Below are 144,179 nucleotides of genomic sequence, written 5' to 3'. Positions count from 1 at the left end.
ATATATAATACCATATATAATTATATATGAAAAATGGCCCTATATAATTATATATAACTATATATATCTATATATAATTATATATAACTATATATGACTATATATAATTGTATATTACCATATATAACTATATATAATTACATATAACTATATATAATTATATAAAGTTATATATAAATATATATATTTTGATATAATTAGGGATAAATATGCAGAAATCTATTCCATCAGGGTTTGCTGGTATTCAGAAAAAGTCTAATTTCAATCATATCCTCTTTATTTCGCATATATGCAGCACTTATTTTCACATTTCTAATTAATAAATATGTTAATGTATTGCTTCACAAGGAACTGTATTGCAAGTATTTCTGATAATATACTGTAGGTAATCATAGGCCTGCTATTATAACACTTTTTTACCATTACAATTTTAAGTATTGTTACTAATAATTGCCTTTTTTATACCTAAATTAAACTTTATAAATTAAATTAAGCTGAATTTTTTAAGAAAAACTTATGCATATACATGACTATTTTGTACTAATGTATCAATTGGTATTAATACTACTAGTACTACTAGTACTGATACTCACTTTTTAAATAGTGATGATTTAACATTTTTAATTACGTATACATATTATCTTATGCCTAATGACAATCTTTTTTGTATCATAATATATTATAGAAGATTACAATTTAACGTTAGATAATAAAATACAAATATAATACCATATAAAATGAAATTAGAATAAACGAACAAACATCAAACATTAAATATTTCTTAGAAATTAACTTAAACGTTCATATACTTTTAAGAACTAAATTTCTGTGTAATCACACATGTCTTGTCACTCAGATGCACATTATAAGTTAAAATACTTTTTTTCAAACGCTCAAGCATTATTCATTATATAATCTGAAGACTCATATTTAAATTACGAGTACTATTTTATGACTAACAACAGTTTATTTCATATCTTAACAATACTTAATAACTTAGTAATACTTTTTTATGATTAAATATCTTGGAAATCGAATACTTATAGCAATATGATTAAATTTTAACAATACTCTCCTCTGTCATAAAAGCATAAACTCTGATAAAAAATATTAAATTTCAGAAATGGATAATAATCAAAAATTTATCTTATTAAAGCTTAATGAACTTATTTATTATAGATTGACGTGTAACGTCATGCGAGATAAAGTATTTTTATCAAGTTAACAAAAAAAGAGTGTGACCAAACGAATTATGTGTTTCGTTTGAGATTTTTTTGATGTGTTCTTTTTAACTATCACCGATCCATTGTGACATAGCTGCACGTAGATCACTCGGGTTGGATTTTGACCATCCTTTTTTAGTAGCATATAATCATCACAATATTCTGTAATACAATTTTAATGCATCATCAATATCATGGATAGAATCAATTATAAGTAGAATGAAAAAAGATTATATACCCATGAGTGCTCTTTTGGCTAGTCGATCTAATGGTTCAACTTTCTTAAGCTGTTTGTCTTTTCCTTGTGCTGAAGGAGGCCGCCCACTGTACGTGCAGTTCAAGTTTAAAATAACATCAGGTCTAAATACTCCATCCATCAATCTTCGTAAAAGCGATGTAGCAGACTTCCTAGATAAATCTTCTGCATCGTCAAAAATCGCTTTTTTGCAGTAAATGTTGTTTTTCAACAAAACTACCTAAATTTAAAACAAAAATAAATTAATAATTATTATTTTATATTTGTCGTAATTGAAATTTATATTATTATTGACACTATTTAATTTATAACAGGAGTATACTTTTTTAAACTACAATGCTTAAAAACTGAGAAGTTTTCTTTTCTCCACTTATAAAATCATTTTCAAATACTCACTGGCTCGCCGCAGTTTTTGCCCCACAATTGAGGATTCAAAGTTGTATCATCTTTCGGACTATTACTTTCCGTTTTAGATTCAGATTGATGACCGTCCTGATTGTCATTTTCTTCAAGTGTTTCTTTTTTTGATACTCTGAGGGGTTCCTTATAATCATCATTATCACTTGCAGAACTTGTTTCTGCACGTAACACTTCTTTATCACTGTCTTCGGAATCTGATTCGTTTCTTTTTTGCAATATTTTACTACTCAATGCTGAACTTTGACGTGATGGGCTTTGATTAAAAGAAAAGCTTTTCTTAGGCTTCCGGGATCTCTTGGGAGGTAATGGTGATGACTGAACAGGTGAACCAGAAGCTTTCCGTTTCCGTTTTAAATTTTTTGCCTTTTCGTTCAATAGATTAGCATCCTCTAAAATATTCCCGTAAAATATAATTATAATCGCATCATTATTATTGAAAAATGTGACAAGCTATAGATAACCTCATACAGTTTATTTCAATTTTACATCCATGTTTTAAATTATATTTGAAAAATAAATCAAAATTTTAAACTGATCAATATTATATCAATATTTACCTGACATGCCAACAACAACCCCTTTGTACTTTTCTTTTCCATAAAAAAAATCAACATTTTCGTCTAATATTGGTGGTTGATTGGGATCGCACACGATTTCGAAGTCTTCTACAGTACACAAAGATTGATCTTTGTCACACTCAATTAAATAAAACATATTCAAATCTTTTTATTAAAACAATATAATATAACTATATTTGCTTAATTAGTACAATCTTTATTTTTAATTGACTTCACTTTCAAATAACGCAATTCAATATATGACGCCTTACAACATGAACACGTGTAGCGAGATACTATGACGCCATTTGCAAAAAATGTGCCTATCGTTAGTTTGCAGTTATTGCCACAGTGCAGCGCCGCAATCGATGTATTGGTATTTATCACTGTATGGGTATGGGTATAGGCTATGTTTATATAAATATAATATATATACATGTATGTACATACGTAATGCATGGATATATGCATTTGTTTACAATTAAAACACTCATTTTAAATAATCGTTAATTTCAAATCACGACATTATTTTTTCAACTTTATGTGAAATTAATTAAGTTTTATCTTGTTAAATAGATAAATTATAAATAATATGTCATCAGATAAGTCTTCAACAAATGTAAAGACATATACTTATGTATAAATTATATGTAATTCTATATAATTATATATAATTATATATAATCTTAAAAACGAACATATGTAAAGACATATAGTTATATATAAATTATATGTTATTATATATAGTTTTATATAATTATATATAATCTTAATAACAAACAAATGTAAAGACATATACTTATGTATAAATTATATGTAATTCTATATAATTCTATATAATTATATATAATTATATCTAATCTTAAAAACGAACATATATCAAGACATATAGTTATATATAAATTATATGTAATTATATATAGTTTTATATAATTATATATAATCTTAAAAACGAACATATGTAATGACATATAGTTATATATGAATTATATGCAATTATATATAGTTATATATAAATTATATGAAATCATATATAAATATATATAGATTATATATGATTCTATAGAATTATATATAATTTTTTTTACCCGGGTGGTCCATTTTATTTTTTGAAACGGATTATATAGTAAAATTAACAGCACTGATTATATGCCAACTTAACATATATGACGGTATTCTGCTTACATATCTGTATATGATTAAATTTATATTTAATAGTTATTTTTGTAGTAGAATAGCTAAAATGTGCTGTGTTTAAATAATTATGTATATTTGTTATCTGTGTAATCATCACAAGGCAAAATGCATTAGAACAAATCGGTTTAAACCACGTTTCTAACATATACAAATTGTATAAACAAATTTTATTAACTTACTAGTATCACGTCCTTCAAACCCTTACTATACAAGCGGCATTCTTTAATTATTTTGTCAACGCAGTGCTTTATATTTCTGTCCAACACTTTAAAAGGATTCTATAAACGTTGATAAGAAATCGGATTCAATTTTCTATTTTTATTTTAAGAACATAGATACATTTCATAACTCGAGATTCACAAGGACTCATTTCTTATGCATATTATAAGTTAGTTATTAAGTTGTACAAGTAAATAATAAGTCATATAGTCATACATTTATTTAAAAACATTGTGTCGAAGCAAAGTTTTTACAAGCATATTATAGATAAGTTAAAGATTTTAATGATTGTATTCAACTAAATACATTACTGGTCGATAGCGAAATGTTTATTTAATAACAGCGTTTTAAGTTTATAACATATTAACTATTTTTTAAGACATGAGCATCGTCGGCTACAATTTATCAAAATCGTATTGAGTATCTGATGAAATGTTTGTTAATGTTAACGTGATTATATAAAATGATTTTTTAAGTCACTTGTTATTTTTCTATAAAAATAATATAGGTATATTTTTCTTTTCTTTAATGCCTTTGTTATATAAGAGAAACACATTTATCAAACTTATATAATCTTCTATATAAAATTAATGTTACTGATTGAAATTTTCTCAATCGCAATAGTAAATTTTGTTATCAAAAAATTAGAACGAAAAAGTATGTAAGTAAGTGCATGGATTATGTGATAATATATTAAAATATTAATTTTTGTGTAAAAAATTCAATGTTATACATACTTATATCATGTGTGTTTAAAAAAAAGCATTTTTTTGACAGTGGAAATGCTGGCTTTAATAATAATCTATGTATAATTTTCATTATGAGAGGTAGTATTTTGGTTTGGTTGGTTATTTTGTAGTATTTTTGCATTAATTATATTTCTAGTAAGCAAAGTTTTTAGATAAATAGTTCATAGAAACCAACCTAAAATGATGTAATTCAAATAATTTCTATACAATTTCTATTTAAAATTGACTTGGTAGTTCTTTGTCTATGATATGGACTTGTTTTTATTATACTTCTTTATATCATATAACATTTTACAATCATAAATCATTTAAAAAACACATACCTACGATTTAAAATGGTAGTATGAATTATAAGCCTTTAGGCGATATATTACGAGTAAAGTATATTTTTTGTGATAATCTTTATTGTAAGTTTTCATAAGACAGTATATTATATTAATTTTTTAGTAAAGAACATGGACAATCTGTTTAGGTTTTTCATTAAGACAGTAGATAAATTATATAGACCAACAATTTGCTATATTTAAACATAAAGACATTCTGTAACACTTGTCATAATAGCATGAAATAAGAAAAGTTTAAAATAGTCAGAATAACTTGCAAAACTTTGCAATATACAAACTGTCCATGACCTTTGCTTATAATTACATTTTAAATTCTAATACCTTTTTATAAACAAAGAATTGACGGGAAAGAAATAAAATTCTTTAAATTTGTAAAATTATATTTATTTACGGTTTATTCGTTTATCTAAACATGAAAATTTCAAAAATAGAATAAAGAGAATCAACACATTTGTAACCATTCATTCTTTAAATTATCATAACTTTTATTTATGAACCAATTGACATGAAACAAACATTAAATGTTAAATGAAGCTTACAACAATAGATAAGTGAAAACCACATCTAAATCGGAGAAGCCGTTTGTGAGATTAGCGTGCACAAACGCACAGACAAAAATTCTAACAATCATTGTTTTAACAACAAGATCCCAATAATATTTTTTCTCATATACTGCCATGTACAGACAGCGATCCGATAATTTTTATTATATGTATTGATGTCAATCGTTGTGTGTGGGGCCAAGCCAGCCTATTCATCATATTTATTTTCTGTTAACAATACACACGGTAAAACTTAATCTGTATGTTTAATATTATAAATTTTAAATGAATGTAAAATATTTGTGCATTTCTTCAAAAATAAGTAACAATACTCAAACTATTCTCTTGGCACTAAGCATAGCAAGAATTAATTCCAGAAATAAATAAATGTTAAAATGTAAATGATTTACAAAATATGAGTATATGTATATTATTTATGTAAACATCCCTTGAAGATATATTAGAACTGACCAAATTTTTATAATGATTTTATATTATTCTAAAATAAGTCATAAAATATATATACCACAATTGTGTGTTATTTATTACAAATTCAGCGACTTTAATAATATCGTAAATGCAGTTTAGATTATTTATATTAGTTTAATAACGATATTACAAACAAAATGCGGGAAATTTAGCTTCTAAGGGGTTAATAATATCGGCCGCTAAGTAAATGCGTCCTAGCAATCCTTCGAATAATGAAGCCGGTCGGTCAGGTCGGTGCAATTCAGTACCTGATCTCTCCACCGCACACCATTCCATGAAGCAACACGCCCGATACAAATAATCAGCTTTCTGGATAATAACATAGTTCATAGGTAAAGTAATTCTACTGTTAGAAATAAGTGGGTATATTATACAATACTTTTATAAAATATACATATATGAAATACATATCAAAAATAATTTTTTTAAATAATTTAAATTGTTTTATTAATTATTTAAAGCCAATTGTTCATATGAACAAATATATGCAAATGCCTCATTATTGCAACTTGCTTTGGTAGGATAAATAAAAAAATCCCTCTTCTATTTAAGTATATTTTACTTTTGGCACCATTGAAAGCCATAAAAGTAATAATAATAATAAAGCCATAGAATTTAAATGTAGAAAAGTATAATTGATTATGATTTTTACATATTATGTGCGGTTGTTTTAATAATAAAGTAATACTATTATTTTACTCGGTCACCAACCCGCCTGCCCAGCGTGGTGACTATGGGCAAAACACATGAGTTCGCCTTGTTTTTGGCGTAGACTTGTGGAGGCCTGTGTCCAGCAGTGGACTGTATAGGCTGTAATGATGATTATTTTACTAACTTTGGATACTTGATAAAGTTGTAGAAAAGCGTAAGCATTTCCGCTCACTCCGTGACAGATGCTGTATCCCTTTGCGCAAAGTCCTCGTTCCCACACCACTTCTCCAGCTTGTATAGCAATGTTCAGATACTTTTCTTCATTAAACACCTGAAAGTCATTCAAGTTCTCACAATAAAATAAAAATTATCAGTAAAATGATTTACATTTCTATTAATATTACATATTTATTCATTCATTGGTTCTGACACACTTGTACAAAATATATGGATTCACTGTATGTATGCCTGTACTATGGAGGGTAGAAAGAAAGAGAACCATCTGAATATATTAAATTAAGGTGGAAAGCCATAGTAGCGAGTGGAAAGATTTTAAAAATAGCGCCATGAACTATTAGAGTAAGATACGAAATTAAAAACGGAAAAAAAAATACTTCCAGTTTATTTCGCTTTTATAATTTTTGCCACAATTGCCACTTATATTCACTTGTAAAAAAAGCTCTTACATCTCTCTCTTAGCTATATTATCACGATATTATCACTTTTGTTGAGTTTCGGAACGCGACATTAGATCGTCCAACGCGAACACGCACACTGTTTTGATAGATATGATTGAATTTAAACTTTGTGCAGCGAAAAATAAAGTGTAAATTGACTGACGTTCGGAACACACCTACATTGCACAACAGTAAGTGCTTGTAATTTAATATGAACTTTATTGAATACCAATAAAGTTCAAATTGACTCTACATTTTAGTTAGAAAACGTTTGACTGGAAAAAAGAAAATGGCTGTTTTTAGGGTTTTTCCGGAAATTATTCGAATTTTTCTCGCCGTACGACCATCCTTGGAGTTCAACGAACATTTAAAAGAGAACTGTTAAAATTGGTACAGGCGTTGTTGAGTTATGCGCTTACTAACACATTTTACGATTCATTTTTATATTATAGATTAGGCCATTATAGATTAGGCCATTATAGGTTAGGCCATTAAATTTAGTCCTTAGTGTTTTAGAGTATATATTCATCAAGCGTATTTTTGAAAATGAAGATTTTTATTTAACCAGTACCAGTAAATTGTGTTTTTTGGAAACCATATTTCAATACGAATTACATATCGATAAACTAAGGATAATCTAAAAAGATCTTACCAACATAATAAAAAAAATATGAGCTGGTTATTTAAATAAAAAACCACGAGCGCAATTAAAAAAAAGCGAAAAAATAATCGATTTAGAGACATGTGGGTTTGAACCGGGTCTTCTCGTTTCGAGACCGACCGATTTCCCACCTGATAAATTTACCTTCGTATTCTAATAATATTGTAGCAGTTTTTTACTATCCGAAAACACGGACAAAACGACATTTTCTAAAAATGAATCCTAGCTATACATATCGATTTATCGTCCCTGAAACCCCCTGCATACTATATTTCATTAAAATCGTTGGGGCCGTTTCCGAGATTCAAATTATTTATATAATTTGGATTGCTCGTTTAAAGGTATTAGATTTATGAAAGATAGATTAATTGCTTAGTAATATGTACCTACTTAACTTTATGACGCCGCGTTGGTGCAACGGTCACAGCCATGGATTGTGCCGGTTGCGCTGGCGGTTGCGGGTTTGATCCCCGCACATGACAAACATTTGTATTGGCCATAAAGGTGTTTGCCGTGGTCTGGGTGTTTGTGCAGTCCTTGTGGGTCTCCCCACCGTGCCTCGGAGAACACGTTAAGCCGTCGGTCCCAGTTGTTATCATGTACGATATATAGCGATCGTTACTCATAGTAGGGAATATATCCGCCTACCCGCATTGGAACAGCGTGGTGGATTAAGCTCTGATCTGATCCTTCTCCTACATGGGGAAAGAGGCCTATGCCCAGAAGTGGGATATTACAGGCTGAAGCGCTATGTACCTACTTTTTTTTTGATAAACCTACATACCTGGTATGCTAATAAGCATAAAGAGATAAATCCCGGCGCTCCGTGACACCATTGCACTAGTCGATCTCCAGAACTACTTTTTAGTGACGACGGAAAATTTCCACTCGAAAAACGTTGGTTAAGAAGCCAATCCAGAGTTGGTTTTATAAAGCTTCTTATTTCAGTAGTGTTAATGTATGAACGAGCCTAAACAATCACAAATATCCATTTAATAAGATATACATGCATATACGTTAGTGTATAAATAAAACTAAATATTTATTAACTCTTAAAGACTAACTGTATTTTTCCGAAGTTATGTTTTGTAAATTTAATAAATAATAATAAATAATAAAAAAATAAATAAATAAGGGGGCCATCCACAAATTATGGCACACATTAAGCCCCCCAGAACGGAGTCCACGAAGTGAAACATATATATAGGTAGGGTGGAAGTCTCATAAATGTGGCCAACTGTGACAGTGATGGGGGAGGGGTCAAAACTCAAAAGTCATGAATTCGTGTGACGTAATTTATGGATGACAGTAAGAATTCAGTTTTTTTTTAAACATAAAGCTTGAAAGACGAAGAAGTTTGATTAAGCGTGAGTGAGCTTCAAAAAAACCGACTTCAATTACATCGACAAGTAATACTACGTCTACTTAGACGAAAAAAATTAACAAACGCACTAGTCGTCGCTACGATTTTCGAGGGGTCCCCTCGATTTCTCTGGGATTCCATCATCAGATCCTGGTTTCCTTATCATGGTAGCACCCTTGGGATATCTCCTTTCTAACAAAAAAAGAATTATCAAAACCGGTTCATAAATGACAAAGTTATCCCCGAACATACATAATATATTAAATACACGGTCGAATTGAGTATCTTCCTCCTTTTTTTGAAGTCGGTTAAAAATCAGGTCATTTTCATTTATATCATGCTTTTTGCTATAACTTCGTTCTTTATGTTTCGTTCTTACATTATTATGATATAATTATAGATTTAATTGTAATTAGAGATTTAATTAAAAAGTTACCTGTAATAAAATGTATAAAATTCCAGAAATTCCATGAGCAGCACCCAAGTAGATCTTATCGTGCCATTGCCACAAAAGGGGACTTTCACATTTCATTTGTTGTGAAAACTGTTTCCCAGATTTTATTATGGAAGCTATTACCTTCAAAGTACAATCATCATTTTCATAAGAAAATAAAAATTACAAGAAATACGAGTAAAGATAAAAGATTAATTTTAGTAGTCCATTTACATTTTCAATGTGGTTTCCAGGTACACCTTTCTTTTCACTTATATATTTATTCACAAAAAGTAATGCATACAGGTAACCAACTTTGCCATACAGAAGTTCATCTGGTGACTCAATTAACAATGTACTTAAATTTATTAGTCTGAAATGTTTAAGTAATATAAAATTATTATTAATTTTAAAATACATAAATAAAATCTAAAAAATAACAATTCTTATGGACATGTGTAAAAAAGGGCAGTCTGCAAGGTACTTAGGTACTTACAAGGTACAAGGTACTTAGGTACTTTAGGTACTTCTTTAAAATATGCATGTATGTATTTATATACATACATACATACATAGGTTCGCCATAAATAGGTACTATTCCAATTAAAAATATACAAAATATTACATTTTAATTTGGAATCTGTTATTTTTATATGATTGTTCATTGTCTTTTCTAATTTTCGCGCCAATACATTGTAAAATATTTTTTGAGTGATGGTTTGGTGGGGTGTTAGCTATGAAGGAGTGACTAAGACATATTTTTGTGAAAAAGTTATCAAAACATCGGCACAGGTGTATCAAGATACCATTCTTACGAAGGTAGTTAAGCCCCTTAACAAAACCATGTTCAATAACCAAGAATGGTCCTTTCAGTAAGACACGGTGTCGGGTCATAAAGCTCGATCCACCCAATCTTGGTTTGACACCAACGTTCCGGAACTCATCAGAGCTGATGTGTGTAACTGGCCGTCATCTAGTCCCGATCTTAATCCACCAGAAGATTATGATACTTATGGTCAGTTTTAGAGAGTAGTCTAAATGTCATGATAATTTGGAGTCCCTGACATGGCCAGATCTACCATATGGCTTTTTGGGTTTCAGCCCAGGGTCCCGTGGACTCAAGGGCCAGCTAAGTCAAGTCAAAGTAAAAAATAGAAGATGATGCGAAAGAATCTATAATGTTATTAAATTAAACAGATCATATGGTTTGCAGCCCCGTAAATCCTATAATTAATCAAACCCATTAAATTCATTTAATTCAAGTCTACGTTCAGTGTTGGTACTTCGAACTGACAGTTAAAATGTTCGGCTACCATTTATCTTTACCATTCATCTCAATCGTGGTCAAATTAGGTGGGCCTCTAAGTAGTATTAGCTCAAGGCCCCCTAAACTCACGGTCCAGTCCTGATCCCTAAAAAAATCCATACGATTTGCAGTGAAGAATTTTCCCATTGAAAGAGTGCATGCTTCTATTGATAACTGGCCACAACGTTTAAAGGATTATATTGCAGTCAATGGAGACCACTTCGAATAAGTTTTATATATTTTAATGGTTTTATATGAATATACTAACACACTGTAATAGTAATAAATATTTATTTATTTATTTATTCTTAATGTACACCGAAATACAGACAAGATGTACAAAGGCGGTCTTATCGCTAAATAGCGATTTCTTCCAGATAACCTTTGGGTACTGGACACGATACAGTAGCAGCGGTTAGAAGTGTGCACAAATACAGGAGGAAAATCAATAATAAATAGATAAAAACTACGATATGATAGACTTACATAATTATAAAAAAAGAAAAACATAAATAAGTAAATATTTTAGTATATAATATATAATATACATATACACATACATACATACACATATAAAAATATATACATATATATACACATAAAGTAAACTACAAATCGCGACATTTATGACTTAATGAGCGACATAATTATAATGATTTTTAAGGCGTTACTTGCAAGCTTGCGTTGGAGCTTGTTTTATAGAAAGCGGAAGAGAGTTCCACAGACGGACAGCATTAACAGTAAAGGAATTGGAGTAAAAGGAGGTAGAATGGGGAGGAATTTTCAGAAGCAAATTGGAGTAAGATCTAAGGGAGCGTTCATGAGAATTGCAAAGAAACGTAAGCCGTTCTTTAAGGTAATGAGGGGCATTAGGATTAAAAAGAACACAGTAGAGTAGAGTTAGTACGTGGGTATTCCTGCGAAAGCGAATTGGGAGCCACTTGAGTTTACTGCGAAAATCGGAAACGTGGTCATATTTGCGAAGACCAAATATGAACTTTATACAAAGATTTTGAAGGCGCTCAAGCTTATTTAGTTGCTCCTCTTTGAGATCCAGAAAACACGTATTTGCATATTCAAGGATTGATAAAAGTAGTGATTGTTCCAGCGCAATTTTGGTAGGCAAGGGAAGAAAGTACTGGAGTCGACGGAGTGAACCCACGGCGGCAAACAATTTCCGGCTTAGCTCAGTTAATTGAGGTGACCAAGAGAGATGACGATTGAAAGTTATTCCTAGATTTTTCACTTTATCGGTAACATTCAAAACAACTTTGTTGAAGAGTACAGGAGGTACAAGTAACCAATCAATGCTACTGACTAGTTTTGGACTATCCACGATAATCACTTGAGACTTAGAAGGATTAGGAGTTACTCCATTTAAAAATAAGGTCCAAGTCATTATTTAGTTGGTAAATACTCGTGGGTAGATTAGCCGGCTTAGAGTGGGTGTATATTTGAAGATCGTCTGCATACATGTAATAGAGAGAAGATAAGTTTATAATTACTGAATTTATAAATAAAGAAAAAAAGAAGAGGAGACAACACGCCACCTTGCGGTACGCCAACAAATACGTTAGCCCAGTCAGAAAAAGTATCTTGAACTTGCAAACGCTGCCGAGGCCCATACAAGTAACTTTGAAACCAGTCAATTACTGGTGGAGATATGTTAAAGGAACCTAACACAGACAACAGTATATCGAAGTCCACAGTATTACAGACATTACTAAAGTCAAGTAAAGCCCGAACCGTAAGTTTTCGATCGTCCATTGCGTGTCTGATGTCGTCAGAGATGTGCTGTTACCGTACTTATCAAGGCGGATTGAAATGGATTTAGAAGATTGTTTAAGGAAAGGAATGATGTTAGCTGTTGGTGAACAAGACGCTCTAGAACCTTGGACAAGAAAGGTAGGTTAGATATTAGAATATTACGTGCAATAGAAAAAAATGTCGTTTTCTTTGTAACAATATTTAAGGCAAGATCATGTATGGTGGATGGGATATCTTGTGGCGCAGCGAGAGCATGCATCCGTGCGGCACATTTAACGGGCCGCAATATCATCAAAACAATTGAACACTACTCTCATCATTACAGCCTATACAGTCCACTGCTGGACATAGGCCTCCACAAGTTTACGCCAAAAATAACGTGAACTGATGTGTTTTGCCCATAGTCACCACGCTGGGCAGGCGGGTTGGTGAACACTACTCTCGACAGCGTAATATTACGAAAGAGATGAAGCGAGATGAAGTCAAGTCCTGTCGAAGGGCAGTAGCAATTATAGTTTCTTTATTATTAGTAATTAAAAAACAATAATAATAAAAAAACAAAAAACCCGCCCGTGTGAAGAACAACTAATAGAAAATCAACTGAAAAAGCTGGAACAAGATTAAAGTTCAATAATTACACAAAGCTAGCGAAATATATCGAACATTATGTACTGTACACTTAAAAATATTAATACGGTAGTCTTTTGAAATTTTATGCAACATCATACATAACATAAAAATTAGAAATGGAGGTAGCAGTTCTTGTGTGGAAAAATTATTCGAAAGAATAAACAAAGTGTTCAGGCTTCCAATGCAGATTTATTCGCTGTAGCCAATATTTACGAATTACTCCATAATTATTTTTTTTGAGCTGAATGAGAATATTTAAGGTTTTTTGAAGAAACAGCCATAGTATCAAGTCTATCGAAGCAATATACAACAGAAGAGAAAAGAAGAAGAGAAAAGAAGAAGAGAAAAGAAGAAGAGAAAAGAAGAAGAGAAAAGAAGAAGAGAAAAGAAGAAGAGAAAAAAGAAGATTGTAGATTCCATGTGTCTTAAAAAAGCTATTCAAGATCAACGATTGGTAATTTCATTTTAGTTTTGTTATTTTTTTTTATCTTAAAATTAGTAATCTTAATTAAAAACTTTGTAATATAGTCTAGGCAAAAATTATCATAAGAAATTAAGGATGGCCCTGGCGGCATAAACCATTGCTACACCATTGGGGGAGATCACATTTTATGTGAAAGCAGCACAATACAACAAATAATTTGGTTTTAAATACAAAATAAATACATTGTGCTTTATTTTTTATTTTATTTTATTTGGATAGCTTACAGCTTATTATAACTATAACTCATACAGAATATGAATAAAAAAAAGCTAATAACAAGCTATCACATATTAGCTTTCCTAATTTTATACATCCTAATTATAATTTAATAACAAATAACTTGTTTTAGCAACACCATAATTTTCATTAATTGTTCTTGACTAGGAAACTCAGCTCCTTAACTCCGCCGTTGCCGGTCCCAAGCCCGGATGTGAAAGGAGGAGGGTTCGTGAGAAGAACCACTCACTGGTAAAAACCAGCGGTTTAGGCTACCAGAAGCCTTAGGTCTCCCTAAAAAGACTGGCCCTGTGAGCACGGTTGCAAAGATGGCAGCCCCGTCACCGTGATCGGGATGCTGTGGGCTAATCACCTGCACATTCTTAAAGTAACAGATTGTGAAACCCTCAAAGAGAAATAAAGACCGATCCCCCTTATTACCGATGACCTTTAGCGCGAAATTACGGACACGGATTGGATGTTGGAATGTCAGAACCATGACTCAACCTGAAAGGCTTCCGCAGGTAGCCAAAATCATGCGGGACTACAGCATTCATATCCTAGGATTAAGCGAAACGAGATGGAACGGATTTGGTGAAATAACGTCTGATTTTGACTCGACCCTTCTGTACAGTGGAAAAGAGGATGAGAACGCAACTCGGGAGTACGGCGTGGGGCTGCTCCTAAGCCGTAGCGCGAAGAACAGCCTTCTGTCCTGGAATCCGATATCAGAACGAATCATCACAGCTCGGTTCTCATCTAGAGTCAGAAAAATCACTGTGATCCAATGTTACGCCCCAACTAACTCGGCATTGCCGGATGAAAAGGAGAGTTTTTACGAGCAGCTGGAGTCGACCTTGAAGAGCACAAAGAAGCAGGATATAGTAATCCTGATGGGAGACCTGAATGCCAAGATGGGCTCAGACAACGAGGACCGAGAGCATTACATGGGACGCGAAGGGGCCGCCGGAGTAATAAACGAAAACGGAGAACTCTTCGGCGACCTGTGCTCTGCACACGATCTGGTGATCGGAGGAACCCTGTTCAAGCACAAGGAGTGCCACAAAATCACCTGGATTTCTCCTGATGGTGTGACCCGAAACCAGATCGATCATATTGCGATAAGCAGAGCATGGAGAACATCGCTACTCGATGTTAGGAACCGTCGCGGCGCGGATGCGGATAGCGATCACCATCTTGTTGTTGCTGATGTACGTCTCAGGATGGCAGCAGCTCGACGTAAGGTTGAGAAGGCATCCAAAAAGTTCAATTTGCAGATCCTGAGGAGCGAAGAAGGAAGAAAGGAGTTTAGTATCTGCCTTCGCAACCAATTTGAACTTTTAAAAGACCTGGAAGACGAGGACATGGACGAAGCTTGGGAGCGTATGCGTACTGCCTTCACTAAAGCCGGCGAAAAAGCCCTAGGCTATAAACACTCCAAACAAGAACCTTGGATGTCCCAGGAGCTGTGGTCTGCAATAGAGAAAAGGCAGAGTATAAAGCTAGACCTGCTGGCCGCTAATAACTTTACCACCAAAAAGACCCTCGATGAAGAATACGCAGCCATACGTCTCCAAATTCGTAAATTGGCTAGACGCGACATACGACGCGCCGCCGACGAGCTAGCCGACCGGGCCAACGCAGCAGCCAAGGTATCAAACATGAGGGAGTTGTACGACGTCACTAAGCGTTTGTGCAACAAGTCACGTCCCTCCAAAAAGCCGCTGAAGGACGCCACGGGACAGCTGCTTTGTACTACAGAGGAGCAACTTAAACGATGGACCGAGCACTTCTCCAACCTATTAACCCAATGCCAAACTCAACCGACGACTGTTCCGAACAGCCCAGGACCACTCCTGAATCTGCCAACGACTCCACCTACATACGCAGAAGTAGTCGCTGCCATCAAACAGCTAAAGGCAGGAAAGGCGCCAGGAGTGGACAACATCAACGTGGAGCTCTTTAAGGCGGACCCGGCTAGGTCAGCCGAGATACTCTGTCCCCTCTTGCAGCGCGTTTGGGAGACGGAGCGTGTCCCCTGTGAATGGAAGCAAGGTTTGCTCGTGAAGGTACCGAAGAAAGGTGACTTGTCAGTCAGCGATAACTGGAGAGGCATAACGCTCTTACCAACTGCTACTAAAGTACTGGCAAAAGTACTTCTCAACCGTATGGCCCCAGAGATTATGAAAACACTTCGGGAGGAGCAGGCCGGGTTCCGTTCTGGGCGTTCATGCACTGACCACACGAACACCTTGCGCGTACTCATCGAATCGTGCGTGGAGTGGCGAGCCGAACTTTTCCTGGCTTTCGTCGACTTCGAAAAAGCCTTCGACTCCGTGAAGTGGAGCGCACTGTGGTCCAGCCTCAGGCGAAGAGGAATACCGAGCAAGTATATAGGTATAATCCAGTCCCTATATAATGACAGTACTTGCAGAGTAGTGCACGACCAAGCCCTAGGGGAACCAATTTCGATGACTGCAGGAGTCAAACAGGGCTGCCTCCTGTCGCCGCTGCTCTTCGTCATCCTGCTCGACGACGTCATGCGGAAGGTAACCGAGACACCTAGAGGCATCGCATGGAACGATGGTTCGCACCAGGAGGACCTCGAATACGCGGACGACATAGTGTTGATCTCGTCTTCACTGCCCGATCTACAAATGAAGCTGAACTCATTACGAGAGGTAGCTCAAGATAAGGGGCTACGAATCAATACTAGGAAGACCGTCGAAATGCGTGTTCAGTCATGCGACAATCGCTCCATCACACTCAACGGTGCACCACTGGAAACTGTCACGAAATTTGTATATCTCGGCAGCACCGTGACCAACAGCGGGGGCTCTGATGACGACGTCGACGCGCGAATCAAAAAAGCGAAAGCCACCTTTGCCCAATTAAAACCGGTCTGGGATTCGAACGTGCTCACCCGGCGGATCAAGATTTCCCTTTTCGATTCCTTAGTGAAGTCTGTCTTGCTCTTCGGCTGCGAGACATGGAAAGAGACAAAGGGTCTGACGCACAAGCTACAAGTGTTCGTCAACAAATGCCTTAGGTTCATCCTGCGCAAATTCTGGCCGAACACTATCAGCAACGAGGATCTCTGGAATCGATGCCACCAAATCCCGATCAAGCAAGAAATTGCTCAGCGGAAGTGGAAGTGGATAGGACACACTCTCCGAAGACCAGAGGACAGCGCCGCCAGGGTCGCGTTCACGTGGAGGCCGCGCGGGAGTAGGAGGCGGGGCCGGCCGGCGCACACGTGGCAGCGGACTATCGACGCCGAGCTGCGAGCGGCCGGGCTTAGTTGGAGGGACGTGGAGCGAGAGGCACAGGACCGGAGCGGATGGAGACGTCTCACGAGGGCCCTTTGTACCACTGGGGTACCTTAGGACAGCAACAACAACAACAACAGGAGACTCAGCTTAGTTTTTTTTTTTTCTTTATACAATGATAGGCCTGCGTTTGACAACTATTTCATCTGATGATAAGTGAAAATGCAGTCTAAGATAAACAGTAGTGATGCTTACCTTTGGACTAGGTCTTGGTATTCAGGTAGAGTGGCTGGCTTTTTAGTACCAAGTTTGTAGGATATAACTGCTGCTATTGCAAGTGGACCAGCATCACCACACAAAAAACTTAACCTACGTCCTTTTAAATTATTTATATCAACAAAATTAAGTGCTTCCTAAAAGCAAAAACCTATTAAAGAAAGTGTTATTATATTGCATTGTTAATAAAACTTAAAATGCTATTTACCTGCAATGTATCATAGCATATGTCATTTTTATTTAATGAAAATATCAAATATGTTAGAGCAAGGCCAGCCGATCCAGTATAAACAGTACCATCACGAAATAGCTCTTTTTTTAACTTTGAAGTTAGATGTAATAATTTCTCATTTTTGAAATTAACCAATTTCTTTTTAAATGTTTCAGAAATCTGAAGTCATAATTATATAATTAATTATATTTATAATATTATTATTATGTAACAATATTAATTTAGATACAAAATTTATAAAATGTTAAGGCACACTATACATCTAGAATTATTCTAGATTATACATTTGTTTTTTTTTTTTTTATGTTTTCTTCCTTGCTTTCTATGCAACTTAGCGCGAGCTTTAATAGCCAAAAATTATAGAAAAACCTTAATTTTCTTGAATAAATTACTTTTCAACTGTTAAAATTACTAATTACCTCAACATTAGTTTGGAAATTAATAACTTGATTTATGGACTAATATAATTAATAAAATAAAATAAAAAGTCAACTAAAATTGCGTCAAGCTCAAATTAAGTCTAAAAATACTTGCGTTGTTGGTATTGTCAAGAAATGGACACGGAATATCAGTTGAATAGCTTCGAAAGTCATTTTCAAAATAGCCTTTTGACACCATTGTTTTTAAAAATATATTTAATATTATAAATATTTACACAATAATAACATAGGTACACAATCACACAACAATCTGACCAGGGCTGCCAGGTGCAAAAAAAGTGTGATCGTATGCCAACTACAAAAAAAATCGTATGTCAAGGAAATGAAATAAAAAGATCGTACAGCCTTTTAAGACTAAGAACTAATTTTTTAATATAAATTATCAAAATTCACTTACTTTTAGAAAATAAATGCAATAAAAATATTTATTACACTCATACAAAATTTCTTGGTCATATTTTTTAACAAAAACATTTGTTGACTTAAACTTCGTATAATTTTCGTTTCTTCTTATTATAATGGCTTGCCTAATAATGTGCCCTTAAGTATCATTGGATAAACTGTTTCTAAGTTTTGTTCTAATTAAATACTTCGTTGAATGCTCGTTCACAATCTGTACTGTAATGGGGAAAACATAACACATTTAAAGCAAATTGAGCCATTGTTTTATAATTTTCAAATTGTTTTTTTTTTTTATATTTCAAAATGTGTTTTTTTTTCAAGTCACAATTATTTCCGTAAAGGGAAATTTCGTTAGAAAGCAAACAAATACAACCTATATATGATATTTCAAAGAGTCATCATTCATGCTTGCCGGTGGATAACGTTTCTTTAATTATGAAATGTTTCCAGGTAATAGGAATATAAAAATCGTACATTTTGCGTACGATCTTATATAGTCTAGCGATCGTACATGAGTAAAAATACAAAAAAATCGTATGAGTACGATTAAAATCGTACACCTGGCAGCCCTGAATCTGAATCTGACTTGAATATGATCCTGACCTTTGAATCTGACTAAGTATCATAGACAACCCATAGAAATCATAGAGTAGAATAAATATTAAAAATAAATGAGTATATTTAATTATGTCAAAGAGCAACACGAAGGGGAGTCGTCATAGCGTTTTTTACTGATACAAAACTTTGTCATTTTTTGCGAGAGGAAATCACACACACCCAAACTTTATCTAAGCCTCACACAAAAATAATCGTATATCACTATAGTCTGGCTAACGAAAGTAGATACTCAATTTTTGCATACTTTTTAAATGACAACACTGTAGGGTTCCCACCATCATCTTAAACCTTGTTAATTGAGGAATATCTAGCGGAAACCTACTAAGATTTAAATATAAAAAAAAATCAGAATAACAGTTGTTATTTGTTACTTTCAAATACCTGTTATTTTTATCTGTTCCAATAAATACGCCTCACGCAAAGAGTAAAATAACTTGCTTGCCTCACGTCTAGTCAGCATAGATATATAGATATAATATATAAAATTATAGATAAGTTATATCTTCTCGGCCTTTTGGTTCAGATAAAAGTGTATATCTAATTTAAAAAATCTAATATGGAAAATAAAACGGCGTAAGTAAATGAATTTAATTATATATGTAAAACAATATGCTCGTGTTGTGCTTTATATCTTGTCGTACATTGTATTGTATTGTATTGTTGTGGGCTCGGTTTTCCGCATTTAGACATAAAGGTGGTCCGTTATGCGTGAAAAGAGGGCTGGTTAATTCAGCCAGCCCAGCTCCTTCCAGAAGCTCGGAAGCCTCCTGGGGCGTTCACAGTTTTTTCGGAGCGTCCTTATTTCAACTTGTCTTGTCGTACATTAGATAATTGTAATTCTATCACGCATTGTTTTAGAATAAGAAGCAACAGGGCGCAAATACGTTTTTTGTGCCATTAAATGGCACACTTCACTCGACTTTTCACGCTTCCCGTTCTTCGTATACCGAAATATAATTATAATAGGGAAACGCCATGGTATACAAAAAATAGGCACCCGGTTTTGTTTATTTTTTATTTATCGTCTTTCTCGTCGATAATATTGAAAACGAGAAGTTTCTCTTCTTAAAACGTCAATATCACGTCAAAATTCGACAAAATTACGATGTCACATTAGCTCCCTTAGAGATAAATACCACAGATCACTAAAATTTAATGATTATCTCTTCTATTGACGTAACGAGAAGAGTATGTTAGCTACTGTAGACACTAGACATAGAGAGATAATACGAGAAAAGGGGTACACAAAATTTTGTCGTGGTGCGCATGCTAGGCCTGCAGGATTATATTTACCTAGGCCATACTATTCAACTAGGCCGCAACAACGTCGAAAAGTAGGCCGACAGGAGGATTCGCTTGGGCTGGACGGTGTTCGGCAGGCTTCATCGATTCTTCACATCGAAGATTCCACAATGCTTGAAAACAAAAGTCTTCGAGCAATGCATCCTGCCTGTGGTAACATATGGAGCCGAGACGTGGACACTGACGAAGGGACTGGTCCACAAATTTAAAGTCACTCAACGTGCAATGGAACGGGTTATGCTTGGGGTTTGTCTCAAATATAGGATTAGAAATGAGACTATCCGCGAGAGAACGAAAGTAACCGACAAAGCCCACAGAATTAGCAAGTTGAAGTGGCAGTGAGCTGATCATTTGTGTCGCAGGACCGATGGCCGTTGGAGTAGACGGGTCCTGGAGTGGAGATCGCGTCTTGGCAAACGCAGTGTGGGACGTCCTCCGGCCCGTTGGACCGACAATTTACGTAAGATTGCCGTTGTAGGCTGAATGAGGATTGCGGAAAACCGGGATGTCTGGCGTGAACTTGGGGAGGCCTATGTCCAGCAGTGGACTGCCATAGGCTGAAGTGATGAACTTCGACTCACCTATATTTTGTAGGCGATGTAGTCGCGAACAGTGAAGTCATCTATGACGTCGAGCGATCGCTTGCGACGACCACGGTCTAATGTGTCACACTTAATTGGAACGATAGAATGGGCGCCGTGGGCGTTGCGGGAGCTTAGTGGAACGCGGCCAAGATGTCAAAAATCTAAATTGTCATTATATTTATTAAATTATTGTTTTGCTCAAGAAAGAAAACTTTGAAAGAAAATACCTCTACCTAATAAAAACGTTTATTCGAAATAATAATGATTTCTTCTATTAAATCGTTTTTTAAATGGAAAGCAACAAAGAATATTGAAAGCAAAAATAAAAATTCATCTTTAATGCTTCTAATTTTTATAAATATCCTTGAAGATGTTATATTTTGGAAAAAAATATGGTTTACTTTGTTATTCATTTTATGTTTTAACATTGTGTTTATGTAAGTACTCTGTTTCAACATTTAGCTAACTGTTATAATGATAATAGTTGGCTAAATGTTAGATGTATGTTGTATTATTGTTAATGAACAATAATGGTTAATATATACCAAAGAATAATACTTTTTTTTAGATCATGTGCATATCGACAATTAAATGTTTTACAATTTATCTTTGGATTTTCGGCAATAATTATAAGTATTGATGCTGTTGAGGCATGGTTAAGGTATAAACATCGTACTTCATGTTTAAAACGTCTAGTTTATCACGAAAATGAAAATATAAAAATTGTTGGATATAAAATTCAAACATGGTTTGAAAGGATGTGGACAGGATTTATTTATTTACGTAGTAGAAATCATACTAAAGTAAGTTAAGTGTCGACTTGACTTAGCATTAACTGCTAAAAAAATATTTTACTGTTGTTTTATTTTCAGGCTTTTTTGCTCCTTCAGATAATGTTGACTGTTACAATGCTAATTGGAAGATATACGAGTGGATACATACTGTTATATTTGTTGTTTACAGTAATTTTTTTCCTGCATAAACTTATACCACCGTTGGTGAATGTGTTAAAAAAAGTTCAACAAAATGCAGGTAAAAATATAATACAGTTTAATCTGTTTTATTTCCAATCCATTTATTCATGAACTAAGTTTTATTAGAATCAGACCTCTAGTTTTAGTGTGAAAGAGTAACAAGGATCTATCCTTCCTTACAAACTTTCACATTTCTATTATTAGTAGGATATTATTATACATACTTTATATTAATGTTAAGATAAAAGGTGCACAATAACTTTACTTCAAAATGAAATCCATTTATTTACTACCAACTCTTCTTATTAGATATTTTATAATAATATAATATAAATATACTTATCATACTATATAATGTAGTATTATAATTTATTCTACAGTAACTATTACATTGTTTTTTAGAATCTGATTTTGAACTTGAAGGACTTATCCCAGATGAAAGTGATATAAATTTAGCATTGTTGTCTATTGAACAAGACCAAAAACATATCAAAGATGAAAAACAAAGTTTAGGTAAGCATTATTTGTAAATGACGAAAGTAATTTTAATATCTTTAGAAATTTCGTGTCTTTTATGAAATTTTACAGATTATTGGAAACCAGAGGATTTACCTTTTGAGGAAGCAAGTGATAGTTCTGACAATAGCAGCTCATTAGTAACAAACTTGTCAATTGAGAAAATGCAAACATTGTCAAATGAAGTTGAGGTCACTGACTCTAGTGATGATGAGTACATACCTCAAGGTAAAAATTCCTAAAAGAGAAACTAACTTATTGATGGGAATAAAAAGTCTTTTAGGTGCACAGCCTATATTATAATTTCATAAAATATATAACTTTTAAAGAAACATTTAATAAATTTCAGTACAGCCATCTGAACAAATTCAAACAACTTTAGAGGTGCAACCAGTTGGAACTTGGAGTAGTACTGCCTTCAATGCCTTGTCAAGTATTGGTGGTGCTGTAGCAAATATGGTCTATAGTTCTGAAGATAATAAGAAAAGAAAACGAGTAGAAAGTAGTGACTCATCAGATGGATTTGAAATAATTGATAAAAAAGAATTACAGTAATGTACTTAATATTGGTAAAAAATTAAGTAATTAGAGCTCCAAAAAGTGTAAAGAAAAAAATATTTGATTTCGTTCTTTCATTTTTAATTTAATTCAAGGCAATACCATTGAAAGAGTATTATGAATATATCTATTATTATTAATATTATTTTCTTAAATGCAAGTGTAGTTTTGTAAACATACATTATTAATGCAAAGTTCATTTTAAAAATGTATTAAATGTACCAAAATACAGATTGAGACAATTATGTAGTAAAAAAATTGTTCTGTAAAAATAAAATCTTAAAACTGAGCATTAAAAAAGTTTATACTTACACTTACAATGTTAATAAAATAGTAAGGTACTATTTCATCATTTGATGTAACAAAAATTTAATTATTGAAAAAAATGACTAACACAAATTATTACGCATTATTGAACATATTACTGTCAAGTCTTGACATTAATTCTTTATGATGTTTTTTTAAAGCTTTTAATCTGATATTGTTAATTGCATTTCTGGCAACAAGAGCTTCTAACATAGGCCTTGATATCTGGAATAAAAAATCTCAAGTTATAAAAAATATATAATTAAAAAGAAAAGGATTATTAGAGTAATATTATAAAGATAAAGAGGTAATACAAATCTTAGGGATCTAACTCAAGTTAAGTTCGATAATTTAAAAATAATCATACCTTCTCAACTATGTGACCTATAGCAATAGTCCTTACTGCTGCATTATGTTGTATATTAATAATGTCATCTGTGTTGCTTTCCCCTGCTTCATTTTTAAATGCTTCATCTTCTTCCTCTTTTAAAATTGTTGGTAATTGTGTCAAAATCTATAAATTAAATAGCATCAAAAATAAATTTTTCACTTTTTATTGACAAATACTAACCTATTTCATTTTCTACTGTATAGAAACACCATATCTTTTCCTAAATACATAAGTATATATACCAGAACTAAATAACATTATTACATATTTAAATAACTCACCTCAAAATTGTTCAGTGTAAGGGAATCATTGCTGTTTGTAATTTCTAACTCAATTTCTCTTCTACTTTGACTTGAACCCTCATTGACTGATTGAAAACAAGTAATTTGAACCTAAAACATATTGGTATTAATTTACAGTCTTATTAGGTTTTTAGTATTAACTTATATTACTAACTGATGCCATAGTCTTTAAAGAAGAAGAAGAAGTACTTACTGATGGTGCTTTAGCTGTCTGATCTGAGAGAAACACGGCAAATATAATACCGACAAAACTGGAATCCATTCTCTGATACATGGACTGCGTAGCAAGGTCTGAAAATAAGTCAAATTTTATTTATAATGACTGCAATATTAACATTATTGTGATTTAAAATGCAATGAAATACAAATGAATTGAAGACTTACCTACATGTGAAGGCCAAACTGTTATGTGTGGATGAGAATGGTACCAACCAACGACTCTTAATGGTCGTCCCATTTCAGATGCTAATTCTTCTGCTCTAAGTGTAGCTCTTACAAGTTGCTCTTCTGATATTTCTACTCTATCTGGTTTTTTGTCCAGGCGTCTTAATATTACTGATGATACTATTGAAACTATAGTGTTGTTATTGTTAACCTGAAAAACTGGTTATGTAAAACCTTAGAAATGATATGCCAGTTATACCCTTCAGTCTGTAATATCCCATAACTCTCTGTCTCGTCTGTATAGGCCTCTTTCCTCATGTACGAAAAGGATCAGGGCTTAATTCACCACGCTGCTCCAATGCAGGTTGGTGGATATATTCCCTACTATGAGTAATGATCGCTATCAGGTGTACATGACAACTGGGATCGAAAGCTTAACATGCTCTCCGAGGCACGGTGGGGAGACCCTCTAGGACTGCACAAACACACAGATCACAGCAAACACCTGTATGGCCAATACAAATGTTTGTCATGTGCGAAGATCGAACACGCAACCGCCAGTGCAACAGGTACAATCCATGGTTGTAACCGTTGCGCCATACATACATTCAGAAAAATTAGACTGGAAAATATATTTATAGTTATTACGGTGAAATATTTCTAAATCTATACTAATATTATAAAGAGGTAAAGTTTCTGACTTTGCTTGTTTGTAGAGGGTAATATTCGCAAATACTGATCTGATCATGAAAATTCTTTCACTACCAGAAAGGTACACTATTAAGGAGTGATATAGGCTATAATTTATTGTTATTGAACAAAAACTTCTATGAAAAATAATAGTATATGTTAATCAAGTCCGAGAAATGCGAGTGAGATGGAAACTACTATATATTTGCATCACCAAAATAATAATTAACGCCCAACGAAGTGTGCATGGGTCGGCTAGTACATGAAATGATTAAAAATAAAATAGAAATTTAAAAATTTGCACAATAATGCCAGTAAACAACTAAAGTTAAGAAACATTTACCTCGCCAATAAGTAACCCCATTATTTCTTCTTTTTCCGTTGAGAGGGCATGTTGTATACAAACTAATGATACATCAGTAGATAATAATACTTTTTTCAGCATTTTAGTTTCGATTGCACGTATACAGTAAAATATATAGAATTTACTTAATATTTGTAAATATTATGTTGTAGGTATTATGTTGTCCTGTTTACAATAATCATTCAATCTTTCTTCATTCAGAAATTAAGGATTAAAGCACAGATTGTATTGTATAATTGTATATGTCTAGTTAAGTAATTAAGTACCTATATAGTTTGTATCAGGGCTTGACACTTGACATAACGTAGACATTATAAAATACCGATAAATAGTTTTACTTTTTTCCGATACCTTAATTACCGTTAAGATTTTTAACGGTAATTAGGTAACGAAAAACGGTTATCTTACGTTAAGTTTTTGCGATAAATGGAATTACAACGATACCTATACGTCACGTATAAGTCGTCACGAAATTCCAATATTTATAACGAAACTTCTTCGAAGACGCCGTTGTACCTGGGTCTCACCTTGGACGGGAGGTGGGCTTTCGGGGCTCATTTTGCCCAGCTCTTACCGAGAGTCGTGAGAGCCACCACCTCATTGGGAAGGCTGCTGCCGAATGTGGGTGGTCCAAGTGTCAAGTGACGTCGGCTGTACTCTGGGGTTATCCGGGGTATGGTAATGTACGGGGCACCCATATGGGCGGACGCCCTCGGTCGCGCCGACAAGACCCTGCTGCAACGTCCGCAGTGGTTCATCGGGACTACAGCCTGCCCCGAATGTGGGGCGCTTAAGGATACGGCGCTCGCGTGGCAGGCGGTGGTTTCCTTCTGCGAATAGATAATAATTCAGAAGAAGACCACAGAGCGAGCCAGGCAGGAGGATGCTACTACTGACTCACTCCAGCGTAGATGTACGGAGGCAAGAAGCAGACGGTTTGCCCGCCTCCTCTTCCCCCGTAATAGGAGGGTCGCTAAAAGACAGGATGGCAACTTCGGCCAGCTGGACGACACGACCCCACACGTCTGAGGGGTGGTCTTGTTGTGAGCGAGCCCATCCCACCTTTGTCCCGCGGCCCAGAGTTGCATCCGTACCTATCGCCAGGGTGAGGTGGTGAATGCTATCACGACCCCATCTCGCCCCATCCAGCCAGATGATTGCTCACACGTGGTGGTTTTTGGTCAGTAAAAGTCTGACACAACTTCTCCGGTGCCCCCGCTTTGGAGAGAATCTATGAGGATTTTCGCCGCGTAAAAAAAGGCCGAAGGCGAGCAGTAGCCTCTTCGGTGCGACAGAGCTAGCCCTGCAGTCACCAACCCACCTGCCCAGAGTAGTGACTATGGACAAAACACATTAATTTCACGCCATTGTTAGCGCCAACTTATGGAGGCCTATGTCCAGCAGTGGACTGCTATACGCTTCAGCCTGTAATATCCCACTACTGGGCATAGGCTTCTTTCCCCATGTAGGAGAAGGATCAGAGCTTAATCCACCAGGCTGCTCTAATGCGAGTTGGCGGACTGCTATAGGCTGAAGTGATAATGATGATTATAAATAAATAAATATCTTATAACATACACACACGGTCGTCTGGTTTTTTTTACCCAGAGAAAATCCCTAGCGGATGCCTCCAACCCGAGGGAGCTCGAGGGTATGTCTGATATGTACGGACTAAAACTACGGTTGCACTTCCGCAAACGGTCGTCTGTTCCCATGTTAAGCAATTTAATGCATGTGTTACAAGTACAGCCGACTAGCTAGCTAGCTAATTTTTTTTTGATAAATATACATAGAAGTAGTAGGTAGTAGGTAAGTGGGTGTCGTAAGAGGCGACTAAGGGATAACAAGGTTCCACAACCATCTTGGAACTTAAGAAGCCGACCGATGGCGGGATAACCATCCAACTGCTGGCTTTGAAATACACAGGCCGAAGACGGGCAGCAGCGTCTTCGGTGCGACAAAGCCAGTACTGCGGTCACCAACCCGTCTGCCCAGCGTGGTGACTATGGGCAAAACACATGAGTTCACGTTATTTTTGGCGTAAACTTGTGGAGGCCTATGTCCAGCAGTGGACTGTATAAGGCTGTAATGATGATGATGATGATGATAATGATACATAAAAGTAATACACGTTACATATACCAAAATAACATTGTTTACAATTTTTGTCTGTCTGTCTGTCTGTTTGTTCCACCTAATCTCTGAAACGGCCGGACTGATTTTGACGAGATTTTCACTGGCAGATAGCTCTGATGTAATAAGGAGTAACTTAGGCTACTTTTATTTTAGAAAATTATTTTATTTAAATTTCAGGCAGACGAAGTCGTGGGCACAGCTAGTCTATAAATATATAATTACACATATTACACCCAAACTTAGGCGTCAAATCAAGGCCAGTCAAAATCGTCATCACATGTTGTATATTATTTTTTGCTCTTGATATTCCACAGATACGTCAATTCTCTGTACAATAGGATATATTCGCAAACAAACTCTCTTTCCTTTACTGTTTCACTCTCTTTTTCCGCCATTTTACACACGCGCATACTCATCGTCAAGATGAGCCATAGACTGAAAAATATTGCGCAATACTGATCCTACACGATGCAATGAAAAAATATGGTGCAAAAATAATTTTTAACAAAAAAAGAACCGACTTCAAACAGGAAACTAAAAAGTGAAAAATAAATTTACTTAGTAGAAAGTAATTCGTATTTTGATTTAGATAATCAGAAATGATTAAATAAATATTTTATAATTTTGAAGTCGGTGCCAAGTAAAACAATAACTACTTTAGTATCTACTTGTAAGTTGTATTCAGTTTTCTTTCATAATTTGTTTCATTGACTAGTAGTTTGAATACTGTTATTATTCTGTTATTGTTTTGACATATCTAATAATATTTTTTGTACTTGTTTGTTATGTGTGTGTTGTTTGTATTCGTTATTTTAGTCAGGTTGTTGTAGTATTTACTTGGCACCGACTTCAATATTATAAAATATTTATTTAATCATTTCTGATTAACTAAATTAAAATACGAATTACTTTCTACTAAGTAAATTTATTTTCACTTTTTAGTTTCCTGTTTGAAGTCGGTTTTTTTTTGTTAAAAATTATTTTATTTTACAATTTTTAGTGATGAGTAGACCTAACAAGGATGCTTTTTCTCTTGTGTCGGGGGTCCGGAAACATACACAATACACAAGCACAAACACCCAGATCATGACAAACATCTATATGGCCAATACAAATGTCTGTCGTGCGCGGAGATTGAACCCACTAACGCCAGCGCAACAGCCAGTGCTGTGACCGCTGCGCTAACGCGTCGACATACTATGAGTAAAGTTGCTATCAGGTGTATGTAATAACAACCGGGATTGACAGCCTAGCGTGTTCTCCGAGGCTAGGTTGGGAGAACCACAAGGATTAACAACTAGACCGAAAATAAATATTTTTATAAACATAAATATTCACCCCGAGTGGGAATTGAACCCGCGACCGTCGGTGTTTAGGCGCCGCCGACACGCCACATGCACCATTATATCAAAGCGGTCGTCAAACAGCAAAAGGTAACTGCTGTAAATTGTTGAAAAGTTCCCTCGACTATCTTTCGTCTCCATCATCAGACTGTAATGGCACTTGTAACTCATATAGGTACAAAGATCTCACCAATAGAAACGAATTAAGTTCAAACAGCAGGTAATTGCTATAAGTCGTTGAAGAGTTCCCTCGACTATCTTTCGTCTCTATCATCAGACTGTAATGGTACTTGTAACTCATATAGGTGCAAAGTTCTCATCAATAGAAACGAATTAAGTTCAAACGGCAGGTAATTGCTATAAGTCGTTGAAGAGTTCCCTCGACTATCTTTCGTCTCTATCATCAGACTGTAATGACACTTGTAACTCATACAGGTGCAAAGTTCTCATCAATAGAAACGAATGAAGTTAAAAAAGCAGGTAATTGCTATAAATTGTTGAAGAGTTTATTCGACTATCTTTCTTTTCCATCATCAGATCGACTCCAGACCTTTATTAAATAGTAGTACTTAATGAAAACATGATTAAATTTACTAGTCACCGGTATGATTTTTGAAAGTTTCCCTCGATTTCTATGGGATCCCATCATCAGATCCTGGTTTTCTTATTATGGTACCAAACTAGGTATACGTCCTTTCCAACAAAAAAAGAATTATCAAAATCGGTTTATAATCGAAGAAGTTATCTCCGAACATACATAAAATATATATATACGGTCGAATTGAGTAACCTCCTTCTTTTTTTGAAGTCGGTTAATAAAATTAAACTCACTCAAATTTTAGTTCAATCATTGCGCAATATTCAATATGAACCCTAACTAAACGGTTTTTTTTTATATATAACAATATATATCCACGGGCTCATAATGAGTATATGAGGCTCTCCACTCGCAAAGATCGGATCTTTGAGCTTGAGCTGTACACGTCCTTATAAACTTCGCTGATGGCAAGGGCGACGTCTTTGGGATTACGATGCGTGCATGACAACTCGCACGAGATGGTTGTTATCTGGGTTGGTCTGCAGTACCGCATTTCGAACAGGTTGTCCCTGTCGATGTACGGCAGCTGGTTTATGTCTCCGATGAGGACCACCTTCTGTGCTCCCGATAGTCGGGCGGCCATTACTATGGCTCCGAAGTGGTTCATGAGGGCCTCGTCCACCGTTAGGCGGTTGATTTTTGAGCCCTCTTTGAAACCATTAACTAGTACGGAGGCCATAGTGCGCACCTTTTGCTTGGCTTTGTTGCCGTAGCGGTGCGCCAGTTTTTCTTTCAAGTCTTTGGCCGCCTCGACTGTGGTCGTAATCACGACCTCCGTGTCCTCATCGAAGTCCCCGACTATGCGAGTTGTCTTGCCGCATCCCGGTACCCCGTTTATCCACTCCAGTGATGGTAGTTCCCAGGGCACGGTCAGTAAGCCGTCCCGGTCGCCCGAGATGGTTTTCGCCATCCGTAGCATCCGGTCTCCCAGCATTACCTTCGTGCATCTGGCCACTACCACCACTGGGTCCCCTTCAGGTGTTTCGAAGGTTTGTGGCTCCTCGTCATTCCCCTCCGACTCGACTGCGCTCACGAAGCCTGCAGTGCTGTTATACGCTGCCATATACCTACCCGACATCTTGCCCTTGAGTGTTTGTCGGGTTTCACTGTTGTATATGGCCGCTTCGGCTTCCTCGAGTTCCACCTCCAGTAATCTTTGGTGATCATACTGGTAGGCCTGCATGATCTTTTTGCAGGTGGCAAGGCTTACCTCGCGGTTTGCCTTTATTATCGCCAGGAACTCGATTAGGGCGTTCTCCGCATGTTGTAGCGGTGTGGTCGCAGGTCGGAGTCTCGGCGGTGTTACATGTCCCATGTCGGCCTTAGTACGAGCGGCCGGTGACGCCTCCAGGTGCCTCGGACTACTGTCTCTGGTGAACCTGCTCAGCGCCGCCGATTGCCGCTCACCCTGTCCAGTCTTTTTGGGAGAGAGGTGATGCGGGAGCTTGCCTGGTTTTGGGGAGATGGTTGCGTGGATAAAGGTCGCCAGTGGCATCGAGCTCAGTTCAGGTGTAGCCTTTGCCTTAATTCGCTCTGTCTTCTGGGTCTCGATCCGTTGCTGTAGGCGCTCCGAGCCGCTGAGCGTGGACTCGTCGACAGCCGGAGATGCAGGAGGTGTCGGTGTTATGGATTTCGGTCTTAAATATCCGAGATCCTCCCCCCTGTCTTCGTAGACTATGACCTCACTGTACTTGGAGGCCATTAGGCAACCGTACCTATCAGATACGTCACCTCTATCATATCCGACCCTCATCGAATCCACGCTAATTCTTTTGGGGACTCCACCGGGGGTCTCGCTCAACCGGCGTAGCCACACACTAGACTGCGCGAAGGGGGACGTCTCTCCCCACTTGAACAACGCGATGCATTTGTTGTTCAAACGCACCAGACGGTAGGTCGAGTCGCCCTCTCGTTCTTGCGATAGCGCTGTGATTTTAGTGCGCTTTATACTTGTCTTTTGCGTGCTACCCTTTAACAGTAAAGCGAGCCCCGGCGAAATCGCCAGCCGATCGCGTCCTTCGGAACGACAAAAACTTATTCCCATCCTCTCTACTTCGCTGTCCATGAACAGAGCCACGCATCTGGTTTTAATTCCCACTTCTTCGCTTCCGTTCCCTTCGCTAAGCGAGGATTGTGTCATCCCGCTGTGGGTCGGTTGCGGAGGTGCGTTTTGGTCGGCTCTATTCCTGAACAGCTTCTGCAGCGAGGAGGGCATGGCCTTTGTTATTTGACCCAGAAGGGTGCGGCCAGGAGTCATCCGCGGAGCCGTTGAGCTGTTACTCTGGGTGGCTTGTTGGACACAGTTTTGTTGTGTTTGTGGTTGTGCGTTGTGTGTTTGGGCGTGTGTTGCGTGTGTGTGTGTTGCGTGGACGACAGTGTTAGCGCTCTGCGTGGGTATTACAGCAGGTGGTGGAGCGGTCGTGCTGTTCCTTTTTGCGGCTATATTGACGGGCTTTCTCGCGAATGTGAGGAAGACAGTTCTGTTTGTTTCGCTCTCCAGGATGGTATGGAGCGAGGTCTGCTCAAGTTTGGTCTGGAGTTTGAGTTCCAGATCCAGCCTATCCTTACTGAATCTCGGACAGTCCAGTATAACATGCAGAACTGTCTCCTCACAATTCGGATCGCAGATACACGAAGGACTGTCAGTGAGGTGGAATCTGTGGAGATACGCCGCAAATCCTCCGTGGCCGGTCAGAATTTTTGTGTCGACAGCTGTTGGTGCCGATTTCCTTACCAGCCTGCAAGCGGTCTTTACATCCGGTAGGAATATTTTCGTGACCGAGCCCGTCTCCGAAGAATTGTATCTTTCCTGCCACATCCTGACAGTCTCTTCCCTGATCTGCCTTCTGACATACGAGACGGGTACTCTGTCGTAGTCAGGTGCCGTCTTTTTTGTCAAGGCCGCTTTTTTTGCCAACCCGTCCGCTCTCTCATTGCCCGGTGTTCCAACATGGGCCCTCAACCAAAAGAACCGCACTGTCTTATTCTCCTCCCGGAGCTGTCTGATTCGACTCTTCATTTCCAGGGCCAGAGGGTAACTAAACGGTTAATAATATTACATAATACTTACGCAATATTGCGCAATATGGTTGATCGTCTAGTCGTCATTGATGTAGATCATCATGTATGGATATTTCATGTACTGAAATGGTGATTGAAAAAAAAAACAATTATATATCCGTATCCGTAGATATCCGCGGGAGAAATGAGATCCGAATCCGTATTTGTCCCTTTTCTCGCGGATCTTTTACTTTTTTTTTTCCAATTTCAATTCACAGGATAGAATGCTGCATAATAACTTAGATTATGTGATGGTATAATTAAAAAACATTTGGCACCTTTAATTCGCATCGCGGTCGCATCGCGGCTCGTAGGCATCACGCGATGCAACCAACTTTACCTAAACTTGTAGAGAGAAAAATTGTGAAATGGCTCATAAGTTGTTTACCCTTGCGAGCTCATAAGAGTACTGTCCGAGTGACTTTGGTGTAATGGTCATTTTATAATTTATTTATTTATTATATTATATCAAAGTGTAGTAAAATAAATTATAAAAATATATTCGCAATTAAAGAAAATTATATTTCGTATTGTATGTGATTATTTACATTGTATTTTGATAACGATTCATCAATTTACTTTTTTTTGTATCGCAGGGGAACTCATTTTACGGGTGATATCCAGGACACCTGGGTAGGCAGTCTTAGACCGTATGTCGGCTTCAGCACTTGGGGTTGTAATACCGACCAAACCCCTGCGGGAGCCTTTAGCCGCTTTAATTGGAGGGTCCCAGATCTGCAGGCAACAGGATCCCTCCAGTGACAGGCTGGCCACGGCGAAAAGGCCAGACTTCTCCTCCATGGGCTCACTGTCCGGCTCACCTTTGAACAATCCCGACGACACCGTGTCTAGCAGGACCGAGTCCCCATCCCGGCCCGACACGGGCACAGGGGCGTTACTGGAGGCGCATTAAATAGCGCCTCCTACGCACCCCCGTTCATTGCCTGCGGACGGAGGCCTCGTCGATGGCCTCCTCTCTCATCGGCTCCGCATTCTCTTTCTGGGACATTACTATCTCGCAGAAAGAGACCATCGCTTTCAAGGACTCGTCGCCGCCGAGCATCACGGTGATGACGCTCGGCAGTGACAAGTCCCCTCCTAGGACTGTCGTCAGATTGCGACGCAGCGCCGCCCATCTCGGGTACACCTCGAGGGTGTTCTGGGCCGAGTCCACCGCCACACCACAATTGTGACATCCAGTCGTCGGCTCCCTTTGAGCCGTCCGATACAAGTAGTCAACAAAGCAGCCGTGCCCGGTGATACCTACGTCAGACGGAAGGTGAGGAGCTTGCGTTTACGGCGCATCCAACAATAAAAACCAATAAAATAAATAGGCTATACAAAATAATAAAATTGGAGTGTCTGTTTGTAATATTGAAATAACAGCTTTTTACTAAATGCGTATGGATGTATACACTGTACGCATCCCAAAATAACATTTTTTTTACCATTTTTGTCTGTCTGTCTGTTTGTTCCAGCTAATCTTTGAAACGGCTGGACCGATTTCGACGGGACTTTCATTGGCAGATAGCTGATGTATTAAGGAGTATCTTAGGCAACTTTTATTTTTGAAATTTATTTTAAAGTCTGCGAACTGAACAATAACTTTTTTGTTAAATTCCACGTGGACGAAGTCGCGGGCACAGTCGCAGGGCTAGTCTTAACAGGTCTTTATAACTAGGTCGGCTATCAAGCGTACGGCTCACATGACAGTTCGCTAACCGATTACTGTAGTTTAAAAATGTCTGCAACACCAGAAACATCGCAAGAGCTTTTCCGACCCTACCCCTAATTCCTCCCAGAAGTTCTATTCACCTTACCCACCAACAGGAACACAAAACTGCTTAAAAACAGTATTATTTAACTGTGATCTTCTGTAAAGTTGATTTACCGCAGTCGGGCTGCTTCATATTTTGAGCAGGAAATTTCCTGCTATATCCTACATGCTCAGTTATTTCACTTATTTTATAAAAAAAAACAGTGGTAATTTTTTATTTATGTAGTATTGTGAAGTACGCAACTTTTTCAACATTTGAATCACCTTATCTTATAATTTTAATTCTAAGCGAAAAAAGTGTAGAGATAATTTTTATACATAATTTGGATGATCTATAATAATTTATTAGCGACCTATGTTATAATAAAACTTACTGTTTAGTTAAAAATGCAAAAAACCAATATTTACGTACTTTGAACTTGAATTTTTTTTTTTCTGCAAATATGAAGAGGATCGGGGTTTTTCACAAGTCACTTATGATGGTATTCCTTACAGTCGTCTGCCAATTGTCAGTTCTATGCAAATTATAGTAACCTTGAATGTCTAACTTGACACCGCAATATTCGTCATTTTTACACATTACAAGCTAGTTTTTCATTTTCCGTGATTAAAACTTTATTACACGATAACGCGTTAGCGCAACGGTCATAGCACTGGTTTGTAGCTGTTGCGCTGGCAGTTGCGGTTTGATCCCTGCCCTGTCAAACATTTGTTTTGGCAATACAGATGTTTGCTTGGTGTGGGTGTTAGCAGTCCTTGTGGGTGTCCCCACCGTTGCTCGATGACAACGTTAAATTGTCAGTCCCGGTTGTTATCATGTACCCGTGATAGCAATCGTTACTGGTGGATTAAGCTCTGATCCTTCTCCTACATGGGGAAAGAGGCTTATGCTTAAACTTCAGCCTGTAATATCCCACTACTGGGTATATGCTTAGCAGTGGGAAGCAGGCTGAAGCGTACATGCTTGATACTTAACGAAGATTTTAAGGTCCCAAAAATAATTTGGTGTTGTTTACTCCAAATTATTTATCGTGAAGTGAATATTTCTTGAAAGTATTTTTATCTTTATTATTACAATTATTTAATCTGACTACAAAATTAAGCGAAGATTAATCACACTTCACAGATCATTGTGATCTGTGATCTTAACGGTAGCAATCAATCTTTTTTGTGTATTCCCTTTTTGCGTGTGTTCGCTGGGCTGAATCACATGTAGGGCTTGGTGAGGATAGCGATAACGCTACACCTGACATTACTAAAAACTGACAGGCCTTGATAGGCCTGCTAGGTACCGGCTTCCAGGCTAAGCCTTGTAATAATAATGATAGGCGTGGGGTTACCGGCATACTAGAATAGGACTACCCTTTTTTCTACTTAGGGTGTCCTAAAAGGTGACTAAAGGCAACCAAAGCTGCATAACGCCTGCGCAGCCTCCTCGGAGAGCGTGAGTGCCTCCGAGTGAGTATCATAGCACTCATAATAAACACAAGGATGGAGGACATAGAAAATAAAAAGCGTATTGTGCCGCTGCCTGGGGGACGCCAGAGCATGTCTGGGGATGGCACTGGACGTGGTAGCATGCAGGCCGTCAGCCATCCTTCCTGACCGGTACCACCATCTGACCGGTCGGCTAATCCACCATACCCGAGTCTATCAGGATGCAGCTTGGAGTGTGTGTGTGTGTGCAGTCGTGCATGTAGACAGGGATCAGGTGATTAAATCGGCGCAGCTTAGTCTCGAATTAACATGCTTCAAGACCCTTTCTGAAGCTAAATCTTACCGGTATCTGGGTATGTCACAATGCATAAGGGTAAACAAGGTGGACAGGAAATAGGCAGTCTGTGAAGTCTTTTTTGGACGGCTTAGAAAAGTTCTTCGAAGCTATTGATCGGGCTCCAAAGAGGTCCGAGCTTATAACGCCTGGGTCATGCCCACTTTCTTGTACACCTTTGGCATACTGAGACGTACGACGTACTGTTACATCCCTGTACTGTAGGGATTAATTATGAGTAAGTGCTTCATCAGGGGGGTAAAGTTATTCGCGTCCGTAGGTACTACCTAACCACTTGCCCCTACACGTGCCCCCTGGGTGGTGCTAAATGAGTAACAAGCCGAGAGTGCCTGCGCAAGCAACCCTGGGCAGTGCCGGCGCGGGCACTCCCGTAACACACTCACACACACATAATATACTCACCTTGAACACCACATTTACACTACACAGATACACTCTCACAGGCCCCCATACGCGCAAGTGCGTACATACTAAACATGCACCTATACACCTTCTACACACAATAGGCACTCACAACAAGGTTTAAACATAACACTTCTGCAGGGATGGTGTGGTCAAGTTCCTGCGGACCTTCCGTCGCAACAATAAGCGAGGATTGGCCCCAATTGACCACCCGCGTGTTTGTGCCGTGCGCGGGGACCCGTAAGGGGGGATGAAGGAATCCTGGTGGCTGAGCCGAAAGAGCGTCGGCTGTTGTACGTCTCCTAGGCAACACTCCACTTTGGTCTGGATTTCTCCTGACACGGGAGGCCAGAGGCTAGCCACTTTCGGTCAATCGGCTGCGACGTCCCGTCAGAGGGCCGTCAGGCGAGAGCTCTGTCCCATTGGGGGTGGACGACGGGTGGGACGATGTAAATCATCTCGCCCAGCTCAGCCTGCTTCCTAGCGGGTCGGGGCTCTATATCCTGAGGTGACTTCTGGCGCTAACAGCGTCCCCACTTGAGGGCTCGAAGGAGGGTGGAAGCACTCTCAGGATGAACTTTATACTACCACTCATGGCAAATAGCAAAAATAAAAATAAAAAACACAACACCAAGGCCGCACCGGGGGCGAACAACCCTGCTGGAGCGCCTACCACCAACCAACCGGCTGCACCTCAGGCTCATAACCTGAGTGTTGCGCCAACAATCGAACCGGCTGCACCTCGGGCTCACAACCTGAGTGCTGCGCCAACCCAGCTACTGGCTGCACCTCAGGTGCAGCACCTGAGTAGTGAGGCAAGTACAAGCACTATTGACCTCACTTCTCTGAAGGCAGCAATGCCGACAGCCACCCAACCCTGGCAGGACGAGTCTTGCTGGAACCTGGTGACTGTTAAGAGAAGAGAGGTCAAAAAACGTGACCAGGTGTCGGCTCGCAAGGGGAAGCGGGCTGTAGTCCGTGCGGAGGCGCGGCGAACGCGACGCCCGACTGACGACGGGAGTAGGCCGCTAGAATCTGCCGAAGGGAACGAAAGGACCCACGCTGCCCCTGTCAGTGTTGCGCCGGTCCCTGGCGAAGCCGGGCCGGCTGCACCTGTGGGGGCACCCTCAGAGGTTGTGGCAACTGCTGCTGCCTGCGCCTCCACAACCAAACGAGCCAGACGCCGAAACAAGAATGCGACGAAGGCGAGCCACGGGGAGCATCCAAGTCGGTCGAAACCCGCGAAGCGGGACCGACCGGATGACTCCTTCACCCCCCAGGGTAGTGGCAAGCGTCGCAAGCCCACCCACACTATCGGTTCCATCAAATACGCTGACGCGTTAAAGTCTAACGACTACTGCGTCGCGATTATGATGGAACCCTACCACGACCTCTCCAAAGAGCAGGCTGAGACAATTGAGAGGCAGTTGCAGGGGGTGATGGACGAGGAAATATTCTCGCCCACCACTTCCACAACACCCGTCGCTGCATCACAGTTTAGGGGGAAAGCCTTCCATAGTGAGGGCACCCTTAAGATGTGGTGCAGGGACGATTTTGCCCTCCAATGGCTCCGCCGCTCCATAGGGAGGATTTCGTCACCACGCGCGGGAACCAGACTGGTTGTAAGAAAGCAGTCTGAGATCCCGCGGCGCGTCAAAGTAAGGCTGTTGATCCCGCAGGTGGAACCGGAGGATACTCTGGATAAGATCCGCCTGCGGATCATGTGCCAGAACCCGCAGTTCCGCGTCTCCAACTGGGCACTTTACAATGCGGTGCCAACGGAGGAGAAGGCGACGATGTATCTCCTCCTTGGCATCCCGGAGGATGACGCGGAAAAGCTGAGGGAAAGCGAGCGTAGAATTTACTACAAGTTTGGTAATATCTACGCTCGTTTCCACGATGACCGCACTACTGCACTGCCGAATCTCGGTGTGGACGAGAAGGTCCCTAGTGACCTAGGCAGTGCAAATAACAATATGGTGGAGGGACAGCCGGGCTCCAGTAAGGAGCCTGTCGTCGACACCGGCTCGTCTGAGGTGAGTCCTCGGTTTGATCTGGGTGATCTTTCCAAGGATGAGCCAGGTGATCTTGACGACGCCCTCCTATCCAGCGATGATGGCGCTGCCAGCTCCACCTAGAAACCAATTAAAAATCACCCAAATCAACCTCCAGCATAGCCAGATTGCGACGGCTAACCTACGCAGATTGCTGGAGGGAAAAACGAAGACCGTGGCCCTGATCCAGGAGCCGTGGATCAGGAACGGGAGAATCTGCGGTCTAAATAACATTGGAGGTAAGTTACTTCTGAATAATAACGTATACCACCCACGCACTTATATCTATGCACACAGGGACGTGAACATCACCTTAATAACCGAGTTCTGCAGCAGAGATCTTACAACCGTTAGGCTCCAAAAGGAACCCTCTTCGGGCCTGCCTGATGTGGTGATGGCATCCGCCTACTTGCCGGGCGATGCTGACATCCCCACTCCGGAGCTGGCCGCGCTTGCTGAGTACTGCGAGCGCCAGGGTCTGGAGCTCATCATATCCGCTGACTCCAATGCGCACCATGCGCTATGGGGCAGCAAGGACAACAACCAGCGAGGTGAGGATTTTGTTTCTTTTTTACTCGCAACTAAGCTTAATGTAATTAATAAAGGATCGGAACCAACCTTTGTAATTTCGAGATCCCAAACCATCATTGATCTAACTCTGGCGACAGAGCATGTGTCCGGATATATTTCAGATTGGCATGTGTCTGACGACGTGTCGTGCTCTGATCACCGGTGGATCAAATACAACCTAGAAGTCACGCTGACGTCACCTGCACCCCGCCGTAACCCTCGGAGGATGGACCGCGGCAGGTATGAGCTTCTGACAGCGGAGAAACTCAAAGGCGTCGAACTACCCGATAACCATGAAAGCACGGAGGACATTGATAATCATATCAACCAGATAACTGACTGCCTAATCACCAGCTTCGAACAAACATGCCCACTTTCATCACCTAGAGCGCGACAGTTCTGCAAAGGGCACTGGTGGGGACCGGAGCTCGAAAAGCTACGACGCAGGGTGAGGAAGTTGTTCAACAGAGCAAAGAATACTCGTCTAGAACACCACTGGGATGCCTACAAGCAGGCCCAATATCACTACAAAAGGCGCATCAGAATAAGGAAGAAGGAGTGCTGAAGGCGCTTTTGTACCAACATAGAAACGAACAATCAGGCGAACAGAGTTAAGAATATATTGTGCAGCGAAAAGGTGCACAACCTGGGTAACTTGAAAAAACCGGATGGAACATACATCAAAACGGATCTGGAAACTTCAGAACTGTTAATAACTACACACTTCCCAGGATGCCAAATCGAAAGAATTGCGGCATGGGAGGAAGAGCCAAAGAAGACACCTGTAATGGTGGACTGGATCACCGCCAAGAAAATTGTCACACATGACAAAGTAAAATGGGCCATCAACAGTTTCTTACCATACAAGTCGGCAGGACTGGATAAGGTGTTTCCAGGTCTGCTAAGATGGAGTGATAGGAAACTTATCGACCACCTTGTCTCCATATATAGGAGTTGCTTAGCTTATTGCTACACTCCAAAGTTATGGAGGGAAGTTAAGGTAGTCTTCATACCTAAACCCGGCAAAGGAGACTACTCACAACCAAAATCATTCAGACCTATTAGCCTTACCTCCTTTCTATTGAAAGTTTTGGAAAGGCTAATAGATCGGGAGCTGAGGAGCACAACTCTGGTTGAGCAACCCCTGAATCCCAACCAACATGCCTACTCAATGGGCAAATCAACGGACTCTGCCCTACATAAGGTTATATCCTATATAGAGGGCAATCTCCATCACAAAATATCAACCTTAGGCGCCTTTATTGATATTGAAGGGGCCTTTGATAAAACTAAGTTCACCAGCATAAGCCGTGCCCTGACCAAGCATGGAGTCAATAACACGATTGCCGGGTGGATTGACAGCATGCTGAAGTACAGGGCCATCCAATTCACTGTGAATGAAATAACTAGAGGCGTTGTAGCGAGGGGGTGTCCGCAGGGGGGGGTCCTTTCCCCACTTCTGTGGAACATAGTGATCGACGAACTGATCACCTTGCTCAACGACCGCAGATTTCTAACAGTGGGCTATGCAGACGACTTAACTGTACTCATCAGTGGACCATCTGAGAGGACAGTCTGCGACCAAATGAGGGCCGCACTAAAAGTCGTTGAACAGTGGTGTACGGACCACGAACTAACAGTGAACCCCGCAACGACGGAACTTGTGATGTTCACAAATAAACGGAATTTAGGAAACCTTAAACTCCCTAAATTATTTGGCACCAGTCTTGCCCTAATCAAGGAGGTCAAATATCTTGGAGTAATCCTAGATAGTAAGCTTCTTTGGAACAGGCATTTAGACTCAAAAATCAACAAAGCCAGCATAATCCTCTGCCAATGCAAAAGGCTCCTCGGCAAAAGCTGGGGCATATCACCTAAAATTACTCTATGGCTTTACAAAACTATTGTCAGGCCTATAATCACCTACGGTGCGGTAATCTGGTGGCAGAGAACAGAACTTACAACCGTTAGAAACAAACTCCAGCGGTTTCAGAGAATAGCATGCTCTGCAATCACTGGCTGTATGCGTACCGCCCCCACAGCAGCTCTCGAGGTTATGCTTGACCTGGCACCGCTTGACTTGTTCATACAACAGGAGGCGGCTATGTCAGCTATCAGGCTGAAACACTTGGGCTTGTGGTGCAACCAGGAGGGTCCACACAATAGACTTTGGAGCAACCTTGTGAGCTATGAGCCACTACTTGCTGCTCCTTGTGATAGGATTCCCAAACAACATATTTTCGAAAGAAAGTACCATATACAACCGTTTGAGGCTGAAAGAGACCAATCCGGCATACGCGAGGTCCGCATCTACACGGATGGCTCCAAAATGGGGTCTGGCACCGGTGCCGGAGTGTACTCACAAGACCTCAATATCAACTTATCACTAACGCTGGGCCAACACAGCTCCATCTTTCAATGTGAGTGTGTTGCGATAACCCATGCAGCCACCGCCGTCCTGTCAAAAGGTATCAGGGATTGTAATATCCGTATTCTGTCGGACAGCATGGCCGTACTTAAAGCGCTAGAGAGCAGTTCGACTAACTCTAGTCTTATATACGAATGTCATCAAACCCTGGAAGTATTAGCCTCACACAATGAGGTAATCCTCCAGTGGATAAAAGGACATAGTGGATCGCACGGAAACGATGCTGCCGACGAGCTTGCAAGACAGGGGTCCAGTACAAAGGTTGCCGGCCCAACCATCCTATTGCCGCTTCCATTTGGACAACTGCGCTCGTGGGTAAGGCAACGTACACGTGCAAATCACAATGCCCTTTGGGCAAACCAAACCGGCTGTAGACAGTCCAAATTGATACTCACGGAAGTATCACCGCACCTAGCGTGCCGACTGCTCAGTCTCAACCGCCTGGACATCAGAATAGTTGTTGGCACGATTACCGGCCACATGGCACTCAACCACCAACTATTCATCATGAATGCAACAGACAGCCCTCTTTGCAGGGGCTGTCTGGCTGCTGAAGAAACAGCCGCCCACGTAATCCTGGAATGCGAGGGAGTGGCCGCACACCGGGCTACCATCCTTAAGGATATAAGGACGCTCCGAGAAGCCTGTGAACGCCCCAGGAGGCTTCTGAGCTTCTGGAAGGAGCTGGGCTGGCTGAACTAGTCAGCCCACTTTTCACGCATAATGGACCACCTTTGCGTCTAGATGCGGAAAATCGAGCCCAACACAAATACAAATACAAATACAAATACAAGTGCTTCATCAGCACCTTTAACTCCATACATCCATTATCCCATAGTAAAGTTCAAGCTCAGTTCGGATCTGATCGCGGAACCATTAACACTTGCCGAATTTCTCATGTCTAAGTTGTCCTACTCTTTGGGGAAAACGAAAGTTTTGCTGTGCAAGACAAGATCAGGTGGTTAAGACGAACGAATTCTATCGAGCCTGTCGTTATCTTCTCATGTCACCATCGTTCCGCACTTTGCTAACACTGAGTACTTGCGCAGTCACAACCAAGCGGCCAAGTTTCTAAGTTCCTCTTATGTACGTTCTTGGCTTACTCTCTGTCTTCTGAAACCGAGCATGCCGTATTAGCAGTACTTACCGGTGCCAGTACTCGAACGCGACAGAGTCCGGCTCTACTGGGACCTGCCTATTGCCACAGACGGGATGATACTGGTGAACAAGCCTGATATCGTGGTGATGGACAGAGCACAATCGAGGGTGTTTTTAGTGGACATCACCATCCTGGATGACGAGAACTTTGTGAAAGCCGAAATAGAGGAAAAACGTAAATATCTGGATCTGGCGCATGAGATTGTCGACACTTGGGATGTGAGATCCACTGAAATTATCCATATTGTAATATCTACCAACGGTTTGATCCCAGTTAGCCTCACTCACCATCTGAGGCAACTGGGGATCCGGGACGGTTCGCTCGTAGCCAGGATGCAGAAAGCGTTGTTCCTCGACTCGGCTAGGATTGTCCGCCGATTTCTCAGCCCACCGCCCTAACCCTCAGTCGTTTGATTTACCTGCCTATATATGTCAGTATATGTAAATTTATTATATTACTTATATTTATTGCACTCATAAAATACATGTAAAAACAACATAATAATAAGGTTTAGGCCAAGGTGGACTTATCTCTGAAAGAGATTTCTTCCATTCAACCCATGGCCATGAGTAAATGATTTATATAGCGAGGCAAACAGCGCAAGAAGTATTTACTTAAGAACAAGAAAAATAACATAAATCATATATCGATCATAATCAATAATAATATCGATCGATAAAAGTTTTTGATATTATTATTATTCTTCTTTACTATCGAATTTCACTGTATTTTAGATATTTCTATTCACAACACAAATATAGGTCTAAAAGTTGTGGTTTAATTAAGGAGAAACAGGCCTTAATGGCTTATTCTATCTCCGGCTGTTCAAGTCTATTCATGAGTTATGTATATATTTTATTGCACTTAAAAAAAAGAAGTAAAAATCATATTTACAAAGAAAGTTGGCAAGGGTAAACTTATCTCTAGAAGAGATCTCTACCAGTCTACCCATGGAGAGAATTGCTGTTATCGCGGGGCACAGATGTGCAACAGTGATTATTAATATTTATTAAAATCTGTAAATTTATTCAGAATTAATAATATAAAACACATGTATACTTGACCACATGCACACTTACATAAACATGTAATTATATATACTTTATTGCACTAAAAATAATGTACAGAAAAATAAAATGAAAAAACATCTACATACATACATAAAATAGATACATAATTAACTACATCCATAAATAAATACATATATTGAGAGTATATCCATTATGAGAGGTTCCTAAATTCGGAGAAAAGATGATTTCTTAGCTTTATTTTTATTTCTTAGTTATTAACAGGTTAAACAATATCCACAACTGCTGAAACCTAAAATGGCACGGATAAGTTGAGATTTTGGTTACGTTTTGGAATTATGATGCCGCCGGTATCGATTTTGGTGAGTAATCCAAAGCTCGGTTGGCGAGTCCCTCATAGCTTTTAAACGCATTGTCAATTGTTAAAAAAGGGTATGCTCTATGAAATTGATTTTAAACTAATAAGGGCTAAACATTTTTTTGAATATCATATCAAAAATTGACCGCTCCAGCGGGGTTCGAACCCGCGCCTCCGACATACCGTGTCGGCGCTCTAGCCAATTAAGCTATGGAACGATGCACCCGCTCGAGCGAAATTTTCGATATGATAATTTTTAATTTCGGTTTAAGCGAACATTCTTCTAAACATTTTTTGAATATCATATCAACGGCGCCACGGTTCGCTTAAACCGAAATTAAAAATTATCATATCGAAAATTTCGCTCGAGCGGGTGCATCGTTCCATAGCTTAATTGGCTAGAGCGCCGATACGGTATGTCGGAGGCGCGGGTTCGAACCCCGCTGGAGCGGTCAATTTTTGATATGATATTCAAAAAATGTTTAGAATTCCTAATGTGGGTAACACAAAAAAAAATAAAATCTTAGATATTAAAAATAGCACGGTGTCGTCTCCTGTCAAAGATTTTCATTGTAATATGAAACTTTGAATAGTTACGGGTTTCTGTAAAGAGCTCACTATAGACGGCGCCACGGTTCGCTTAAACCGAAATTAAAAATTATCATATCGAAAATTTCGCTCGAGCGGGTGCATCGTTCCATAGCTTAATTGGCTAGAGCGCCGACACGGTATGTCGGAGGCGCGGGTTCGAACCCCGCTGGAGCGGTCAATTTTTGATATGATATTCAAAAAATGTTTAGAATTCCTAATGTGGGTAACACAAAAAAAAATAAAATCTTAGATACTAATAAGGGCTAAAAATTATTGAAGCTATGAGTTTGATACCTTATACCACTATTGTTCCAGGCAGACTTAAAATCAATTATAAATGTAGTGTAATCCATTTTCAATTAACATAAGAGCATGGACAGAAGCAACAGAAGGCGAAGGAGTACACAAAAATGTTAATAAATAAAGGAAAAAATAATAGAATATTAATATAACCATTTTCTTTGTGATTAGCCAAGTACATTTTAGGAAATTTACGTAATGGATTAAATATTAAATTGACATAGAAGAATATCTTTAAAAGTCGAGTAAAATAATGACTAAAATGATAAAAAAAGAAAGGATATGTTATGATCTTTTAACCTTCAGTGATCGTTTATTATACATCCGCAGTTTATTTAATCAATCTTGTAGAGTTGTTCAATTTAATGTTATCGATAAGATATAGTTTTTACTATAGCGGTTTGTGACTGAACTTCATTTATTATACGCTGGGCTTGGGAACATTACCAATTGCCGTTATAAAAACCATTAACTTTTACTAACTTAATTTGCCGTTAGTAATTTAAATAGCGTTAATTTTTTCCGGAACCTTAATAAGGTAACGGAAATATTTATAACTATAAGTTTTATCGGTAAATAGAATTAGAACGATACCAATAGCGCTACCTCTGACGTAACTAAATAACGATATTCTTAATTAAACCTCTTCGACGTTGCTGTTACGTACAAAAATTGTTCAACTTATCACGCGGGATTTACCACACCGTGTTACGGGCTACGCGGGGAATAGATAAGAGCGACAACAGTACGTGGCATTGAATTATAACGTTATGCGATCGAATAAAAATAAAGATATAAGTATATACTTATGAACTTTAATTTACTTAAGCCGTTTACGTACCCTTAGTTAGATTCAATAACACGGTTAATTAGCCTTATAGCGAGCTCATAAGAATACTCTCCGAGTGACTCCGGGTCAGTGGTCATTTTATAATTTAACTAGCGAACTACCTCGGCTTCGCAAAGGGCAAACCTGATACTAAATATAAAATAAACATTTGCAATGTAAGCACAAAAAATGTGTTTATTTACGACATTACATTAGAAATCTCTAAAACCTTTTTCTAGAATCATTCTATTTATTAAAGAAAACCGCATCAAAATTCGTTGGGTCGTTTTAAAAATCCAAGTATACAGACAGCGGGAAGCGACTTTGTTTTATAAAAGGTAGTGATTTTTTTCATTGTTGGAATTAATAAAATAATATTCAATATGTAATGCAAGATATTAAAAAAAATGTGAAATCAAACAAAATATGTGTTTAGTATTGTATGCGTTTCTATACAAATAAACAAAATAACAATAACAAATGCAAACGTCCATTTGTACGTATGTACATACAAATGGACAGGCAAACATGCTCGTAAAATATGGGCATTGAATAGATGCTGCTGCCCGCTTCGGCCTGTGTATTTCAAAACCAGCAGTTTGATTGTTATTCCGCCATCGGTCAGCTTTTCAAGTTCCAAGGTAGTAGTGGAACTGTGTTATCCCTTAGTCGCTTCTTACGACACCCACGGGAAGAGAGGGGCTGACTATCACAGCATTACCATGTAAAATCTACTACTTTCTTAACATAAGTAAATATCCATCAATTATATACAAAGGTAGCTATAATAAGGTAACCTATAGTACAAGTATTGCACTGCACTCCAAGCACGTAAAGTTTCAATATCCATGGCACAAAAATTGAAGAATAAAAACTTGCAAGAGCCCTTAGACTTTTTAAATGCGACCCTGTCGCAAAATCCGACATTTATCGTCTTAGTAGATGTTCTATAGGTAATCCTATTAACTGCCATTCTACAAAATTTCAAGGTTACCTATAGCATAAAAAAGAAAAATGTTCACCCAAACTGAACAGTTTGTTTTTTGAACGAATGTAGTTCTGTGTCGAGTCACTGACCGAGTCACCTGAGTTTTAACAATTAAGTTGGTCATTTATATCCTCTTTACCTACGTATTCACATCGTTTTTTTTAAATATGTCTATTTTAAAGATATTTATTAATGAACTGAAATTTCCTACATTTTAATTTTTTTCACTTATAATTTTGGCTACAGTATGCCTACATCTATCTCTATTGTTGTGAGAGTATAAATAATAAATTTACGTTGCTCTGAAATTAAAGAATAAAGTTAATATTCTATAAGTACTCTTCTTCACAAATTCCAATAATTATAAATAAGTAAATAAATTTTACAACATTCCTTCCGACGTCGTTTTAGCTATTTTAATTTAAACTTAAATTTTATTTATTTAAACTAATAAACTATTAATAAACTATAACTTTATTTCTTTAATTAATTTTATTTTTTTTAAACATTGGTGACAGCCAGCTAGGTGTGGCATAATTTAATTAATGAGACTATATAGGAATTTCTTTATATACATATACACACTGATTACATATTTATTTTTTATCGATATTAAGATATGAACTACAAACATCATTAATGATCACAGATTATTTGCTTTGGGTATCTCCCTATTTTGTATCAATGACAATGACAAATTGTGTGCTTTGAGCACGGACTGGTGATAACGGTGTTTGAGTGTGTCAACGTCAGAGCTTTGTACCGCCAGATTTTAAAATATTATTAATAACATTATTTATGAAAAATAAAAAGAAATATATTAGTTTTAGTAAAACATTACTGTTTACTATATTTTCAAAATAATTTTTATATTAAATCACATGACTTTTATGTTAACTACTAATTATATTTGTGTCTTGAGAGTCGTATGTGCGCAGAAGAGTGAATTGATAAAACCGAAGGCGTATAGATTTTTCGTTAGTCTTCGCCAAAACTACCAACTGAATAGTTACATCCAAAGACCCGAAAAGAACATGTTGCGAATTCATGGGTTATGTGTCATTAACCGACTAAAAATACCATCAAGACAAGGTGAGCGAGTTACGAGTTGTCACGGTTTCTTGAACTTATTTTTTAACCGACTTCAAAAAAAGAGAGGGAGGAGTGGGGGTGATCGATTTCGATGATTTTTTTGAATAGAAATGTGGTGCGTGTTATGTGGTCCCATTTAAATTTAATTGAGATCTGACAAGTAATTTTAGAGATATCTAATAATGCGAATATACTTGACTATCTTTCCGTCGACCTACGTTGTATTTATTATACCGCATCACTTTTCACTGGGTTTACCGATTTTCATGATTCCTGTTTTAATCAAAAGCTAATACTTGTCTTGTGGTCATTTGATCGAGATCTGATGACGACTTTTTGAGTAATATTTGATAACGCGTATTTATTTAAATAATTTTTCGTCTACCTTCGTTGTCACTTACTTGTCGATGTAATTGAAGTCGGTTTCACACTAACTCATATATTTCGTGTCAGTTTTAAGTATATTACTTAATAGAATTTAAAATTTCGTACAAACGTTTTACGTACATACAAGTATGTTATTCAGGATAAATAATAATAACAATAGTACACTTTATTATACACCAAAAACAGAAATATTATATAACATAAAAAATTGAGGTATAATAATTATAACAAAGTACAAAGGGTGGACTTATCTCTGAAAAGCGATCTTTATCAGACAACCGAGGGGCTCAAGAAATGGTACTGTCTCTGTAGGTATACAAATTGTAATATAAAAATTTTAAAGTGAGATATAAATGTGTATTATTCATTATACTTACATATACACAACTAATACAAACATACATACTACAAAATGGATATATACATGCATACACAAAAATAATAATATTGATTGAATCTACATTCTTAATGCATTTTTTCTTCAACGAAAACATAAAAATAGCGTAGACCCAGTATTTTATTTATTGTATACTATCTGACCAAACATTGTTTTGCCATATATGTTATTAACCCCCTTTAGTCCCCCCCCCCTTATAACAGCTGTATGAAAAATAGACGTTGACCGATTCTCAGTGCTACCTGATATGCACACAAAATTTCATAAAAATCAGTCCAGCCGTTTTGGAGGAGTATTGTAACTAACATTGTGGCACAAGAGTTTTATATAAAAGATTTTTCACTGAATTTTTTGTTCAATCACAATAAAATATAGCCTATGTTACTCCTGAATAGTGTAGCTTTTTGTTAATAGAATTTTTGTGATCGGATCAGGATTCATTTGCGATGATTACCCCCTACAAACAAACAAAGTTAGAAACATTACCGCTTTATAATATTAGTATAGATAGATATTGATATTTTGAGTATGAAGATGTATACTTCAAATATCAATATTTTCAAAAATCTTTTATCGGCCACAAGTCTATTAATATACCTCAAAGTTATTTGCACTTTTCAAGCTATTGATGTTTTAAAACTACTACAGCTGTGCTTTTTTAAATTTTCTTAAAAATGTGTATATTTCTCATACAAATCCAACAATAAAAAAGGAAAAGTACTACAATATATTTTATATATAGTAATATAGCTACTAAGCTGACCCCGCTCCTCCTTATAACTTAGGGGTTAGAAAAATAGATGTTGGCCAATTCTCAGACCTACCCGATATGAACACACAATTTTATAAAAATCGGTCCAGCTGCTTTGGAGAAGTATTGTAGCTAACATTGTGACACGAGAATTTTATACATAAGACTAGCTGTGCCGTCGACTACATCCACGTGGAATTTAACAAAAAAGTTATTGTTCAGTTCGTAGAGTTATAAAATAAAAAATATATATTATATAAAAGTTGCCTACGTTACTCCTTATTACTTCAGCTATCTGCCAGTGAAAGTCCCGTCAAAATCGGTCCAGCCATTTCAGAGATTAGCCGGAACAAATAGACAGACACTCCAATTTTATTATTTGTTTAGATAACAAATACTAATTATATAAATAGTATAAGTAATATATATATTTGCATTTTTGTTTCAATATGTGTAATAGTGTAAAGCACACTCTACCGCCATGTGCCTCAGTGGAAAGTAAATCTTCTGTCAGGGTTTCCGGTATTATCTAACAATATTACATTTGCCCAGTACATGATAAACATCTGGCTTACTCAAAGTCATTAGTGCCACTGCCAATTATTCAAAAAACTGCGCAAACCTGTTACCATAGCAATATTATAATTGCAGAAATTAGTTACTAGGGAGTAAATTTTTTTGCTAGTAGGTACATATTTTTAACATTCATATATTATTATTATTTGTAGTACTCTGGTTATACAAGATGAATAAACTGTATGTTTTCACAATAGATCTTAAATAATAGCTTATTACTAGTAGTTAGTTGTTTTACACACACATAAGCAAACAAGAACGAACTTATAAATTATAGTCATATTTTGGTCTACGCAAAATAATGTAAGTTACATTCTGTGAGTAAGACATTCTTTTTAGGTTTTACTTGACTAGTTTTTTGTCGACCGTTACATTAATACTCGTATTACATAACTTTTTACTGAGTGTGATAATTCTTTTTTTATTCGAAGGCAATAATACGCATTTACTTGCAATTTTTTATTATTATTTTATTTATAATTTACTTACGTTGTATTACTGGTCGATGTAACTGAAGTCAGTTTCTTTTCGTTTGCAAGCAAACACATTTATTGCTGAATGGATACAAGAACTCATTCTATTTTTGACTGTGTTTCCTGTTAGTGACTTTAAGTGCGTGGTAATAATGTCGCGTCTTCTTTGGTCTCGTAACAGGGACATATCGCAAAAATCGGTCTATAGAATTAATCACCTTTCTTTCAGGATGTTATATAATAATGGATTTGCTACTTAATAATAATAATAATAAATAATGAATTCTTTATTTGGACCAAATACTTTACATGTTTGTTTAATACCCGGTTCGGGACAGATGTCGAGGTTTTTTGTAACTGATCTTTCCTAAATATTAGGATACCGTCGTTGATGTTGTTGGTGTTTTTTCAAAGCTCGTTAAATAGCGCAGACGTGGCTAGATGTGAAGTATCATTCAGACTCGAATGTCCCCCTCGATATTCCTTACAACTTAAGTAATGAGTATTTCCGGACCTACAGCTACTTTTGTTCTCACGTGCAATAACTATATCCCTACTAGTTTCTATTCTAAATCTTGTCGTTGTCTGAGAAGGAAAAAGTTTTTCTACTAATATGTTGCGTGTTTACGAGGAATACGTTTATATTTTTCTTTAAATATTTTTTACCTCATGTGACCTTTTTAACCGACTTCCAAAAAAGGAGGAGGTTCTCAATTCGACTGTATTTTTTTTACTTTTTTTTTTTAATGTATTTTACATCAGAACTTTTGACCGGGTAGACCGATTTTGACAAATTTTGTTTTAATCGAAAGGTGGTGTGTGCCAATTGGTCCCATTTAAATTTATTTCAGATCTAACAACAACTTTTCGAGTTATATCTAATAATGCGTTTTTACTTGACGCGTTTTTCGTCGACCTACGTTGTATTATACCGCATAACTTTCTACTGGATGTACCGATTTTGATAATTTTTTTTTGTTGGAAAGGGGATATCCCTAGTTTAGTACCGTGATAAGGAAACCAGGGTTTGATGATGGGATCCCAGAGAAATCGAGGAAAACTCTCGAAAATCCGTAATAACTTTTTACTGGGTGTACCGATTTTGATAATTTTTAATTTAATCGACAGCTGATGTTTATCATGTCGATCTGATAACTACTTTTTGAGTAATCTTTGATAACGAGTAGTTGCTTGACTATTTTTTCGTCGATCTACGTTGTATTACTTGTCGATGTAATTGAAGTCGGTTTTTTTTTCGTTTGCGAGCAAACAATTATTTAGGCCAGGTTCAATGGTCAGTCATTTAAAGCCTGTTTAATCAATTTGGCTGACTTTTTATGTTGGCAGTTGTTAAGAGGAGATTTGAGTGTTAAAAAATTTAATACATAAAATTCTCGTGTGGCGGTGTTTGTAGTTAAACTCCTCCGAAACGGCTTGACCGATTGTCATGAAGTTTTGTGTGCATATTGGGTAGGTCTGAGAATCGAACAACATTTATTTTTCATCCCCCTAAATTTTGAGGGTAGTCCACCCCTATTTTTTTTAATTTTTAAATAAATTATTTATATTTTATTTTGTTATGATTTGGCGTTGAAAAATACATACAATCCTAAATTTTCACCCTTCTACCGCTAACCCCTACTTTTAAATAGCGTTTAGCGGCAAGACAACGTTTGCCGAGTCAGCTAGTATAATTATAAGAAAATCGCCGAAAAAGAAATTGAAAACTTATCACACTTCAGTTTTGTTCGGACGCAAAATTATTTCCGAAGAGGCTTGAGTCCTCAAAAATAACCGGTGGGAACGAAACAAATGTTATAATGTCTTACGTACTTAAGCAAATTTATGCAAGTTTTAAACCGACTTCCAAAAAAGGAGGAGGTTCTCAATTCGACTGTATTTTTTTTTTATGTATGTTACCGGTGGACCGATTTCGACAATTTTTTTTTAATCAAAAAGTGGTGTGTGTCATTTGGTCCCATTTAAATTTATTTAAGATCTAACAACTACTTTTCGAGTTATATCTAATAATGCGTTTTTACTTGACGCTTTTTTCGTCGACCTACGTTGTATTATACCGCATAACTTTCTACTGGATGTACCGATTTTGATAATTCTTTTTTTTGTTGGAAAGAAGATATCCCGAGTTTGGTACCATGATAAGGAAACCAGGGTCTGATGATGGAATCCCAGAGAAATCGAGAGAAACTCTCGAAAATCCGCAATAACTTTTTACTGGGTGTACCGATTTTGATAATTTTTAATTTAATCGAAAGCTGATATTTGTCATGTGGTCACATATAAATTTTATTGAGATCTGATAACTTCTTTTTGAGTAATCTTTGATAAAGCGTAGTTACTTGACTATTTTTTCGTTGATCTACGTTGTATTACTACGATGTAATTGAAGTCGTATTTTTTTTTCGTTTGCGAGCAAACACAATTATTCTTTTATTTATTTAGATTTCATTTAGGTTAATGACTTAATGAGGAGTATGATAAGGCCGCCCAGAGTCTTAGCATAAAAGATTATGTCATGGTGTTAATTATTCTATTCACAAATTTTCTTTTCTTTTGTATGATTGGATTATCTTATACCTACCTGCCTTATATCTTACAATCAATTCAAAGTTCTATTATTGTAGCCAAATCAACATTTATGTAAGGACTTTATCATGGTCAGCCTTTTCTAACCAATCCATAACTTAAGTTTCTTTTCCTCATTTCGCCATCCCTAATCCCTAATTATTAATTAATATTTTAAATGTCAATGTAAGTTTGTTTGTTACGCTTTCATGCGAAAATACTTAACCGACTTCATGAAACTTTTTTCAAATATTCTTAGAGGTATAAGAAGTAACATAGGATACTTTTTACTACAAAAAATTATATGCGAGAGAAGCCGCGGGTAAAAGCTAATATTCATATTATTCAATGTTAACAAAAACATTAATCCCTATCCGGCTGATTTTTTTTGACGCATGCTTAATATTTTATCTGTTTTCATGATGATATTATTTAAATTAATTTAATTATGCCGTAAGTAACATTATATAATACTGAATTTTAGATGTCAGAAGTTTATCAAAGATAACGCAAATAGAACCAGAGAAACCTGAAATTAAAACAGCCGTTCCCGGACCCAAGACAAATGCCCTGCTAAAAGAACTATCCGCTTTACAGGTAATAATTTATTTGTACTAATTAGCCTATTGTAATTTATCAACTTGTTTTGATATCGATAACACTTTTTTTACTATCTTAAAGAAGTAACTCTTGTCTCTAATTGTCTTTTTCTACTTTTTTTTATATGTAATTAGCTCACCAAACAAGCGTACGGCTCACCTGATGTCAAGTGATTACCGTACCTTAAGACGTCTGCAACACCAGAAGGATCGCAAGCGCGTTGCCGACCCAATATCCAATCCCCCCCCCCCCCCCAGAAGCTCTGGTCACGCTGCTTGAAAAGAGTACTATTTAGCTGTGATCTTCTGTGATCTGTATAAGGTCGAGGTACTACCCCAGTCGTGCTGCTCCATATTTTTCGCAGGAAATTTCCTGCTGTGCCCTACCTCAGTTAAAATGTATATACACTAAGGAAATAATCTTTTAAATGACCTATTCTAAATCTCATTTATCAAAAAAACTTTGTCACCATTAAACATTTACGCTATCTAGAAGTAATAATTAAATGTTAGTTAAAATTATTATCCGTCGAGTATATAACTACCTACTTATAACTAAATGGACTCCGTTTTGACTCATGTAAGATAATAAGATTTCAATGTGTCAATTAAATCGATTGACATCGGTTACTGCTCCGTACCAATGGCTCGTTATTACGAGTATGATTTTATTTGAATGATGATATTTTATAAATTTCCTTAATAAACAGGCTATCTGCAGAATAATAATTTTCTATATTAAACCACGAATGAACACGAAACAATCCACTGATCAAAAAATTAATGACAATATAATAAATATAATATTTAATATTCTAAAACATTGCCGGCTTTATATTAAGTATATAATTTATTTTAGCAAGCAGACTCTGTACAGTTATTTGCTGATTTTAATCAAAGCATCGGTAACTACTTTGTGGACGCTGATGGAAATACCTTTTTGGATGCCTTCACGCAAATATCGTCAGTCCCTATCGGTTATAACCACCCTGAATTGTTAAAAGCTTTCGATGATAAACACAATCTGGTAAGGAGTATTTACAGATTACGTTTCAAATTTTATCGTTTAATCTTTTCATTGATTGTATTAATGTTTTGAACAGCAATCACTAATAAATCGACCAGCTTTGGGTGCGTTCCCGCCTCAAGATTGGCCAAAAAAATTGAATAGTGTGTTGATGTCAGTAGCTCCGAAAGGCCTCAATGGGGTTTCCACAATGATGTGCGGTTCTTGCGCAAATGAAAATGCTTATAAGAGTGTCTTCATATGGTATCGTAAGAGAGAACGCGGTGGAAAGGTCGAGTTTACACCGGAGGAAATAGCATCATGCATGGCCAACCAACCGCCGGGATCTCCTAATCTTTCAATTTTGTCATTTCAGGTATACAATAATATTGAATAATCTTATCAATATACTTATATGTGACTGAGTAGAAAATTACTTTTTTTTTTTATTTACATCGTAAGCTTATGATGTTATTGTGAATTAAATTGCTCTATGGAAAATTTTTATTGCTATTTTACAGGGAGGTTTCCATGGTCGTACCTTTGGAGCTCTTACGACTACTAGATCTAAAGCAATACACAAATTGGATTGTCCTGCATTCGACTGGCCCCAGGCTCCCTTCCCGAGATACAAGTATCCTCTCGATCAGAATGAGCGAGAAAATAAAAAAGAAGATGAAAAGTAAGTCTTGTGATATTTTATGAGATAAAGCTATCCAATAAAAACAAGTTGGTAACATAAATCTATCTTGAATAGAGAAACATAATAAGTACTAACTTTTATTATGTCAACACAACCTGCAATAATAGCGATAAATATCACATTTGTCATGTTAAATATTAACATATCTGCTCGTTCTTCCTTGAAGTATAATGTAAAGATTTAAATATAGTTGTGTGCGATAAAGGACTTAGAACCAATATACAGATAGGTACATAAACCGTTTTATTATGTTAACAATCGTAACTATGTAATTATTTGTGTAATATTAATACTGAGTGTGTGCATACAATTATGTATATCATACGCAAAATCCAAAAGTATTATGTTAAAAATACGTCATCGTTCAAGGTGTATAATACTGATCGATGATCTAATAATAGCTTTAAAGCCTTTTTCTATTATTTAAGCATTTTTATTAAAATCAATTACATTCTATTTATGACTTTGACACCTTAATACATATTAAAATAATATTGTCATTTTTGGAAAATGGGCTGGGTAACCTTTTTTAACAACCGCTCTGGTGTAGTGCCTAAAACAGAGACAGTTTTTGGGTTCGATTCCTGCTCGGGATGGATATTTGTATTTGTACAAATACATATTCCTTCCCGGTTTTGGATGTCTGTCCTTGTGGGGATCTCAACCGTGCCTCGGAGTCGCGGGGTCCGAGTCGGAGAGCACATTAACTTTTCGATCCCGGTTGTTATCATAAATACTCATGTTACTCATATTAGGGAACATATCCGCCAACCCGCAGTGGAGCAGCGTGGTGGATTAAGCTCCAATCCTTCTCCTACACGGAGTAAGTTCCTGCTGAGAGATGCTCAGCAGTGAGATATTACAGGCTAAATGCAACCTTTTTTAACCGACTTCCAAAAAAGGAGGAAGCCCTCAATTCGATTGTATTTTTTTTTTGTATGTTATTTCAGAACTTTTGGATGTGTGGATCGATTTGGATAAAAAAAATAAAAATAATCGAAAGGTGTTGCGTGTCATTTGGCCCCATTTAATTTTATTTGAGACTAGCTTCTGCGCGCGACTTCGTCCGCGTGGAACAGAAGCGCGCGCAATACTTGATCATTATTTTGCTGCGATGTTATTTTAAAATTGCGATATCTCCTGAGATACTCATTGAAATCGAATTATGTAAAAGGCTATTTTGTTTTAAATTAAATACTTGTAATGAATAACGTATTTATTTAGGTAAGGATTAATATCATGTTTATAAAAACATCTTCGCAAATAATGCATTATTTTAGAACAAACTTGGTTAGCATAAAAAAGATTATAGTGAGCCAACCTTAAAAGATAGATATATGCCGTCGCAGACTTTTTTTAAGAACTTTTAAAGAGGATCAATTCATTCATTGTCATACATGATTTTTGCGAAACTTTAACTGTTTTCACAGTGCACGCAGCGGAAACTCAAAAGGAAAAAGAAACCCCCGATTTTGAAACATTCTTCATTGGTGCTCCGCTGCTTTTGGTCTTAGCGTGATGATATATAGCCTATAGTCTTCCTCGATAAATGGGCTATCTAACACTAAAAGAATTTTTCAAATCGGACCAGTAGTTTCTGAGATTAGCGCATTCAAACAAACAAACAAACAAACATACTAACTCTTCAGCTTTAAAATATTAGTATAGATCTAACAACTACTTTTCGAGTTATATCTAATAATGCGTTTTTACTTGACTATTTTTCGTCGACCTACGCATAACTTTTTACTGGGTTTACCGATTTTGATGATCAACTTTATTATTATTATTATTGGGATCATCTTGAGTAATCTTTGATAACGCGTATTTACTTGACTATTTTTTCGTCTACCTACGTTGTATGGTCGATGTAATTACAGTCGGTGTTTTTTCGTTTGCGAGTAAACGCAATTATTATTTCTTTAACTTCATTACTTTTTAGTCGGTGCTTTCTAAATACATATTATATCTATAGATTTTAAGCGCTCATAATAAATGTAGTACCTATACTTTTTATTATATTATAGTATTGTTTTAAGTGTGAATCGAAATAAAACTTTCAAAGTAGTTATTTCAATAACCAGTTTAAATAATTTTTTAATCTTGTTTATAATTATCGTGCTGTGTCTTTTTTATTAGACTTGCAATTTTTACAGATGCCTTAAACAAGTTGCCGATGCTATTGAGAAATACAAAAACAAAGGGATCCCAGTTGCCGGTATTGTTGTAGAGCCCATACAGTCCGAAGGTGGCGACAACGAGGCGTCACCTTACTTCTTTCAAAAACTACAAAAGATATGCAAAAAGGTTTGTATTCTTATCAATTAAATAGTGATACAAATCTATAGTTCAGTATTTATGCGCTTCGTTTTCTTGATAATGTCACATTAAAATGTGAATATTTTGTAGATAATACTTTTAACATACCCGTACATACCTAACTGGTAAACTTGTATAAATATGATAAAATAAATTAAAGAGATAACTAGATTTATTTTTTAATTACAGTTTTTTAAAATTGATCTATGCATAAAATTTTACGCCAGATAGAAAAAGCAATAGTTATCACTTACATGAATTTGCATCCTTAATCGTTTTAATGTCAAAAATATTATATTTCAAACAGTAGATACAATTAGAAGTCGAGATTAGTTCAGGTGATGATATGGACTTTCATTATCAGGAACTTTTTAGTTTTTAACAATCATAATTTAAACCTTATATACATTACAAATTCTTACATTGTATATATATAAACTGTAAACCTAGTAGGTATAGCGTTAAATTTTCTATTCTAAGCTTGCTTGGAAGAGATCGCTCTTTAGCGATAAGGCTTCCTTTTATAGTTAATACTGTAATAGAAATAATTGCAAAAGAAGTGTAAGTACTAATTTTTTATTTTTTGTATTGTTCCTTATTATTAGTGTAAAATAAAGAGGTATTTCTAATATTATTATAAGAAAATAGTTAAGTTTAAATGCACAGTATCGGGATTTAGCTAGCTCAATTATTTGTTTTAATTTTGCAGAATGGAATAGCGCTCCTTATCGACGAAGTGCAGACCGGTTGCGGGCCGACGGGCAAGATGTGGTGCTATGAACACTTTGACCTACCCTCACCACCGGACGTGCTCACCTTCAGCAAGAAAATGTTGACCGGAGGATACTATTTTAACGTCGAAACCAAGTGAGTATCGTAGGAAAAATGTGTATTTCAGTCGGCTGTCACCTAGAACATGGCACCAATTACCAATAAAAATAAATAAAATAAACATGTGTGTATGTGAAAACATAACATATATAAGAATTTTAAACCTAACAAAAACGTGCGGTACCTGCAGTCTAAATTAGTAAGCACACAAAAATATGGTCAAAATATGAACTAGCCCGACTGGGGAAGTACGTCAACCTTACAAAAGTTCTTCATGATGCTGCTTTTGAGTAGTGATTTGTTTCTATGGTTAGTAAGGAAGCCAGAGCTCCAGTGACTGTGCTGATAGTGGGCATATGGCGACAACACATTTGTGATGCTCCCAGTGTTAAAGGCGTCCATAGATATAGGTGTGATAACCACTTCTCATCAGGCAGACCTTACATTCTGATGGTTTGTAAAGAAAAGAATCTAAAATGAACTTGAACTACAAAAAATAATGCCAAGACTTGTAAAAAAAACATAAATGCAACCTCAGGTGATTCTGTTATGTACTTGTATACATTATCAGTAAGTCTTTCACTGTTTTTTAATTCAGTAAAATTTATTGTACTTTTTCAGACCATCTCACCCATACAGAATATACAACACATGGATGGGCGATCCCGGCAAGTTAATTTTGCTGGAAAAGGTCTTGCAAGTTATTAAAAATGATAATTTGCTTTCGGTTGTAAACGAAAGTGGAAAAGTTTTGAAAGATGGTTTGCACCAACTGGAAAATGAATTTCCCAATCTGATCAATTGTGTGCGAGGGCGAGGAACGTTCTTGGCCTTCAATTCTCCTACGGCTGCAATTCGAGATAAGATAAATACAAATTTAAAGAAAAATGGTAAGCCACTTTCGAATTCGATTGTTGCTAAATTTTAGCTCATTATGAAACCTTCAATACCGCAAAGTAATCTTTGTTTTCTTAATTTTTTTAATTATTTGCGCATTTTTTTTTAAATTTTACTTTGAGTAAGAAACTTTCACAACTTGGCATGACGACAGTATCAAAAAATCGTCAATTTAATGATTTTAGGGGCACACTCATATTAAAAAAATAAAATAAAAATACTGGTTTAGTCTTATTAAAAAAAATCAGTTTATTATGATTTTCAATAAAATAAAACATTAAAATACTCGGTACTCGCAAACGGCCATTTATTTGAAAAAAATATTAGAAAAATAGTGTTAAACTTCCACGCCACTATTTGAAAAAAAAAATCGGATTGGTCCAGCCGTTCGCGAGTTTTGCGCTTAGAAACACATTTAGCGATTTTTTTTTCGCATAGACCATCTGACTCGACAGACGTTGCCCTATCTTACGAACTGTCAAACCCCATAAAAACCTAGAAAGAGACATTTACTTTGCAAGTACTCTATATATATATATAAAAAAATGATTGTCTGTATGTCTTTTATAGAATCGTAAACTATGCATTTGATCATGTCATGATCTTTAGCAAAGTGTCGTGCATGAGTCCACAAAGGTTTCTAAGTTGGTACGACCAAAAAAAAGTGTAGCAACGCACGCAGGGGATAGCTCTTATAAAAAAACATTCCACATAGACACTCGAGCTGCAAGAAAATGGATGCCGATAGATACCTACTTATCTTCAATTTAACGTGCTGTTAAATCAATTGCAGGTGTGCTTGGAGGTGTTTGTGGAGATAACACTATACGTCTAAGACCAGCACTTATTTTCCAGAAGAAACACGCTAATATCTATCTAGACATTTTGCGAAAAACTCTAAAGGAAATGTAAAATAATTAAAAAAAAAATAATGTCATCATTATTCACAATATTGCGATTTGTGATTACTTCCAGTATTATTTTACAGCAATATTTTGTTAAGTATTTAAGACTTTTAAAGATATTGATTAAGTTTATTTTGTCTTTTTTCAGTAAGATGACCATTTATTATATTAATCATTATAAGATAATTGTAAAATCGCATGCCTCAAAAATGTCTTCCAATGATAATGTGCATATTTATAAATAGATAATTAACTTTAATCTTAGTTTAATAAAAAAAAATGCTTTTTAAATATTTTTTCTTAAATAGAAAACATTTAAATAAAAAATTTGGTCTATGTTTTTCTCAAACAAATAATTGAAAAATTTCCTGTAATGTTAAGTGATATGTTAATACAATGTGATATAAAAATTTCGTTCTCTAGTAGATCTAAAATAGGTCCACGCACACAATATGCCATTTTGTGCCACAATTTTATTAAAATTTGAAATGTATGGAAATTTTATCCTTATAAATAAAAGTCACTTCGTCATCACCACTATTTATATATAAGTTATAAAACAAACTTTGCTTTAAAAAATAAAAAATATTTTGTACGAACGCATACTTCAACAGATCCAGGAAGTAACGTACCACGGTTACCTACTTATTCGACGGTCGGAAATTATACTAAGTAGTCGATAAACACGGAATTTACAGGAAAAATTCCATTGGTATTTACCAATACGTTAAATTTTTTTTTGTGGAGTTTAAGTTGTAGTAAACATTTTCATATCAGTCGTGAGTTTCGTGTAATTTTGAAAAGTCTTTTCTACGTATTACTCTTATTAAGTATAGCCTATTCACATAAAGTAAATAGTGATTCATCAGTGCTCATGACAGGTGATAGCATACTTATGCCATGTTGTATAATATTAGACTGGGCCAAAAAAGACTTTTTGATGATACTGTCAAATGATATATAATATCATTCATGATGATAAAAAACATTATTCTGAAAGTTAAAGCTCTTAATAATTAAGTGGTGTATCGTTACGACTATTGGTTTTTATTCTCATAGATACCGGATAAGCACAAAAAATTTCATCAAAATCGGTCAAGCCGTTTCGGAGGAGTATGGCAACGAAAACTGTGACGCGAGAATTTTATTTATAAGAAATTTAAAAAGTTTATTAACATTTTTTATTAAATTCACTCCCTTCAAAGGTAATCAACGTTGAAGTTAAATTCAAAAGCACATTTTTTGTTTTTTTTTTTCGCGTTATACATGATTTTTCTATTATTCAGTGATCTTATGATAATAATATTATTATGATGGTATTATTATTTATTATGATATGTGATGATTATTATTATGATGATGAATTTATTTATTTTACTTTATTTATTTATTTATTTATTGGCGTATTTTACATATACCTAATATTATATGGTTTTCGAATTTCGGGGCTAATAATTGTGTTTGCTCGCAAACGAAAAAAAAACCGACTTCAATTACATCGACGAGTAGTAATACAACGTAGATCGACGAAAAAATAGTCAAGAACTACACGTTATCAAAGATTACTCAAAAAGTAGTTATCGGATCTCAATATTACAATTTATATGTGACCATATGACGTGAAATATTAGCTTTCGATTAAATTAAAATCGGTACAACCAGTAAAAAGTTATTGCGGATTTTCAAGAAGTTCCCTCGATTTCTCTGGGATCCCACTATCAGATCCTGGTTTCCTTATCATGGTACTAAACTTGGGATATCTCCTTTCTAACAAAAAAAGAATTATCAAAATCGGTACATCCAGTAGAAAGTTATGCGGTATAATACAACGTAGGTCGACGAAAAAAGCGTCAAGTAAAAACGCATTATTAGATATAACTCGAAAAGTAGTTGTTAGATTTCAAATAAATTTAAATGAGACCAATTGACACACACCACCTTTCGATTAAAAAAACATTTGTCGAAATCGGTCCATACGGTGAAAAGTTCTGATGTAACATACATTTAAAAAAAATACAGTCGAATTGAGAACCTCCTCCTTTTTTGGAAGTCGGTTAAAAAGGTAATGTGCCCCTCGCGAGTTAAGCTCGCTACGCCACTGTGCAGATAACCAATCGTTAAAAAGGAAAATAATACAATGATAAATTTATAATTTGATATATTAGTTCTCAATATTTATGTCATAATTTTATCAATCAAGTGAAAAATGATAAAGCCTGCAACCGTTGCAAATAATGTAACTAGCCAATCATGTACTCGTATGTGTGGCGCGTGTTATTCGCTGTTTTTCCCGCGCTTTCTAACTGGTAGCAAATTTGATATTGGACAAAATGTTCGATATGCGGTAATCTATTATAGCTGATTTGTATTTGCGATGTTTTATAAGTGATGAGAAAGTGTACCTATCCAAATGGAAGGACTGTTTATAAGTAGATCTAATATATTAATCTCAATTATAGAAAATAATTGGTACGTTAATTTGGAAACGTGTCCATTTATATACCTACTAAAACCTAAAAAAAAAAATGCCCGAACGCTGTCATTATAATGTAGGAAGTAATAAAACTAGAGCCAGGTATTTGTTTTTTTTTTTTTGTAAACTAGATTTCCAAATATTATTTAAAATTTAACAACAACCTATTTTAGAAGTGATATTCATAAAAAATAATATTAAAATCAAACAGTGGCATTTTAAAGGCATCGTCTTGATGTAAATGATTCATTTAAACAGAAAATACCCAAATTGTACAAAAAGGAATAAAGTGCCTCACCAAGATAGTGCGTGAATTCATGCAAGTTTGTTACTTATTTTATTTGTGTAAAACCTTTACATAAAATAAGAAGGTCAAAAATAACGTGAATCAGTTACCAAAATCGATCATTTTATGAGTGTAGTATCATACTGACTGAAAGATGGCAAAAGGCATAATTCAATAAAATCTTTTTTCGAGAAATTAAATTTGTTCTTTAACTTCCTAAAAAAGAAACGAAATTACTTACTCTATATAAAGAATCTTTTATTTACTCATCGGAATAATTAAAGTCACTTTCATTTTCGAATATCGTTATGAGTTGGAGAAAAATAGAAAGTATAAATTGTGTCGTCCATCCGAAAACGAGTTAAATACATAAAAAGTGCATTTTGTAGGTTATGGCAATTATTTTATTCTCTAATGTTATCGTACAGCTGTAACTTTCTCCATCTTCGCAGGCCATAAAATACCACAGTTACATCTGTTAAAGTTATTACATTATTTAGATGTTTGAATCACTTAAATTGTAACAACGAAATTAAAAGTTAACCAACGGGTTTAAATCATTGAATGTTACTCAATTAAATACATAGAGAAAATAAACAGGTACCTTTTTTTTAACTTAGGTACATACGATCGTCGAAACTTAATCTTTGTGATATAGGTAACAGCCAGGGGTGGATCGTGAATTTGTGGGGCCCTGGGCTAAAACATCTCCGAGGCCTATTTAATATTTAAATTAAAAGTGGGCTTCAAAAGTACTTTCAAATCTTCATTTAACAAAATTAAGTTATATTATACTTGCTGACCTGGCGAACTTCGTACCAACTTATTTTTTTTTTAAATATAATAATAAATTACAAACATATAATTATTATTATTAGCAAAATAAAATATAGCCCTTTCAAGTTGGATTAAACTACACACGGTGTGCAAATTTGATTAAAATCGGTTAAGTAGCTTAGGAGTCCATCGCGAACAAACAATGTGACGCGTAATTTATATCTACATATTATATATTATGATTATAAAATTATATTCAACCACTGTCAATTTACCAAAAAATTATGTGGTGTCATGGGACACCAGGTAGGAACGAAGTTCCTTCGGATAATATAGAAGCAACACAATTTGAAAAAATGTTGAATTTAATATACCTATATTTTCTAGTTCTTGATTTTTAATTTTTTTTTAATTTTGTTGATTGGATTTTAATTAATTACATAAAAGTATTTAGAAAATTTAGTATTTTAGAAAACAAATACCGTAAAATAAAATAAATCAAACAAATAATAATAATAATAATAATTCAAACTAGTGAAATAAAAAAACATATGTCTTTATTTATTTTTGTCGACAGTATAAAATTACTAAATATTTTAGTTTTACAAATGTCATATTATACAGTCGTGTGACTGATATTACGTCACTTCCGTTATATATTTTTCTTACGGTTTTAGTATCACAGTTCGTTCGCTCAGCCAAATGTCAAGCCTGCCGTAAGGAACTTCGTTCCAAAAACTATTTTCTATTGTGATATATGTTCTTATTTCAGAAGTGCACATTGTAGGTACATTATATATTTTTTTCTATTTATCGGTGTAACTGTATATTCGTTTTTAAACTCCACTTCCACTTCCACAAGAGAGTGGCACATATAATTTACTATTATAAAATATGTAATAAAATTGTTATTGATTAGCCTTAATGTAGAGATAATGCCTTAGATGAGCGGTTGTCACACTTTTTCGGCCAAGGGCCACATCAGGCCACCCAATGGTGTCATTACTGCCGGGACGCATGCTATAGTCGTTTGTCCATAATTAAATACGTGTTCGGTTTGTACGCTGTATAGTCTGATTTTGCTTTCATCCCTTAATATATGGTTCACCAAACTTATCTGAATCTTAAAATAAGCCACTGGCTGAAGCCGATGACAATGTTTGATTTACCGTCAGACGATAGAGAAAAACAGACAGCGGTATCTTTGGTATGAAAAAGTTAGTCCTGCGGTCACTTTTTTTTTATATAGCTAGGTCGGCAAACAAGCGTACGACTCACCTGATGGTAAGAGATTACCCTAGCTTATAGACGCCTGCGACACCAGAAGCATCGCAAGAGCGTTCCCGACCAATTCCCCAATCCCCCCCCCCTCTGGTCACCCTACTCACCAACAGGAACACAATACTGCTTGAAACTAATAGCTTTTGTTCGCGTAGTGATTTTAAGTATAATAATAGCGGTGCTATTGCCAATCTTACGCAGATCGTCAGCGGGCCGGAGGACACCCCACACTGCGTTTGCCAAGAGGTGGTCTCCACTCCAGAACACGTCTGTTCCGATGGCTATCGATTTTGCGACACAGAGGACAGGCTACTGCCACTTCAACTTGCTTATTCTGTGAGCTTTGTCGGTTAATTTCGTTCTCTCGCGGATAGTCTCATTTCTAATCTTATCTTTGAGAGAAACCCCAAGCATAGCCCGTTCCATTGCACGTTGAGCGACTTAAAACTTGTGGACCAGTCCCTCCGTCAGTGTCTCCATCTCGGCTCCGTATGTTAACATAGGCAGGACGCATTGCTCGAAGACTTGTCTTGAAGCATGGCGGAATCTTCAAAGTAAAGACTACATTAAGTAAATCATTACTTAAATTGTTAGGTAGGTCTACTTGAGATTTAACAATTTTTTAGTCATTATTTTATAAGTCAGTTATACGAGTAGGTACCAGTTTAGCCATCACCGTATAAAACTATCGTTGAACATAGATTTATGCGAGATATTTATTCGTTACTTTGACTGAAAAACACGTCAATATTCATATTCAATTGTTTTCACCTGAATCAACGTTATGGCAATATACTAAAAGAGTATATAAAAATAAAGCTTGACTCACAACAACACTAGGTATGTAATTGTACCTGAAGGTAATCACTCGGTTATATGAAATTAGACAAACATGTGACGTTAATATATGAAGCGGTGCTAAATTAAGATTAAGAATAGTATAGATATTTATGTGTTATATGTTATGTTCCTATTTTCGGACTTTCAAATGTATGTATATAAATATCATACAATATTTTTAGTTAAACACAAATTTTACAAAGTTATCTAAATCATTCCGCACTAAATGAATTATGTAATAAAATAAAGTATTGTATCATAACTGTTTTGATTATTTTTTAACCGACTTCCAAAAAAAAGGAGGTTCTCAATTCTAAAGTATTTTTTTATTTTTTATTTATGTTACATCAGAACTTTTGACCGGGTAGACCGATTTCGACAAATTTTGTTTTAATCGAAAGGTGGTATGTGTCAATTGGTAAGAACTACTTTTTGAGTTATATCTAATAATGCGTTTTTACTTGACGCTTTTTTCGTCGACCTACGTTGTATTATACCGCATAACTTTCTACTGGATGTACCGATTTTGATAATTCTTTTTTTGTTGGAAAGGGGATATCCCTAGTTTGGTACCATGATAAGGAAACCAGGATCTGATGATGGGATCCCAGAGAAATCGAGGATAACTCTCGAAAATCCGCAATAACTTTTTACTGGGTGTACCGATTTTGATAATTTTTAATTTAATCGAAAGCTGATGTTTATCATGTGGTCACATATAAATTTTATTGAGATCTGATAACTACTTTTTGAGTAATCTTTGATAACGCGTAGTTACTTGACTATTTTTTCGTCGATCTACGTTGTATTACATGTCGATGTAATTGAAGTCAATTTTTTTTTCGTTTGCGTGCAAACACAATTATTAATAAAATATATATATATCATTAGTTTTTTATATTTATCGCAATTATATCATACTTATATTTGCAGTAAATATATTCACTTTGAATTTTTTCAAAATTACAACCAATTACAATAAAAGTCAATTTTAGCATTTTGAAAGAAACTTATTACATCAGAATGGCCTTCCGCGACACCCACGTGCGTGGGTGCGATGTGGCGCTATCCGCGTTTTACACTAGTGTAAATATAATTCAACTGAAATATGTTCTATTTTTAAGCTGAAGATTTGAGCTGAAGTGCTGTTTATATCATTGTAATAAGACGAAGAGGTTATGATACAGGTATTAAAACCTAGATTACTCCTAGCAAACCACGTATAAAATATGGAAGGGCTATTATTTTACTCGGTGCTGCTAAAGACACCATCCACGGAAATCCGTGACTCTAAGGACTCCATCCACGGAAAATCCGTGTCTCTAAGGAATCCATCCATCGAAAATCCGTAATTTTTAGAACTCCATCCACGGAAAATCCGTGACTCTAAGGACTCCATCCACGGAAAAACCGTGACTAAGGAAAAATACCATCGACGGAAAATCCCTGATTCTAAGGACAACATTCACGGAAAATCCGTGACGATTTTAGTAGTAGATTTAGATTCTTAGATTTAGTAACGCATTCAGTTGTGTTGATCACAATATTCTGCTGAGTCTGTTGCGTACTTTTAACATATCTCGTTACCTCAAAGAACGACGAAAACGTGTATGCCTCGACGAGACTTTCTCTTCGTGGCTTGTCGTGCAAGCTGGGGTACCTCAAGGTGGCGTCTTGTCTCCTTTACCCTTCTCAATTTTCATAAATTCAATTACCCAATCTATTTCTTCTTTCTACCATATGTATGCAGACGATGTCCAGATTTACCGCCATTTTGCACCGGAAAATATTGTGAGTGCAATTGATGCAATCAACTTGGATCTTACAAAAATTCTGAAATGGAGCAAGCAGTACGGACTGAATGTTAACCCTGATAAATCTCAGGTCATAATAATCGGCAGCCCTGGAATGATTGCAAGAATTAAAAGTATGACTTTACCTGCCGTCATGTACAATGGTGTTAGACTGCCTTATTGTAGCACAGTTAAGGACCTAGGCGTGTATTTAGACGAGACGTTATCTTGGTCGGTACAAATTAAGGAAGGTAGCCGGAAAACGTTTACTGCACTGAGCTCTTTATGCCACCTTAGATCTGTTCTACCAATCCCTACCAAAACTATTTTGGTAAACTCTCTTCTCCTGTCTGTTCTAGATTACGCAGATGTAAGCTATCCTAATTTGACTGAGGACCAACTGAATAAGCTTGAGCGACTACAAAATCTTGCTATCCGGTTCATATTTTGCCTCCGCATATTTGACCATGTTACCCAATTTCGCTTAAAGTTCAAGTGGCTTTCTATACGCTCTCGTCGGAACCTCCATATTCTTTCTCTACTGTACTGTGTTATTTGATCCTAAGGCTCCGTCTTACTTAAAAGAAAAATTTTAATATCTAAGGGATGCTTCGGTATCAAGGACATTACGAAGTCATTTACTGAAGATCATCATTACAGCCTATACAGTCCACTGCTGGACATAGGCTTCCACAAGTTTACGCCAAAAATAACGTGAACTCATGTGTTTTGCCCATAGTCACCACGCTGGGCAGGCGGGTTGGTGACCGTAGTACTGGCTTTGTCGCACCGAAGACACTGCTGCCCGTCTTCGGCCTGTGTATTTCAAAGCCAGCAGTTAGATGGTTATCCCGCCACCGGTTGGCTTTTTAAGTTCCAAGGTGGTAGCGGAACTGTGTTATCCCTTAGTCGCCTCTTACGACACCCACGGGAAGAGAGGGGGTACTGACGATGCCGATGCACAAAAGAAAATTTTTCCGTCAGTCCTTTACTGTTGAAGCTATAGGCTTATCGAATAGTCTGTCGTTATATATAAAAGAAGCTGAGTCACTACAGGCATTTAATATGTTTTTCACTCAGAGTTTTTTTTTTATTCGGTTCACAAATTGAATGATACAATATAAAAAAAGGTTTATGTATGTAAAAATTTGAAAGGTGTACAATGTTCATTCTTATTACAGTGAACACAGCATGCAATTTTGACATGTTCTGCTTAAATTAATCACAAAATATTAAAAACTATTTAACCAATCTATGAACGATTTTCTTGGCCGTGGCCAAGGAGCCATTGAAAATATCAAAGTTTGGACATAAATCATTAGAGGATAACAGAATTCTATATAAAACCGAATGATGTCCAGTATTAGTACGAAAATGTAGTAATTGAAAGCTATACATATTTGACAGACGACTACCAGAACGTGGAATCTTAAAATAAATTTTACTTAAAAAGTTTGGACAGATCATTAAACCATATATAATTTTATATAAAGTCAAAATATACGCTATTTTCCGACGAGTACTTAAGGGTTTGAGATTATAATACTTTAGTCTAGAGTCATAAGTTTCTAAATTTTTGCATTTATTGTTAATGTAAGTTAAATGATAAATGAATCTTTTTTGGATCCGCTCAATTCTTTTGATGTGCACTGCACATCTGACACTGTGAGTTTAATATGTATATTATTAATTTTGTCAATAATAATAATAATGATTATTTTTTATTTATTTATTAGTTTATAATAAGGTTATGTATGTATGTATTTATGTATACATGTATGTATGTATTTATGTGTGTATGTATTAAGCATTTATATGTGTATTATGTATAAGTATTAGTGTGTATGTAAGTTTATCATATAACTGCACCACCTACCCTGTCTCGAGATTCTATGAAATTTATCCTTCCTTTAATTGGGTTGTCTGGAAGAAATGGCTAAATAAATAGCTATGAGTCCGCCCATTGTACTTCACAGTCTGTAAATGTTTTTTTTTAACCAACTTCAAAAAAGGAGGAGGTTATTCAATTCGAGTATATATATATTTTATGTATGTTCGGGGATAACTTCGTCGTTTATAAACCGATTTTGATAACTCTTTTATTGCTGGAAAGAGGATATCCCTGGCTTGGTACCATGATAAGGAAACCAGGATCTGATGATGGGATCCCAGAGAAATCGAGGGAAACATTCAAAAATCGTACGGGTGACTAGTAAATTTAATCATGTTTTCATTAAGTACTATAAATCACTACTATTTAATAAAGGTCTGGAGTCGATCTGATGATGGAGAAGAAAGATAGTCAAGGGAACCCTTCAACAATTTATAGCAATTACCTGCTTTTTTAACTTAATTCGTTTCTATTGATGAGAACTTTGCACCTGTATGACTTATAAGTGCCATTACAGTCTGATGATGGAGACAAAAGATAGTCGAGGGAACTCTTTAGAGATTTATAGCAATTACCTGCTGTTTGAACTTAATTCGTTTCTATTGATGAGAACTTTGCACCTGTATGAGTTATAAGTACCATTTCAGTCTGATGATGGAGACGAAAGATAGACGAGGGAATTCTTCAACGACTTATAGCAATTACCTGCTGTTTGAAATTAATTCGTTTCTATTGATGAGAATTTTGCATATATATGAGTTGTAAGTGCCATTTCAGTCTGATGATTGCTTCAACGATTTATAGCAATTGCCTGCTGTTTGAACTTAATTCGTTTATATTATTGAGAAGTTTGCACCTATATGAGTTACAAATGCCATTACAGTCTGATGATGGAGACGAAAGATAGTCGAGGGAACTTTTCAACGATTTATAGCAATTACCTGCTGTGTGGTCATGTGTGTCGCAGGACCAGGGAATTTCTCAACAATTTGCAGCTGTTTGACGACCGCTTTCATATAATGGTGCATGTGCCGTGTCGTCGGCGCCTAAACACCGACGGTCGCGGGTTCAATTCCCGCTCGGAGTGGATATTTATGTTTATACAAATATTTATTTTCGGTCTACTTGTTAATCCTTGTGGTTCTCCCAACCTAGCCTCAGAGAACAAGGTAGGCTGTCAGTCCCAGTTGTTATTACGTACACCTGATAGCGAACTTCACTCATAGTATGTCTACGCGTTAGCGCAGCGGTCACAGCACTGGCTGTTGCGCTGGCGTTAGTGGGTTCAATCTCCGCACACGACAGACATTTGTATTGGCCATATAGATGTTTGTCATGATCTGAGTGTTTGTGCTTGTGTATTGTGTATGTTTCCGGACCCCGACACAAGAGAAGAAGCATCCTTGTTAGGTCTACCCATCACTAAAAATTATGAAATAAAATAATTTAAAAAAAAAAAACGACTACAAACAGGAAACTAAAAAGTGAAAAATAAATTTACTTAGTACAAAGTAATTCGTATTTAGATTTAGTTAGTCAGAAATGATTAAATAAATATTTTATAATATTGAAGTCAGTGCCAAGTAAATACTACAACAACCTCACTACAATAACAAATACAAACAACACACACACAACAAACAAGTACAAAACTATTATTAGATATATCAAAACAATAACAGAAAAATAACAGTATTCAAACTAATAGTCAATGAAATAATTGTGTTTGCTCGCAAACGAAAAAAAAACCGACTTCAATTACATCGACGAGTAGTACAACGTAGATGGACGAAAAAATAGTCAAGTAACTGCGCGTTATCAAAGATTACTCAAAAAGTAGTTATCAGATCTCAATAAAATTTATATGTGACCACATGACAAACATCAGCTTTCGATTAAATTAAAAATTATTAAAATCGGTACACCCAGTAAAAAGTTATTACGGATTTTCAAGAAGTTCCCTCGATTTCTCTGGGATTCCATCATCAGATCCTGGTTTCCTTATTATGGTACTAAACTAGGGATATCTTCTTTCCAACAAAAAAAGAATTATCAAAATCGGTACACCCAGTAAAAAGTTATTGCGGATTTTCAAGAATTTCCATCAATTTCTCTAGGATCCGATCATCAGATCCTGGTTTTCTTATCATGGTACTAAACTTGGGATATCTCCTTTCCAACAAAAAAAGAATTATCAAAATCGGTACATCCAGTAGAAAGTTATGTGGTATAATACAACGTAGGTCGACGAAAAAAGCGTCAAGTAAAAACGCATTATTAGATATAGCTCGAAAAGTAGTTGTTAGATCTCAAATAAATTTAAATGGGACCAATTGGCACACACCACCTTTCGATTAAAAGAAAATTTGTCGAAATAGCTCCACCCGGTCAAAAGTTCTGATGTAACATACATAAAAAAAAATACAGTCGAATTGAGAACCTCCTCCTTTTTTGGAAGTCGGTTAACAAATTATGAAAGAAAACTGAATACAACTTACGAGTAGATACTAGAGTAGTTATTGTTTTACTTGGCACCGACTTCAAAATTATAAAATATTTATTTAATCATTTCTGACTAACTAAATCTAAATACGAATTTACTTTGTACTAAGTAAATTTATTTTTCACTTTTTAGTTTCCTGTTTGAAGTCGGTTTTTTTTTTGTTAAAAATTATTTTTTAATTTAGTTAAAAGTAATTTTTTTTACAAGAGAGAGTTACATTAATGACGACAACCGCGAAGCGGGCCGCCTTGCCACGGCCGGTGTGATTCAAGTAGTGGCCAGAATTTAGGCATTCGGGTTAGACGTAGCATTGGAGAAAACGGAGGTCCTGGCCTTCCAAGGGTCCAGAGGCGCTCCACGATCCGGAACATTAATAGTTGTCGGAGGCACTTCTATCACCGTCGGGTCGACGATATAGTACCGGGGAATCGTCTCGATGGTCGACGGAAGTTCGAGAAGCACTTCCGGCGACTAGCCCCAAAATTTCTGGCCACTGCCGGGACACTTGGATGTGATGATGTAGACGCTTTTACGCTGGAGTTGTGCGTTCGATGGCGCAACGATTTGGGCGTACGCATTGTGCGCCAGAAATGTGCCGTTGCTGCGACGGCCGCAGCATGCTGTCGTTTTGCGAGCCACACGAGCGTACCACAAGGTGTCCTACACCGTGTTTCCTCCCCAGCAGCCCTCCCTATAAATTGGAAGTCGAAGTCCTCGCAACGGTCTTCTGGCGCATGATGGAGGTAAGCCTGAGAGAGGAACTGCTCCTTCTGCAAGAGGTCATACGATGGATGAGAGCAGCACACCTCAACCTCTTCCGGAAGTGGTCGGCCAGTCTGGAAAATCCAGAGGTGAGCCGGGAGCTGGTGACGGTGATTCGGCCCCTAATGCGTGGCTGGGTTGAAAGGAGACACGGTGTGGTGTCGTTCCACTCGGCACAGATTTGACCAGGCACGGCTGCTTCGGCGGCTACCGGTACCAAGTGCTGGGGCCGAAGGCGACGTCGGAGTGTCATCACTGTGACGGCAGTGCCGAGGACACGGCGGAGCACAGGCGTTCGGACTGTCCAGCGTTGAGCGAGGAGTGATCCACCTTATCGGCAGTTATTGGACCGAACCTCTGGCTGTCGACCTTAATTTTATTAGGGTCATATAATTTATATAATTATATAATAGGGCTTATAATTTAATTAGGGCCATTTTCGACAGTGAAGAAAAATGGAATGCAGTTTCCTCCTTCTGCAAATCCATAATGCTCACGGGATCACGGAAGGTGTGTCGAACGAACGCCCCAGGTGTTTTAGTCCGTGCAAGGCGGACATAACCCGCGGCTTCTCCGAGTCATGAGTAATTTATAAGGGATTTCCCCTGGGTGAAATATATTGGGTTATTTATACATTGGTTATATTAATGTATAAATTAGTTTAATTTCAGCTTAAATTTTTTTTAATATTGATGAGTTATTAAATGTTACATTTCGTGAAAATAGGAAATATAATACAAATACTCTCTATTGTACACTATCAGAGAGAAAAAAAATTTACACCGAAAAAGAAAATATTGACATGTACAAAAGGCGGTCTTATCGCTAAAAGAGTGATCTCTTCCAGACAACCTCTAGCATGAAAAGGACATGATAAAAGAATTCCATGGAGGAGACAATTATAGATGAAGAAGTTTTTAAACTGCTTGCCAGTAAATCGATGTTTGAAGCCATTAAAAATTCATTGTTTAAGTCTACGGAAGAGTCAATATTTGAATCCACGGAAAATTCGATGTTTGAATCCCCGGAAAAGTCGATGTTTGGATCGAATGAAAATTTACTGTTTAAATCCACGAAAAAGTAAATGCTTGCATCCACGGAAAATTCAATGTTTAAATATACGGAAAAGTCGATGGTTGGATCCACGGAAAATTCATTTGTTAAATCCACGGAAAAGTTTATATTTGAATTCATAGAGAATTCGATGTTTGGATCCGCAGAAAGAAGACTTTCGTAGAAAAGTTAGACTTTGTGGTATTTTTCTCTACTCTCGGTGTATTATGCCAAAAAATAATAATAATGCAACATGAATCGAAAAATTTACTACTATATCTATATAGACACTACTATATCTAAATTTTCTGTGGATGGTGTCAACAGACACTTCGATGTATTAAATAGTAAAACAACATGATCATACAAAATAATTTTTAATGATAAGTTAGTACAAAGGAAATTAAATACAAAATCCTTGTTCAAGGAATAGGTTTTTATTATCACGACGTTCGGACGTTCTGACAGCACAGTCCTATACCTAGGTCGGGCAACTACAGTAGTGGAGATAAGTCGGCTTAATGGTTTACAGCCGCCAGAGGCATGGCTGATCGCTAGGTGTGCTGTGGAACGAAGACAGAATAGCATTCTGTCTCTTTTTGTATCACACATCACGCCTTTATGTTTTAAAATATAACTAACTAGCTGTGCCCGCGGCTAAGCCCGCGTTGAAATCAGTGTGTCACAAAGTTTTCCCGGCAAACTTCCAGTGAAACTGTCATTAAAATCGGCTTAGCCGTTCCGTAAACCTTCCTCTTGAAGCCCTCTCTCCATTGGTAAAACCATATGAAAATCTGTTCAATAGATTTTGAGGGAATCGATCACATACACTTTTGGGGACTTTGTTTTATAATACACTAACTGTTTCCCGCGACTACGTCCGCGTGGTTATGAAGATATGCATTACTATTAAGATGTTTAACGTGTGGCGACATCACACGTTATTTTCACAAGTTATTTTTGAACAGGAGTACGTAAAAACCATCTCGACTGCAAGATCAACCAACAACTTACGTTACTCATGCTCCGTTCCGTAGCTTTCACATGTTATTTTCAGATTTTGCACGTTATTTTCACATTTCACATGTTAATTCGGCGACCTACCTCAGCCGCTCTTCTACGCATTCGTACGCGCGCTTTCACATGGCGGGCGAGGGCTTCCCTCCCACTAGGACAAACCAAGACCACGTAGATAGTGGGGTGCTCCGATTCGGTTTGGGATATCTCCATAACCAATGATGGCAGTGTTACCTAGTGTAGCTCCCCCTCCACCTTCCGCCCTTCACCGCCCAAAACCCCATAATTCGATGGTTCTTAATCTAAAGCATAGCCGAAATTTTTAATCATAATGCTTCTTTAGTGTCGAAGTTATTAAAAATCAAGACATTTGTGCAAAGTCAAGTTTTCCAAGGTAGGTACTCCGTACTAGGTACATGCAAATATTAATACTTTTATAAACGGATTTTTGATTCACTGCGCTTCAATCTATTGCTGTCCACTGGATGACATAAGCCTACTCAAGTTTGCACTAAATAAATAGTCTGTCATACTAATAGCCTAGCATTCACCGGTGTTCTGCATAGACTAGGAGACTGGACGACGCTCTACACTGTGTCTTCCAAAATCTACCATAGTAATATGCTACTCAGCACAACTGAAACCTCCTATCGGCTTTTTAGGCCTAGGTAGACATAATCTTGTCAATGTCATTGTGTCGATATAACTTTTTTTACTGAGCATAACTTTTATCTTGTCTGAGTTCACACGTTTCGCACCTATTATATATAGATTATACTCATTTGAAACATTCACTATCCGGCCTTGCTCTTCAACGTCTTCACATAGATTACGACATCGTCAGCGAAATGAAGGTGTGAGATACAGTCGCTATTGACATTAATTGCTCTCCATTCTAATTCAGTCTTAAAGATCGCATTAGTAAAGTCTATTAAACCAATCAATCAATCAATCGCATTAGTAAATAATTTCGGGTCATTACATCCGCCTGTATTACTCCGCGACGAAAGAACCGATCAAGTCACTTTTATCTTTCGTCGCGGAGTAATACAGGCGGATGAAAGAGTTTAGGACAGCCTAGATTTTGCTAGAATCGAAGGCTTTTACGTATTTTATACATACCTTATGTTGCGGCTGATTTTTATCTACTCCCCAGTAATCTTTATACTCTGTCGAAAGGTGCTGATGTAATTTTTCTGGCATAAAAAAGGCAGTAGTTTAATTTTGTTTTCTACTATTTAGATATTTTTTTTTAATTCAAAACTTTTGAGAGTTTGGTTGTTTTTGCACACAAAAATTATCGTATTTAATAGGAAAATATTTGGTTATTTGATTCTATCTGGGAGGATCCTCGTGCGCGGTAAACGCAATTTTCCTTGTAAATTCCAATTTTGAGGGAAGCACTGGCGGTTATTTAGACATAGCGAAAGCCTTTGATCGGGTGTGGCATATGGCACTTCTAGCAAAGCTACCATCCTATAGGCTTCCCGAGAAATTGTGTAAACAAATCACCAGTTTTTTGGAAGACAGGAACACCAAGGTGGTTGTTGACGGTGCATGATCGGACCTCAAGTCTGTCAATGCTGGCGTTCCCCAAGTCTGTGTATTATCATCTGCCTTGTTCCTTCTGCATATCAATGACCTTTTGCAAACTAGTGGCATTCATTGTTATGCGGACGACAGCACCGGGGACGCCTTATACACAGGCCGTCCTAATATTTCTCAGGAACGAGTCGATGAGTGTCGGAACAAACTTATGTCTGAAATCGAGTCTCTTTTAGCCAAAGTCTCGCAATGGGGTGACTTAATCTAATCCAGCTTAACCCCAATAAGATACAAGTTTGCGCGTTTACCGCTAAAAATCACCCTTCATCGTTCCTCTCAATGTCGAAGGCACTCCCCTAACCGCCTCGGCCAGTATTGGAATATTTGGCGTCGACATATCGAGCAATGTGCAATTTCGTGGTCATCTGGGAGGGAAATGCTAAACTAGCCTCGAAGAAACTTGGTGTGCTTAGTAGGGCGAAGCAGTATTTCATGTCTTCCCACCGCCTACAATTATATAAGGCGCAGATCCGGCCCCACATGGAATACTGCTCTTACCTGTGGGCTAGGGCGCCCCAATATCAGCTTCACTTTTTCAGCATAACTTTCCATTTGACCGTGTTAAACGCCGAGCGGCTCCAATCGTCGGCGACAAGATCCTCTTCGATCGGCTCAATTCTTTGGCACTGCGTAGAGGTGTCGGATCACTCTGCATCTTCTACCGCATCTAACACGGGGAGTGTTCTGAGGAATTGTTCGGAATAATACCTACAGCAGAATTCCACCACCGGACATCGTGTCCAAATTCCAAATTTCACCCACATCACGTCGATGCTCAGAGGTCTACGACAGCTCGATTTTTGCGCCATTTCCTGCCGCGCACGGCCACTCTATGGAACCAGCTGCCACCTACGGTATTTCCGAACCGATACGACTTAGGGACCTTCAAAAGAAGAGCATATTCCTATTTGAAAGGCAGGCACCGCGCCTGCTAATCCTTTGATGTAGCGGGTGTCTATGGATGTTGTTTTTACTTACCACCAGGTGAGCTAACTGTCCGTTTGCCCCCTGTTCTATAAAAAAATCGGGATAAAAAGTAGCCTATATTCCCCCTTCCAGACCAAAGTAACCTAGTAAGATGGGGGAAAGCCTCTGAAAAACTCTTGTTACATTTGTGGTGAGGCAGTAGTATGTGTAGGTTGCAAGGTGCTGCATGATAGGGGTTATTACTCGCGTCGACATGATTGAGTACTTGAAGTCATACGTGAAACAGTAAGTCTCTCAGTTGCTAGAGCCCAAAAAGGATTCACCGCAAATAAATGACAAATTAACTTTATAAAGGATGGCTCAGTTGTCGACTCTAAAAGCAAGCTTTTCTCAATCATGGTATGGCACCCGATTGGACTATTTTAATGGATACGTATGACAAGCACTATAAAATTCCAGAGGATGTTGGTATTTCGTCATCCAGACCTGACATATTCCTCTTTTCTAGACACATTAAACATACGGTCGATTTATACGCCGTAGAAGTAGGAGCGAGAGATATACTAGCAAAATGTCTCTATAATCTTCTGAAAGACCTTGGCCTATCATGAACTCCAGTAAGTTATATTTTAGAAGGAGTGTCTAAGGCTGCGTTAACAGGTTTCTACCAAATTTGGCTAGGCAGAGCGGGCAACTCGAGCAGTGAAGGTGAGCGTTGATGTTCATCTCAAAGGGGGCCTCCTTAAGCCTACATTTAGGTCGCAAGTCCTGGAAATTGCTCTGAGTTTCTCCCTCTGCCACACGATGGAACTCGCATTGTGAATCCATGGAATGCTAAGAAGTTTGTCTCTCTTCTCCATAATATCTTCTATCTTCCATTGAAAGTTCATAAAAATTGATTCAACCGTTCTGAAGATTAGCCCGACAAATAGAAAGACAGGCAGATAGACAAAAAATTTAAAATCGATTGTTGGTAGTGTGTAAATAACTATATCCACTTGAAAAAACAGAGTTAACACGTGGTTCAATAAGTCCCGAGACTAAGTACTAAAAAAAGGTCTTTTTTGTAAAATTAATTTTTATTCATCAACATTGTCTCCTCCAAGAGCGATACAGTCCCTCCAACGCTTTTCTAACTTTTCTATCCCATGTGTGTAGAACGATTTGTCTTTGGCTTCAAAATAAGCCTCCGTTGCTGCGATAACTTCACTATTTGAGTCAAATTTCTTACCCTGAAGCATTTTTTTGAGGTCTGCAAACAGCCAGTAATCGCTGGGGGCCAAGTCTGGCGAATAAGGGGGATGAGGAAACAATTCGAAGCCCAATTCGTTAATTTTGGCCATCGTTCTCACGGACTTGTGACAAGGCGCGTTGTCCTGGTGAAACACCACTTTCTTTTTGTTCATGTGAGGCCGTTTATCCGCAATTTCGTACTTCAATCGCTCCAATAAGCACATGTAATAGTCACTATTTATATTTTGCCCCTTTTCAAGGTAGTCGATGAAAAGTATTCCATGCGCATCCCAAAATATAGACGCCATAACCTTACCGGCCGATTTCTGAGTCTTTGGACGCTTCGGGCGGCTTTCACCAGCCGCTCTCCACTCCGCTGCCTGCCGATTGGATTCCGGAGTGAAATGGTATATCCAGGTTTCATCCATTGTTACATACCGACGTAAAAAATCCTTTTTATTATGATTCATCAGCGCCAAACATCGCTCTGAATCATTGATACGTTGTTCCTTTTGATTAGTTGTAAGCAAACGCGGCACCCATTTAGAAAAAAGCTTTTCAATGGCCAAATTTTTATGTAAAATAGTGAAAACACTACCAGCTGAAATCTTCACTATCTCGGCTATCTCTCGCACTTTTACCTTCCGATCTTCCAATACGATTTTGAGGACTTGGTTAATATTTTGTTGAGTCACTGCTTCATTTGGACGACCTGTGCGTTCCCCATCATTGGTGTCCATGCGACCGCGTTTGAAGTCGGCATACCACCGACAAATGGTTGCTTTAGAGGGAGCTGATCCTGCATAACATTTTATAAGCCATTGCTGTGTTTCAACGGTATTTTTTCCCATTAAAAAACAATGTTTTATCAACACGCGAAACTCGTTTTTTTCCATTGTATCGAAATTACAACCGTAGCGTCACTTAAATGTTTCAAAATCAATAATTTTATTGTTCCATTTTTAAAAATTTGACACATATTCTTGTATTGATAGCCAGTACTTTTTAAAAATCAAAAGAGTTTTTAATATATGCGCCATTTCCAGGTTAGTCTTGGGACTTATTGAACGATCTAGTATTTTGAAATCAGAGACACTTTAATTTTTTTTATGTATATATAATAACTCAATTTTTTTACATACATAAATTTAAAAAAGTAGTAATTAAATTAAAAAAAAATATAACATAACTCGATAAAATTTTAAGAATATATTTCTTATTTATTAAAATCGTACTCTTGGACAATTGGAACGAAATTTTTTATTGAAGTAATAACTCTTTATAACGATGTGAACCGTTCTCAAGCTAAGTTAAGGAGCGCTCATCATCATTTTATTCAATCTCGATACTAGGCTTGAAATTGAATGAATGTATAATATGTATGTAGTCACTAGTCAGTGGAACTGTTGAGTGTTGAATTAGTGTCGATTCCAGTCGATTTAGTCAATGGGTGAAAAAAATGTGTTCTGTTTAGGTCGTGATTGTTATCCAGTTACAAGACAGTATAATCTTTTAACATAGGCATTACTTTCCGAACTCGAAAATAAAAAAATAAAAAGCTTTATTCATTCTGTAGAGAGTTGAAGCGACTTGTTAGAGCTAGTCAATGTTTATCGATTTTGTTTGCGAGAAATTTCCACTTACTGACGATTTTTTGCCAACAAAGGTGTGATTAGATTACAGTATTATTATTCTCTGTAGTTCGAGTGATCATTGGTGTCATTGATCAGGATCAATCATCCGTTTCACACATGTGCATTGGTAGTGATTAAAAATACGGTTTGTGATCTTTATAAAAAAAGGTGACTGTACATGTTACAAAGTGTTAAGTTTTCCATTGTGTGATTCCGGGTGGTTGGCGAATATCTTTACCACACGCGATCACCTGTTCATCTCGGCATCGGATGATTTACACAAACAAATGTTATAAAGGTTTGTATCCGTATCTTAATGCAACTTGTTTTGTTAATAAATTTGTAAAACGTCTAATAACATATCTTAAAACTTAATTGATATTTGGTTGTTGTGTCACATTAATATTTAAATCTGCATCATAGTGTGTAGGTGTCGAACATTATTTAATAATTTCTATAGATCTACATAATTATTCGTGACGATTTTATCTATTTTTAAACATTGCTCTAGTAGATGGTGCGAATTATGCACCCTTATATAAAAATGTATGGTTTTAAAAAAATATTGCTAGACTAAGAAACGAGAAATTTTTATGGTTATGTCTGCTTTTATGGCAGTATCATAATGATTCATCTATTATTAATGAAAGACGATATAAAGTTTGAAGAATATTTGTAATATTTTTTGTCATTATGCACGAGAAACAGTTGTTGGGTACCTATGAGTAGTAAGATTGTAATGAATCCTGTGATTATACACCAAACATTTCAGTAGTAATATTTTTTATTACCTAATTTAAGTAGATTTATACCAAATCAAGGTTGATATATATATTCCAAAGAATATGAATTTCTTACAGAATGTTTTTTTTTTTACCACACTGACACTGAAGGTTATACATGTTAGTATTGGTTTACTTAGAGTTTGGCAGATGTAATTTGTAATATCTCAGTGAGTGACCTACTACAGTATTAGATCCATTCTGAGTTAATTAAAACTATGGTAACATAATGGTATTTTAAATTTTTTTCCAGCTATGCTTATAACTTACTCACTTTACTTGTTTTCTGCTTGATAATAATTAATTATGATTAAATAGACCTAATTATAAAATTCAACTAAGCTGTGGTTCATTGTTTAGTGGATTTCTGTTTTGTTTACAAAATATGAAATGAGATTAATACACACATTATTGTGCATTTTTGTCCACAATTGTATTATGATAATTTGCTTATTTTCATGCAATTGTTGGTCGCGTTGGTTCTTGGTTGCATTATAACTTTAGAATGCCTGATTCCTAATAATCAATAAACGAACAATTTTAATAACAAAGATAGCTCACAAGACATATATAATTAGCAAGTTTGCTTTCATATAGTATGAAGTTGATGTGGTTTTAATATTTTTGTGATCACTTTGTTCTGACATACTTTCTGATGTGTTACCTAATTTATAAGATATTTTTGAACACATGTACTTTAATTAAGTAGTAGTGATAAAGTAAGAAAGAGTAAGACGCGCTAAAAAAATTAAACAATGATTAATGAATTATTCAAATCAGTCCAGCAGATTGTGAGATTAGTGGATTGATTATGTACAAACAAATTTTATCACTTCATTATATAAGCGTATATATTTTACATGTTTCTCTAATCATTGGTTTTGTCTGATTTTTATGACACTTAAAATGGCATAATGTACTTTTAGTAATTGTACTACATCTAAGATTCAGATAATTTGTTAATAGTAAATAATAATTTAAAAACAAGATTTAAGCAAGCTTATTATATTTGACTAGCCCGTTGACACAGTTTGTATTAACCCTGCTTTCTGCTCCGGGGGTTTTGGTATAATTACTTTTATATGTTTTATTTCTATATGTTTATCGAACAAAAACATAGCTATATCAGTCGGCTGTTGCCTTTAACGCAAGCATTAAGTCGCTTACCTTAGGAACAGAAGACTTTGTGTGAATGTTATATATATTGATTTATTTAATATTGTAAGTAAGTTTTGAATCTAATTTAAAAGAGTTGAAGTTTTAATAAATATGCGAACACAGAGAAAGCATTACATTAAGTAGTCTAATGTTTGCTCAAGTTTTATGACACGCACGATCATTGCTTAAAACATTGCTGCATAAAAATGTAATAGTAATCATATTGCAAGATGTGAGTTGTGAATCATAACACTGAAATAAGTTGTAATATTTGTAGTTATAGGCTGATCTACAATTTGTGTTCAAATAAATTATTTTGCATCAACTCACACATTTAATTTTTCTACATCTATTTACAAAAATATTAATAAAAATAAAAATATTGGTGGATGGTGTAAAAAATATAAATATTTGTGGTGTTAGAACAACTAGGAGTATAATAATAAACATAAACTTCTAATTCACAAAGACATTATATAGTTATAGATAAATTAAATTTTGATGTTGTTAGCGTTAATAAATTGTCAAGGGTAAAGATCACCTTTGGATCTTTAAAGAAGTTTAAAAGCGAAGTGAAATTAATAGGAAGTGGGATATTAAGTTGGGATAACTGTTGTTTAGTAAATTCTGGAGGTAAATCAATGTTATTTGACATTATATGACTCACACTTGCACAAGGTTTCTATAATTCAAAATTGATAAGAAATTATAATAATTTGCATCATAAAAATACAAACAACTTTAAAAACAATCTATTCATATGGTTTGATTACAAATGTAAACAAATTTACAACAATTTAAACCATAAAGTAATTATGTCATTTTTACACTATTCTCTTGTAGTCAATCTGAAAAATAGTTTCTTATTTTATTTCTGATTTTATGGTATTTTAGTCTAGAATAATTTATTCATCTATTAAATATACATCTCATTCAACTAAAAAGAAACAAGTAACTTTAATGTTTCTAAAAAAGGTTTCTTAATAGGAATATATACTTAGAAGCTGTCGTATAATATGTATTTAGTAAAGTTGTCAAAATTTTAATTATTTTATGTTTATACAATTCGTCATCATCATCACTTCAGCCTATTGCAGTCTTCTGCTGGACATAGACCTCCACGAGTTCAAGTGAACTTATATGTGTTGCCCATAGTCACCACACTAGGCAGGTGGGTTGCTGACAGCAGGGCTGGCTTTGTCGCACCGAAGACGCTGCTACCCGTCTTCGACCTATGTATTTCAAAGCCAGTAGTTGGATGGGTATCCTGCCATCGGTCAGCTTTATAAGTTCCAAGGTGGTAGTGGAACTGTGTTGTCCCTTAGTCGCCTCTTACGACACCCACGGGAAGAGAGGGTGTGGCTATATTCTTAATGCCGTAGCTACACAGTTTATATACCACACAGTTTATACAGTTAAGTAGTAAAAATAAAACGAAGTTGAAAATCAAAACACCAATCAAGAAACATGTTTTTCCAACATTCTTATAGCTGAAAGTGAAATTTTATTGTTTAATATTGACAATATTACAGAACACTTTGTAGTAAAGTCTGACTTTAATTGGGCTGGCTTTGTACCTACCGTATAGAAACAGTAAAATTATATCACATTGAAATATTAAACTCTTTTTAAAAAAAAGGTTTTAATATATAAGACAAATATTCAATTATCTGTCGCGTAAATACTGTCAAAAGGAAATTATATTATAGGTGCGTATGTTAAATCTTCTGGGTCGAATATTTTCCCTAAAACAATTACACTAGCAAAAATGACGATAATTTAGTATATTTTCCTTTACCCAATATAGGTAATAATAATAAAATAGCTAAAAAACGAGTGTACGGTAGACCACAAAACTGAAGTAAAACTCCTTTAGCTACATCTAACTTATATCTCCCTCTCAACTTCCGTTCACCTCACCCGAGCACAATTTTCGTAACGCTCTCGTCGTGCATTCACCACTTATTCGCCAATTCAAGAGCGCGTAAAGAAGTTTTACTTCAATATGTCGTAAGTTCTTTAATAATCGAAACGTTCCTTAAGTGTAGAATTTTAAAATGGGTATATTTTGAAGCTGAATAGTTTGTTTGAATCCGTTAACGTTTGCGCCAATGCGTTAGAAAACATGTTTATTGAGGATGGTAATGGATTGTAAACTCTACTAATGGTTGCGGAGTAGTGACTATAAACGGCGTGAAACTGCGCCTGTCGTCTAATCTTACTTTTATAAAACTTTACAAAGACAGTCTCATATTACCTCAATAAAAATTATTTAATTAAAAAAAAATACGAACTGCGTATATTTTAAGTAAATACCATAACTATAATTACGTAATATGCAATTATATTTATGGATCAAAAGTTTTTAGCCTTCTATTATAAACTATGAAATTTTCATAAATTTTGTTTGAATTTCAGACATAACATCCTTTGAGGGAGACTAGAGATGGTGGACTACTACAGAATACTCGGTGTTTCTCGGACCGCTACTGAGGCAGAAATTAAAAAATCGTAAGTTAACTTATTTTGTTGATGATGGGAATGGGAAATGGACTGGGAACTTAATCTCCTGAACAAATATTGTGCATTACAAAAAAAAAAAAAATACAATATTTTCTATGGTATAGGTAATTGATATTTATTATTTATTAGCATTCACGCCTCGTAATTTCATAATTTAAATGTAACTTGTGTTGTCTTTTGTGTTCTTAATTATTTTATAATACATTGTAGTACTATTGAATAACCTTTTAATTTAATATATTTTTAAGATAATTGTTATTGATATATGATTATTTTTAAAACACAGTTACAGAAAGCTAGCGCTGAAATGGCATCCAGACAAGAATCCAGACAATGCAGACGAAGCAAATAGACGATTTAAAGAGATATCTGAGGCTTACGAAGTTCTTTCAGATGGTAAGAGTCTTCAATATTTTGACTGGAACAGATAAGACTACCTAAAGTAAAATAAAGTAATTTACATTTATTACTTTAATTTTATATGTTTCAGTTATTACATAATTAAGTAATTAATTAAGTTGTCCTTATTAAAAACTGTTGAATCCCGTTGAAATCCATTGAGTTCTTTGTTGTATTTTTACAATAAACAAAGCTCGTTGTTTAGATGACGCTTTTTAAATTACTCTTCTTAGAAATGATAGTAATATAGTAAGAAGTATAAATAAGTAATAATTAAAAAAAGCTTTAATAAACATTAAATGTAGTAAAACCTAAGAAACGGATAATTTCTTGTTTTGTATTTTAGTGTAGTAAGTGTAAGAAAAAAATTTGTAAGACTACTTAAAAACAAATATTTTTGATTACATTAAAATCATAAAACATTATTACTGATAATAAATCTCATGGTGCATTGCATTAGCTGGCCTGCCATAACAAAAATAATATTGCGTTGTATTTATTACATTTTAAAAAAATACCAAGTTAAATTAATATTAATAATGTAATTATTATTATTTTAAAACGGCGTGGAAGATTTATTATCTGTAAAACTCAGTATTCATACAAAAAAAAAATTCTGATGTGCAAAGGCGTTCAACCGAAGAGTGGCGCATTGCACAGATGTAATGCGTCTTTCTGTTGTTTTGCTATGTTTATTTAGAAGAGTTAAAGTTAATAAATTCACGTAATTAATTTAGTAACTTCAATGCCAGAGTAAATTTTTTTAACCGACTGCAATCATACTTATATTCAATGTATATATTATAATTAAATGTATACTCTTCAATGCGATTGCACTAATCGTAAAAGTTTTTCAGCCATAGCTTGAAGAATTCCGTTCGTCAAGTCTATTTAGGTCTAGGTTACACAACTGTAACTTTTAGCTGACAGCATACAGTCTTGTTATTGAAATATGCAAAAAAGTCTGATAACTATTATTTATTTATTGTGATGTCACCTTTCACGCATTTTAATGTAAACAACGCAATTTAAGTTATACGACGAACAATTAACATATATGTTTAAACCGTAATAAACAATTAAAAGGAGATCAACGTATATATGTAATTAATAATATGTTTATCTTTATCGCCTTCTGCTTATAGTAACCAAAGTAGACTATTGCCCATATGTTCGCACGATGAGGTCATATGTAGCATTACAGAAAGGAAAGGAAATATTACGTAGGTTTCATTTTTGTTAATGCAAACGTAAGATTGACTGTTAAATAATTGAATATAAAATCCATCTTGCTTCCATATGCAGGCATTTGATTTATAAAAATATATATCTATTCTGTAAAACGACGTCGTTACGAATGATTGTCGCTAGAATTTATTAGGTATGCACCAATGATCTATCAACGATAGCTAGTAAAGGTGTACAAAATAATTTTATTGTTGGGTAGAAAACAAGCGGAAATTGTATGACGCAAGGGCATCCAGTCATCACAGTCACAGATATCAAAGCAAGAACGGAGTTAATGGTCATCGGCACTTTAGCTTCAAAGGTTTTTTTGGAGACACACCCTTCCATCGTTTTTTTGGTAGATTTTCATATCAATTAGGGTTTTTTGCAATTTGAATATTGTCATTTTAACTGTCAACTGGGTATGCATTGATTATTTTTATGGGTAACTTTGTACGAGCTTGGTAAAGATTTGAAATTTACACTACGCATCTAACAAGGCATACTCAGTGAAGGTTAGATTATATATATTTGCGAATAATAATAGCATGAGAGATAATGATAATATTCAAAGAAATAACCATAGCATTATAACAACATGGAGTTTTCTTGGCAGCTACCCACTTATATTGCTATTAACAATCTTAAGTTGTGTGAAAGTTAACACACTAATCACATGATATGCTACCTCGTGCGACCTAATGCCCTTTTTCGTTATCTGCAGATGTTTAATAGCCTTTCAAAGTGATAGCTATAAATTAATTAATTAAAAGTTGTGAACGAGTTCGTTTGGTAAGTTAAAATATTAAAAATATTTGGTTATTAAAAATAATATCTTGTTTTACAGTTAACTTGCCACAATTGTTTTGCTGAACTTGTAAAGCCATTGCTAAACCGTATAAGATTTTAATAACCAACATATTAAATTAAAACTTAGTATTTTGCTTGCCTCTATAAATATTCCAATAGACATAAAAATTCAACTGTCATTTACCGTAATTACATATGAGTCATATGCTTAAATTTATATCTTATCAAATATACTGCGTCCATTTAAGATGTAGTAAATTGAATAAATTACACTATGCTTACCTAAACGCCTGGTACATTGTCGATTGCTTAATTTAAAAAGTATCCGTTAATCATGCAGAGAGGAAGCGTCGGGTGTACGATCAGTACGGCAAGGAGGGGTTGAACAGCAGCAGGGGCCGACATACCGCAACCGATGAAGACTACGACTTCGGCTATCACAGTTTTCCCTTCACATTCCGAGATCCGGAGGAGGTGTTCAGAGAATTTTTCGGCGGTTCATGTTTCGGCGACCTGTTTCCTGGTGAGTTATTTTTGTGTTAAGATTTATGAGACATTATTTCCTTGCAAGTATTAATACCTACGTACGTATTTGTGTATTGTAATATGTGTAGTTTTTGTTTTTAATATTAACAGTAGTAAGCTGTAACAAATATTTTAACAAATAAAAGGATCTGAATTGCCCTTATACAAGAGTTTTAATCTCAGATAAGTTTGAGTCATTAGTATAATCTTATGATTCTAAATTAATGTAGTCTTAGAGAGAAGCGAAAAGAAAGAGCGTGCTGTGACAGAAGCTACACACTTCACGCTTCTAGTCACAGACCCTAAAATTGGCGTTCTACAATTAATATATTCTTATTTTGAAGTAAAACTTCTTTAAGCACACTTGACTTGGGTAGTAAGGTGGTAAATGCGTGATGAGAGCTTTACTAAAAGTGTGATCGGGCGAAGCGAACGGAGCAAGAGAAAGGTGCGAGCACACATTTTCTTTCGCTTTTGCTCTCATAACCAGTTACAGTTAGTATATCTAAGACAGCCTATTGTGCAGGCTAAAGAAGTTTTACTTCAGTCGTGTGGTCTAAAGCACACTCTTTTTTTTAATAATTTAATGGAGACAATCAATGACAATATACATATAGAGCAGTCCATTCGTTAAATAAAAACATTGTCGACATATATCTTTTATTAACTTTCCAGATGTAAACGGTCACGGTCACATCCGGCACGGGCGCCGCGGCCACCACCCGGGCACGTCGCTCACGTCGTCGCTGTTCAGCCCCTTCGGGTTCGGCATGCAGGGCCTGGACGACATGTTCGCGCACTCCAACGGGAACTCCTTCACGTCCTTCTCGACGTTCAACAGCGCCATGGCGGGCCCCGGCAGCGCCAACATGCGGAGCACCACCACCACCACGCGTGTCGTTAACGGAAAGAAGATTACGACTAAAAAGTAAGCGTTTGTTTTTTTATTTTCTTGTTTTTTTTTTATACTGATTGTTTTATTTCAAGTGTTGTAGTATTTTAATAGACATTTATATATTATATATGTGTGTGTTTATGTATTAAATATTCGTCTAACTTTGGAATATATGCCAATAAATTTAAAAATTATTATTATTATTATTAATTTGGAATATATTCTTCATACAGGAGATAAGTCTCCATTGTAAATTAGGGGAAAATTTCGTAATTACGAGTAAGTAGCTCTACATGCTCACTGGAGCACGATGGAGAGATCTCCAAGGACAGACACCACAAATATCTATAACAGCGTTCTAAAGACAGTAATTTAATGTGTAAATATTATTGATTATTCATGCTAAGGAGAACGATGAAGAGCAAATTAATTTTATCATGGCTGAGTTAGTAAAAAACTGATGGAAATATCTTTCTTTTAAATGAAAAACCGGCCAAGTGCGAGTCGGACTTGCGCACCGAGGGTTCCGTACAAACATATAATAAAAAAAAATATAAGATTTTAGATTAACATGGTTACTTCTATTACGAAAATTATTCGAAAACGGGATATTTACCAAGTTTATTATTTTCCGCTTTACGGAGCTCGATATTTCGACATTGTCTGCGAATGTCTTGATCACGAGACTGAAGTTTGCGTTTAGATGTTGATGGCTTTAGCTGTGTCCATACCGGACTACCTCCTTTCTAACACGTTTGCTGCGTATACACTGGTTACCCATACTATTGTTATTTTCACCTCTACCATTGTCACCTGTTTTTCGAGCATTCGACATCCGATCCCGTGTTTTGCAGACGTAACTTACTGTGTCGATTCGCGAGTTGTTTATATCACTCTTCAAGGGTCTGCATAACCTAATCACCGGATTCCACACCCTCGACAGTTGTAACTAAAAATTTATGCTTTTCGTAATTATTCTTTTATCTGCGCTATAAGACGTTGCTTCGTACCAAATTCCAAGATTCTAAGTTCACGGTAAGTACCCTGTAGGTTTTGATTTCTTTGCGAGTGTCGAAAATTTGCAGCATAAACGGCTGTATCTTTTGATTGGGTTGGCTTAGAAGTTTGATTTTTTCACAGCTCTAAGGGACAGTAGACCTTATGTATGTAAGTATTTGGTAAGAATTTCAACTTGATACCTCCACGCGTTCTTCAGAAAAAAGGTCATGACTGATGGACACATGGATAAAGACCGTGGTCTACAAAAAATTATTATAAATATTATTATATATGTAGGACTGATATCGTGTGATAGAACTGACACTCGCTTAGTGACGCTGAGAGTGACGTTTTACATAGCTTGTACCTGTTTATCTATACAAATAAATAAAATCGGAGTGTCTGTGTGAGCTATTTGTAATATTGAAACAACCGCTCTTTACTAAATGCATATGAATGTATACACGGTACAGATACCTACATAACATTTTTAAAATTTTTGTCTGTCTGTCTGTAGGTTTGTCGGTTTGTTCCGGCTAATCTTTAAAACGGCTGGATCGATTTTGACGGGACTTTCACTGGCAGATAGCTGATGTAGTAAGGAGTAACTTAGGCTACTTTTACTTTAGACATTATTTTATGGCTGCGAACTCAATAACTTTTTTGTTAAATTCCACGCGGACGAAGTCGCCAGCACAGCTAGTATAACATAGTATACCACCATTTACTGAGCCGATACAAAAAGCAGGCATCAATTTATGTTGTTATTTTAGAGTATCGTTATTTAAATTGATTATAAGTGAATTAATTCAGTAGAACTACATATTTAGTTTATAAATTTCTTAAGAAGTAAACTCCAGTCGCGTGTTGTGAAGTGACACACAATTTTATTTATTTTTAATTTAAATTAAATAAAAATCTTTACAAATCTATAGAAATAATAGTTTTTAAATTTAAAACTATTAATAAACTTAATAAATTGTAATTTTTGTTCCCAGGGTAACGGAGAATGGACGCGAAACCGTAATGTCCTACGAGAATGGGGTTCTAAAATCAAAGACTGTCAATGGTGTCCCTCAATCCCTAACATACAGCTAAATAAATAACTACTTACAACCAAACCTGATCCAAATGACAATTGTACTCAATTTTACTTTACCCGAGTAACAAGTTCCAACTTATAATTTAGTTTTGCTTCATTTAATGAACGTAGTGTTGGGCACTGTAAATTTCAGTAATGAAAATATCTTAATCATACTTAATTTAGACCTAAGTTTTGCTTCTTACTTTTTATTTGATTTAATTTTCTTAATGTCGTAGAGCCAATTGCTAATTTTAGTTTTTTATCATCGTCGGCGCTTATTTCATCATATTATATATTCGACTGATATATGATCTCAATGTTTCGGACTCGCTTCGCCTGCTATTTTCACGATCGGATGTGATTTGTTGAAAAGCTATCAGTCAAATAACTGCCACATTAAAACATACTGGCTATTTTATTATTATCTTAAGAAGCGTTTTACAAACTATTGTTTTATAGTTGTGGTTTGCATTGGCTCTACGAGTATAATAACTGTAATATGTAAAATTATTTTATTTTAGTGAAAATAGTTTTGATTTTGTTTTAATGTATTGCCTTCACTGCCATATCGGGTAGCGTTGGTGCGGAATAGATAAATGAAGCTTTTTGCGTTACGCTTCGTTAATATGACTTGTAGATGTTAAATTACACATAAATACCAAAAAGGTACACGATTAAATAATTTTAGTTACATTTTAGTTCGTTTCGAATTAAATTAAAACTGATTGTAATTAATTGCTCAGAGACTATAATATTTTGTCTGGTTTCACGTTATGGCGCCAGCAAAAGTATCAAGTAGTCTATATAACTTGCTGTAATCATACATATTTGAATTTAGAAGTATTATTTCATACTTGCTTTATATTGAAATAACTGTTCTATACATACTTAAGTTATTTCATTAGGTTCACTACCGTGTTTTAATTAAACAAAATTGACAGATTACGAAAACTCAAAAATAGCTTTGTATCTACTGAAATATACTGTAAATAGTCCTATGAGCCTATGAAATACATTTTGTATATGTTAGAATTGAGTGACGTAGTACAGTCATGCTAAATGTTAGTAAAATTGAATTTAGTTTGTTAATATTTCATTTGTAATAATAATGTTTCCTAGAACTCATGATATGTAAAAATCATTGTGAAGCTACAATAGTAACAAATGAAGCTTGATAATATTAAATTGTATTCGATATATTTTGCTATGCTAATTCAGTAGGTACTTAATATTTTCATATTTATGTTGCAACAATTCATGTTGTTTGAAATTAACTGTTTTAATGAAGTAGCTTTTGTTGAAACAAACGATCCTAAATTTTTTGTTTTAGACCAGCACAAGAAATTCTTTCAACACGAGTGCCATTGCTATTTTAGAACCTTTTCTTGTAATTGTAAATAAATATAATAATAATTTGATTTCAATATTTTGTGTGTTTACAAAATTATTGTCAGCAAGTAATGAGCACTGCGAGATAATAAACAAATTTATTTGTATGTTTGTGTTTTTTTAATCATCCATATTTATAATTATTATAAAAAACACGTTTATATTAAAGACAATTTTTTTTTGATATTTGATGACTCCTATCATTACTTATACGAATTTTTTGGATTGCTAATTCATTGTTCGGAATCTCTCGTAAATATAAATTAAACCTACAAGTTACTTTATATACAAGTTATATGAGCTAACGAATATTAGAAATTCGTTAATGGTTTTTATATAAAAATTTGTTATCCATTAATTATCTGGGTCGCGTGTCTGCTGTTCTATTGAAAATGATATTTTTGTGTCATTGAGGGTAATTATGTATAATTTCGTTTTGTACAATATTTCAACAAATTACTATCAGCCCATCGATCAATAACAACGGCACGCAATACTAAACCACATAAACTTCTTTCACATAAAACAAAATAAGTGTAAACAGTGTCCTTATGAAGCATTAAGAGAAACGTATTTAATTTTGTTAGATACAATGGCGTTTGTATACAGCTGCTGTTTTTGGTTTTCACTTCGATTGGGAGGAATATTAATAGGTTTATTCTCAATTGTATGTATTTCTTATTAAAAGTTTTTTCCCTATAGTCTATTCACATTAAAAATACTCGAGACTCATCATTGCATTTGCAAAACCAAGGCCTAATCATACTGGGGTTAAAATGAAATTATATTATGTTAAGGCAAACATTTAAGTTTTTTAAGTATTATTTAAGTATTTGAGTATTTTCAAATTTCAAACATTAGCCGTCAGAATTTTCGTCGATATTTGTAATAGAAGGCTTTGTTTCACGAGTTACAGAACCTTGTTCACGTTTTTTTTTCTTCACTGACCACCTGTTCTGGTTTGAAAAATTGCTCCACCTTTTTTTGTTACGAATAGTGAGGTAATAATTTTTAAAATTGACAAAAAGCTCGTCCGTACTGTCTGAAAAGCCTGATTCAGCTGGCCCATGAAACTTTCTAATTCACTTTGATCTAATTAGTCAAGAGACGTGTCTAAGCTTAGTAACAACGATGAGTCACTATTATTAGTCAAGAGACGTGTCTAAGCTTAGTAACAACGATGAGTCACTATTTTCTTAATGCGAATACACTATATCCATTGTCCTATAGATAGTATAATAAGCAAAAATAAGATTAAGTACGGAATTATTTACTTCCAGATAAAAACTACAATAGCTTTAGTTTTTTTATTTATAGGATACACGCATCCTCATAATGTTAAAAATCAAATATCTATGTGGAAGAGAGATATTAATTTAATTTATATGAGCGGTTATATAGAACACTTTGAGGCAGGTAATGTGGTTTTTTACTGTTTTATATGAAAAGAATAAGGCATGTAGGCATTTCCGTATTTCTGAGCAAGGCAAATTAACTTGTATGCATATAGTATTTTTTTCTTTTTTATATTTAAAGTTGTGTAAAAAATGCGCCCTATTTTTAACTGACTTCACCAAAGGAGGAGTTTATCCAATTCGACCGTATTTTATATATATATTTTTTAATGTATGTTCGGGGGATAACTTGTCGTTTATGAACCGATTTTGATAATTCTTTTTTTGTTGGGAGATATCCCCAGTATGGTACCATGATAAGGAAACCAGGATTTGATCATGGGATCCCACAGAAATCGAGGGAAAACCTCGAAAATCGTAGTGATGACTAGTGCGTTTGTTAATTTTTTTCGTCAACTTACAATTGTCTACGTAATTGAAGTCGGCTTTTTTTCGTTTGCGAGCAAACACAATTATGCAAATATAAGTAAGCCAAAAATAACGATAATTGTAAATATATTAAATAACAAAAGATTTAAAAAACAGTGTGTAAAAGTAATCTTAAAAACTTTATTCCAGAACCTGAAAAATATATCTGTTATTGCATTACGATATGCTGCATTTATATATTTCTTTGTTTCCTATACATCTATGGAGCTTATACTGTAAGTAAAAGTTACTTTAAGGTAATTCAATATTTTAAGATTCAAATAAAAGATTCAATATAGATACTATGTACCTAATTGACAATTTATTTACGCATATATATTCTCTTCATTGTATCTGACTAATGTTTTCAATATCTAAACTAATATCTTCCAGTGTAATAACGCATTGATGGTTGCATTTATAATGGTTGAATTGATACATCTTATTATACTTTCAATATTTGTGACGACCTGGCTAATAATTTTAAAGAAAAATACTATGGATATAGGCCTCGTGATTGGAGCCAGTGTTGCAAGCGGTTTTATTCTTAGTAAGTTGTAATAAACTTAAATTTAAAATATCATGTATTTAATATATTTAAAGATAGTTTCTTATGTTTTGAATGTGCTGTTACAATTTATAAAAAAAAATTTGAAGAATTATTTTATTCTAAAATGCATTTATTTAGTAAGATACAAAAAGAATAGGCCTAAAAAATAATACATTATAGTTACAAGATATCGGAGCATTAACCATTCAGACAATGTGAATTTCATCATCATCATCATCATCACTTCAGCTTATCGCAGTCCACTGCTGGACATGGGCCTCCAAAAGTTCGCGTCAAAAATGGCGTGAACTCATGTGAATTTAATAAAAGTGTAACTGCAAATACATTAAGTCATATATTACACTCAATGGCGATATGGATATAGTCAAGTAGTCATTTTCTGACATTAATAGTAGCATTCGTTAAGTACCGACAAAATTCTGTCATCTACCAACAATGTTTGTAAACATTTGACCCGCAAGGCGATATCTCCAAAAGTCCAGATACTTCTTGTACAATTGAAGTGCAGTCCTGTACAATTGCTAATATGACAAGACAGACGTTAGTAATTACCTAAATCATTAAATTGTCTACTTAATTTGTTGTTACAAAAATTTACAGATTAATCATTATTTTAAAAACCCGATGACAATACTCAGGTAAAAGTCACCCATTATTCGATAAAGCATCATTGTTCGACATTAAAAAAGTTACTAAAAAAAATAAGAGTATTTTAACATTTATTAACGCTTTAGGCGAACAAACAGACAAGCATTATTTTCCTGTAATTGCGGATAACGTTTCCAAATTCCTTCCTCCTTATGGCCTTCAAGCGATTTCTTTCAGACAACCTGATGATGAAAGGAATATGGTTTAGCAGGTGGGTAGGTGGTATAACAATAATAATTAATGAAATTAATAAATATCCTAAATTAATAATTAAAGGCCAGCGTGGATTTCCGTCGTTTCTGGTGTTAAAAACATCAAAACTTTATTCCAAGGCTTCTGATGATATCTATATCTATCTATATATTCTATATATCTTCTATAGTATAAAAGCGAAAGGTCACTCATCACGAAATCTCCGAAACTATAACACCTACAAACTTGAAATTTGGCAGGTAGGCTCCTTATAAGACGTAGGCATCCGCTAAGAACGGATTTTTAGGAAATTCAACCCCTAAGGGGATAAAACGGGGGTTGGAAGTTTGTATGAAAGTCCTATGTTTTTGAAGTAAGAGACTTGAAATTTAAAATGTATGCTCTATAGACTGATGTTAAGGAGGTGTCCAAATAATGCATCGTAATCTATATATATATATACTAGCTGACCTGGCGAACTTCGTATCACCTTATTTTTTTCTGAAATATAATAATAACATAATATATCAAAATAAAATATAGCCTATCTTTTAAGTTGGATCAAACTGCACACGGTGTGCAAATTTGACTAAAATCGGTTAAGTAGTTTCGGAGTCCATTGAGGACAAACATTGTGACACGAGATTTATATATATTAAGATATATATATATATATATATATATATATAAACGAGAAAGGTCACTGACTTACTCATCACGAGAACTGAAAAACCGCTGGATGGTCCATCCATCCAGGTTGGACAAAGATGATATTTGGCAGGGAGGTAGATTATAGTTAGTAGACGTCCGCTAAGAACTGGTTTTGCGATATTCCACCGCTAAGGGGGTTTAATTGGGGTTGATAGTTTGTAAGAAACATACACAGCAGGGTTGGGTCGATTTAAACTGCTGGTTTTGAAATACATAGGTCGAAGACGGGCAGCAGCATCTTTGGTGCGACAAAGCCAGCCCTGGGGTCACCAACCCGCCTGCCCAGCGTGGCGATTATAGGCAAAACACGTGAGTTCACGCCATTTTTGGCGTAAACTCGTGGATGCCTATGTCCAACACTAGACTGCGATAGGCTGAAGTGATGATGATGATGATGATGATGATGATGATGATGATGATGATGATGATGATTATTGGAAGATGTCAGGTAATGGGTGTTGATATATGGAATTTTGCAGTCGATAACGACGAAAATGTGCCCTTATTTATTTTGATATTTTTCTTTAGTTACAAGTGTCACACTCGTTTATACTAACAAATAATATAGAAGAAATCCAAAAATATTACCTGATATATTAAAGTATCATGCAATATCATTAATAGACGCGATATTTCAAAAAATGCTCTTATGGGTATACTAAAGCGCCGATAATTGGGTGTCCTACCTTATTTATGTTTAAAAAAAATACTAAAGACAATCAGACTCAAAGCATAATGTAGAGTAACACAAAAATTAATAATACCTATTTAAATAATCTATTATTTAGGTATTATTTTATTCTGTAAATTAGTATAGTTTTTATTTCATTTACAATTATACAAATTTCGAATTATTTTAACGTAAGTCATATTAAATCAATTAAATGCCTAGAAAATTAAATTTATAGATGTTTATAACTTTTTCAGTGGGCTTATTTTATTTATGGGTATGTGCCGCAACATTACCAACACTGATAAACGAGATTGAAAGGGAAGAACAATTAGCGACAATCAATAAACTTCAGGAGCTCCTGGAAAACAAAAATGGACTCTTAAATTTCAAAAATCAGAATACATATTATAAAGACGACAACGATGACTTATTGTTAGAAAAGAAGGAATTTGTTTGTTCTACCAACACATAAACATTTTGGTAAAATGGCTAATGAACCTTATTACAGATCGAATTTTATTCAGTAGAAAAAGGACAAGTCAATATTAATAATGACTAATATATCATTTCAAAATAGAGCTAAACGTGAGAAAGTTGGTTGAATGTATGAACAGTGGTTAGCAATTTAGGACAGTAAGACTTTCAAAATATCTTTTTCGGAGTTTTGAAGAATTTTTAAGTTTTTCAGGAAAATATTTCCACAATGCGACTTTCGTGGTGGACCTAAATAATTTTTTTCATATTTCAATTAAATAAGTCTATACAAATAATATTAAAAATTATGCTCTGGGTATAAACTTTAGAAATGTATATTTAAAAGGTTATTATTCTACTCCAGCTATGAGATCACGAATCTCATTAGTCACGGAACTCATGTTACTTATATTTTCCTTATTAGGTAACTATATAAGTATTATATTTAATAGTAGTCTACAATACCAATTTAAGTAAAAATAAAACTATTATACGCTCAATTATGCACGTAATTTATTTGTACAAGTCGTCATGGTCAATAAATAAATAATCAATCTAAACATAAATTTCGATTTGATAATTCAGGCTTCCTCCGCGTTCGCTCTTCAAACGAATGTTTACAAAAGTAGAGCCCACGCCTCCGGCAGTTATTGTTCCGATTGCGTCGGTGTGGTCCAAATCTCTGGCTATAACACCCTGAAATTTCATAATAAATAACATAAATATTTAAGCAAGAATTTGTTTTATTTTTACCCATCACTTTAATTTTTATTCAAATGATAATTAGATTAATAATTATGATTTAATTTCGCAATTTCTGTACGACTTGGGTCATTTTGTTTCTTCACGGTAAAACAATCTTGTTATAGTCATTGTAAGAAAATATTATCTATATATACATATAATAAAATGGTAGGAAAGTCAAAACTGTACATTGAATATTTTTTTTAAAGAATACTTGGGGTGTGATCTACAATTGATACAGAAGCCAAAAATATAGTTTTTAGAATTTTTATCTGTTCGTCTGTTTGTCTGTATGTATGTCGGGATAAACTCATAAAGTACTGCATGGATTTACTTCAAATTTAGCACGAATATTATTAAGAAGTCAGGTCAACATATAGGCAACAAATTATCACGCTATCACCTACGGGGAACGAGCAGTGAACCTTTATTTCTTCAACGCATTCTGTAACAACGTGTAAACTAACGACGCATATTTGAATGTTGTTATTATGTTAATAACCATGCTATAAGTTAGTTTCATACTATAAATTACTTAGTACAAAGTAATTCGTAAATCAGAAATGATTAAATAAATATTTTATGATTTTGAAGTCGGTGCCAAGTAAAACAATAACTACTCTAGTATCTACTCGTAAGTTGTATTCAGTTTTCTTTCTTATTTTGTTTCATTGACTATTAGGTTGAATACTGTTATTATTCTGTTATTGTTTTGACATATCTAATAATATTTTTTGTACTTATTTGTTGTGTGTGTGTTGTTTGTATTTGTTATTGTAGCCAGGTTTTTGTAGTATTTACTTGACACCAACTTCAAAATTATAAAATATTTATTTAATCATTTCTGATTAACTAAATCAAAATATGAATTACTTTGTACATGGAAATTTATTTTTCACTTTTTAGTTTCCTGTTTGAAGTCGGTTTTTTTTTTGTTAAAAATTATTTTATTTTACAATATTTAGTGATGGGTAGACCTAACAAGGATGCTTTTTCTCTTGTGTCGGGGGTCCGGAAACATACACAATACACAAGCACAAACTCCCAGAAAATGACAAACATCTATATGGCCAATACAAATGTCTGTCGTGCGCGGAGATTGAACCCACTAACGCCAGCGCAACAGCCGGTGCTGTGACCGCTGCGCTAACGCGTCGACATACTATGAGTAAAGTTCGCTGTCAGGTGTACGTAATAACAACCGGGACTGACAGCCTAGCGTGTTCTCTGAGGCTAGGTTGGGAGAACCACAAGGATTAACCACTAGACCGAAAATAAATGTTGTATAAACATAAATATCCACTCCGAGCGGGAATAGAACCCGCGACCATCGGTGTTTAGGCGCCGCCGACACGGCACATGCACCATTATATCAAAGCGGTCGTCAAACAGCAAAAGGTACCTGTTGTAAATTGTTGAGAAATTCCCTCGAGTGTTTATGGGTTCCATCATCAAACCTGGACCTGCGACACAAATGATCACACAGCAGGTAATTACTATAAATCGTTGAAAAGTTCCCTCGACTATCTTTCGTCTCTATCATCAGACTGTAATGGCACTTGTAACTCATATAGGTGCAAAGTTCTCATCAATAGAAACGCATTAAGTTCAAACAGCAGGTAATTGCTATAAGTCGTTGAAGAGTTCCCTCGACTATCTTTCGTCTCCATCATCAGACTGAAATGGCACTTATAACTCATACATATGCAAAGTTCTCATCAATAGAAACGAATTAAGTTCAAACAGCAGGTAATTGCTATAAATCGTTAAAGAGTTCCCTCGACTATCTTTTTTCTTCATCATCAGACTGTAATGGCACTTATAACTGATACATATGCAAAGTTCTCATCAATAGAAACGAATTAAATTCAAAAACCAGGTAATTGCTATAAATTATTGAAGAGTTCCCTCGACTATCTTTCTTCTCCAACATCAGATCGACTCCAGACCTTTATTAAATAGTAGTGCTTGATAGTACTTAATGAAAACATGATAAAATTTACTAGTCACCCTTACGATTTTTGAAAGTTTGCCTCGATTTCTCTGGGATCCCATCATCAGATCCTGGTTTCCTTATCATGGTACCAAACTATGGATATCTCCTTTCCAACAAAAAAAGAATTATCAAAATCGGTTCATAAACGAAGAAGTTATTTCCGTACATACATAAAAAAATATATATATACGGTCGAATTGAATAACCTCCTCCTTTTTTTTGAAGTCGGTTAATAAAGACATTCTGTAGTATATTTAGTATCAGCATTGCACTCGTGCGAAACCGGGGCTGGTCGCTAGTACTAAGAAAAGGCAAACGAAAAAAAACCGACTTCAATTACATCGACAAGTAATACAACGTAGGTAGACGACAAAATAGTCAAGTTATCTTATATATATTATACATTATCAAAGATTACTCCGAAAGTTGTAATCAAATCTCGATGATTTAAATATCACCCCAAGATAAACATTGGCTTTCGATTAAAATAAAAATCATCAAAATCGGTACACCCAGTAAAAAGTTATGCGGATTTTCGAGGGTTTCCCTCATTTTCTCTGGGATCCGATCATTAGATCCTGGTTATTGGGTAGGTCTGAGAATCGTACAACATCTATTTTTCATCCCCCTAAATGTTAAGGGTAGTCCACCCCATTTTTTTTTTATTTTTTATTAATTATTTATTTTTTATTTTATTATGATTTGGCGTTGAAAAATACACGGAACCCTAAATTTTCACACTCTTACCACCAACCCCTATTTTTAAATAGCGTTTAGCAGCAAGACAACTTTTACCGAGTCAGCTAGTATATATAATGTAATATATATATATATATATATATATATGTACGGTCGAAATGAGTAACCTCCTCTTTTTTTGAAGTCGGTTAAAAACAACTAAACCGAATTGAACATTTAATTTTACCAGCAGAAGTCAACGTACTGTAAGAATAATAATTGTAAGTTATACGCTAAATTTTAATGGGAAAAAACCAAACAGTCAAAAGCTTGTAATTCACATAGATGAAAAGCTAGTTAATAAAGACATAATTATTATTTTTGAACAATTACGTTTTATATAAATACATTAAGTAGATAACTTCGTATTAATAAAATATTTGTTAGAAAAAAAGATCTTACCCTGATAGTTTGTAGACCAGGATTAGAGAAGAAAACTTCTTTAACCCTCTTCTTAAAAGGTATAGCTCTGTACTCTGCTTTTTGTTGCCAAACCAATTGCGTATTGAAACTGGTACCTACTATCATGTCGCGGGCCCAGCATGACGACACGATGAAAATTATTACAAAACTCAATAGTACTACCACTCTCATTTTTATTTTTTTATACCAAACTACTATTTTGTAGATTAATTCCTCTGTATTTATAGCCGATAATGTTACCAAACTGACTGCGTGGAAATCACGGGGAAGTACATATAACCTACCCACGAGAAATACACTTGTGAATCACGAGCACTCGTTTGCGGCTACGCAATAATAAATCAAAGTGTAAATAAATGTCTTAGCTCATTAGTTAAACAATGTGGCACTGATAAATAGGATACTGATAATATTGATTGAATAGCACAATATTATGAAAATATAACCGTCAAGATTGTCTTTATCGTCGAGAAATTCTTGGGCGTTGAGTAGAATTGACTCGGGACTTTACAGTTAGATAAAGATATGTATAAACATAAATAAAACAAAAATAAATCTTTTTACTTTTTGTGAGCATATATTATAAGTTTCAACAGTTTTTATTACATTTTATTACATATTCACAAAGTTTTAATACATCACCAAATGACAACATTTATTACATATATATACCTACTTTTGTATCTACTTATAACCGTGAACGTTTTACGATAAATTATTATGAAGTAGGTAATATTCAAGGTATTGTGTTGTTTACGAGTAATATTCAAGCAGAATATTCATTAACATTTTGCCGTTTAAAAGTTATCTAAGTATAATACTTTTAGTATTTTGAAACTAAGTTTTATTATCTTTCAAAATACATAATAATAGGGGCGGTAAAGATTTAATCAAATTAATAAATGACACAGGTGTATGAATCTGCCAACTCGCAATGGAGCAGCGTGGTGGATTAATCTCTGACCCTTCTCTTACATGGAGAAAGAGGCGTATGCCCAGCAGTGGAATGTTACAGGCTGAATCGTCGACTGACGTATTGAACATAATACAGTCAGTGTAAAATTATTTGTATACAAAGCCCTTTTATATAACACATATACCTATATCTCTGTGTGTATAACTATTATAGATTTTATTTTTCAATTTTAAAATATGATAATATAACGATTGAAAAGAACAAAAAGTATTCGTACACAATGACACTACTATGTTTGACCTCAAGTCGGGATCACTATTCTGTGTTGTAGGTGTAGTGATTATAGTTTATATAATATATAGTCTATGGGGGTCTTGTCTATAGAATAAGTCTCTGGGGAAATAAACTCTCTGGTTGAACAGCGGCCATGTATAGTTGTGTTTTATTTTGCACCCGTGTAAATCTTAAAACTTAAAAAAAGAACTAAGCACATGACGTAGCAAATCATGTGTCAATGGCGACGAGGATCACCAATATAATAATATTTGTACGTGTCACGTCCGCAATCCGTATATACGGTGATTAGTGTGTTGTCACGTCGGCACACAAGAAGAAAATTTTACGAAACAGCATGGCGCTTGCAGGGGGAAGTGCAATGATAATACAAGAGTTTTCCACGGCTAAGTGCACATTTAAAGTATACAAGCAAGTGTTTGAAAATAAAATGAGAATACACAACATAGACGAGGCAAAATGGCCCCAGTATTTAATTTCATGTATAGGCTTCGATATTGTAACATTGCTGACAGAATTATGTTTTCCGTCTAGTCTGGACAGCAAAAACTATAAACAATTAGTTGAGCTCATTGAAAGACATATCGAACCAACTCAGTCAGAAATTACAGAAACATACAAATTTATGAAAAGAGTACAATTGCCTAATGAATCCATTGCAGAGTTCGTGGCGGCCCTTAAAAAGCTTGCCCAAACGTGTAATTTCGGGGCACATCTGGAAAGATCATTGAGAGATAAATTTGTTCATGGCTTACGATATGAGAATATTGTAAAAAGACTCTTTAATGAAGATAAATTAACTTTCACGACAGCGGTGAACATAGCTATAGGGATGGAGCTGGCTGAGAAAGGGGCGAGGCTGATTACGCACGGCCAAGAAGAAGCAGAGGTGCAGAAGGTGTCTCATCAAAAAGAAAGTAAAGAGACGGTGAAGGTGAAATGTCATTGTTGTGGTAAGCTGGGACATATAAAACCGAAGTGTAAGTTCAGAGAAGAAGAATGTTACAAATGTCATAAGAAGGGGCATATTGCGAGTGTCTGCCGAGCCCAGGTTAATCTACATAAGAGGTTTCCGTCAAGAAAAGTAAAGGAGGTAAATAAAGATGAATTTTCAGTGTTACAGGTTAAAAGCAGTGTGTATTCAGAAAAGGAAAATTGTGATTACGGGTTAGAGTTACTATTTTATCAAAATGAAGATAGTGTAAAGGTTAATAAAGTAACATTAATTGACGAAAAGTGTCCAGATCCCTGGAATATTTCACTAAATGTGAATAATGTTGATATTTTATTTCAAATTGATTGCGGGTCAGATGTAACATTAATACCTGAGTTGTTATATAAATCACTACTGCCAAATGTAAAAGTATCAAATTGTTTTTCAAAAATAACTGGTTATGGAGGTCAATATATAACAGTGATCGGTAAAACTCAAGTATTAGTTAAAAATAAAAATAAAGATTATTTGGCTCCATTAATTATTGTGAAAGAAGGTAAGAAACCTTTGTTAGGTAGAGATTGGCTCAGTGTAATAAAAATTGATTGGAATCGTTGTAAGAAGCAGTGTAATAATATTGAAAGGGAGAAATCTGAAATTAAAAAGTTAGTGGATAAGTATAGGGACATATTTTCAGGGGTCCCTGGGGAAATTAAAGGTGCAGTAGGTACTTTAAAATTAAAAGAAAATGTAACTCCTATGTCTTGTAAGCCTAGGCGTGTTCCTTATGCGTTAGAAAATCTGGTAAAAGGGGAACTAGATAAATTATGTAAAGAGGGTAAAATGTGTAAGGTTGATAAATCTGAGGTGGTGACATGGGCGACGCCTATTGTTAGTATCATAAAAGGGCCTAAGAATATAAGAATTTGTGGTGACTATAAGGTGACTATTAACCCTTATCTTGAGATGCCACATCATCCAATCCCGGTAATAGAGGATATTTTTGCTAAATTAAATAAAGATGATAATAATATTAAGACAGTATTTAGTAAAATAGATTTGAGAAAAGCATACATGAATAGGAGAATGGATGGTGAGGCACAAAAGCTGATGACATTGACTACACCGTGGGGGTTGTATCGGCCAACTTTCATGATGTTTGGAATGGCATCAGCTCCTCAAGAATGGCAAGATTTTATGGATAAACATTTTAATATGCCAAACGTGTATTGTTTTATTGATGATATATTAGTTGCATCATGCGATATAAAGAGTCACTTAAAAACATTAGAGTGTATTTTTAATAAACTAAGAATATTGAATATTAAGATCAATAAAGATAAAACAGTGCTAATGTCTTCACAATTAGAATATTGTGGACATGTTATTGACAAAGAGGGAGTTCACAAAACACCTGAGCATGTTAGGGCTATCTTGGAGGCACCACAACCTAACAATGTAAAGGAATTGCGAAGTTTTCTTGGTACTATTAATTTTTATCATAAGTTTTTAAAGAATGCAGCAGATAATTTAAAACCATTGTACCAGTTACTTAAAAATTCTGGAAAATGGGAGTGGGGAAAAGAACAAGTAGAAGCATATGAATGGGCCAAGAAAGCTATTGCATCAGACCAAGTATTAGTTCATTATAACCCTGAGTTGCCGGTGATATTGAGTTGTGACGCTTCAAGGTATGGTTTAGGAGCTTGTTTAGCTCATGAAATTAAGATAGGTAATGCAGTGTGTGAACGTCCTATTGCATTTGCAAGCAGAACGCTCAATGATGCAGAAACAAAATATTCTCAAATTGATAAAGAGGCTTTGGCCATTATATGGGCTGTAAAGAAATTTGATTTATATTTAAAAGGGAGGACTTTCACTCTTGTAACAGACCATAAACCTCTCATATCAATATTTAATCCAAGCAAAACTGCTAGTAGTATTTATGCTGATAGAATGACAAGATGGTCCCTAATTTTGTCTAATTATAATTATATAATTAAATATAGGACATCTCAAAATAATGCTGCAGCTGATTTCCCTTCTAGGTTACCGATTAAAAATAGTAGTGAAGATGATAAAAGTTATTTGGAGGGCAACATCAACAGCATTGTTTTGGATAACCCGCCAGTAACATTAACTGATGTAGCTAAGCATACTCAAAGAGATCCTGTGTTAAGTAAAGTTTTTACATATTTGAGGGAAGGTTGGCCAAAAATTATTGATAAGGAATTGCTTAATTATAAAGGAAAAGAGAGAGAGCTATATTTGATTAAAGATTGTATTATTTGGAGAGATAGAATTGTAATACCTAATAGTTTGAAATCTAAAGTTCTGATAGAATTACATGCTGGTCATTTGGGCATTAATAAAATGCAAGCTTTAGCAAATAGTTGTTTTTGGTGGCCCAACATTAGTAATGACATTAAGGATATTACAAGTAATTGTGAAGGATGCATCCAAAACAGGAATTTACCACCCTTAAAACATTTACATAACTGGGAATGGCCTAATGAGCCATGGAAACGTCTTCATGCAGATTTTGCTGGTCCATTTAGGGGACATATGTGGTTAATTGTTATGGATGCACACTCGAAATGGCCTGAAGTAGCCAAAATGAAATTGACTACCTCGAGTGCCACTATAAAATGTCTACGCAGTATGTTCGCTAGATTTGGCCTTCCTGAGCAGTTTGTTACCGATAATGGTCCACAGTGGACATCGGCTGAGTTCATTACATTTTGTAAGAATAATAATATCAGACATATTTGTACTGCTCCTTATCATCCAGCGAGCAATGGCTTAGCGGAGAGGGGAGTGCAAACATTTAAAAAGGCCATGCTGGCACAGACATTTAATAACAAGGACTTGAATCATAGTGTTCAGCAGTGGTTGTTGGCTTATCGTTCGGCTCCACATGCTACCACAGGTAGAGCACCTTGTGAGTTGATGTTGGGCAGGCCATTGCGTACGCGTTTATCTTTAATTAAGAAAGATGTAACTATTCCTCGCCGGTCTGTTTGTAATAAGCCAGTTAAACAATATTTACCTGGTGATAAAGTACTTGTAGCATCTTATGATAAGTCAAGGAAATGGTTAGAAGGTATTATTGACCGACCGGTTGGAAATGTAATGTATGATGTAAATACTGATAGAGGTATACTTACCAGAAATGTCACTCAATGTTTGCCTAGAAATTCACGTGCCGATCAAGACGAGTCTAATAACACTCAAGATATGATAGAGAATGACATTCCTGGTAATGAGGTTAGTATAAGTGCAGCATCTGAGGGCGAATTGGAGACTTCTAATAATTCGACTAATAGTTCAAATGCTTTTAATAATAATAAGAAAGATTCAGTTAGTATTCCTAAATCTCCAATTGGTATTCAGACTGAAGTTAAAAGGAGTGGGCGTATGCGTAGGCCAGTGCAGCGTCTTAATTTGTAAGGTGTCTAAATAAATTTTAATTAAACTTTAAAGCAAATTGTTAGTGAAAGCTTAGGGGGGAGGGGTGTTGTAGGTGTAGTGATTATAGTTTATATAATATATAGTCTATGGGGGTCTTGTCTATAGAATAAGTCTCTGGGGAAATAAACTCTCTGGTTGAACAGCGACCATGTATAGTTGTGTTTTATTTTGCACCCGTGTAAATCTTAAAACTTAAAAAAAGAACTAAGCACATGACGTAGCAAATCATGTGTCATTCTGGAATTTATTTACATCTTCCAGTTTGTCCTTCCCTTTATGTCTAGTGCTGAAAATTTTATACTTTAGTCGATGTTCTTTACGTGTCGAAAATGGGTCGGAAAGCGAAAAAAACAACAGAGGTCAAAAGTATTATAATTAGCCTCTAATTAAGTTCATAAGTCTCGTGCAAATTTCGACGACCTTCGGTTGAGCCCGTTCAAGTATACAATCAATTATTGATAGATTTGGCGCGAAGAAAACAGTTGATAATTTGAACAGAAGACATATGCAAGATTTTTCATGCCCGTAGTAAATAAAAACCTAGAATACTGTGACAATGCAAGATCGAAATAAACAAGTTTCAATTGGAACGATTCGAAATATCTTGCGGCCGGATCATGAGGAAAAGTTTTTCGTCAACAAGACTAATCGCGAATATATAGAGAAATCGCGGAAAACTACTCGAATTTGCTAAAAAATATGTACCTACATGAAGATAGTATTTTTGGAACAGTATCATATTATCGGTTAAAGTAAATTTATTATTTTTGGTTCAAATGGGAGGCGTAGTGTAGCGAAAGAAAAATTGTAAACTGAATCCAAATAATGATTCCGACTGTGAAATACGGTGGTGGTTTAGTCATGTTGTGGGATTGTATGGGAAGTGTCGGAAAATTACACATGTTTGGAGGTAAAATGGACTATAACATATAAAGATAATTGTGTTTGCTCGCAAACGAAAAAAAACCGACTTCAATTACATCGACGAGTAATACAACGTAGATCGAAGAAAAAATAGTCAAGTAACTACGCGTTATCAAAGATTACTCAAAAATTAGTAATCAGATCTCGATAAAATTTATATGTGACCACATGATAAACATCAGCTTTCGATTAAATTAAAAATTATCAAATTTGGTACACCCAGTAAAAAGTTATTGCGGATTTTCAGGAGTTTCCCTCGATTTCTCTGGGATCCCATCATCAGATCCTGGTTTCCTTATCATGGTACCAAACTAGGGATATCCCCTTTTCAAAAAAAAAAAAAAAAAAAGAATTATCAAAATCGGTATATCCAGTAGAAAGTTATACGGTATAATACAACGTAGGTCGACGAAAAAAGCGTCAAGTAAAAACGCATTATTAGATATAACTCGAAAAGTAGTGGTTAGATCTCAAATAAATTTAAATGAGACCAATTGACACACATCACCTTTCGATTAAAAAAAAATTGTCGAAATCAGTCCACCCGGTCAAAAGTTCTGATGTAACATACATAGGAAAAAAAAATACAGTCGAATTGAGAACCTCCCCCTTTTTTGGAAGTCGGTTAAAAAGAAGTACAATTATCAGTGAGTGCGGGAAAACTTGGGATTGGAAAAGGATTTTGTGTTTCAACAGGGCAACGATCCGAAGCACACGGTTTATAGTACTTACTAAAACACTCTTTCCAAATCACCGGACACTCTTTCCCAATCACCGGACTTAAATCCTGGCGAACATTTGTGAAGTATTATAGAAAATTCAATGAGGGAAAGACAGGTTTCAAATCACGCTGAATCCATCGAAGTCTTGACGAAAAAGTGGGAAGATATTTCAACTGCTATCACGAAAAATCTTATCGATTCGATGCCACGAAGACTACGGGCAGTAATTTATGCCAAAAGATATATACCACAAAAAATTAGATACAATTTTATTCACGATCAATGTCTGTGTACGAATACTGTTTGTAGTTTCCCAAATCTTTTTATTTTCTTATTTTTGGTGTTGCAAACCAAAATATTTAAATTTATTATAATTTTTTGTTTCAGGTCAAAAGGATTTTTTTTTTAAATTTCGAACTATTCCCATAATATTCCATTTTTTTGGTTAAAAAGGTGTATGTATACTTTTTACACACATGTTCATGTTCATGTTCAAAGCTTTGTATCGATGCCCGAGTTTGCCGGTTCTTTCATGCAAGTTCGAGCATTTTTTACTTTATATGTACATTTTCATAAGTTTTTTATTTGAAGACACCAATGGACTCAGGACCAATTTTGAAAATTATTTTCGATAAACGCCTTATTGAACGACTGTTAAAGATAGATTACTCTACAATGCTTTGGAGCGCAAAAATGATATAAGAGCAATCGCATGGATCGTCTAATTACGTTTTAAAAAATTAGCAAATTCCCTTAGTGTACCCTGACACCAGATATACTGCTATTGCTTAAGGGATAACACCTAGTTGACAGCCGAAATAATAGCGCTTTTGCGATTTTTTTTTGTCAGAAAATGATTGGACGTACTGAGTTGATTTTTTTTAAATAAAATTGGAGGGTGTATTTTCGACTACATTATTTATTTTTTATTTCAACTATTTTCCTAATATTCAAGATATAATATATTTCGCGGTTCTCTATTCAAAAAAGGCTTTAGCGGTGACCACTATTGTTTCTACGCCGGTCATCAAAAATATAAAAAATAAATGAATTGCGTTTTTGTATGATCGAAGGATTTCATAACATATTAATTAAACGGCTTTATTTAGCTTGACCAGTTTATTTATTTGTTTGTTTGGGTCAAATTTAGTAATTGGAATTTTTCCCCGTTCCTGATGACAAATTGATCTGATATTTGGTACACACTTTAATGTTGATGACAATACAACATAATTTAGTCCTTATGATTGTAAATTTAAGATGGCCACCGCCACAAAATGGCGGATTACATATTTTCCACAAATACTTCAATAATGGGTATCAAATGAAAGGGCTTTATTGGTAGAATAGAGCTTACCACGAAATATCCAAGATGGCCGCCGCCACAAAATGGCGGATTACATATTTTCCACAAATACCTCAATATGGGTATCGAATGAAAGGGCTTGATTGGTAGAATAGGACTCACTTTGAAAAATCCAAGATGGCTGCCGTCACAAAATGGTGGATTACCTACATATTTTCCACAAATAAGTCAAAATGGGAATCAAATAAAAGGGCATGATTGGTAGTATTATGAATATTTGAAGGTGCAAAAGTTATGTTGCGCTCTAATATTGACGTATCGAAAGGGTTGGTAAACGACGCTGTCGGCTAACTTACAGAAATTGTTTGGCCTCAGTTTCGTCGAACCCAAATGTACTGAACGGATGTAACGTCCGTTCAGATCGACTTTGAAAGAGATGGCATACACCTTATTCACCCTAAAGCCATACAGTTTCCGGCAAAGTTCAATTATGGGACGGCCACGCAGTTATATATTTAGGCTCAAAACTGTTTGAGGAATTACAAGCATACGTGTTAAGTGAAGTCTTTGGAAGGATTGTGTATTGAAGAGCTAGATTGCAACAAATTGTCAGGAAACAAACCATGTAATAGTGAGGCATTAGATAAATTCAATAGAATGAGAAGTATCGACTAACAACACAACTAAAAACTTGAAAATAAAATAAACTAATTTTTTTATGTTAAACGGTTTTATTACAATAAAAATGATGTAGTTAGGTTATGTACGAACTACTAGCTACCAGATCCAACGCACCAATCTTCTCATGCGTCTGGGGTATTGATCAGACAAATATAAATTCATTGGGCACGTGAAATTCCTATCATAGTGTTGACTGGATACACTACGCCCAACTATTTTATAATTGTCTGATCAATACCCCAGATCGATAAGAAGATTGGTGCGATCTGGTAGCTAGAACTTACCGAATTATTTTTTAGCTTTTAGTACATAACCTAACTACATCATTTTTATTGTAATGAAACCGTTTAACATAAAAAATAGTTTGTTTTATTTTTGAATTAATGGTCGGCTATCGAAAGTAAGTCATAATTTCGATGAAAAATTAGTACAAAAAAGTACGCATTGGAAAAATAAATCCTTCGATCAAGGCCAGTTTTTGAATATAGATAAATAAAACGTATACAAAATTTAGTGATTGCTGCTTTTAAAAGCTTACAGTACAGTGTGCATAAAGTAATTTACTACCTATAAATTAATTTACAGATGCTCGACCTACAGCACAAAACTGCAGACGTAGTTACATCTAAAATACCAACCTGGTGCTTTATTTACGATAACCCTGTTTTAAGTAATACAACATTTACGTGCTCTTAGTTATTCATGAAGTTTCATGTATATAGGCTTTAGATTAGCAGTCCTGAGACTGCCTAGAAAAGAAGGTAAGCGATTACCGTAGCATATAGCATATAGTAAATAATTGCAAGCGCGTTCCCGAACCTACCACTTTCCCTTCTCAAGAGCTCTGGCTACCTTACTAATCACGATTCAGCCTGTAAAATCTCACTGTTTTACAGAGGCCTCTTTCCCCATGTAGGAGAAGGCTCGGAGCTTAATCCACCACGGTGCTCCACTTCGGGTTGTGGATATATTCCCTACTACGAGTAACGATTGCTATCAGGTGTATATGATAACAAACGGGACTGACAGCTTAACGTCGATAATGACGATACAACTAAGGCATAAGCCTCCCTACATTTTATTGAGCTTCACCTCTAGCAGTTTTTCTTTTCTTCCGTAGTTCAGAGGCATCGTTGTCAGGTGGCCGTGTTAACTTCTTAAGTTGTGGTTATTGTAATAAGATGGAACCAGAAACCTAAAGAATGCGTTTATTGCATGGTTTAATAATCGGTTTGACGCCAATCTCAGTTTATGTGGAATTACTTGCACCTTGTGGACCCTGACCTAAGCGGTTCTTGGTCCATCCTTATTCGTTGGGAATCATCAGTTGTCGATTCGTTTATGTTGAGCATTTAGGACCAAGGTGAAAAATAAAAAGATGCTGTTTTTTGCGATTTTGAAAAAATATACCTCTTGTGGTTATCACCATCTTAATCTTAGAGTTCCTTAGATTATTTTTGTAATTTCAACTACACTTTCATAGGTTTAATCTTTCTACCCTCTGATTTTGGGACCGTTTGATTTATAGACTTATACTTATAAATAATTTGAATAGAGCAGTGATGTACAGCTTTCTTCGAAGCGCGTGCGTACATATATATGCATAATTACGTAAATCCTACCCGGCGCGACTCATAGACCTTACAGGTAAAAACGGCTATTGATCAGTCAATTTAGATTGCGTTGACTTGAAATTGTCAGAGAATATTTTTGAAATGTTGTACTTTAAGAATCCGTTGAAAACGAAAAATCGATTTGTTCGAAAAAGCTGACTAGGTGTAACCCCTTAAGTAATAAATACATACACCGAATAAGTACAAACACAGCATAGCTATAACATATACAAATTAGCTAATATACTAAGAACGATAAATAGCATATTTTTATACGGAGCTGACTTGCATAGCCGCGAAGCGCGGTGACGTTTCCATATCCAAGGAATCGGTGGTCACCTGCGATCGCGTATCAGAATTTTCAGCGCTGTTGTGAACAGACGTCATTGAAATTTCGTCCCTCAAGCTTCCGTTGGCATCGAAGGAATCGAGAGCGTTAGTTTTTTGTTGCGCGTCGACCATATCGCCACCTCCACTAAGAGAATTCCAAATGACCTTCGAAGCGTCTTTGACTGTGACCTTTTTCTCAGCCGTTGTTCCAGTTTTTTCTTTGCCATCTTTCGACTTTTTCCCTAGTCCCGGAAAAGCGCTTAGTTTAGGTTTAGAGTTTCTTGGAGCGACCCCTCGCTGCATTTGAGCGTCAGACTCTCCCTCTTCCGTGATCGATGTGAGAATGTCCGTCGCCTCTGTCTGCACCACTTGACCAGCTTGTATTGGAATGTCATCTTAAAAGAAAGAGAATATTGCATAAATATCGGTTTTTACAGAATACATATCCATCTTTACTAAGTAAAGGTATAACACTAAGAAAGTAGTGATAAGATCACATCTGTACTCTCAAATTTATTATTAAAATAAATAGTTCTTGTTTGTAACAAATAAAAGCATATTAAGGAGGAGGTTCTCAATTCGAATGTTCTCTTTCAATGTTTTTTATCTCACAACTTTATTACTGGTTGTGCCGATTTTGATAATTCTTTTTTTAATCGAAAGTTAGTGCTTTTTATGTGCCATTTAAATTTGACCGAGATAAGACAGGTACTTTTTGAGTTAGTCCTAATAATGCGTATTTAATTGACCGTTTTACCGACTAGCTCTTTCGTATTATTTATCGATATCATTGAAGTTGTTTTTTTTTTTCGTTTGCAAGCAAACACAATTATTTATAACCACACACGCAATAGGTCAAGGTGCAAATTCACAGATTATTCCTAATTAGATAATTATTGTTGAAAAATATTTCGCTATTAAAAGTGTGAATTTAAGGATATTAATAAAATTTTAATATATGTTTTTGATTAATTTTTAATATTTACCTTTTATTTTACAAAACAAAAATGACGAAAATACAGATGTGAAAGAAAATTGCACACAAAATCATTTTCGTAATATGATATAAATTAGCCAATATTTCAATCTGTAAGTATAATAAATAATGTTTCATTACGACTACTAACATGATAGGCAATGTTTGTCATATCCGCTGTATGAAAGTGGTGTTAAACATAGAAAAATATATAACAACTGCATTACCTGGTAATTTTTTCGTACGGAAAGATGCATTTGTTATCATAGATTTTGACATAGTAACAGTTGTTGTAGCAGGTGATAGTGCAACACTTATACCCATAGGACCATCGCATGGTTGACCTAAAATTAAAAGTTAATATTATTGTTGAGTTGTTTTTTGACACTTAATTTAATAAGTTTTATATTGCATACAAACCAGAAGGACTGTTCTTCAGTGAATTTATAACAGCACTTGTTACTAACATGACGTCGGGTAGTAATTCATACTGTGCTCTTTGATCTATGTCTTTTACAGCCTGAAATGCTAATGTGTAAAATTCGTTGAACATCGCAAAGTAACAACCCTCGATCATTTCAAGAAGAAAGTTCGAAGAAACTGGTATTCTTGGTATCGATCGACCGATCGAGGCACCAACTGTTTTGTTAAAACCTTGAGAAACTATTCTGTAAATAAAGTTATACCTATAAACTCTATTCACTTATATTAAAATGTTTACAAAATATTAAAAATATTAACCTGGAGGAAGCAATGCAGAAATGTCTGAGTGATAGCTTTGGCATTAAGCTTAGTTGACAATTATAAACAAAGAAGAGAGTTGCCATTACTTTAAGCCGATTCTGTGCATTAATAACTTCAACTTGGGAGTGAGGTCCCCAGCTGACTAGCTTCGTATTACACTCTTCCCATCTTCGCAGAGCACTTTCTGTTAAAAATTGTGAACCCAGGGACAATGGCTAAAAAAAAACTTTAGACAAATAACTGATGCTAAATAACTTTATGTATTAAACTATTTTGATTAAGATTCACCTCATGATAAATTGAAGGTTGTGCAAGGGAAGGTAATCTGAATGAGACAACCTTGGGTTTTCCATTTTCATCAACCACTTCAAAGTTGTACAAGCCTGTAAAATACGTTAGCAACTTTAAAATTATTATATTAAGTAATATTCAATTAATATTTTTAGTCATAAAAACCATATTAAGAAATATTTAAACATACCAATCAATAGGGTCTCAATACATCTGCATGATTTAGTGTTGCCTTGAGCGACTGAGCTTAAGTACCGATAAATCAATGTAGGAACAAATTGAAGAGTGAATCTTTGAAGCTCAATTTCTTTAGATCTATAGAAACTGAACAACTGTATACACACATTCTCTAGCATCTGCAATATTAAAATAGTAATGCTGTAGTTTTTTTAAGATGAAGTATTAAAAACACCTATATTTAGACTGTTAGAAAAATACATACATACATACATACATATATATATATATATATATTTATAAAATTCTAATATATAAAATTGTCGTGTCGTGGTGTTTGTAGTTAAACTTCTCCGAAACGGCTTGTCCGATTGTCATGAGATTTTGTGAGCATATTGGGTAGGTCTGAGAATCGAACATCTATTTTTCATCCCTTAAATCTTAAGGGTGGTCCACACCTATTTTTCTTAATTTTTAGATTTATTATTTATTTTATTATGATTTGGCGTTGAAAAATACATACAACCCTAAATTTTCACCCTTCTACCACCAACCTCTATTTTTAAATAGCGTTTAGCGGTAAGATAACGTTTGCTGAGTCAGCTAGTATATATATATATATATATATATATATATATATATATATATATATATATATATATATATATATATATATATATATATATATATACTAGTTCTATAATAAAGGTAGTAAATAGCCACAAAAAAATTTAAACTCCCAACATTTACCAAATTTAATCAGAGTTATGTAAAAATATGTAGTATATGATATACTATGATACCATACGATTTTATAAAGAATGTGTGTAATACTTCATTACAAAGTAAATACAATAATTTCCTCTTTGCATATTTAGTTATTATAATATATGATTAAACAATAAATTCTGTGTGGTTACAGCATCAAAGAATATAGCCACCCCCTCTCATCCCGTGGGTAACGTAAGAGGCGACTAAGGGATAACACAGTTCCACTACTACCCTGGAACTTAAAAAGCCGACCGATGGCGGGATAACCATCCAACTGCTGGCTTTGAAATACACAGGTCCGAAGACAGGTGTACAGCAGCGTCTTCGGTGCGACAAAACCAGCCCTGCGGTCACCAACCCGCCTGCCCAGCGTGGTGACTATGGGCAAAACACATGAGATCATGCCATTTTTGGCATGAACTTGTGGAGGCCTGTGTCCAGTAGTGGACTGCAGGGGGCTGCTGTGATGTGATGATGATGATGATGATGATGAAACAATAAAAGTTTTTATGCACCTTGTGTTTTAAAGTATGTTCGTTTCACGTATTTTGTATGGTATTTTACAGCTTTATGACGATGAAAGAATTTTTAGTCAGTTTATTATTGTAAAACAAAAAATTTCCAAGCCTTCTTCTTTATAATAATACTAGCTGGGACCCGGGGTTCATTAATTTGAGAAAAGAAGGGTACTAACATAATATATGTCTTATGGCCTTCCTTAGGAAATGGAATATCCAACACAAAAAGAATTTTGCAAAGCAGTAGTTCCTGATATTAGCATTTTTAAACAAACAACATTTTAATTATTAGTGTCTCCAAGTAGATTACAGATGAATAAATGTACATAACAGTTATAGTTTTGATTAGTTAACGTAATTATATTGTCAAGTACATAATTTTTAGATATTTCTAATGATAAGTAAAGTGTAAAAATATCATCACAACAGTGCTTTGGAGAAGTGTTGCCTCGTGATTAAACTATTTATTTTACATATACCTGACATTAACTTATTTGACTACACCATACCACAGTGATTATAGCAACTGGCTACTGCAATAAGTGATGTTGGTTCGATACCTTTACATAACAAATGCTTTTATAGACCTAAAAGATATTTGACACGGTCTCTGCATTTAGGGTTATGTTGTAAATGTCACTTGGATTCTCATATTACTAGAAGATTTTTAGTGTGAATCGTTTATTTTATTTTTTCTTGTACCTATTGTATCAAAATGATAGGTACCTGTGGATCGAATTCATCAGCCCTTTTATTGGCTTGACTTTCATTTTCATCTTCACAATACAGTAAATTAAATAACGCTGTTGCAATTTCATGATTATGTTCATGTTCCGCTGCAAAACTTTTCAGTTCGTATTCTCTTAGGGCCGCGTATTCGTTTAGCCATTCTGTTATTAAATGTTTCCATTCTGCCATTGTATTTGTATACCTTAAATATATTTAATGAATTTTCTTAAAAATAAGAGACTAAACTTATTGAATATGTCTACTAAATACAGAAGTTAATTTTATTAAATAAATAATGTAATATTAAGCAAAAAAGAATGTAATATTAAGCAAAAAAAATAATGTAACACTAAGCTAAAAAATTAATTTGACGTCATTATTATTACTTACCAAATTTTACGAAATAATGAGATTTGCAATGATATCTATATAATTATTTTAACAAATAAATATCGAATCTCACTAGAGTAATTTTAAAACGGTCATCAAAATCATAATATATTCATTCTATTCCACATTTATGTTTGTTTAATTTTTGACTTTTGTTGTATACTTTTTTTTTGACGAATCGATTAATCATAATATTAGTGATGGGATTATCTCTTCGATATTTCGAGACTGGGTACATTTTTTTCCGATTTTTAGTTTATTTAGAGTTTTTATTTTTTAATATGTCTCAAAATGTTTGCGTTATTCATGTTAATTTATTTTAAATAAAAACATGGAGTTAATTTTATTGTTAAAAATATTTTTCCCAATAGCATAATCGAATTAAAAATTATATGAACATTGTTGTTGACTGAATTTAAAATAAAGTAAATATAATATAATATATATATTATAATACTACTAAAAATAATTTTCATCTATTAAGCAGATGAGTGAAGTTCGTCTCTTGTTCGGTTCTTGTATCTCCTACTAAAATTAAATAATCTTTTAAGTCTTATTGATTTTTTTTAATATTTTTTAATATAATGCCCATGGAGCATAGAGAAATGCCTTATGCCACGTAGAAGTCAAAAATGTCAAAGTCAAACAGTTGTCATGGAGTAGGATTTTCGTAAAAAAGTTCAAAATAGCTTTACATTTGTATCAGTTTCTTGATCCCAATTTCAATGGGTTCTTCACAAAGTTCTGAAGTGCCAGGGGGTGGTTCTGAGGGATACCATATCTTAAGGGTTTGTATTTATACCGTATTTCATGTTTAACGTAGACTTTATTATGAAATACAAGTAACACGTCAATGTTTTGCAGGTCCAAGACGGTTCCCCTGGACAAAAAGCAAATCTTGAACCATTTTTCGACTTTATTGTGGCTATTGAAGACACTAGACTGGACCAAGATAATGATACACTTAAAACACTCTTAAAACAGAATGTAGATAAAAATATTAAAATGCGAATCTATAGCACAAAGACTCAGTCAGTGAGAGAGGTGATGATTACACCCAGTCAAAATTGGGGTGGTCAAGGTTTACTTGGAGTCAGTATTCGATTTTGTTCATTTGAAGGTGCTAATGAAAATGTCTGGCACATCCTGGTAAGTTCATAATTATCAAGTACTTGTTTATTGTTTTAATTGACTTTATAGCATTAATATAAAAACCGATTATATACATTAAATTAAAAATAAAACTCCTTAAAAAATCTTTATTATGTAATTAAGATAACAACAATCAATCTGTGGATTTTAAATAAAAACTATCTTAAAGTAATAGGGTTAAATAATTTTAATATAAAAAAGATTCGTTGTTTAAAGTACAAGTATTTTCTTGAATGATGTAAATTTAACATAATAACAGCAACAAATTGAAAATATGTAAATATTTGAGCACCTATATCATTAACTAGTTAAGGAAACTGAATTATAAACAACACACAACCAAAAAAATATGCTATATACAAACATTGTGAAATAAAAAATAAAATATAATGATATAAACAGCTGTCTTATTGCCAAAAGAGAAATCTCTTCTAGACAATATCTAGAATAAGGTGTACATTAAATGTATTTATTAAAATATCTCTCTATTGCAGGAGGTACATCCCTCATCACCAGCAGAATTAGCTGGATTAAGGCCCTTCTCAGATTATATAATTGGTGCAGATTCCATCATGCACGAAAGTGAAGATCTTTTTACACTGATAGAAGCACACGAAGGAAGGGCTCTTAAGCTATTTGTTTATAATATAAATGATGATAGCTGTCGAGAAGTGCATATAACACCAAATCACAACTGGGGTGGAGAAGGTAGTCTTGGATGCGGGATAGGATACGGTTACTTACATAGAATTCCAATTAGAAGCAGTCCGCTTGTGCCAAATCAAAAGCAGCATGCACCACCAACACCAATGGTAAGGCTTGTAAAAGATTATTCATTTTCAGTTATGTTAGTTTTATTACAGTTTATAAAGGTAAGATTAAAGATTTGTCTATTGTTTATAAGAAGATGCTAGTTTTTATTTTTTTTAATACTTTTATAAAATAGAGAAGATACTGTAAATAAGTAATGTTTTAATTAATAATGTTTTTGTTTCTAGGTTTCTTCTCAGAGTGCTAATGTACACCAAGATGCTTTAATTACTGGTGTTCAAAATTTGAATGTTACAAATGAAACAACCCCACTTATAAATGATAATCAGGGCATAAATCAGGCCGGTGCAACTCAAGTTTCTCAACCACCATTCCTATCTGGAGTACCTATGGTTAATCCTGTTTCATATACACCTTCCTTCACCAATGAGCAACCAAATTTGACAGAGTATGTAAGCATACAACCCAGTATGTCGACACCACCTTTGACACAAACTCAGTCAATGGTATCCAATATGGCTGCCTATTCAAGCAGTAAGTATATTAGTTATTCAAATGTAAGCTGATTGTTTTTACCTTTTATATTTATTTATTAAAAATAATTTAATAGCTAAATCTCGATTTAAAAAGCTTAGCTTCACTTTTAACTATTATTAATTAACTAGCTTCTGCGCGCGACTTCGTACGCGTGGAACAGATGCGCACCTAATACTTGTTCATTATTTTGCTGCGATGTTATTTTAAAACTGTGATATCACCTGAGATACTCATTGAAATCGAATCATGTAAAAGGCTATTTTGTTTTAAATTAAATACTTGTGATGAATAACGTATTTATTTAGATAAGGATTAATATCATGTTTATAAAAACATCTTCGCAAATAATGCATTATTTTAGAACAAACTTGGTTAGCATAAAAAAGGTTATAGTGAGCCAACCTTAAAAGATAGATATATGGCGTCGCGGACTTTTTTTTAAGAGCTTTTAAAGAGGATCAATTCTGTCATACATGATTTTTGCGAAACTTTAACTGATTTTACAGCGCCCGCAGCGGAAGCTCTCAATAGAAAAAAAGAACCCCCGATTTTGAAGCATTTTTCATTGGTGCTCCGCTCAGTTTGATCGTAGCGTGATGATATATAGCCTACAGTCTTCCTCGATAAATGGGCTATCTAATGCTAAAAGAATTTTTCAAATCGGACCAGTAGTTTCTGAGATTGGTGCGTTCAAACAAAAAACAAACAATCTCTTCAGCTTTATAATACTAGTATAGATTAAAAGGAAAATAATTTTAATTTGTAAAATGACAATATACATGCTTTTCAAGCCTATTTGAGTAAAGTAATTCTAGATTTTGTATTTTTGTACTGTTTTGTAAGAGAGGTACTCTTCCCGTGGGTGTCGTAAGAGGCGACTAATTGATAATACAGTTCCGCTACTATCTTGGAACTTAATTAGCTGACTGGTGGCGGGATAACCATCCAACTGCTGGCTTTGAAATACACAGGCTGAAGACGGGCAGCAGCGTCTTCGGTGCGACAAAGCCAGCCCTGCCGTCACCAACCCGCCTGCCCAACGTGGTGACTATGGGTAAAACACATGAGTTCACATTATTTTTGGTGTAAACTTGTGGAGGCATATGTCCAGCAGTGGACTGTATAGGCTGTAATGATGAATTCTAGATTTTGATAAATAAAAAACATTTTCAGATCTCGCTGAGACTACCTTGACTAATTTGGGTAGTATACCCTCAGTTTCGAACATGCAGCCACCAGCTCCATTACCAAATTTACCGGGTATTCCTATGAACCAGCCTCAACCATATATACCTATGATGTCTAACTACTCACAGCCTCAAGTACCAACTTCGATACCTATGCAACAAACCTCACCAAATTTAGTTCCAACATTTGATATGAGTAATTTCACCCAAGCCCCCATGCAGCCTCCGCCACTGAATAGTGGTTTACCAGTAGTGACTCCAGTGTCACTGCCAGGAATGCCCTCGATTACTGTAAGTGCAACCCTGCCTGTATCAACAATGCAAGAAATTCATCAACAACAAGTTTCACAGCAGCAAGATTTATTATCGTGAATATTTGTTACACTTATAAAAATGCCTTTATAATTGACATTCTAGCACAGATATTCTAAATATATAAATGTATTTATATATGTTCAGTTTTATAATATATTATATGTATGATAAAAATAGACTTTATTTTAATGTATTATTTGTTTGGCTGTTAATATATTTTCTGTGGCATTTAATATTTCGATACCTCAGTGCTCAGTGGAAGTAATCATAATATGGCCGAAATTTACATTTACTAACATAGTTTGTACTGTTATTTATTTTTAATCTGTATATTTCAAATATCCTGGAAAAGAGACGGAAATGTATGATATTGTTAACATATACAGACAATTAATTGTATGAGTGTTTCGTAAAATAAATTAATTGATATTTTTTTCTTATAATTTGATTCTCATGCCTGCATTCCCTGCACAACATACTTTTAAGGCGTAGATGACATCGAAACAAACTAGGTACCCATCTGTCGTTACCAAGCTTTTAAAAAATAAATCAGTCAAACTATTATTGTTAACCTATGTTTGGATATTTCAGAAGTGAGCTCCGAGGTATTGATGTTTCAAGTTATGTAAATTTATTATTTTAATAAGATATATTATCAAATAGAAGATGTTGATATTGAGACCTGTTTTTGCCTATTTGTCAATATTCTGACTAATAAGTTAAATGTATAATAATTTAGTATGATAATAAAATATAAAATTACTTTTTTTGTGTTATTTATTAAAAGTAGACATACACAGGCATAGGTAATAAAATAACCTTTATAAAATTATATATACGGTTCATTTGAGTAACCTCCTCCTTTTTTGAAATCGGTTAAAAATTAAAAGCAATAATTTTATCATAATAATATTTATTTAGACACAGTTATGCTAAATGCCGCCCTGGTGTAGTAGTGCGAGTAGTCGCCTAAAGCACCGACGGTTTGCGGGTTCAATTCCCGTTAAGGATGGATATTTGTATTTGTAAAAATATTTCTTTCCGGTTTGGAACATATCCGCCAACCTTCAGCGGAGCAGCGTAGTGGAATAAGGTCCAATCCTTCTCCTAAATGGAGCAAGAGGCCAGTTGTGGGATGTTACAGGCTAAATGCTATGCTAAAGTTATTTTTTTAAATTTGACTAGGCAATTTCACGTGTCGAAACAGAAATATTTAAACATCTAGTTGCTAAAAGATCCCGTGGTATCGCTATCCATACGAAAAAATGACAAGAAACAGTGTCTTCGCGATTAAAAATTAAGTTTTAACTTATATATATCATACCTAATGCCTATATAAATATCGAGACAATACTATATATACAATAGTTAACGAAACATATTTTATTTGTGAAAGCGTTCACAATGTATCTCTTTAAAAAAAAAGCATATTAATTTACTTTTTTCAACTGTGATAAAATTTCATAGGTTTCCAATAGGTACGTTTATACGCAATATTTTATTGTTGAGATACATTTTTAAATGGCCCATAGCTGGACAAAGATCTGTCTAATCGTTAGTAGAACTTTGGGGAATAAAACGCAATCTTCCGTATATAATTATTTATTACATTCAAAGTTTATGTGAATATCATTAGGTACATAGTCTAAAACAAAGTCACTTCCCGCTGTCTGTCTGTCCCTATGTATGCCTAGATCTTTAAAGCTACGCAACGGATTTTGATACCGGATTTTTTAATAGATAGAGTGATTCAAGGGTAAGGTTTATATGTACAATATATGCTATAGTAGAAAAATACTGATAATTTTAGAGGTTTCTAATGTGATGTCGTAAATAAACACATTTTTTTGCGCTTACATTGCAAAAGCTGGCTGAACCCTACGAGATAGGTCAAAATTATGTACTACAGTATTGTACACCTTAAAAAGGTCTACAAAAAAGTTCGCGATGATATATCTATGTTTTAGGAAAACAAACCTACAATAACCATTTTTTATCCTTTACATTTTACGAGAAATAATGGCTTATTTACGAAGCAATTTTAAGTAATACAGCATTCATCATTATCCAACTAAGTACCACAAATACATTGTGCATTTAATATAGATCAATAAGGGCCTTTACAGCATGTAATTTAAATGAACATTTTCGAAGATATTACAGATTTAAAATGCAGAGACATAATGGTTGCGGCGGTGACGGACAGGGGGCCGGTAAGGGCGCGGGGCAGTATATGGTAAAACCGGGAGAGATGCCGCAGTGGGATAGATGCCTCATGTTCTAAAAACCTAACATCCCGAACTCACAAATAAAAATTAATCGCATAAGTAGGAGTCGAAGTCACCCCGTACCTCAGATATCCACAGATATTCGTGTGGCAAGGACGCGTTTGGATCGTGTGTGTAATTTTCTCCGTGGCGAAATTTACAAACACGTCAAAGTTTTAAAGGTTAGTATTTAAGGTTCTATAATTTTATAAATAGTAATAAATTCCGTTATATTTTTTATCACGTCTATATACTGGGTCATGGTCATGGGTCTGAGTCTGCATATAGTTGTAAATAGATGCTATTTTGTTTATAATTTATTTAAAAAATACGTGGGCATCTATCCCAATCACAAAGGATAGTTGCCCTGATTTTTTGAGGTATAGGTTAGGGGCATCTATCCCTTCATTCACCATATACAGAGTAAGTTTATATGTATAATTTTTTTTTGTGTCTGTTATATTTTTTATGTATGTATATGCCGAGAAAATATAAAAGAAAGGAAGAAATGCGAGCTCGAGTATTTTCTTGGACTATAGAAAACCTACAGTCAGCTTTCGATGAGAAAGTATGATTGTGCAATGTGCATGTTGACACTTGATATGAATATTTTAGACCAACAATTAAGAATTTATACTTTTGTTGAATAAATGCTTGTAGATATGGGAGAAAGTGATAGCACGACGAATAAGAGAAGAATGTGAGGTCACACAGAACCAATTTGGATTTATGCCGGGCCGGGGAACTACAGATGCCATATTTGCACTCCGCCAACTCTGCGAAAAATATCGACTCGCACAAAAAGACTTACATATGGTGTTCATGGATCTGGAAAAGGCATACGATAGGGTCCCCCGTAAGGTTCTGTGGTGGGCTATGAAAGGGAAAGGAGTGCCGAGAAAGTGAGAAAGCACCCTGGTGTATGCTGTTTGCTGACGACGTTGTTCTTGTCGGAGATAATGCTCTTGAGGTACAGAGCAGACTAGGAAAATGGCAGGAAAGACTGGAGGGCGCAGGATTGAGAATAAGTAGATCTAAAACCGAGCACTTATTCTGCAATTTTTCCCATATTTCCTTGGATGGTGTATCCCTACCAGTCTGCTTCGTCGTGCCTTGAGTCGACTTCCGGTACCTTGGGCCATTAATACAAAATGACGGCAACATAGACCGTGACGTGAAAAATAGAATAAATGCGGGATGGATGAAATGGCGAGAGGTCTCTGGAACAGCTTGTGATCCACGAATGCCCCTTAAACTTAAGGGTAAAATCTATAAAACGACCATAAGACCTGTCGTAATGTATGGATCAAAATGTTGGGCAACAAAAGTGACGGATGAAAGAAGAGTACACGCAGCCGAGATCAGACTGCTAAGATGGATGTGTGGAGTAACAAGGAAAGATCGGATTAGACATGAGTATATAAGGGGAAGTTTGAAAGTAGCACCCGTGACAGAGAAAATGAGGAGCAATAGGTTAGCGTGGTATGGGCACGTAATGAGGAGGGATGAACGCTATGTTGGTAAAAGAATGTTAGGGATGAATGTCGAAGGACGAAGAGCGATCGGCAGACCGAAAAAGCGATGGATGGATTGTGTGAGTGAGGATATGAGAAAGAAAGGAGTAAACACTGAAGTGACGAATAATAGAGAGGAATGGAAGAGGAAAACATGTTGTGCCGACCCTACATAAGTGGGATAAGGGCAGGAAGATGATGATGAATAAATGCTTGTAAAATTTAATTAAATGTGATACTATAAATAAACTTAAGAATTTATATTTTAGTTAAAAAAAAGCTCTAAAAATTTAATTAGATATAGTAATCTGTGTGATATAAAAATTATATTATTATTATTATATTATAACAATTAAAAGATATAAAAAAACACAAAACTTTTTCATTGCTATGGCCCATGTTTCTTGGAGACAATCGATGTTTTAGGAGTAGAACTAACCTAACATTTGGTTTGGGTTTTTCGTTTACACGGTTTAAAGGGCATCTATCCTACTCACTATTTTCATGGCGGGGCAACTATCCATATAGGTAGGCGTCTATCCTCAAAAGAAAGGGTTCACGAAAAGCTAATTTCTGCTTAATCTGCATTGGCTAGGTTGAAAAAAAATAGTCATAATTCAACATAAAGGATTGAGCTAGCTACATTAATAAAAATTATTCGTATAAAAATCATATTTTTTTAATTAGGTGGCTATTTCAAAAAGTGAGGCATCTATCCCGGTTTTACCCTATTTAGTATCAGCATTTCACCCGTGCGAAGCCGGGGAGGGTCGCTAGTAATGGATAAATTTAGTTAGAGCTTGAAATTATAGAACATCTCTCCTAATCTGCACTTTAATAAAGAACGAATCAATTCGTGCCGCCGATAAAAAAACTCAAGGAAAGTTACGTTGATATCACGATTCGTGACCTCTACTTTAAATTGCCGTTGCAAAAAAGTGATGCGAAAGGCCACATTTTAAAGCGTAGTTATATGATAAATGTATGTTTATATTAGATATAAATATAAATTCTGGTTTCAGTCAGTGTTACTAAATACGATTAAAATTCGCTCTTTTTTAATTTTTGAAGACATTATCACAATTTTCCAAAAAGCAAAATAAACCAAAAAGACAACTCAGTGGTTACTCGTGTTTTATACTCTACATTACATTAGTTCATAATAGTTTTAAATGCAAAAAAAAATCTCAAAATCACCTTCGTTTTCTGTTGATTAAAAAACTTAATTGAAAAGGTGTTTTAAAATGTAAAATGTTTATTTATAATTGTGTCTTGGCTAAAACGAAATCATTATCATTATAAATTTAAGCAAAACTGACTGTAACTCCTATTTATGTGTTGGATACATGTTGGATAGCGAAAATAAGTAGGTACATGACGTAATTTTACTATCTGCGTGACCGAAATGGATTGATGTAGGTAAATCAGTAAGTGAATTAACATTGATTTATAAATAATTAATTAATAAAACAGTTAGTTTATTATTTAGTAAATAACACAAAACTACTTAAGTAGGTGTTATATCAGTTATATTTAAATAAGTACGTTCTATAAGTAATAATATAAAAGGAGATTATGATTTTAAAAACGTACAGACTGTACAAATATTAATAAATAAAACTAGTGGTTACATAAAATTTATTTTGACTTTCAAGACTTAGTAGTATGAATTTGTATACCTAGTATGTAAGTTAATAATATATTAGGTAAAAAAGTAAATCACTTACTAAAAATACTGTTCATATCTTAAGTTCTTATAATTGTCTTAAAATATTTCCTAAGACAATTAAAAAATACACTCACTCTAATGCGTTGGTTCAACAGCGTATGTTAGTACTTACGACCATAACTTACGGAGGTATGTTTGCTGCGAACAAAATCGCACTATAGCTACTGTAATAGAAAAAAATCGACTGTACGCCAGAAATTACAAAGAATTTTTTTTCGAAACATGTAGTCGGTTCACGAATTTTATCCATAATCTGTCCACTTGGGTTTCCTACTAACAAAAAGCAATATCGCCTCAGTACCAAATAGTAAATGATGTTACATAAAGTTATAAATTTCTATCATAAAGCTACATTGGGCGTGTACTTCTAATTAAGTCAAGGTACAATAAATAAACTTTAACATGTCGATGTTTGCGGGGTGTTCGGGTTCAATGGAGGATCGAGTTTAAAGCTTGTTCGTTTGTGCTCGTGTGGTGTCGGTTTCTCGGAGTCCAGTCCCATCGCCAGGTTGTCGTGTCCTCGAGTGAGCGTGGGCGCGTCGCTGTAGAACACACCGCCCGCGAGTTCTGAAAGCCGACGCCGTCGCCTCGTGTCCTTATCGTCGGCTAAACTCGGCGGTCTCACGCTGGAGCTTCTGCGTCGTTCTGAGCCCAAACGGGTCGGGATGCGTAACGCTTTCTAGATAATAATAAAAAAAAAAAACATCAATATTGTAAGCTGAGGAGTAGAATACTATGAACGCGTCTATCAACAGTAGAGTGACTGAAACCAGTCTCATTTGAAAACTTTTATTGCGTTACTTTTGAACATTTTAATCTATCTGCTTTAAAAAGCCTATTTCTCCATAACATCACAAGTATGTGAAAAGTAATTATTATCTTATACATATATATTCATATTTTCGTTTAATGTACGGAATATGTGTTGTATAAGTACATAGAAATCTCTACATGTAATTGAAAATATTATACCTTTATTTTGATAGGCAATGAGTTAAGAAAGTTGACCACCGGTGGGGATATCAAGTCTATGGGGACATCAGCAGGGTCAGTTACCCCAGTGATGACGGAGACCACCAGACCAATGAGCAATGTACCCACACATCCCAAGCTCGTGTACCATAAATACGATACTCTGAATAACCAGAAGACAGCGTCATCGTGGTTTTCTCTGTATACGAAAAGAATATACTTATTAAATATCTTTTAGATTATTTAGAAAATCTTTTTGAAATTTCATAAAGTGGTAATTATATCTTACGTAGGATTAAGGTCAATATGAGATGTAAGATTAAGAGTTGCAGGGCATGATTCAATTGATGTAGGAAGTCTTGGCAACGACACTTGCGCTAGCTGTGCTCCGCCACCTGCAGCCAACACTAGGACCAAACCGCATACACCTCCCGCTATGGCACCCTGCGAAAAAACAGATAAAAATTGAATAAGATGTTCATATGTCTTCGTAGGTAAGAAATGGGTAGTTGTAAAAATCGTTAATCAATCAAAACTTTAAGCCTTTACTGTTACATAATATATATTTTTTGCGAAGGTACGAACTACAGAAAGTTGTATACAAATAAAATTCAAGCCATTTGCCCAGGATAAAAACTTAGCTAAAAATTGCGTACAACTCTAACTAACATTGATGCTATGTAGTTATTCTTACCTTTGCATTAGCCCAAGGAAATAACATTCCCAGACTAAACAGTCCCAATGAGACACCTCCAATCATACCATTAAATGAGAGTGCAAGCTGGAGAACCGGCCCTAACCGCTCGACTGCAAATACTAACGCAAATGAAAGCGCTCCACATCCTAGGCATACCCATCTTGCAATCTGTCAAAAATGTACAAAAAGTTTTAAATTCAGAAAATTCTGAAATACTATACAGGTAACTCTATACCTGTTGGTATTTACCACAATATCGAAATAATAATACTCAAATATTTAGATATGATACACATTCTTTGGTATTTATTTTAGACTATTACGGCGACTTCGTCCACGTGAAATTAATTAAAAATATTGTTTAGTTCGCAGTCATAAAATAAATACATTTCTAAAGTGAAAGTAGCCAAATTTACTCCTTATTACATCAGTTATCTGCCAGTGAAAGTCCTGTCAAAATCGGTCCAGCTGTTTCAGAGATTAGCCGGAACAAACAGACAGACAGACTGACAGACAGACAAAATTTTTAACAAATGTTATTTTGGTATATTTACCGTGTATACACATCCATGTGCATTTAGTTAAAAGCAATTATTTTAATATTACAAACAGACACTCCAATTTTATTTATTTTAATAGATGAAGAGACATGTGATATATAATAGGTATTTATCTTAATAAATGGTTTTAATTAAGTTATTGCAGGTTTATAAAATGTATTTGAGCTTTATGTTAAGTTATAATTGTACAATTTCAACTTACTGCTGCTCCTTTATTTTCGGGTAAAGTTATGCCAAGAAGTCCAGTAGCCAAATCTTGACAGGCAATAGCTGATAAGGAGTTTAGTGCTGACGCTACAGTCCTAAAAATGACCCAAAGTATTCAAATTGTGTTAAATAGTTATAGTAAATTCAGAAAAAATTTGTTTTATTATACATATAATTATTTACGATACAACTTAAAAATAACTCATTTGATTAGACATGATTGTCAGTATGAAGAAGTGAGTATAAATTATGATCCTAATTCTCAGACTTCAATTCTCAAATTGAAACCGGTATGTTGGCTGGCCAATTCTAGTTATGTCCCAATTGTGGAGTCCAGTAAGTTACATAATTAGTTTCTGTTCTGACTTCATGTCTTTCGGTACCTACATCTCGTTCTTGTGAAAAAGTGATTTGCAATATATTATATTAGAAATATAAAAGTTCGTTATCGAAATATACTTTTAGAAATTATATATAGAAAATTTGTGTGTAGTGAATTGAATCTCACCCAAGGCTAGCTGCAAATATGCCCGCTACAAAAAATCCGGGAACACCGCGATGTTCTCCTAGCTGCCGAACTACGTACAACGGAAGGAGACGATCAGAAGCATTGATCACGCCAGCCTGTGGTAATATAATATGCATATTATTATTTAAAAGTACGAAAATAATTATAGTTATCAATTTAATATATCGGGTATATTATTTAGCTGAAGTATCATAGAGAACATTTGATCAGATAAAATTAAAGAGATATTACAAAAGGTTCAAAAGGTATTTCTTTAATAAATGAAACTACATGAATCGTAACTTTTTTTTTAAATCAGTTGATATTAAATGTTTAAATTAAATTTTAATTAAAGATTTTATTTTGTAATAATACCTGAATCGGGTCACATCCTTCATAATGAGCAGCTAGGAGTGCTCCAGTAGCAAAATTTACAGAATAGACTGATACTAGACCAATAGCAGACACCCAAAGGGCGATGCGGGCCTGTGATAAGCGTTCAACGGACAAATATTTTTGTATGGATGCTTGATTTGCGCAAAACATGCTTATCCAATATATCGTGCCGCCGACAACCACTGACCAAAATGAATGCCTAACAGTAGGATCAGGATTCATGCTAAAAAAAAAACACTTTTTAAAAAATATTCTAAGTCTAGTATTTAAAAGTAGAAGTTTAGTCTACTGAACTTTTAAAACTCTGTAATCGTGGCGCATAATTATATTTCCAGGCCATTTATATCGCCAAATAACATAGGGGTAAATACTACAAGAGTGTCTCCATATAAATAACGTATGATTTTACATATTTGTGTGTAACAAATAATATAATAAATATAGATAACCCGATATATTTATAGAGAACGAAGTTTGTTAGTTGGGTTTGTAAATAGAGGTATTTACAAGCCAAACATACAAACATATTATACTTAACTATTTTTATAACTAACATATTAAGTAGATACAGAGCAACACGTTTTAAAGATATCTACTTAACATTGTTTTTATGATTATAAAGTCTGCTGTTTTGTTTAAGAATAATAAAATAATCATTGATTCTGTTTAAATCATAGTAATAAACTGTTTTATGGTGTAATCTTTTCAATTCATGTTTTTCTTCACGGGTATTGTTACTGTAATTATACTATACTATACTATAATGCATGAACAAAATGCGTTAACTTTATTTTTCGTCAGTTTTTATATGATTACTAGCGACCCGCCCCGGCTTCGCACGGGTGCAATGCTGATACTAAATATACTACAGAATGTCTTTATTTATAGTGAGAAGCTAGCTTATAGCATGGTTATTAACATAATAACAACAACATTCAAATATGCGTCGTTAGATTACACGTTGTTACAGAATGCGTTGAAGAAATAAAGGTTCACTGCTCATTCCCCGTAGGTGATAGCGTGATAATATGTAACCTATATGTTGACCCGACTTCTTAATAATATTAGTGTCAAATTTGAAGTAAATCCATGCAGTACTTTTTGAGCTTATCCCGGACATACATACAGACAAACAGACGAACAGAGAAAAATTCTAAAAACTATATTTTGGCTTCGGTATCAATTGTAGATCACACCCCAAGTATTCTTTTAAAATAATATTCAATGTACAGTTTTGACTTTCCTACCATTTTATTATATGTATTATTTACAATTGGTCTCATGGATATATAGTCCGGTCAAATTAGAGCAAAAAATAAGACTAAAGTTACCTAAATTCCCACCTGCTAATATCCATTATTTTTCAATAGTTTCAAATTAAACAGGATCAAAACTGACCCGTGGAATAGGTCTACTGGGGAAACCACAAAAAAAAAACGCGCTAAGTACACTACCTCATAGGTGGCGTGGAAACGTGTGCATATTATAACGATTACAACTTTTACAACTTTTTGAATCGTTATATCTCAAAAACGGTGGCTCGTAGAAAAAAAGTATTAATTAATTTTTTGTAGATAATTTTATGATCTACAATTTTTGTTTAAAATATTTTTATGATAAAACTTACCGTTTTGCTGAAAATCGCGAAAAACTCATTTTTTTTACCTTTGACCTTGAATAAAAAATTTTCCTTACAGGGGAAAGATAGCGAACTTTCAAATTTTGTTTTTAATGATATTTCAAACAATCTTACCGATTTTCAGCTTGGTGAGAATTTAGGTAACTTCGAATGTCTAAATTGACCGGACTAATATTAAATGATGCAACAAAAGTTAACGAATAGAAACATAGTGCTTAGGTAGATGCATGCCGAGGTGATAGAGCATAGGTACAGTCATGACAAAATTTTAGCACACTACACATTATTTATTACGTACTCTCAATAAGAATATTCTTTTAGCTTTTTGACTTACCATTAAAGATTAGAAACAGATCACTGTTATATACCTATTATAGGTTCCGAGTTCTATCGTGCCGCCTGAACTGCGCGACAAAACTATAGAACACTTAGATTTAAATAAATAAATAAAATCTGACAAATATTATTAATTTTTGAAGTGAAAACTTGTTTTTGCACACCGCACACACATTTTTTCGTAGGTAGTAAGTCAGGCTGATCCGTCACGCTCTGAGGTAAAAGACTCGATCAGGTGAACTTAGGACGGCTGAGTGTACCCGTGTCGCGGTGTTTAGTATATTCACAATGAAGTTTTCGCTTCTACCGTGTGGTCTTAAGCACACACTCAAATTTTTGAAGTTATACTTCTTTGTCGCTTTAGGGAAAAATGACGAGAGTGAATTTTTACGATGCGCGCGCACACCGCCACGAAGAAAACTGACATCCTGAAGAATGAATGCACGCGCACGCCGTCACCTGCAGTTAGGTAGCCAACAAAGAAGTAATTGTCAACGTGAAGTTAGCTAGCCAATGAAGTATAACTTCTTACGTGCGTACATAAATATACAGACACTTTTTTTATTCAATGAGTACGTCCTCTTCTATTTTTTACAACTTCAATCGGCATCTTCGGCAGGATTTCATGTAGGTTTCAAACATTAGAGGAGGACGTACTCATTAGGACTCGTCGTCCGTCGCTGATAGGCCTCGAGGAGGAAGGCTCGCTTAGTGTTCGAGTACGTTTTTCGGAGTACTGTCACCACGACGTCCCCGTAAAGGCAAACGCTGATGGGATTGCGGAAGTAGGTGTTGGTCGTGATGTACCCATAAGGGATTTGCTCTAGATCAGTAAAAAAAATTGGCCAAGTGTGAGTCGTACTCGCGCGCCGAGGGTTCCATACAAACAAAATTATTGAAAATATTTGTATCATATGATGCAACTAAAAATGTATGCTTTTCGCAATTTTTCCTTTATCTGTGCTATAAGACGTTGCTCCGCACCAAATTTCGAGATTTTGAGTTCACAGAAAGTACCCTGTAGGTATTGATTGATGACCCTGTAGGTCGAAAATTTGCAGCATACATGGCTGTATCTTTGGTTTGCGTTGGCTTAGAGGTTTGATTTTTTCTTAGCTTCAAGGTAAAGTAGTAAGTAGACCTGAATATTTGGTATGAATTTTAGTTTGACACCTCCACGCGTCAAACTAAAATGACAGACAGATGGACAACAAAGTGATTCTATAAGGGTTCTGTTTTTTCCGTACCTACTCTTTACTGAAACAAAAAATTTATAACATCCGTCGTAATTAAGAATATCCGTCAGATTTTTTGTAGATACCTAAGTATTCCATAGTTTTGTCGCACCGTTCCAGCGGCACGTTAAAACTCGGAACCTATAGGATTATTGGTAAAAAATAGCTGTCCCTTTTTAATCTTTACATGAATGTCTTGACAAACAGTCTCTAATGTTTAGAGTTGTAATGAAAAATGCATAGTGTGCTAAAGTTTTGTCGCGAACTGTAATTATCGTATATCAAGAAAGACGTTTTTTACTCGTATTGCTTCATAATAAAATAACTACACCTATTGCAATAAGTACTATCTTCATATTTAATTTTCTTAATTCCTTCGAAATTCACGAATGAAACAAAAATTCTTATTTTAAATATTAAAAACTATCTTTACATTTTAGGCAACAGCTGAAAAGAATGTTTGGGAAAAGATTTAGCAATACGATTTTTGGTGTTCGAATAACAACACCGTTGTGCAATAGGTGATATATAATTATAACCTACGAGTTACCATGTATTTTCCGTCGTACATAGAAATGTAAATTATATAGATAAGGAATAATCTCACTAGAATACACAATACCGTTTAGAAAATATGTAGAATGTTAAAAGTTGAACTCGATTTATTTATTATTTTTGAGCAACTTTTTTTTACCGAGTTTAAAAAAGGGGAAGATTCCATTGGGTTTTTTATGTGTGTTAGTGTATCTTTTTCTGGGTAGACCGAAAGGTGGTGTTTGTCATGCAGTCCTATTTAAATTTAATTGAGATCGCACAAGTAATTTTTGTTTTACATCTCATGTTGGATATTTATTTGATTACGTCTACCGTACGTATTGTCGATGTAATCGAAGTTGATTTTTTTGTTTTGTGAGCATGGCAAATTTTATTTTAATTGCCTTGGCAGTTTTTATTAGTTTACTCAAAAATGTAGAATTCCGACTTCTAAAACAACGACTTATATACGATTTTTCACGAAATTAAAATTATTAGAAAATAAAGTTGGGTAGAGGAGAAGTCATTTGAAAAGGACATGTATTGAAAGGTACAATTTGAATTACCCGCAAAATAAAGACATTTTCGAATCAACGCCATATTTGTTATATAACTAAACCGATGCACCGATGTCCATCCACTCCTAACTTCAAGCATTTATCAATTTAAAAATAGGTGTGCTGAGCTCACGCTATTACCACTCGCGCAATTACCTTCGGATTGTACTGTGTTCTTTCAAATGTTGTAAGTTGCTGTCATTTTGATTAGCATTTATTGTGATCGACTACACACATACATATTATATTGGAACAATTGTTTAGCAAAATTTCGATCAAGCATTTAGACTTTATAGCCGGGTTTTGAATTTAGGTAGGTACAATATTTATGAATGGCACATAAGCAATGGTTATGAATGGGACATACTAAATAACCGATACCTTAAAAACTTATTGTAGAAACCGATTTTTACCTTTTAATTAGATATATCTAATATAATTACACTAGAAAAATTACCAAAAAAGTTCTTGTCGATGTAACAAAAATAAGAAGGCGTAAAACTTGATAAAAAATAAACAATAGCAAGACCAAAAATAACAATCTAAAGTCCCTTTCACATATGATTTTAAAACATAAACTTACTAATACACTAATTATTATGCACTAAACATTAAGATGTAGTTTTGTTTATATAAAGTGTAATTTTGTATGATATTACACGTTGTCCCTTTCAAAAATGGATGCGGCTTTTTACAGCAAATTTATAAAAGGAACATCGTTAAATTTTTGAATGCTTTAAATAAATATGAAAAAAATTATATCTAACGATAAATGACAATTTTGTTTTTTGTTAGCCATAGACGAAGATTTTATTATAAATTCCTACCAATTTTAAAACATTTCGTATAATTATTCTATGGCATGTAGAACAAAAATGTCCCTTTCATATGACCTCTCCCATATCTAATGTTAAATTATTTATAAAAAAAAGGTTACTCAAAAAAGTGTAGTCGTTCAGTGCGACGTGCGTAATCCCAAATGGAATCTGAGCCGCCTTCTTGTTCTATTCCCAGTGCAAGCACTACAGCTAGGGATCCAAGGAGAACAGCTGATTGAAACGTATCCGTCATTATAACAGCTTTCATGCCACCCTAAAGCAAATACTTTGGAAGTAGATAAAAAACAAATTATTAAGTTATTGTTTATAGGGTTACAAATCTTACCTGAGACGCATAAAATATACAGACTATATAAACGACTGAAACTGCTAAGTACGTGTTCAATCCCGTCACTGTAAATTGTAAATTTATTATTATATTTTTCAAGCAGCAATCGACTTAAATAAAAATAAAAATAAGTATTATATAACAAAATATCTTTTAACTATAACTGAATGCATGTGTTATAGGTAACAGTCGACTGTTATAATTTTTTTATAAATACATAGGAATAATACATATATAAATACAAAATAATACACCCAGAGTTAGGCGGGAACGAATCGAACTCGCAACCCGCGGAGCAGTAAGCACTACAAACTGCGCCAACGGGCTAGTCAAAATTAGTAGATGTACCTTACACAATGTAAATAAAATATAAACCTATACTATAATAACAATATGAGTAGTTAGACGTAAAATATATCTAGTTAATATTACATACTAATTTTTTTTAAAACTAAAGTAACAAACAAAATAAATAAACAGCTTCTTAAATTAAATAAATGGTATATTTTAAGCAAGTATAACAAAGTATAATTTATTTGAAAATAGGACCACAACGTTACCAATACGAAAATATAGAAGATCTTAAGTTACTTATTAAAAACATCAAATTAATAATAACAAAAAAAAAATCGTAGTATTGGATACCTACAATAATATGATTTCATAGCCTGCAATCACTATCCAATTTTGGAAACAATAGGGTCTTTAGAATACATAACTTGATTATGCAATATCTATTAAATTCGTATGCTCCTGGTATATCAAATATCGTTTCGAAAAAATTGGCTTTGGTCTTGCATAAATAATCATGTGACATCGATTCTTAGTAGGGTACGACGGTGGTTTAGGATTCTCTGACAAAGTAATATTTTTAATTTTTTGTTGATATTTAAGTATATTCAATGCTGAAAATGTTGAATTGTCTAGAAAGCTACGTTTACTGAATATGTAGTAATGTATAATGAAACTCTTATTTTTATATATGCAATAATCGAAAATTATATTATTGCAATTTGTTTTTGGAATTTCGACATGTCTATACTTTTCTATATCAGATGAATAATTATATGTTTTATTAAAAATAATTTGCACGTAATTTTCTAATTTGTAATCAAATAAAGACGCGTTTATTCTTCATATTTAATGACTTCGTCATTTTTTTTTCTTTTAAAATAGATTCACACACCATAAGAATTTAAACGAATGTAGGTGAAAATATGTAAGTATGTTACAATTTAATAATGACCTAACTAACGAAAACATATCGTGTGCAGCTACAATTACACTAAATTTGCTCAAGTAGATTATGTGAAATTAATAATTCTACCTACAATATTATAATAAAGTCACTTAAATTCCCTTTAGATGAAGAAAGAGGAGTTTGTCAAGCAATTTGACATAGGTATACTTATTACAGGCTGAATCAATCAATCATTAATCAATCAAAAAGGTTATGAACCACTGGTCCGCAGACTACAGGTGGTCTGAGGAAGTACCCGAAGAGGTCTACGAAAGCGAGGTGCAGAGTGAGTCTCGGTAGACTATAATATATATACTAATTAGGTACTCAAGATATTACCCCAAAAACAGTTGGTGGTCCGTGGCAAAAAAAAAAAAAACGCGTAGGTATTATACTTGACTATTTCTTTCGTCTATTTGAGTTGTATTACTTGTCGATGTAGCTGAAGTTGTTTTTTTTTTGTTTGCAAACAAATTTCAACCCATTTAGTTTAGTAATTTTTCCGTGAATTTAACCTTTATTCTTCTTTTTAGACCAATACCGAAAATCCAAATACACATAGCCTACCTTATTCAAACTATGGTACATCTGTGCGTTTATACTAAGATCATAGGTAAATCCATACAGTAGTTTAGGTAGTTATATGTAATTTTGAAAGCTGTATTGACATAATTGCAATATATTGACATATTTGCACCCGTAATCCGATTGTTTATGAACAAATTACAGATGCTTACAAAATTTGATAAAAATTGGTTCAGTATCAGTAGTTTCGGAGTATATCGCTAACATATTTATTTATTTTATTTATTTATTTTATACTTTATAGTACACCACAAATATATTACAAACAAAGCATAAAGATAGTTACAGACAGTGAAGTACAATGGGCGGACTTATGGCTAATTAGCCATTTCTTCCAGACAACCCATACATAGAAAGGAAACTTATTATCTAAATTGGGTAGGTGGTGTAGATGTATAATAAACTTACATACAAATGTCTACATTCAAATACTAATTAGTTACATCGTGACACGAATTTTTATATGTATAGATATGTTTTTTTAAAACTAAATAAACAAATGCCAGTAATAATATTTTAATCGTTTCTAATAAAATATATTATTGTTATTACTTCAGCCTATCGCAGTCTACTGCTGGACATAGGCCTCCACTAGGCCAAAAATGGCGTGAACTCATGTGCGTTGCTTATAGTCACCACGCTGGGCAGGCGGGCTTGTGACCGCAGGGCTGGCTTCGCACCGAAGACGCTGCTGCCCGTCTTCGGCCTGTGTATTTCAAAGCCAGCAGTTGGATGGTTATCCCGCCAACGGTCGGCCTTTTAAGTTCCAAAGTGGTAGTGGAACTGTGTTATCCCATAGTCGCCTCTTACGACACCCACGGGAAGAAAAGGGGTGGCTATATTCTTAACTGCCGTAACCACACAGCATTATTCTTAGCAGATTAGTTTTAATATGTGTATAAAATTATATGTAAATTATTAAAAATTTCATATCATTTCAAAGAAACTTTTACCAACAATTATTTATGTCAAATGTGTATGTAAATTATTACGAAACTTTAAAGAATTACACTTTACGAATACAACATAATATGAATTAATTTTACGACGCTATTGTCATCCATTGTGTAACATTTGTTGCCGTTCATTTAATGGCACAGACTCTATAACGTCTTAATGTGTTATGAATATCTTTCTAGATGTCGTCATATAATGTGTTTCACTTTTTCTGATGATCTTTTGTTAGTACATTATATCGTAACTAATGTTGTTTAAAATTGCATTACCATTTTATCATAAACACGATAATACGTTTGTAAAAACACGTTTCTAACATTGAATAATTTTCATTTATCATCGCCAAACCAAAATTATTGAATTTAGCTAAGAAGTTTCCTATAATATGTGTGCACAATACAATTGTAAGAGTATTTAATAAACTTCTAGGTTTTAAAATTTTATATCTAAAGAATTAAATAGAGTTTGTATGAGAATCAATTTTTAGTTTCGAACTAGAAATGTAAAAAATAAAAACTACCGCTATATATTTCCATTTGATTACAAATAAATAAACATATAATGTATTTAGATTTTGAAAGATAGAATTGCATTACAATATGACCGTGAATCTTCGAAGGTATTATTAGGTAACAAACTCGTTATAGGGACATTATAAAACTGTGACTTGAATGTTTGGTACCGTTAAAAACAAAATAGGTACAAATGTAGTAGTGGAAATATTGGAACGAAGTTCCTTACGGCAGGCTTGACATTTGGCTGGGCGACTGAACTGAAAAAAATGTGATACTGAAACCGTAAGAAAAATATATAACATCAGTCACACGACTGTATAATATGACGTTTGTAAAACTAGGTACAATAACACTAGTAAACTTTTTTTTAAAATTATTTATGTAAATTTATACTGTCGACAAAAATAAATATAGACATGTTTTTTATTTCACTTAATAGTTTTAATTATCATTATTATTATTATTTTGTTTGATTTATTTTATTTTACTATATTTGATATTTTTTAAAATACTAAATTTCCTAAATACTTTTATGTTTTTAATTAAGAACCAATCAACAAAAAAAAAAAAAAAAAATTGTGTTTGCTCGCAAACGAAAAAAAAACCGACTTCAATTACATCGACAAGTAATACAACGCAGATCGACGAAAAAATAGTCAAGCAACTACGCGTTATCAAAGATTACTCAAAAAGTAGTAATCAGATCTCGATAAAATTTATATGTGACCACATTATAAATATCAGCTTTCGATTAAATTAAAAATTATCAAAATCGGTACACCCAGTAAAAAGTTATTGCGGATTTTCGAGAGTTTCCCTCGATTTCTCTGGGATCCCATCATCAGATTTTGGTTTCCTTATCACGGTACTAAACTAGGGATATCCTCTTTCTAACAAAAAAAGAATTATCCAAATCGGTACATCCAGTACAAAGTTATGCGGTATAATACAACGTAGGTCGACGAAAAAAGCGTCAAGTAAAAACGCATTATTGGATATAACTCGAAAAGTAGTTGTTAGATCTCAAATAAATTTAAATGGGACCAATTGGCACACACCACCTTTCGATTAAAACAAAATTTGTCGAAATCGGTCTACCCGGTCAAAAGTTCTGATGTAACATACATAAAAAAAAAAAAAAAAAAAAAAAAAAATACAGTTGAATTGAGAACCTCCTCCTTTTTTGGAAGTCGGTTAAAAAAAAATCAAGAACTAGAAAATATATTTTATAATTCAACATTTTTTTTCAAATTTTGTTGCTTCTATACTATCCGAAGGAACTTCGTTCCGACCTTGTGTCCTATGACACCACATAATTATTTATTTACCGTCTATATACAAATTTGTACTTCTACTATTTATAAAGTGTTATATACCTAGTTTTTAAGACAACCACTCATACTCACTTCAGCCTATCGCAGTCCACTGCTGGACATAGGCCTCCACAAGTTCGCGTCAAAAATGGCGTGAACTCATGTGTGTTGTAGTCACCACGCTGGGCAGGTGGGTTGGTGGCCGCAGAGCTGGCTTTGTCGCACCGATGACGCTGCTGCCCGTCTTCGGCCTGTGTATTTCAAAACCAGCAGCCTTTCATAACTATCCAATTATCCCGCCATCGGTCGGATTTTTAAGTTCCAAGGTGGTAGTGGAACTATGTTATCCCTTAGTCGCCTCTTACGACACCCACTGGAAGATACTATAGAGTACTGACACAATTAATATTGTAGAAAACTTACATAATCCTTTTTTTAAACTACATGGCTATTCCAAAATAATTGCTGAGCTTATTCGCTAATTACGTGATATGCTATTATATGGTTACATCATATACCAATTTTTACATGTTACTCCATAAATAATCTTAGAAGTGTTTTATCATACAAATATACAACGTTGAATACTAATAGAGTAGGTATATTATCTAAGGAGATTATAGCGTTACCTACTTTTACGAAAATAATAGTGTTGTTGCAATTTTGGTGGAATCGTATTTATAAAATTATTTATTCAAATGTGTATGGCAATTATTTTTACTTTTTTTGAGTATTTTCTAAGTAGTTAGTATTTCTATAACTTAGTGTACTGTACCTCTTTATTCGTATTCTCATAATTATATTGCGAAAAAAAATGTGTAGTGACAGAAAATAATAAATCTTAACGAATCAACACGTGATATTAACATACAGCTGGGCTATATTCCAGTATCAATTCAAATTATACGTGAAATAACTTTAAATATGATAACATGAAATGGAATAATACTTGTGGCCACCAAATAACATTAGGTTAGCAAATGTAATTACTATGCACGTAAAAGACGGAATAACGAAATATCTTCAACATTCATTCTCCCTGAGAAAATTATACATATCATACCTCGTAAGTATAAAAATAAGAACAAACCATGATAATATGAAATGATTATTTCTTTTACCATCAGATAGAGCGAGCGCCGGTGCGTACACTGCCACTGCCGTATACAATATCATTTGCATCATATAAAGTGCGCTGGCGTAAACACGCATTGATTTGCAAAAGCGAACTTCCTGAAAAATATTGTATATTTTTACGTTTATTTCTATATTAATTTACAAGTACATTAATAAACCAATTTCAATTATAAAAAAAAATCTCCACTATGTAATTTTTTCTTTTTTCTTTTTTTAATATTATGCCTTACCAAGTACTCGTAACATGATGTTAATCTAAGCCTCATAAAAACTGGAAGGTATAATTGGCTCGTCACAGGAATCACAAGTATAAAGGCTAAACATATCATCCAAAACTGACCCCCAGCGACGTACATTTCTGCTGGATTTCCTAATAACTCGATAGCTGTTATAAAGCTGAAAAATAATGACACATTATTTAATGCTTATTTAGAAATACATTAAGGTAGTTTTTAAGTAAGGTTTTTATATTTGAGAACTTTAGCAAGAAAAAAGAGATACAATTAGATCAGATAGAAGACGGCGCCTTATCTTCCAGGCAACCTTTAATAAAGTGGTTTACAACAATGCTATAATGCAAGTTTATTATACACAGTAAAATCAACTTAAAATACTAAACATATTAATATAAATAAAATGCTGGTGTCGCAATGATAGTTACCATACTCCTCCGAAATGGCTGGACCGATTTTTATGAAATTTTGTGTTCATATCGGGTAGGTCTGAGAATCGGCTAACATCTATTTTTCATACCCCTGAGTTATAAGGGGGGGGATTAAGGGGTTTAATAACATATATGGCAAAACAAAATTTGTGGAGTCAGCTAGTATAATATAATATTCATACATCAAACGATACGTACACATAGAAACAATATATCAATAGATCACAAATTTAATTGTACAAGTAGGTAGCTGATTTATTTAAACATAATACTTATTTAAAAATTATCTTCGAATACAAACCTTGCAGCTAAACTTAAAGCCATCGGAAATGTTCCCATTGAAGATCCTCCAAGTAAGAAATCATCACCGGTCATTTGTTTTTCTCCAAAATATCCATAAAAAACACCGATAGCACAAGAGATAAAAAGCATCGCTGCAAGAACACTATAATCTTGCCATTGAAATAGCTCAACTTCGGTTTCATTTTGTTGGTAAAATTCGTTAGAATTGTTGACAATTATTTCACTTGGACTAAGAGTTGCATGTGTTAAGGATATGAAATTAAAATTCCAGAACAGTGTAATGATTGCCTGAAAAGAGAATCTTTTAAACTGTTACTGTACTAGCTAGGTATTACATTTATCTATGTTTTACCGTAAGTAAAATAAATTTGTTTTAACTGGTTCGTAAATTGTATTTGATATCGATTAATTGTATAATTACTAAGCAGTGGGTGTTACTCATTGATCTCTGTGAAATAATTAACTCTGACCCCGTATTGTCTCTTCAATTGCTACGGATAAATGAAAAGCGACGATAAAATTGGTAGGAATACCTACATGCAATCTAATTTTACTTACAAAACTAAATGTACAGTTGCAACTTTGTAAACTGCGTTTATGGAATAATTAAGTACATCGAAGTTTTTGTATTTGCAATTAGATGTATTTTACAAAAAAAAAAAACATTAAAGTATTTATATAAGGCTAAACAGAAACATTTTAAATATTTTAATACTTCAATAATTCTTCATTAGATTTTAAAATGTTATTTATGTAGATTAATCTTCGATCTTAAAAATCGTCGAGAGACACAAAAACAAACAGATGAAACAATAAAGCTCTCCATTTCTGAGTCTTTTCACTAACGTTACTATCGCTTGTCAATGCAAAAAAAAAAAGATTTGTACAATACAAAATAATATTGACTTGCATATCGTTTGATATACTTAATGTGCATAGAGTTTAAACTATTGAGTCACGGAATTAGTTTGTTTCAGAAGCGCTGGTAGTAAAACTAGTCACAGTGCGGAAAAAACCGGTTTCATTCTCTCTAGTACTCCCTTTGAGTAGTAGATTCCAGTATTAACTGCTTCATAAAATTCTGTTATAGCCGACTCATGGGAGACGGGATAGAAGTTACATATTTAACTCAACGGCATTCCTTAACCAATTAATGCCCTTATAACCCATTCGTCGAAGACTTATAGCGTGACTTAAGTTTTATTTAAGGGCCAATAATATTTACCAGCAATTTACTGTTAGTTATAGAACGAACATGTTACATATATAATGTACTTACATGTTAATTTTTACAGTACAATGAAAGTAAATTATCACTTTTCATATGCTTTTCGATCAATATGTTTAAGTATAAGTTTTTTGTTTCTGTTTGTTCTTGTTGCAAAATAGTTTAAACAATGTGTTTTTATTATCTATATAAATAAATAAAATTGGAGTGTCTGTTTGTAATATTAAAATAACCGTTTTTTTTTACTGTTTTTGTTGGATGTATAACCAAATACACACGGGACATATAACCAAATAACATTTTTTACAATTTTTGTCTGTCTGTCTGTCTGTTTGTTCCGGCTAATCTCTAAAGCGGCTGAACTGATTTTGACGGGACTTTAAGTGTCAGATAGTTGATTTAATAAGGAGTAACTTAGGTAACTTTTGTTTTAGAAATTTATTTTATAACTCTGCGAACTGAACAATAACTTTTCGGACGAAGTCGCGGGCGCAGCTAGTTCAAATATATTATATAATTTGGGATTTGTAAAGTAAAACAATGTTAATGGTCGTACAAATAACGTTAATTTCAGATAATACTAA

General features: G+C 34.9%; 12 protein-coding genes and 2 long non-coding RNA genes across 15 annotated transcripts; 6 read left to right on the top strand and 8 right to left on the bottom strand.

Moving 5' to 3' along the window:
* Positions 1-1,221: 1,221 nt before the first annotated feature.
* LOC123653821 lies at positions 1,222-3,007 on the bottom strand. The gene is made up of 4 exons (XM_045589802.1): positions 2,457-3,007; positions 1,876-2,288; positions 1,462-1,699; positions 1,222-1,385 (listed from the first exon to the last, which is right to left on the bottom strand). Exons 1-4 carry the CDS (start codon positions 2,611-2,613, stop codon positions 1,222-1,224), a joined length of 972 nt encoding a protein of 323 aa, XP_045445758.1. The 5' UTR covers positions 2,614-3,007.
* A 2,898-nt stretch (positions 3,008-5,905) lies between these two features.
* On the bottom strand, positions 5,906-18,554 carry LOC123653820 (glutathione S-transferase LANCL1). Its single transcript, XM_045589801.1, has 8 exons — positions 18,492-18,554; positions 17,938-18,120; positions 17,709-17,866; positions 10,016-10,154; positions 9,785-9,925; positions 8,770-8,955; positions 6,832-6,978; positions 5,906-6,305 (listed from the first exon to the last, which is right to left on the bottom strand). The coding sequence occupies exons 1-8, from the start codon at positions 18,552-18,554 to the stop codon at positions 6,123-6,125; spliced, it is 1,200 nt and encodes a 399-aa protein (XP_045445757.1). The 3' UTR covers positions 5,906-6,122.
* Positions 18,555-21,433: 2,879 nt separating this feature from the next.
* LOC123653552 lies at positions 21,434-24,203 on the top strand. Of its 2 annotated transcripts, XM_045589541.1 has the most exons (6): positions 21,434-21,744; positions 21,876-22,110; positions 22,180-22,339; positions 22,684-22,794; positions 22,870-23,025; positions 23,147-24,203. In XM_045589541.1, exons 1-6 carry the CDS (start codon positions 21,569-21,571, stop codon positions 23,350-23,352), a joined length of 1,044 nt encoding a protein of 347 aa, XP_045445497.1. In that variant the 5' UTR covers positions 21,434-21,568; the 3' UTR covers positions 23,353-24,203. The 2 variants fall into 2 exon arrangements, with proteins under 2 accessions (XP_045445497.1, XP_045445498.1); XM_045589542.1 differs by lacking the exon at positions 22,870-23,025.
* Positions 22,362-26,043, bottom strand: LOC123653553 (lys-63-specific deubiquitinase BRCC36-like). The gene is made up of 7 exons (XM_045589543.1): positions 25,772-26,043; positions 24,739-24,949; positions 24,548-24,645; positions 24,334-24,444; positions 24,029-24,175; positions 23,668-23,886; positions 22,362-23,266 (listed from the first exon to the last, which is right to left on the bottom strand). The coding sequence occupies exons 1-6, from the start codon at positions 25,871-25,873 to the stop codon at positions 23,758-23,760; spliced, it is 798 nt and encodes a 265-aa protein (XP_045445499.1). The 5' UTR covers positions 25,874-26,043; the 3' UTR covers positions 22,362-23,266; positions 23,668-23,757.
* Positions 26,044-47,922: 21,879 nt separating this feature from the next.
* Positions 47,923-61,018, top strand: LOC123653551 (4-aminobutyrate aminotransferase, mitochondrial). The gene is made up of 9 exons (XM_045589540.1): positions 47,923-48,297; positions 53,952-54,064; positions 54,926-55,093; positions 55,170-55,448; positions 55,594-55,754; positions 57,932-58,082; positions 58,804-58,961; positions 59,547-59,815; positions 60,616-61,018. The coding sequence occupies exons 1-9, from the start codon at positions 48,087-48,089 to the stop codon at positions 60,732-60,734; spliced, it is 1,629 nt and encodes a 542-aa protein (XP_045445496.1). The 5' UTR covers positions 47,923-48,086; the 3' UTR covers positions 60,735-61,018.
* Positions 61,019-63,726: 2,708 nt separating this feature from the next.
* On the bottom strand, positions 63,727-65,974 carry LOC123654024. Its single transcript, XR_006743177.1, has 2 exons — positions 65,742-65,974; positions 63,727-63,961 (listed from the first exon to the last, which is right to left on the bottom strand). It is a non-coding gene; the product is annotated as an uncharacterized LOC123654024 (long non-coding RNA).
* A 15,779-nt stretch (positions 65,975-81,753) lies between these two features.
* LOC123653549 (dnaJ homolog subfamily B member 6) lies at positions 81,754-91,252 on the top strand. Its single transcript, XM_045589539.1, has 7 exons — positions 81,754-81,805; positions 85,161-85,253; positions 85,552-85,661; positions 87,112-87,249; positions 88,042-88,224; positions 88,902-89,154; positions 91,119-91,252. Exons 2-7 carry the CDS (start codon positions 85,189-85,191, stop codon positions 91,216-91,218), a joined length of 849 nt encoding a protein of 282 aa, XP_045445495.1. The 5' UTR covers positions 81,754-81,805; positions 85,161-85,188; the 3' UTR covers positions 91,219-91,252.
* A 1,501-nt stretch (positions 91,253-92,753) lies between these two features.
* LOC123653819 lies at positions 92,754-97,683 on the top strand. The gene is made up of 5 exons (XM_045589800.1): positions 92,754-93,260; positions 93,874-94,009; positions 94,534-94,652; positions 94,810-94,966; positions 97,466-97,683. Exons 1-5 carry the CDS (start codon positions 93,186-93,188, stop codon positions 97,681-97,683), a joined length of 705 nt encoding a protein of 234 aa, XP_045445756.1. The 5' UTR covers positions 92,754-93,185.
* Positions 95,694-96,576, bottom strand: LOC123653550. Its single transcript, XR_006743120.1, has 2 exons — positions 96,540-96,576; positions 95,694-95,817 (listed from the first exon to the last, which is right to left on the bottom strand). It is a non-coding gene; the product is annotated as an uncharacterized LOC123653550 (long non-coding RNA).
* Positions 97,684-98,180: 497 nt separating the features above from the next.
* On the bottom strand, positions 98,181-101,996 carry LOC123653548. Its single transcript, XM_045589538.1, has 2 exons — positions 101,566-101,996; positions 98,181-98,381 (listed from the first exon to the last, which is right to left on the bottom strand). The coding sequence occupies exons 1-2, from the start codon at positions 101,755-101,757 to the stop codon at positions 98,241-98,243; spliced, it is 333 nt and encodes a 110-aa protein (XP_045445494.1). The 5' UTR covers positions 101,758-101,996; the 3' UTR covers positions 98,181-98,240.
* A 1,137-nt stretch (positions 101,997-103,133) lies between these two features.
* LOC123653818 (uncharacterized protein K02A2.6-like) lies at positions 103,134-107,180 on the top strand. Its single transcript, XM_045589798.1, has 2 exons — positions 103,134-104,672; positions 104,769-107,180. Exons 1-2 carry the CDS (start codon positions 103,134-103,136, stop codon positions 107,178-107,180), a joined length of 3,951 nt encoding a protein of 1,316 aa, XP_045445754.1.
* Positions 107,181-112,510: 5,330 nt separating this feature from the next.
* Positions 112,511-117,172, bottom strand: LOC123653546 (hyccin). Its single transcript, XM_045589535.1, has 7 exons — positions 116,981-117,172; positions 114,979-115,144; positions 114,786-114,880; positions 114,495-114,712; positions 114,174-114,421; positions 113,981-114,097; positions 112,511-113,172 (listed from the first exon to the last, which is right to left on the bottom strand). The coding sequence occupies exons 1-7, from the start codon at positions 117,170-117,172 to the stop codon at positions 112,718-112,720; spliced, it is 1,491 nt and encodes a 496-aa protein (XP_045445491.1). The 3' UTR covers positions 112,511-112,717.
* Positions 117,173-118,003: 831 nt separating this feature from the next.
* On the top strand, positions 118,004-122,098 carry LOC123653547 (Golgi reassembly-stacking protein 2). Its single transcript, XM_045589536.1, has 5 exons — positions 118,004-118,161; positions 118,238-118,522; positions 119,020-119,337; positions 119,524-119,830; positions 121,007-122,098. The coding sequence occupies exons 1-5, from the start codon at positions 118,099-118,101 to the stop codon at positions 121,390-121,392; spliced, it is 1,359 nt and encodes a 452-aa protein (XP_045445492.1). The 5' UTR covers positions 118,004-118,098; the 3' UTR covers positions 121,393-122,098.
* A 4,639-nt stretch (positions 122,099-126,737) lies between these two features.
* Positions 126,738-143,193, bottom strand: LOC123653817 (sodium-coupled monocarboxylate transporter 1). The gene is made up of 13 exons (XM_045589797.1): positions 143,170-143,193; positions 142,366-142,655; positions 141,631-141,796; positions 141,385-141,496; positions 135,651-135,718; positions 135,424-135,578; positions 130,165-130,408; positions 129,790-129,905; positions 129,277-129,376; positions 128,512-128,682; positions 128,107-128,261; positions 127,818-128,016; positions 126,738-127,524 (listed from the first exon to the last, which is right to left on the bottom strand). Exons 1-13 carry the CDS (start codon positions 143,191-143,193, stop codon positions 127,243-127,245), a joined length of 2,082 nt encoding a protein of 693 aa, XP_045445753.1. The 3' UTR covers positions 126,738-127,242.
* Between the last annotated feature and the right edge of the window lie 986 nt (positions 143,194-144,179).

The sequence above is a fragment of the Melitaea cinxia genome, chromosome 5 (assembly GCF_905220565.1).
Source record: "Melitaea cinxia chromosome 5, ilMelCinx1.1, whole genome shotgun sequence".
Lineage (NCBI taxonomy): Eukaryota > Metazoa > Arthropoda > Insecta > Lepidoptera > Nymphalidae > Melitaea > Melitaea cinxia.
This window is presented reverse-complemented; position numbering and strand designations above follow the sequence as displayed.

Coding starts and splice junctions, on each gene's coding strand:
- LOC123653821 (XM_045589802.1), bottom strand. CDS start 2,613: ATGTTTTATTTAATTGAGTGTGACAAAGATCAATCTTTGTGTACTGTA. Junction 2,289..2,456: donor GGTTGTTGTTGGCATGTCAG/GTAAATATTGAT, acceptor GGAATATTTTAG/AGGATGCTAATCTATTGAAC. Junction 1,386..1,461: donor AGCCAAAAGAGCACTCATGG/GTATATAATCTT, acceptor ATTGTATTACAG/AATATTGTGATGATTATATG.
- LOC123653820 (XM_045589801.1), bottom strand. CDS start 18,554: ATGACTTTCGAAGCTATTCAACTGATATTCCGTGTCCATTTCTTGACA. Junction 18,121..18,491: donor TGACAATACCAACAACGCAA/GTATTTTTAGAC, acceptor TTATGACTTCAG/ATTTCTGAAACATTTAAAAA. Junction 9,926..10,015: donor CTGGAAACCACATTGAAAAT/GTAAATGGACTA, acceptor TGTACTTTGAAG/GTAATAGCTTCCATAATAAA.
- LOC123653552 (XM_045589541.1), top strand. CDS start 21,569: ATGATTTCTTCTATTAAATCGTTTTTTAAATGGAAAGCAACAAAGAAT. Junction 21,745..21,875: donor TGTTTTAACATTGTGTTTAT/GTAAGTACTCTG, acceptor ACTTTTTTTTAG/ATCATGTGCATATCGACAAT. Junction 23,026..23,146: donor TGATGAGTACATACCTCAAG/GTAAAAATTCCT, acceptor AATAAATTTCAG/TACAGCCATCTGAACAAATT.
- LOC123653553 (XM_045589543.1), bottom strand. CDS start 25,873: ATGCTGAAAAAAGTATTATTATCTACTGATGTATCATTAGTTTGTATA. Junction 24,950..25,771: donor TGGGGTTACTTATTGGCGAG/GTAAATGTTTCT, acceptor CCAGTTTTTCAG/GTTAACAATAACAACACTAT. Junction 23,887..24,028: donor TAGGTCACATAGTTGAGAAG/GTATGATTATTT, acceptor TTTTTATTCCAG/ATATCAAGGCCTATGTTAGA.
- LOC123653551 (XM_045589540.1), top strand. CDS start 48,087: ATGACTTTTATGTTAACTACTAATTATATTTGTGTCTTGAGAGTCGTA. Junction 55,755..57,931: donor AATAAAAAAGAAGATGAAAA/GTAAGTCTTGTG, acceptor CAATTTTTACAG/ATGCCTTAAACAAGTTGCCG. Junction 58,962..59,546: donor TATTTTAACGTCGAAACCAA/GTGAGTATCGTA, acceptor GTACTTTTTCAG/ACCATCTCACCCATACAGAA.
- LOC123653549 (XM_045589539.1), top strand. CDS start 85,189: ATGGTGGACTACTACAGAATACTCGGTGTTTCTCGGACCGCTACTGAG. Junction 85,254..85,551: donor GAGGCAGAAATTAAAAAATC/GTAAGTTAACTT, acceptor TTTAAAACACAG/TTACAGAAAGCTAGCGCTGA. Junction 87,250..88,041: donor ACCCTTCCATCGTTTTTTTG/GTAGATTTTCAT, acceptor TTAATCATGCAG/AGAGGAAGCGTCGGGTGTAC.
- LOC123653819 (XM_045589800.1), top strand. CDS start 93,186: ATGGCGTTTGTATACAGCTGCTGTTTTTGGTTTTCACTTCGATTGGGA. Junction 94,653..94,809: donor ACATCTATGGAGCTTATACT/GTAAGTAAAAGT, acceptor AATATCTTCCAG/TGTAATAACGCATTGATGGT. Junction 94,967..97,465: donor TGCAAGCGGTTTTATTCTTA/GTAAGTTGTAAT, acceptor TAACTTTTTCAG/TGGGCTTATTTTATTTATGG.
- LOC123653548 (XM_045589538.1), bottom strand. CDS start 101,757: ATGAGAGTGGTAGTACTATTGAGTTTTGTAATAATTTTCATCGTGTCG. Junction 98,382..101,565: donor CTGGTCTACAAACTATCAGG/GTAAGATCTTTT, acceptor ATGAAATTTCAG/GGTGTTATAGCCAGAGATTT.
- LOC123653818 (XM_045589798.1), top strand. CDS start 103,134: ATGGCGCTTGCAGGGGGAAGTGCAATGATAATACAAGAGTTTTCCACG. Junction 104,673..104,768: donor GAATTTGTGGTGACTATAAG/GTGACTATTAAC, acceptor AATAATATTAAG/ACAGTATTTAGTAAAATAGA.
- LOC123653546 (XM_045589535.1), bottom strand. CDS start 117,172: ATGGCAGAATGGAAACATTTAATAACAGAATGGCTAAACGAATACGCG. Junction 114,881..114,978: donor TATTGAGACCCTATTGATTG/GTATGTTTAAAT, acceptor CGTATTTTACAG/GCTTGTACAACTTTGAAGTG. Junction 113,173..113,980: donor CCGTACGAAAAAATTACCAG/GTAATGCAGTTG, acceptor CTTTCTTTTAAG/ATGACATTCCAATACAAGCT.
- LOC123653547 (XM_045589536.1), top strand. CDS start 118,099: ATGGGTTCTTCACAAAGTTCTGAAGTGCCAGGGGGTGGTTCTGAGGGA. Junction 118,162..118,237: donor AGGGATACCATATCTTAAGG/GTTTGTATTTAT, acceptor AATGTTTTGCAG/GTCCAAGACGGTTCCCCTGG. Junction 119,831..121,006: donor TATGGCTGCCTATTCAAGCA/GTAAGTATATTA, acceptor AAACATTTTCAG/ATCTCGCTGAGACTACCTTG.
- LOC123653817 (XM_045589797.1), bottom strand. CDS start 143,193: ATGGAGAGCTTTATTGTTTCATCT. Junction 141,497..141,630: donor CATCATGTTACGAGTACTTG/GTAAGGCATAAT, acceptor AATATTTTTCAG/GAAGTTCGCTTTTGCAAATC. Junction 135,719..141,384: donor GGCGCTCGCTCTATCTGATG/GTAAAAGAAATA, acceptor TACAATTTACAG/TGACGGGATTGAACACGTAC.